We start from the raw sequence: 144,179 nt of genomic DNA, 5'->3' as shown, positions 1-144,179 counted from the left end.
TGCATAATGTTGTGAATGTATATATTATGTATGTAATTGTGGATGGACTGTTTTATGGCTTAGAGTGTGAGCATATGTCCATTGTGGATCGTTGTTGATGGTTGTATGCTAGGTGATTTAGCATGCATAGTGTGGCCTTTATGGTGGTAGCTAATTCCCATGGTGAGGAATTAGTGAGTTAGTCATTATGGACTGTTGTTGATGTTTGCATGCTAGGTGATTTAGCGTGCATAGCATAGCCCTTGGGGTGGTAGCTAATTCCCATGGTGAGGAATTAGTGAGTGAGTCACTAGGTCTCAAATGAGTGGGACTAGTGAGCTTGGTAGCCGTACCTGGATTTGGTCGGTGAGGTTGAACTATGTGTTCACGAATAGTCGGTACCGCATGCATGGAGTCTCATTGCATAATGTATGTATGGCGTATAATATGAATGGATGTGTTCCAATATTATACGTGTGTTTTGTGGTTGTGTTGAGTATGAGTATGAGTATGAGTATGATTATGAGTTTATGTTGCCGTTGCTGAATGTGTGATATGATTAGGGTGATGAAATGTGTTAATTTACTTAACATTACATGATATTTTATAATGCTTATTATATCGATTGAGGAACTCACCCTTACAACTATTTTTCAGGTAACGAGCAGTGATTGAGTAGGAGCTAGTACTTGGAGTCTAGTGTAGTTCCTTAGTGGGTCATGCTCCGTTAGATGTAACATTGGGAAGGGATGTTTTAATTGTTTTATTGTTGGTTGTTGAACCAGTTTACATGTAATGTGTTACATGTTTTGCATGATTGATTTGATTTCTATCCGCTGCGAATTATGCAATGTTTATTTTGATTAAATAAAGAGCATGACAGTTATTTTGGTGAATGGTGTGAAGTGATTGTGTGACACCCTTAATTGCATATCTACTCTGATATATATTTGTTGTTTTAATTAAATATTTGGGGTATTTTAGAAGGGTGTTACATGAACAGTGCTTAATTCTGGCCCAAATCCACTTAATCAATGTCCATGCAAGCTTTGGAAATGGTTTTTTATGCCCATGATCATCCAAAATGATTTTATGAAATTTCCTTCACAAAAATTCATGAGTAAGCCAAGGATCATGCAAATGAAATTCATGTCATGTAATGGTACATTTGGAAAGTGCATGTTATGATGAACAAAATGCAAAAAGAACCACTCATTTTGGAGCTTTGGTTCAAAAGTTATGCCCATTTGAATTTTTGAACACACTTTGCCATGATTGGATCATATCTCCTCAACCACACATCATAAATCCATGATCTTGGACTTTTTGGAAATGGGAGAGAAAGATATTCAACTTTCATGTTGGACAAAATTTCATTTGAAGCTTTCTTGATGATGTAAGATTAAGTTGAAGTTGGTCCAAAACCTTTCCATTTTTGGAAAGTTCAAATTACAGGTCACTTGCTATTTTGGGAAAGTCTTGACCTGACTTCAAATTCTTCAGTGTGAGTGTTTGAAATGTCAAATGAGACTTGTTTGAACATGAATGAAGCATCTCTAACCACTTCCCATCTCCAAATCCACAGTTGACTTTGCAGTTGACTTTTGTTGACTTTTATGGGCCTCAGATGAATTGCACATGCACTGATGAGTTCTGAGCCTCCAACACTTGGCCAAATTGTATCAAAATGATCCTTGAGTTATGTAAGCTAAATGGAACCACCCTAGGGCTTTGATCTCATGGAGAATGCTCTTGTTGCCTTGCACAGTTGAATCTCCTGACCAGTCTTGCCTGATGAGATGAAATGGACTATGCAATATGAATGCAATGTTAATGACCTAAAAATGAAATGAATGTACAAATGGGAGGTGCAAATTTAAGGTGCTACATTGAGGCAGAAGAAGATGATGTTGAAGAGATTCCTGATGAGATTACTCGTCTGCTTGAGCACGAGGAGAAGGTCATTCAGCCACATCTTGAGAATCTGGAAACAGTCAACTTGGGGTCAAAAGACTGCATTCGTGAAGTGAAGATTGGGGCACTCCTTGAAGAGTCTGTTAAGAAGGGGTTGATTGGGTTGCTACGAGAATATGTTGACGTCTTTTCCTGAATGTATGCCTGTGAAGCAAAAGCTTAGAAGAACTCATCCTGATATGGCAGTGAAGATTAAAGAAGAAGTTCAGAAGCAAATTGATGCGGGGTTTCTGGTGACTTCTCTATATCCTCAATGGGTGGCCAATATTGTGCTTGTTCCTAAGAAAGATGGAAAAGTCTGAATGTGTGTGGATTACCGTGACTTGAATAAAGCCAATCCAAAAGATGATTTTCCTCTACCACACATTGATATGTTGGTAGACAATACAACTAAATTCAACGTCTTTTCATTTATGGACGGATTTTCCGGTTATAATCAGATTAAAATGGCACCCGAGGATATGGAGAAGACAACATTCATCACACCTTGGGGAACATTCTGTTATCGAGTGATGCCCTTCGGTTTGAAGAACGCCGGAGCCACGTATCAACGTGCTATGACTACCTTGTCTCATGATATGATGCATAAGGACATTGAGGTGTATGTTGATGATATAATTGCAAAGTCGAAAATGGAAATTGAACATGTCGAACACTTGTTGAAGCTTTTCCAGCGTTTGAGGAAGTACAAACTCCGCTTGAATCCGAATAAGTGTACATTTGGAGTCCGTTCCGGCAAGTTATTGAGCTTTATTGTCAGTGAGAGAGGTATTGAAGTTGATCCTGCCAAGGTCAAAGTAATACAAGAGATGCCTGCGCCCAAAACTGAGAAGCAAGTCCGAGGTTTTCTTGGTCGTTTGAATTACATTTCTAGATTTATATCCCACATGACTGCCACATGTGCGCCTATATTCAAGCTCCTCCAGAAAGATCAGCGTCATGATTGGACCTAAGATTGCCAAAAAGCTTTTGATAGTATCAAAGAGTATCTGTCTGAGCCTCTGATTCTGTCTCCATCTGTTGAAGGGAGACCATTGATTATGTACTTGACCGTGCTTGATGATTCCATGGGTTGTGTCCTTGGTCAGCAAGATGAATCTGGGAAGAAAGAATATGCCATATACTACTTGAGTAAGAAGTTCACTGACTGTGAGTCTCGGTACTCAATGCTTGAGAAGACATGATGTGCTTTGGCTTGGGCCGCTAAGCGTTTACGCCAGTATATGTTGAATCATACAACTTGGTTGATATCCAAAATGGATCCGATCAAGTATATCTTTGAGAAGCCTGCTTTAACTGGGAGAATTTCCCGTTGGCAGATGTTGTTGTCTGAGTATGATATTGAGTATCGAGCTCAAAGAGCCATTAAAGGTAGTATCTTGGCTGACCATTTGGCGCATCAACCAATTGAAGATTATCAGTCTGTGCAGTATGACTTCCATGATGAGGAAATTCTGTATTTGAAAATGAAAGATTGTGATGAGCCTACGCTCGATGAAGGGCCAGAGCCTGGTTCCCGATGGGGTATGGTATTCGATGATGCTGTCAATCAGTATGGAAATGGTATTGGGGCAGTGATTATTACTCCTCAAGGCACACATTTTCCTTTTATAGCAAGGTTAACTTTCAAATGCACGAATAATATGGCGGAGTATGAGGCTTGTATTATGGGTTTGGAAGAATGTATTGATCTTAGGATCAAACATCTTGATGTTTATGGTGATTCGGCCCTTGTTGTTAATCAGATTAAGGGTGAATGGGAGGCGAATCAACCTGGCCTCATCCCATACAGAGATTATGCGAGGAGGATTTCAACTTTCTTTACTAAAGTTGACTTTCATCATATTCCTCGAGACGAGAATCGGATGGCGGATGCTCTCGCTACGCTTACTTCAATGATTGTTGTCAAGTATTAGAATGAAGTCCCGAATATTATTGTGATGCGCTTGGATAGACCAGCTCATGTGTTTGCAATTAAAGAAGTAAAAGATGATAAGCTGTGGTATTATGATATCAAGTGTTTTCTTCAAAGTCAGACTTACCCGCCTGGGGCATCTGTCAAAGATAAGAAGACTTTGAGGAGATTATCTGGCAGTTTCTACCTTAATGGTGACGTGCTTTACAAGAGTAATTTTGACATGGTTTTGCTTAGATGCATGGATAGACACGAAGTAGACCTGTTGATGACTGAAGTCTATGAGGGTTCGTTTGGTACTCATTCCAATGGACATGCTATGGCTAAAAAGATGTTGAGAGCAGGATACTATTGGCTGACAATAGAGTCTAACTGTTGCAAGTACGGGAAGAAATGCCATAAGTGTCAGATCTATGCGGATAAGATTCATATTCCCCCAACACTTCTGAATGTTATTTCCTCACCATGGCCTTTCTCCATGTGGGGAATTGACATGATTGGCATGATTGAACCTAAGGCGTCGAATGATCACCGTTTTATTCTCGTAGCTATTGATTACTTCACCAAGTGGGTTGAAGCGGCATCGTATGCAAATGTGACCAGGAAGGTGGTTGTGAAGTTTATCAAGAATCAACTCATATGCCGATATGGTGTGCCAGACAAGATGATTACTGATAATGGATCTAACTTTAACAACAAGATGATGAAAGAGATGTGTAGCGAGTTCAAGATTGCACATCATAATTCTTCTCCCTATAGACCCAAGATGAATGGGGTTGTTTAAGCTGCTAACAAGAACATCAAGAAAATTATTCAGAAGATGGTTGTTACATACAAAAATTGGCATGAGATGTTGCCATTTGCTTTGCATAGCTATCGTACATCTGTCCGTACTTTAACAGGGGTAACCCCTTTCTCTCTTGTATATGGCATGGAGGTTGTGCTCCCCGTGGAGGTTGAGATCCCATCAATGAGAGTCTTGATGGAAGCCAAGTTGGCTGAGGCTGAATGGGTTCAGAGTCTTTATGACCAGCTGAATTTGATTGAAGAGAAGAGATTAACTGCCATGTGCCATGGTCAGTTGTATCAGCAAAGGATGAAGAAAGCCTTTGATAAGAAGGTCAAGTCTCGTGTGTTCCGAGAAGGTGACCTCGTGCTCAAGAAAGTCTTGTCTTTCACGCCCGATTCCAGGGGCAAGTGGAGTCCAAACTATGAAGGTCCATACGTTGTTAAGAGAGCCTTTTCAGGCGGTGCTCTATTGCTCACAACTATGGATGGAGAGGATTTCACTCTTTCTGTGAATTCGGATGCAGTCAAGAAATACTTCGCCTAAAAATAAAAACAGAATAGCTCGCTAATTTGAAAACCCGAAAGGGCGGCTTAGGTAAAAATGAGCGTCTCGATGGATTGAAATCCCGAAAGGGCGGTCCGGGCAAAAGTTAGAGACATAAAAAATGATGAATATATATCCCGCTAGATTGAGTACCTCACCCTGGGGCAATCTAGGCAAAAATTAGGGATTTGGCAAGTAACTGCATCCTAACAAGACTTTGTTTTACAACCATCATCTATCAAAGATTCTCGCTCAGTCATCATCAACTGAAGTTTCGAATACAGTGGATTCAGAGTTGGTGGAGAAACGGTCATTATGTTCAATGTAGCCCTTTTTCCATGTATATCACCAATTTCAAATTTGTAAAGATCCATGAGGTCTCTCCATTTGCGGACTACCATTCTATTAAATAAATTTGAGCCTTTATCCAATTCTTTGCACTCTTATTTATTTCTGTTTAACAAATGTTTGCATGTTTTAATTAATAAATATAATTGTTTTAAACAAATAAAGTTTTATAAACTGTTTTAAATAAAATGAACATTCACAATGACTGAAAGGATAAGTGGAACGTCCTCAGTGCTTTCCCAAGGATAGTATGATCACCAAAGGGTAAGACATTTGTTCATATTCTGGCATTCTTATATCCTCTTCATCAGCTGTCAGTTGCCTCCCCAGCGAGCGCATAAGGAATGATACATCATCAGCTTCCCAGAGAATCTGATATGAGAAGTTCTCTTTGATGGCAGTAGATTGATCTATCTGATTGGATTGCTTTCTCCTAGCATAATTGGGGATGTTCATCCAACGTATTCCTGGATAGTTTGTTTGTGCATACATGCTTGTTTCCCCGCGGAGTCTTAGCATTCCATGATTGGTTGTATGGGTTGATCTGTGGATGATCCTTTCTGTTCCAGTTCTTGCCTTGATCCTTTAGAGACTTGTATCCCTCTTTATAAGGCACTAGCATTTGTGTTTTATCAATTATATGGTTGTCATCCCTTTGTGTGGACTGACCTAAAATCCCTTATAGATTGATAAAAGTTGATATGCTATTCTACTCACGAGGAAGTTCATCTTTCCTGAAATTCTGGTATCAGATATAAGATGTCGAAGGTAATGTCACGACGCTAATATATGTTAACACAAATAGGATAAAGATACAGAATGGTAAAGCAAAAGACACAAGCAATTGTTAACCAAGTTCGGTGCAACTCACCTACGTCTGGGGGCTACCAAGCCAGGAAGGAAATTCACTAAAATAGAATCAGTTTAAAGACTCTCCGTAAACTTCAACAAGTTACAGTCTTTCTCACCTAATCTCTACTCGTGCAATTTCTACCAAAGCACTCTTAGATATGAGAACCCACTCACTTCCTGTAGCGGTGTATTCGTCGCTATATGATCTATCGATTAAATCATAAGCTAGGAGATACATTGAAATTTCGAGTCGCCACCGCACTTTTATTTATCCAAAGGATTGGCTAAAAAGCGAACAAAAGCCTAAGAAGTTTTACACGTAGAAAACTAATAAAAAGATCAGAGAGTCTGGGTAAGGGGTAAATTACGCAATGGGAAGGTGTTAGGCACCCACTACGTCCTAGGTACTCCTAGGGAGCCCTTTTCACACTTGTTATGCTAAATTGTTATTTGTTATGACAAATGTATTGTGCAAACATGATTGGGATGGTGAGAAAAGAATATACAATTTTTATTTTTGTGTTATTGGGTTCGAACGGATGAACCCGTTGCCTACGTACCTTCCATCAAAGGTAAGGATCAGAACGCCGTAGTTCGGCTAAAAGATTTCCAAAAGTTGGTGGATTCAGTTTTAAACATAAGCACTGAGGCTTTTCATTATCAATGGGAGAACACTCGACCAAAAACAACATCCACCATGCGAGGATAGCTTCGACGTACTAGAGGGGTTAGCCCTGTTTGAAGTACGGAAGTCTTACTGTCGACTCACTAAGGATAGGCAAGATTTACATCAACCACAATGATAATTGAAACCTATGGCTAATGTGAAAAGATTAATGGACAAAGCCAAAACAAGTGAATGAGTGAAGTTAATTGATTGTGATTATGAAAGTGAAGTCAGAGTATGATTAAGATTGATTCAGATAAGTATTATGAAATGAGTTTGAAAAAAGGTCAAGGACTTGAGTCCAGGTTTTTAGTTAGAAAAACATGAAGATGTTTGCACGACACTTATGTCAAGTTTAAAAGGTATAGTGTGAAAAGGTCTAGGACATAATGAATGATGAATGGATGAGGATGGAAAGTAAAACTTCTTAGAAGGTTCACTTCTTGAAATCATATAGCAGATGATTCAAGTGTGTCCTTTGGAATAGCAATTAATAATAACAAGCAAAGCAAAAGAAAAGCGGATATCGGACGCCAATCACTGGTCTTATACCAATCTCCTAAAACAAAATGGGATATCAGAGGCCACTCAATGGTCTTACACTAATCTCCACAGGCAAAGAAATAAAAGCGGATACCGGATACCAATAGATGGATTTACACCAATCTCCTAAAACAGACACGGATATCAGATGCCACTCAATGGACTTACACTAATCTCCTCAAAAGAAAACAAGAATGAAACGTGGAAGTCAACTGCCAATCTATCTGGACTTAGGTTAACTCCACAGTATGGTCCTAGGAAATCCAATGCCACGTTACAGGGACTTACAATGGATCCTCACATACAAGAACAAAAGCAACAATATGATCACAGGAAAGCAGACGCCAACTTACAGGGACTTATAACTGCAACCTCACATACAAAACAAACAGATCAAATTATGATCACAGGATAACAGATGCCAACTTACAGGGACTTATAACTGTATCCTCACATACAAACAGATGCATTAAGCAAAGATAAGATGAGTGGCCAAGATGATGGTCTTACAACTCACTTCCATATCATAGGAGCAATGGCCAAAGCAATGGACTTACAATTGTCCTCAATGGGTAAACAGCAATGATAATATCACAAAGATAAATGAGATGATCATGCATTAATGGCAATTGATGATGATGATAAATGCATAGCATACAGGCAAGCAAGTGCACATGAAGCAATCAATCAATCAATGAATATCAAACAGCACACTCTATAGCCAAAACAAGGGGGCTCACACAAGAGGGTTTGACTTAGAAAGTCCACTGTAATGGGTGAAGATCGCTCTTAACCTTGCCATTGAGAGGCTAAGGTGAAGCAGATGAAAAGGAGATGAGGGGTGTGCCTCATTGCTTCTATCTCAGATCAGAGAGAGCATCAAAGAAAGTGTGGGAGTTCAGAAAGTAGGAACTCTCTCCACATTATTGACTCGATTAGATCTTGGGTATTTATCTCATTGCTTCTACCATGTAATGGGAGCAAAGAGAGGACACACTGAATAGTGGGGGATAGATTGCTTATCCCTACCTTCCACCAATTGCCTTACTTGAAGGACTTTTCCTGCTTAGGACAAATATAAACAAACACAGGCATTGCCTCTTAAGGAGGACTTCAGACAGTTTGCCCGGTCAAGTAACAGACCGGGTCTCCAGACTACATGAAGAAGAAGTATTTATACCTCAAAGCAAATGCTAAAAAGCAAAGCAAGCAAGCAAGTTCAAAGAACTTAGGCAACTAAAGTACCTGAAAAAGTCAAACTTATTAGCAAACAGATCAACAGTCAAAATCAAAAGGAAATAACCAATAGTCAGTCACAGAGGGACCAATTGTGCAAGGCACAAAGACTCAAGCATATGAGTCAACCTACAAAACAAGTGTTAGCACATGATAAACAAACCAACTCAATCAAAATTGAAAGGTCTTTGGGGCATTGGTGCTCAACCTGAAACAGATGAACTCAACATAAGCTTAGAAGACCACTAGGACTAGCCTAGGGTCAAAGGTGAAAGAAAAAGTCAAGGCAGCAATGAAAAGTCAACCCAAACCAAGTTTAAACATTCAAGAAGCATTCTCAATTGGATTCATAATTATATCATGCATCATGGTCATTTCATGTGCAAAAGGATGCAAAGCATGGCAAGAGAAGCATACAAAAGTCAACAGCAAAGACTTCATTCAAAAGTCAACTCAAACAATCTCAAAAATCATGAAATAAATCACACTCAATCCTAACATCTAACATGGTATACATGCAAAATTTCATGGCATTTGGATGAGAGGAAGGCAGTCAAGTAAAATCATGAAGTCAAACCAAATTCAAGTAAGCATGGTGAAAGTCAACAAGCATGGGTCAACTTCAAAAAATCATATCAATTTGAAAAAAGAAGAGAAATGAATGAGATTAACACCAATGCAAAGCTCAAAGAGTCTAGTTATCACATATGAAATTTCATGATCATACAATAATATTTGAGAATTTCACAAAAGATTTGGCAAGGCATAGCACAAAAAGTCAACAAATGACCACATATGGAAGAAAATTCACAATCAAATGGAAAACAGCAAGATTAATTCCAAGAAAATTCATACACAAACTAGACATGTGATAGATGATTCATGCAAAATTTGAAGTGATTTGGATAAGAGGAAGCATGTGAACAAAAATTGGGAAAATGCATGATCATGGTATAGCACCAAATGTAACACATAACTTCAGAAAATCATAACTCTCAATCCACAAATGATAAATGCACAAACTTTATATGGAAATGAAGGTCAATGTGTCTAGTTTCACCACAAAAAAATTCAAAGGCAATGGATGCAACATGAGAATTTCACAAAAGGAATGGCTCAATGTATCAATTATGCATACATGTCAAGAAAATATTTATCAATTAAAATCCAGCCAATGGAAAATTAATTAAAAATCACAATCAAATACTAGACATCTTCATGAGTTTAATGCAAAAAATCCCACAATTTTTGGAGTTGAAATGAATTCAAAATGAATTGTGGAAGTTTGATGAACAATTGATGAAATATGAACAAGATGACATGGTAACAAGGTCAACATGGGGTCAAACAATGGCATTTTTGTAATTCTGCAGTCACTTATTGAAGTGCTGCGTTTTGACAAGGCAAAACGAAATGTTTTGATTGGCTCTCAGCCAATAAAACAGTAACATGGCCAACCAACTTGAATTTTTGAGTTTTCTAAAACCCTAGGGGTTTCTAACACAGCAAGGCCAAGGCATTCTCAATGTTATCATCATCATGAAACAAAACAAACAAAAGCATGGCATTGGTATCATGTTCAGCTCATAAGAGCAAGCTTCAAGCAACATCGCACAACCGACCAAGCAAGCAAATAACAACATACAACCACACAAACTTCATGCAAATTCTGAGCAACAACAGCAACATGGTTTATACAGCCAATCACACATTCATGATCACCATCACTCGACCAAACCAAACAAACAACAGCAATGCATTATCTCCATGGTATCAACAACATTAAACAACATGATTCGACCACACCACACAACAGCATCATCTTCTCATGATCTTAAACATCGAACAACAATCGAAACAAGCAAATCACATAACAGTACCTAAACAGCATGGTTCTATGATTTGAGAAACAACAGCATTCATCACTTTTATCACAACAGCAATGGACCAAAACAATCATGAGAAAATTCTGGACATGGTAAGTTTCGAAACAAGCAGCAACATGGTTTCAGCATTGTAAGCATCGAATCATGAACAACAGCATCAAGTAGACAGCATGGCATATGCATCATCATCGAACCAAACAAAACAGCAGCAATGTAGCATAGCATAACAGCATTCATCATTGTAGCTAGACAACATCAGGCGACATAATCCGACCAAGCATACAACAGCAGGGTATTGGTAATGTTATTACAGCAAACAATCAACAACATTCAACACAAATCATATGTTCTCATGGCAATGGTCAGGTTTGGACAGCAGCATGTACATATTAAGCATCATCAAGATAACAACAAAACCAAACATAACAGGTGGAATCCCTGGGCAGTTCATCATAACAGCAAGCAATATCATCTTCATGTTCATCATCATATAGCCAACTTCAAACAGTAGGGCATAAACAGCATGGCAGCTTCATGGTATCTCCAACATAACAAAATTTGACCACCACACAAAAGCAAAGCAAATGGTAATGGTTCATGAAAATAACAGACAAAAGCAGCCAACAGGAATCTTGGAAATGGCTAAGGTTTATGTGCTTAGCTGTAGCAGTAGCAGGGTTCAATTAGCATGGCTCCTCATATAATCACATTGAGGTCAATTGCAATCAAAATTCAAACAACATACAACTGACATGGCAGCACTCAAACATGATTTACATGGATTTCTAGGCATGGTCATGAGGTTTCAATGTAACAGCATGGCAGCACATGTTATCACCAACATCAAAACAAAATGACTAGCACACAAACAAACACCTTATTCAGCAATACACAAACACAAGCATGAAAAATTCTGGACAATTTATGGTTTAACAGCAGCAAGGTTCAGCAATAGCCCATGTAACTTCAAGCAATTGATCGAAATAAAGTCCAACAAACAAATTCAAAACAGCAGGGCAATTGCAGCAGGGCATAACAGCATGGTTAGCAGCATGGTATAGCAGCAATGGTTTGAAATTTGGTTCACCAACATCATCATCAATTGAAATTTCAACAACATACAACTAATCATGACATTGGTAATGTTTATACTGCAACTCAAACAACAGCATACCACAGCATTCATCATCCAAGCAGAGTCGTCATTAAACAAGATACAAATCTCATGGCAAGCAAACAAGGCAATGAAACAGTAGGCTCATGCACATCTAAACAGCAACACACCAATACAACATTCAAGCAAAAGTTTGAGCAGGACAGGTAATTTAACAGTAGCATAAGGTGTTTATCAAAATCATCATCAATTGAAGTTCCAACCAACAAGCAACCAAACAACAGTATTCAGTATATTTCACATGGATTTTCTGGCATATTATAGTTTAATAGCAGGGCACATTTGTGTTGTCACCAACAACAAAACAAAATGACTCGACCAAACATACATGAGCATGGTAATGGTACAGCAACATCATTCAGCAACATTTATCAACCATGAACAAAATAAACCTAACCAGCCTCAATACTCATGCAATAACTAACATCAACTAACATCAAAACAAAAGCATAAGCACACTAATGAGATTTTCTGGACAGAGTTATGCAACATTATTCATCATCATCATCATGAATCGACCATGAACAAAAAAATTCAGAAAACAGCAATCAAGCATGGTAATCTCATCAGCATTCAACACACATCAAGAATCAAAGCATGGTTTCTCTTAAAACACCTTATCCGTCATGAATCGAAGGCAAATGCATTTGTACATCATACTTCAAACCCAAATATCTTACAGCATACTTAATCATTTCAAACCATTTAAAGTTCCTTGCAATCAGCACAACACAAACTAACTGAAACATAGCATAGCATGGAGAATAATGGAAGTCGGTTGCTTACTTGTTTTTTTAAGAAAATTGATGTGCAGTGGTTGTTTGGAGATTTCAAACTCAAACAGCTGTTCCTTTGGCCTTGCAATGATGAAGAATGGAGTGTGTTAGCTCAGCACCTCTTGAAACCTTCCCACACTTGACCTGCCATAGTCGAGCTTGATGAAAAAACAGAGCTAGATAACGTGGTTTCAGTTGGGAAATGAAGTCCAAAAATGCTTCCAAATCATGTCCAAGTGAAGAAATAAACAATGGTTACTTGTGTGTTTTTGATGGTTTTGGGTGAAAAATCTCAATCGAGCAAGATGCAAGATGAGTGAGTAAGAGTATTTTTCTGTATGTGGCTGCTGCTAGGGTTGGCCAATGGCAGAAAAATGCACTTATATTCATCTGTTTAAGCTCACATTATCACATGCTAATCCCAGTTTAATTTTATGGATCAAAATGCCAATTGCTAATTATGCATAAGTGAGTAAATGGAGGTGTATGTTTGCCATGGGCTGGGCCTGGACAGGCTGCATACAGACTGTATGTTTGCTGTTTTGTGGCTGCACATGCACTGCTGTACTGGTTTTACTCTTTTGTACTTCTATTTGCAACATTGCCAAATTTGCATTTTAATTCAAAATGATGGGAAAATGGTGGTATGATGATGGTTTAAGGCTTGAGACAAGTCACAAATGTGATATGAAACATTTCCCAAATGACCAAATCAAGAAAAAGTCAAAAACTCAAAAAGTCAAAGTTTGGTCAAACTTTGAATTTAAATGAAAAAGGTCCAAAAATGCCATTTTGATTGGCAAGGTTTTAGGTCATGAAATTTATATTTTTGGAAAGAGGATGAAAAATGTGGTTTGTAGGAAAAAACCCCACCAAATTTGGCCTTATGGTTTGAGAGATATAGCTTGTTGAAGTTCAAAAATTGGTGAAAATGATTTGATCATATCTTGACAACCACACATGGGATTGGAGAGTTCTTGGACTTTTTGAAAATGGGAAGACAAGATCTTCAACTTTCATGTTGGGCAAAAATTCATTTGAAGCTTGTATCATGATGTAAGTTGAGGATCAAGAAGTTTCCATTTTTGGCAGTTGAAATTACAGGTCCACTTTCTATTTCTGGAAAATTTTCTGATTGACTTGATTCTCTTCCATGATGAGGTTGAACATGATAGATGAGGCTTGTACAAGCATGAATGAACTCCTTCAGATCAATTCTATCCATCAAATTTCTGATTGAATCAACTGTTGACCAAGTTTGACTGTCTGTTGACTTTTTCTAGGGTTTTGGATGATTGAACTTCTTCTGATGAATTCCAAACCCTAATTCCTTGAGAACTTGACTTCAAATGATGTCTCAAGATGTATGAATCTTTGATTGTTGATCATGGTGCCCAAATTCTGCAAGAATGGCCACCATCCATTGCTTTGACTGATCAATGGCTGACTTTGACCTAATTGCTGATGATTGCTTCAACTGCAAGCAACAAGGTTAGACTGACAATATTTTTGTACTTTTTGAATGATAAACATATGAAAGCAAAGATATACAAATGCAAAGTATGCTTGGTGATCAAGAAACAAACCCACAAGGCAAACTATCCACTAGAAGGGGACAAAGGCATGCAATGATCCTTGAGGTTATGATATGATATGATATGGGCCATGAGGGATCTTAGGGCCCAAAATTGGGGTCTTACAGATGCCCCTATTTAAGGTCATTCTAGCCGGAGAAGTGAAGTTTAGAAATCTTCATCTCGACGCGGTAGAATGGACTTAAATACAGTAATGAGACAAATTTTGGTCCCTAAGAGACCTCATGATGCAGATGTATGCATGCAAAAGACACAAATTCTGTGGGGAATATGATTCACAGAAGAAAAGACGATCCATCGGAGTAGTACACTCACCAGGAACAGAGACTCTAACAAGACTCTATGGGGATAATAAAAGAGAAAGAAATGTGTGAACAAGACACGACTCCAAACTGGGGAAGATAAAACTGACATAACGTGAACAAGACACGACTCTGATTAGGAAATAACAGAAAACAGACTGGAGAACTCACTGGGGAGTGAAGGACTCACACTGGGGAAAAGGATTCCAAAGGAAAATAAATCCATTGGAGAGACACAAGCTGACTCCTGAGGAGAAGCAACAAAAAGTTCCACTGGGGAAGCGACAAAGAAATGGGATGTTATCGGTATAAGGGTAACAAAAACAGGAAAATCTGACTCCACAGGGGGACCGAGGTCATAATAGGGAGCAGAAAGGAGGGAACACCAAGGATACCGGGTTGTAGGTATGTAACAGGTGACCGATCAAAGACGTGAATTGGTGTGTGTTCCAAAACACTCATCATCCTGAAGAGAGCGAAAGCAAACTTGTTTAAAGGATGGACAAAAAAGCGTGAATTGGTGTGTGTTCCAAAACACTCATCACCCGAAAGAAAGCTAGAACAGCAGACTTGTTTAAAGGATGGAGAAAAAACATGAATTGGTGTGTGTTCCAAGACACTCATCACCCTGAACGCCAACTGGCTAAAGGATGGGCAAAAAACGTGAATTGGTGTGTGTTCCAAAACACTCATCATCCGAAAGAAAGCTAGAACAGCAGACTTGTTTAAAGGATGGACAAAAAACGTGAATTGGTGTGTGTTCCAAAACACTCATCATCCAAAACGCAAACTGGTTAAAGGATGGGCAAAAAACGTGAATTGGTGTGTGTTCCAAAACACTCATCATCCGAAAGAAAGCTAGAACAGCAGACTTGTTTAAAGGATGGACAAAAAACGCGTGAATTGGTGTGTGTTCCAAAACACTCATCACCCGAAAGAAAGCTAGAACAGCAGACTTGTTTAAAGGATGGTCAAAAAACGTGAATTGGTGTGTGTTCCAAAACACTCATCATCCAAAACGCAAACTGGTTAAAGGATGGGCAAAAAACGTGAATTGGTGTGTGTTCCAAGACACTCATCATCCGAAAGAAAGCTAGAACAGCAGACTTGTTTAAAGGATGGTCAAAAAACGTGAATTGGTGTGTGTTCCAAGACACTCATCATCCAAAACGCAAACTGGTTAAAGGATGGCTATTCGATTCTACAAAGAATACGAATCTTGCTCAATTGGGGAAAATCAACAAAGGATTCCAACTAAAGAGCGCATGAGATATATTATTCATTACCGGCAGACCGTGAATAATATACTCGCATGGAAGATTATCCTGAACCGGTTACTGGGTTGTTTAAGGATAAAAATCCGAAAAAGAAAGGCATCGGGATACCAGAATAGGTACATAATGATGACCAATCAAAAGGCAACAGACATTACCGACAGAAGGGTAAATGAAAGGCGATCTGCTGAGGATAAATTGCAAGCATCCGGCAATTATCGACAGAAGACTAGCTGGGGATGCATTGGTGTACAACCAATGATCCGGGGAACAAATCACTAGCATACGGTGAAAAGACCCACTGGGGATAAAATTGCTAGCATACGGCAATTATCCACAAAGTACTTGCTGAGAATATAAGTGCTGATCTGAGCAACTTATCCAAGCAAAGGAAAATCAACATCAAAGACTAGATGAAGATAACCACAAAATTAGGGTTTACATCTACCGAAAACGGGGTAGAAGACCAACAACTCCGCGTGGGGATAGAACAAATCACAAATCCGCACGGGAAACCAAAATAGGGTTTATAACAAACCACAAACTGCTGAAGAGCAGGAAAATAGGATTTACAACTACCGACTGTTAGGTATGAGGGTAGAAAACCAAAACTCTGGCTGGAGAATAAAAAGGTGTACAACCGCAAATTCTGTTAAGAAAGCCAGGAAAAGTAGGACTTACAACTACCGGGTATGAGGGTAGAGGCCCAAAAATATTCCGCTGGGGAACAACCCACTGGGAAGCACAAGATATCTGACAAATAGTCGATTCGGGAATAATCCGAACAGACGGACTGAATCAAAACACGTCCTACTGAGGATGTAACTCAAATAGGAAAATCCATCCCAATATATGTGTTGGGAGGAAACGGAAGAAACCGTCATCCACGAGGATATATCTCAGTGGGGAACTGCAGAAGGAAAGACAACATTTTCTGCTTATGGGGTTGACTCTATATGGAGAGATTTATAAACACCCGACATCTGCTTGGGGAGATCTGTAAAGAGATCTATATCACCATAGCAGGTGACACGACAAACAAAAGATATATGGCGAGAAATGCAACATGAATATCTGAATGTTTTATGAATATGCATGAATATGCGTGATTTATGTTTGATGAATGCTGACAAAACAGACAATTCTAACACAAACAGGTTCAGGAACCCAAACGTCCGGTATTATACTTCCAGGGGAAAAACCAGCTGGAAAGCCAATCTGCAGAGATCCGCATGCCGTAAAGCAAAGATCTGCAGGTACTGCCGAAGAAGCAGAGAATCAGAAATATCAGGAAACAACCCAATCAGGGTACAGAAAGTCACAACGGGCAGAAGCAGCCACCAAGACGAATCTGTAAGGGAACAAGAGAAGTCCCAAAGTATCTGCAGGGGATCCCAGTGCCAACTGAGAAACAACAAGTGCATAAGCACGAACTGCTGTAGAAGCAACTCCACACAACTCCACTGGGGAAACAACCCACCGAGGGAGAATGATATCATCCAAATAGAATCTGACTGCATAAGCAACTCTATTGGGGAAAACTGTCGGCTACTCTCTTGGGAACAAACCACTGAGGGAGGACAGATCAAACAAGCAGATTCTGCAACAAACCACTCCACTTGGGGAATATACACAGCAAATTGATCACAACAAGTAGATTCTGCAATATAAGCCACTCTACTGGGGATCACAAACAGTCAGGGAATTAATCCGTTCACTGGAGGCAAAAGCCATCATCCGACCATACCGGGGATTGAAGGAGTATTCAACGGGCGAAACTGCCACAACAAACATCCTGCAGACTAAGCTGAGGGAAAGATGGTTGCAAATACTGGGATGTCAACCCGAACAACCACTGAGTAGGAAAATAAATCCTGCTCTGCTGGAGAGAATAACACTCTGATGGAGAGATAGCAACCAATCCACAGACGACCTCGTCGGGGAAAGGGTGAAGTACCGGGTATCAAACCACTGACTTACCGAATCTTCAAAAAGAAAACAACCGTGCTGAGGAAACAGACAGCTCCGCTGGTACACTGCATGGGGAAAAGCGGTAACAATTCCTCTTGCAACCCTGGTGGGGATATCAATAACAGCTCTACTCGCGACTCCGAGGGGAGTATCAATAACAGCTATACTCATGACTGTGTTGAGGAGACAAATAAAGTCTGGGGAATACGACCCACTGAAGAAAGTGACGGGGCACCAAGATGACAAACATCAACCGCCGAAACTTCACAAGAAAACACCCATGCTAGGGAAAACTGCTGCTGGAGAATACAAAGTCTTCAACAACACTCTGCTTGTGATTGTACTGGGGAACAACCCCAACAACAACAATTTTGTTTGAGGAACAACCTCAACAAAGATCGGGAGAAAGAAGATACCACCAAACCAGGAATATGAACGAATGTCTTACCTGTTGGGAATCATGCCACCCTCGGGAGAGCACTGAGATATTCTTGAGTATCCTTTCAATCTTGTGAATGTTCACTTTGTATAAAACAACAAATTTTGAAAAATTTGATTTGTTTAAAACAATGACATTTTATCAATTTAAAACATGCAAAACATTTGTTGAATTGAAACAAATAAGAGTGCAAATAATTGGATAAAAAGCTCAAATTGATTTGACGGGATGGTAGTCTGCAAATGGCAAGACTCCATAGATCTGTACAAATTTGAAATCAGTGATATATATTGGAAGAGGGCTACATTGAACATAATGATCCTTTCTCTACCAATTTGAATCTCGATGTATCCGAAGCTTCAGTTGACGACGAATCGAGAATCTTCTGACGAAATGACGACTGATGAACCAGAAAGTCTTGTCAGGATGCAGTTACTTGCCACAATCCCTAATTTTTGCCTAGATTGCCCCAGAGTGAGGTACTCAATCTAGCGGGATGCAAATATATATCTTTTTTCAAGTCTCTAATTTTTGCCTGGATTACCCTTGCGGGTTCTCCACCGAGACGCTCATTTTTGCCTAAGCCGCCCTTTCGGGTTTTCAACTTAGCGAGCTATTCTGTTTTTTTTTTTTTTATTCTTTTTCCATTTGCATATACTTTTTTTTTAGGCAAAGTATCTCTTAACTGCATCTGAATTCACAGGACGAGTGAAATCCTCCCCATCCATTGTTGTAAGCATCAAAGCTCCGCCTGAAAAGGCTCCCTTAACAACATATGGACCCTCGTAGTTTGGAGTCCACTTGCCCCTGGAATCGGGCGCGAAAGACAAAACTTTCTTGAGCACAAGGTCACCTTCTCGGAACACACGAGGCTTGACCTTCTTGTCGAATGCTTTCTTCATTCTCTGCTGGTATAACTGACCATGACACATGGCAGTTAAACGCTTCTCTTCGATCAAATTCAGTTGGTCATAACGACTCTGAATCCATTCAGCATCAGTCAACTAGGGACTTGAGGGTATAATTTCTTCTTTTTTCTTTGGAAAAATTTTGAAAAAATTTTCCTGATTTTTTTGATTTTTCATCTTTTTCACCCTCTTTCTTCTTTCTTTTTTTTTTTTTTTTTTTTTTTTTTTTTTTTTTTGTAATCCCCAGTTTGACTGGTTTGCTGATTCTCGTGATACAGCTGAATGAGCTTCTTTGGGTGCTCAAGAAGGCGGGTAATCTCGTCAGGAATCCCCTTCAACATCATCTTCCTCTGCCTCAGATACAAGGACTTCAAGATTGGGAGATGGCGTTGGATCATTATGTTCAATGGGTTTAGAAATCCCTGCATAATGATTCTGGATAATGAAAAGCTTTTGAATTTTAAACAAGCAAATCATTTATGCAGATGAAAAATGCTGTTTTTGTTTTTTCAGGGTTTTTTGTGATCACTGATTTCATGCAAAAGCAAAAAGTGAAAACAAATGGGAAAAACAAATGTTTGACAATGCATTAATTGAATGAAAACATCATTGTATTAAATGCTGCCAACAATGTCATCACTTCTCCTTTTGGCATGGGAGAAGGGTTTTAAACAAAATGAACAAATCACGCTGATCTATGGATGACCGTAGGAACATCCACAGCGACCCAATTGTGGCAAGACACCACCAGGAATGATGAAATTGTTCAGGTCCTCTGCATATACTTCCAAGATAGCAGCAGCCTCTTCTTCTTCAGGTTGATCGTCATGGATGAATCCTCCACTTGTGAACAGACCTTGCGCATTGCATGCCCCAGAACCATAGCCAATGCCAGCCCGGGATTGGTTAACCAGGAATGAATCCATTAACAGGAATAAATCCAATAACAGGAATAAATCCAATAACAGGAATAAATCCATTAAAAGCACTTGGTCTGGCAAAATCCTCCTCGAGTTCACAATTCTCTTGCTCAGGATGATCCATCAATCTGGCAGAGTTGGCTCTGGTATAATACCGGCAAAGCGCGTCTTCAAAATAGATGAAGATCACAGGGTCAGACCACAGGACGGGAGACCGGAACAAAACACCTGTTTATGCAAATGATGCATGAAGTGTTTATGCATATGCTTGTTTTTTATCAAAGGAACCCGAGGGTTTTATTTGCAAACTTTGAAAGATTTAAGCATTTTGATCATACATGAGAATATCTCATCAGATATATCAGGTGAAAAAATTTTCCGGTTTTTTCATGTTTTGAAAATTTTTGCAAATAAACTCCTTTGAGTTCCTTGAAAATTTTCTTTTTCTGATGATATGAATGCGGATGAATGCGTGAATGTATGAATGCAACCAACACACTCAAGGATCAAGCAAAGCACACCAAACAAAGGTCGTGGGAAAGCTCTTTGTATCCCTAATATCAATCATCCATTTTGGTGGATTTAGGTTTTCACCTTATCGACACCCAAGTTCCATTGATATTAACGGTACATGAACCGGTTCAGACATTCTTAATATCAACCAGCCGCTTTGATGGATTTTAGGTTTTACACCTGATCCGGGATCCATTGATATTAACAATGCTTGAACGACTCAACCACGAATCACGGGTTTGTTGAGAGTCACGAGCATGGAGTCTCGGTTAAGAACCACCCAAAGGGAGTGTACTAGGGTTTAAACCTGCCAGACATGTTCTATCAGAGGTTCCCATAATCATCGTTCCATCTTTCGAATATTATCGGAGGAACGAATACTCGTATTCCAAGAATATTCTCAAGAGAAACTCTCATGAGTGTAGTATCGCGTAACAATCGTATCAGAACTGACATCTGAACGACCTCCGCACTACGGTCCTAAAAATAGGCCAAGATGGGTTTGGTAAACTAAGGTCCTTGGCTTCTACGGAACATGATTGAAAGAATAATGTCTAACCACAAATAACTTGTGTGACATTATTAGTTCAACATGACCTCCACCAAGTGAATGGACTCGCAAGTCAACTGGCTAAGGAATACTCCACACCAGTCAACAAGACTATGCCATTCTCCTATCCTAGAGTGCACTCGAGTTCGGGTATAGAACTCATCTCACAGATCACCAAAGCAAACAGCAAATGTATATCAAGCAATTCACACATTACAATCAATACAGTTATCCCAAATTGTACAAAAATATGTCAGATAAAGAATAACAATATAGCACAACAAGGGTGAAAAGTAGGCAATACAACCAGGGATCATATATTCCCCAGCAGAGTCGCCACTTTTCTGTAGCGGTGTATTCGTCGCTATATGATCTATCGATTAAATCATAAGCTAGGAGATACATTGAAATTTCGAGTCGCCACCGCACTTTTATTTATCCAAAGGATTGGCTAAAAAGCGAACAAAAGCCTAAGAAGTTTTACACGTAGAAAACTAATAAAAAGATCAGAGAGTCTGGGTAAGGGGTAAATTACGCAATGGGAAGGTGTTAGGCACCCACTACGTCCTAGGTACTCCTAGGGAGCCCTTTTCACACTTGTTATGCTAAATTGTTATTTGTTATGACAAATGTATTGTGCAAACATGATTGGGATGGTGAGAAAAGAATATACAATTTTTATTTTTGTGTTATTGGGTTCGAACGGATGAACCCGTTGCCTACGTACCTTCCATCAAAGGTAAGGATCAGAACGCCGTAGTTCGGCTAAAAGATTTCCAAAAGTTGGTGGATTCAGTTTTAAACATAAGCACTGAGGCTTTTCATTATCAATGGGAGAACACTCGACCAAAAACAACATCCACCATGCGAGGATAGCTTCGACGTACTAGAGGGGTTAGCCCTGTTTGAAGTACGGAAGTCTTACTGTCGACTCACTAAGGATAGGCAAGATTTACATCAACCACAATGATAATTGAAACCTATGGCTAATGTGAAAAGATTAATGGACAAAGCCAAAACAAGTGAATGAGTGAAGTTAATTGATTGTGATTATGAAAGTGAAGTCAGAGTATGATTAAGATTGATTCAGATAAGTATTATGAAATGAGTTTGAAAAAAGGTCAAGGACTTGAGTCCAGGTTTTTAGTTAGAAAAACATGAAGATGTTTGCACGACACTTATGTCAAGTTTAAAAGGTATAGTGTGAAAAGGTCTAGGACATAATGAATGATGAATGGATGAGGATGGAAAGTAAAACTTCTTAGAAGGTTCACTTCTTGAAATCATATAGCAGATGATTCAAGTGTGTCCTTTGGAATAGCAATTAATAATAACAAGCAAAGCAAAAGAAAAGCGGATATCGGACGCCAATCACTGGTCTTATACCAATCTCCTAAAACAAAATGGGATATCAGAGGCCACTCAATGGTCTTACACTAATCTCCACAGGCAAAGAAATAAAAGCGGATACCGGATACCAATAGATGGATTTACACCAATCTCCTAAAACAGACACGGATATCAGATGCCACTCAATGGACTTACACTAATCTCCTCAAAAGAAAACAAGAATGAAACGTGGAAGTCAACTGCCAATCTATCTGGACTTAGGTTAACTCCACAGTATGGTCCTAGGAAATCCAATGCCACGTTACAGGGACTTACAATGGATCCTCACATACAAGAACAAAAGCAACAATATGATCACAGGAAAGCAGACGCCAACTTACAGGGACTTATAACTGCAACCTCACATACAAAACAAACAGATCAAATTATGATCACAGGATAACAGATGCCAACTTACAGGGACTTATAACTGTATCCTCACATACAAACAGATGCATTAAGCAAAGATAAGATGAGTGGCCAAGATGATGGTCTTACAACTCACTTCCATATCATAGGAGCAATGGCCAAAGCAATGGACTTACAATTGTCCTCAATGGGTAAACAGCAATGATAATATCACAAAGATAAATGAGATGATCATGCATTAATGGCAATTGATGATGATGATAAATGCATAGCATACAGGCAAGCAAGTGCACATGAAGCAATCAATCAATCAATGAATATCAAACAGCACACTCTATAGCCAAAACAAGGGGGCTCACACAAGAGGGTTTGACTTAGAAAGTCCACTGTAATGGGTGAAGATCGCTCTTAACCTTGCCATTGAGAGGCTAAGGTGAAGCAGATGAAAAGGAGATGAGGGGTGTGCCTCATTGCTTCTATCTCAGATCAGAGAGAGCATCAAAGAAAGTGTGGGAGTTCAGAAAGTAGGAACTCTCTCCACATTATTGACTCGATTAGATCTTGGGTATTTATCTCATTGCTTCTACCATGTAATGGGAGCAAAGAGAGGACACACTGAATAGTGGGGGATAGATTGCTTATCCCTACCTTCCACCAATTGCCTTACTTGAAGGACTTTTCCTGCTTAGGACAAATATAAACAAACACAGGCATTGCCTCTTAAGGAGGACTTCAGACAGTTTGCCCGGTCAAGTAACAGACCGGGTCTCCAGACTACATGAAGAAGAAGTATTTATACCTCAAAGCAAATGCTAAAAAGCAAAGCAAGCAAGCAAGTTCAAAGAACTTAGGCAACTAAAGTACCTGAAAAAGTCAAACTTATTAGCAAACAGATCAACAGTCAAAATCAAAAGGAAATAACCAATAGTCAGTCACAGAGGGACCAATTGTGCAAGGCACAAAGACTCAAGCATATGAGTCAACCTACAAAACAAGTGTTAGCACATGATAAACAAACCAACTCAATCAAAATTGAAAGGTCTTTGGGGCATTGGTGCTCAACCTGAAACAGATGAACTCAACATAAGCTTAGAAGACCACTAGGACTAGCCTAGGGTCAAAGGTGAAAGAAAAAGTCAAGGCAGCAATGAAAAGTCAACCCAAACCAAGTTTAAACATTCAAGAAGCATTCTCAATTGGATTCATAATTATATCATGCATCATGGTCATTTCATGTGCAAAAGGATGCAAAGCATGGCAAGAGAAGCATACAAAAGTCAACAGCAAAGACTTCATTCAAAAGTCAACTCAAACAATCTCAAAAATCATGAAATAAATCACACTCAATCCTAACATCTAACATGGTATACATGCAAAATTTCATGGCATTTGGATGAGAGGAAGGCAGTCAAGTAAAATCATGAAGTCAAACCAAATTCAAGTAAGCATGGTGAAAGTCAACAAGCATGGGTCAACTTCAAAAAATCATATCAATTTGAAAACAGAAGAGAAATGAATGAGATTAACACCAATGCAAAGCTCAAAGAGTCTAGTTATCACATATGAAATTTCATGATCATACAATAATATTTGAGAATTTCACAAAAGATTTGGCAAGGCATAGCACAAAAAGTCAACAAATGACCACATATGGAAGAAAATTCACAATCAAATGGAAAACAGCAAGATTAATTCCAAGAAAATTCATACACAAACTAGACATGTGATAGATGATTCATGCAAAATTTGAAGTGATTTGGATAAGAGGAAGCATGTGAACAAAAATTGGGAAAATGCATGATCATGGTATAGCACCAAATGTAACACATAACTTCAGAAAATCATAACTCTCAATCCACAAATGATAAATGCACAAACTTTATATGGAAATGAAGGTCAATGTGTCTAGTTTCACCACAAAAAAATTCAAAGGCAATGGATGCAACATGAGAATTTCACAAAAGGAATGGCTCAATGTATCAATTATGCATACATGTCAAGAAAATATTTATCAATTAAAATCCAGCCAATGGAAAATTAATTAAAAATCACAATCAAATACTAGACATCTTCATGAGTTTAATGCAAAAAATCCCACAATTTTTGGAGTTGAAATGAATTCAAAATGAATTGTGGAAGTTTGATGAACAATTGATGAAATATGAACAAGATGACATGGTAACAAGGTCAACATGGGGTCAAACAATGGCATTTTTGTAATTCTGCAGTCACTTATTGAAGTGCTGCGTTTTGACAAGGCAAAACGAAATGTTTTGATTGGCTCTCAGCCAATAAAACAGTAACATGGCCAACCAACTTGAATTTTTGAGTTTTCTAAAACCCTAGGGGTTTCTAACACAGCAAGGCCAAGGCATTCTCAATGTTATCATCATCATGAAACAAAACAAACAAAAGCATGGCATTGGTATCATGTTCAGCTCATAAGAGCAAGCTTCAAGCAACATCGCACAACCGACCAAGCAAGCAAATAACAACATACAACCACACAAACTTCATGCAAATTCTGAGCAACAACAGCAACATGGTTTATACAGCCAATCACACATTCATGATCACCATCACTCGACCAAACCAAACAAACAACAGCAATGCATTATCTCCATGGTATCAACAACATTAAACAACATGATTCGACCACACCACACAACAGCATCATCTTCTCATGATCTTAAACATCGAACAACAATCGAAACAAGCAAATCACATAACAGTACCTAAACAGCATGGTTCTATGATTTGAGAAACAACAGCATTCATCACTTTTATCACAACAGCAATGGACCAAAACAATCATGAGAAAATTCTGGACATGGTAAGTTTCGAAACAAGCAGCAACATGGTTTCAGCATTGTAAGCATCGAATCATGAACAACAGCATCAAGTAGACAGCATGGCATATGCATCATCATCGAACCAAACAAAACAGCAGCAATGTAGCATAGCATAACAGCATTCATCATTGTAGCTAGACAACATCAGGCGACATAATCCGACCAAGCATACAACAGCAGGGTATTGGTAATGTTATTACAGCAAACAATCAACAACATTCAACACAAATCATATGTTCTCATGGCAATGGTCAGGTTTAGACAGCAGCATGTACATATTAAGCATCATCAAGATAACAACAAAACCAAACATAACAGGTGGAATCCCTGGGCAGTTCATCATAACAGCAAGCAATATCATCTTCATGTTCATCATCATATAGCCAACTTCAAACAGTAGGGCATAAACAGCATGGCAGCTTCATGGTATCTCCAACATAACAAAATTTGACCACCACACAAAAGCAAAGCAAATGGTAATGGTTCATGAAAATAACAGACAAAAGCAGCCAACAGGAATCTTGGAAATGGCTAAGGTTTATGTGCTTAGCTGTAGCAGTAGCAGGGTTCAATTAGCATGGCTCCTCATATAATCACATTGAGGTCAATTGCAATCAAAATTCAAACAACATACAACTGACATGGCAGCACTCAAACATGATTTACATGGATTTCTAGGCATGGTCATGAGGTTTCAATGTAACAGCATGGCAGCACATGTTATCACCAACATCAAAACAAAATGACTAGCACACAAACAAACACCTTATTCAGCAATACACAAACACAAGCATGAAAAATTCTGGACAATTTATGGTTTAACAGCAGCAAGGTTCAGCAATAGCCCATGTAACTTCAAGTAATTGATCGAAATAAAGTCCAACAAACAAATTCAAAACAGCAGGGCAATTGCAGCAGGGCATAACAGCATGGTTAGCAGCATGGTATAGCAGCAATGGTTTGAAATTTGGTTCACCAACATCATCATCAATTGAAATTTCAACAACATACAACTAATCATGACATTGGTAATGTTTATACTGCAACTCAAACAACAGCATACCACAGCATTCATCATCCAAGCAGAGTCGTCATTAAACAAGATACAAATCTCATGGCAAGCAAACAAGGCAATGAAACAGTAGGCTCATGCACATCTAAACAGCAACACACCAATACAACATTCAAGCAAAAGTTTGAGCAGGACAGGTAATTTAACAGTAGCATAAGGTGTTTATCAAAATCATCATCAATTGAAGTTCCAACCAACAAGCAACCAAACAACAGTATTCAGTATATTTCACATGGATTTTCTGGCATATTATAGTTTAATAGCAGGGCACATTTGTGTTGTCACCAACAACAAAACAAAATGACTCGACCAAACATACATGAGCATGGTAATGGTACAGCAACATCATTCAGCAACATTTATCAACCATGAACAAAATAAACCTAACCAGCCTCAATACTCATGCAATAACTAACATCAACTAACATCAAAACAAAAGCATAAGCACACTAATGAGATTTTCTGGACAGAGTTATGCAACATTATTCATCATCATCATCATGAATCGACCATGAACAAAAAAATTCAGAAAACAGCAATCAAGCATGGTAATCTCATCAGCATTCAACACACATCAAGAATCAAAGCATGGTTTCTCTTAAAACACCTTATCCGTCATGAATCGAAGGCAAATGCATTTGTACATCATACTTCAAACCCAAATATCTTACAGCATACTTAATCATTTCAAACCATTTAAAGTTCCTTGCAATCAGCACAACACAAACTAACTGAAACATAGCATAGCATGGAGAATAATGGAAGTCGGTTGCTTACTTGTTTTTTTAAGAAAATTGATGTGCAGTGGTTGTTTGGAGATTTCAAACTCAAACAGCTGTTCCTTTGGCCTTGCAATGATGAAGAATGGAGTGTGTTAGCTCAGCACCTCTTGAAACCTTCCCACACTTGACCTGCCATAGTCGAGCTTGATGAAAAAACAGAGCTAGATAACGTGGTTTCAGTTGGGAAATGAAGTCCAAAAATGCTTCCAAATCATGTCCAAGTGAAGAAATAAACAATGGTTACTTGTGTGTTTTTGATGGTTTTGGGTGAAAAATCTCAATCGAGCAAGATGCAAGATGAGTGAGTAAGAGTATTTTTCTGTATGTGGCTGCTGCTAGGGTTGGCCAATGGCAGAAAAATGCACTTATATTCATCTGTTTAAGCTCACATTATCACATGCTAATCCCAGTTTAATTTTATGGATCAAAATGCCAATTGCTAATTATGCATAAGTGAGTAAATGGAGGTGTATGTTTGCCATGGGCTGGGCCTGGACAGGCTGCATACAGACTGTATGTTTGCTGTTTTGTGGCTGCACATGCACTGCTGTACTGGTTTTACTCTTTTGTACTTCTATTTGCAACATTGCCAAATTTGCATTTTAATTCAAAATGATGGGAAAATGGTGGTATGATGATGGTTTAAGGCTTGAGACAAGTCACAAATGTGATATGAAACATTTCCCAAATGACCAAATCAAGAAAAAGTCAAAAACTCAAAAAGTCAAAGTTTGGTCAAACTTTGAATTTAAATGAAAAAGGTCCAAAAATGCCATTTTGATTGGCAAGGTTTTAGGTCATGAAATTTATATTTTTGGAAAGAGGATGAAAAATGTGGTTTGTAGGAAAAAACCCCACCAAATTTGGCCTTATGGTTTGAGAGATATAGCTTGTTGAAGTTCAAAAATTGGTGAAAATGATTTGATCATATCTTGACAACCACACATGGGATTGGAGAGTTCTTGGACTTTTTGAAAATGGGAAGACAAGATCTTCAACTTTCATGTTGGGCAAAAATTCATTTGAAGCTTGTATCATGATGTAAGTTGAGGATCAAGAAGTTTCCATTTTTGGCAGTTGAAATTACAGGTCCACTTTCTATTTCTGGAAAATTTTCTGATTGACTTGATTCTCTTCCATGATGAGGTTGAACATGATAGATGAGGCTTGTACAAGCATGAATGAACTCCTTCAGATCAATTCTATCCATCAAATTTCTGATTGAATCAACTGTTGACCAAGTTTGACTGTCTGTTGACTTTTTCTAGGGTTTTGGATGATTGAACTTCTTCTGATGAATTCCAAACCCTAATTCCTTGAGAACTTGACTTCAAATGATGTCTCAAGATGTATGAATCTTTGATTGTTGATCATGGTGCCCAAATTCTGCAAGAATGGCCACCATCCATTGCTTTGACTGATCAATGGCTGACTTTGACCTAATTGCTGATGATTGCTTCAACTGCAAGCAACAAGGTTAGACTGACAATATTTTTGTACTTTTTGAATGATAAACATATGAAAGCAAAGATATACAAATGCAAAGTATGCTTGGTGATCAAGAAACAAACCCACAAGGCAAACTATCCACTAGAAGGGGACAAAGGCATGCAATGATCCTTGAGGTTATGATATGATATGATATGGGCCATGAGGGATCTTAGGGCCCAAAATTGGGGTCTTACACTTCCCTACAATCACACCTGTGATCTTAAACAACAATCCCTTGAGAAAAGAAAACACTTTTCAATAACACACTCTTGATTTTACTTCACAATTTCAATCAAGAAGACACACCCTTGATCTTGCTTAACAGCTTTGATCAAGAAGACACACACTTGGTCTTGCTTCACAGCTTTGATCAAGTAGACACACACTCTTGCTTAACAGCTTTAGAGTGACAAATTACAACCACAAATCAGTCCAATTCAATCATCAAAAGATGACTTGAATGACTTACAAGTCTTACGACTAAACAGACACAAACCCTAGCTCTCTCTCTATATTTCGCTCAGTATTGGTTGTGTTGTAAAACAGGTTTTCTAAGTCCCTTTTTATAGAAGCTTTCAGCTGGGCTTGGACATGTTGAAAACCCTAAATCTATTTTCCAATTAAATCTTTTTATAACAGCTGGTTAGATCTCCTTGGAAAATAAGTAAATCAGGTCGTAATCCATGATTGAATGCGCCAGCTAATCAGATCTTCAATCATACATAGATTTCCATTAATTGTGCAATCATAAAACACCAGACATTCATACTGAATGTTCTGTGTACAGGATGTCATGACATCGGGTCTGACATCCTGGAAAAATCCTGCATAATTCCATAATTCCTTTTATAGCTTCCAGCAGGTACACAGACATCAGATGCCATGACATTGAGTATGACATCCTGATACAATCCTGCATAATTATGTTTTTCCATTTTAACTCCAGCAGGAACACAATATCAGAAGCCATGGCATTGTATATGGCATTCTGAAACAATCCCGCATGATTATGTTCTTGAACTTCAGCAGGTACGTAGGATATCTCATGTTAAGACATCACACATAACATCTTGTGAACACTCCTAGTTTTACCAAAATTACTGCCAACACTAAGAATCAACAAACTCCCCCTTTGGCAAATTTTGGCTAAAACATATATCTGTCCTTTTTGTTCACAAGTTAAACTATCAGCAGTTAAACAACATAACAGTAGTTTAATCAGCAGCAGAAGCAACACAATTACTAGCTAGTTACTAGTAATACACATATGCACAAGGGTACTTCTCCTCCCCCTAAATATGTGCAACAAAAACAGAATTACTAGTTATGGATGCAACTAGTAAGACACACAAATGCATAAGGGTACTCCTTCTCCCCCTAAATCTGTACACACATCAAACATCTTCCATGAACATAATAGCTACTGTAACCATAACACCTGTACCAGCTAGAATGTCATTCTGACATCTACTTCAACATCAACACCTGAGCACCATATCAGACATCCTCTTTGACATCTGTAAACAGAACAACCTTCTGTTTTAACACATGTGCACTTCCTTCAATAATAGATGTCCTTCAGTTCAACTACATACATCTCACAACTCCACAATTGCTTCCACATCAACACTTCTCCCCCTTTTTAGTCAAAATTGACCAAAGGTGACCAATTAGACAAAATAAATGTCAATTAGCCTAGCAGAGAATGTCAGATAAGATGTTATAACATTAAAATTGTTAAAACATAAAAGGCAGGCAGTACAAACCATCATCATACACAACTATGATAGCTGGGATAATGAACAAATCCATGGAACTCATCAAGAGCCCAAAATATTACAAACAGGCATCAATGAGGACTGCCACAAAATACACATTTTCAAAAAAAACAATAAAACTGCAGCATCCAAACAGCAGGACCATAACAGCTTCCAAAATATCATCCACCACAATCTTCACAGCACACTTCACACCATCCGTTGTCTTCAACACACAGGGGGGAACCATCAATCAGAGGAAGAAGTATCACCTTCACCTTCAGAGCCTTCAGAGCTTTCAGAGCTGCCACTGGATTGGGCTTTTGCATTTGAATCCTTACCAGCCTTCTCCATTTCTTCCTTTTCCAGGCTACAAATAAGAACCGCCAAAGCTTCTTTTCTTGCCTTGGCCACCCTTATACCATTATCAGAGTCCTTGCAGGTATCTTTTAGTTGGTCAATTAAGCTCCCTTGAGATGCAGGTTCCCTTCTAGCAGATGTCATGACAACATCATTGACATGACTTCCCTCAAAAAGCTTATAGTGAATTGATAGAGGGGACTTTCTCCTGCTTGGAATGTCACTTGTACTCAGGATGCCTGGTTGTTGGCTCAGGATAATGCCACAAATAATGTATCGGAAGGCAATGGGAACCTTCACAACATTTGTGGAGGCATGTCTGATGGTTTGATCAAATATAAACTTTCCAAAGTCATAGTTTATCTTGGTTCCAATTGCATGAATGATTCTTCCAAGACCAATGGAGATTGTAGAGATATGATTAGTAGGCACCCAGTTGGCTGAACCAATCTTGTGTAAGATGGCATATTTGACAGTGAGCTTGCCAGCTGAAAGGTGATTCCTACTAGGCCATTCCTTAACTTGGCCAGCTGTAATAATCCTACAAACCTCATTGTCTGTAGTCTCTAGATTCACTCTTCCATCAGTTCCTCTTCCTAGGAACTTGTTGATAATGCTTGGTGAGAATTTCACACATTTTTCCCTTACAAACACATTGCAGAACTCCCTGCTGCTCTTTTCATAAATATCCTCAGGAATATTCACAATAAACTCTTTTACTAACCCCTCATAACATTGGGGTAGAGCAACCACAGTCTTCATTAGTCCAGCACTTTTGATCAAATCAATTACTTCCTTTACCTCTACAGCCTCTTTTCCAAGCTCTCTTTCAACAGCTACCCTCCTCTGAACGACAAATTTCCATTTTGCAGCACCATCTTCTAAATGAAAGGAGATATTGTCTAGGTGCACAGCAGCAGCTTTGCCAGGAGACTTCTTAACAGCCTGCCTTTTTGCAAGGGAGATGTCTGGGACATCGTCTTTGACATCCTCATCAGAGTCAGAACTGTCTCTTTCTTTCCTTTTCCTAACCTCAACTTTTCTCCAGGATTTTGAGGGTCCTACACCAGTAACCTTTTTCACTCTTGTTGTTCTCATTGTAGCCACACTTTTCCCTTTCCTAGTTCTCAATTTCTCAGCTACACTAGGTTTTACAAGATGGATCAAAGGATCATCCTCTTCTTTAGAGCTTTCTTCCTCTAGGTCAATAGTATTCTCCTGAGACATATTTGTTGGTTTCTTGCTAGGTGGGGTTTTACCTAGAGAGCATAGCCCCTCAGCAACAACTTCCTTTTCTGATCTAGATGAGTCATCATCTTTATCAGCATGAGGTTCCTCCTCAGGTGAGGGGTCCCTTCTGGACAGAGGGGTAGAAACCCCTTTGACTTCATGCCCTTCACTTAGAATCCTCGTGACTAGGTTCCTAATGGCACGATCAGCATAATGCATGTCTTTTGGAAGAGAAGATTTATTAGGGGTATTACCTTGCTTATCTCCAGCCTTGGAGGAGGGACCTGAGGTGTCACCTGGTATCACGCAAAGCGGAGTAACATCCAGCACGTCTTCATCTAGAAACTCCATGGAGGGAGTCTTTGCATGGTGACAGGATTTTGAACCAGATGATGATGGATGTTGAGACATGTTGTAGAACTTTTGAGAGAGGTTTCTTTGCCCTAGCTGAGTTTCTCTGAGAAGTTGAATGGAGATGGAAATTGTTGTGTTTAGGTAGCGTGTGCTAATGGCATAGATACTATTTTCAATTCTAGGGAATGATTTTTCATTAATGTGGCTCTTTCTTTTAAGTGGGCAGACACTATTTTTATTTCCTTTTCTTTTCCACTTTAATTGCCATAATTTCACAAGAGTCCAAATCCCTAATTTCCCTCTTTCATATTCAAATTGAATATCACCCAAATTTCTTGCAGCCTTATCAGCTATTTCTATATCATGCTTTAGACCCATGAATTTGTCTTCCACGAATTTTCTAATGGAGTGATGATAGCAGAAACTGTACTTGGTCCACTTGTGCTGAATATGATTTTTGGACCTAGTTGCAGCATTCAGGTTGTCACAATACAATGTCATGACATCGTATGTGACATTGTATACAGTCATCAGTAGTTTCATCCAACCCAGTTGAGACCAACTGCTTCCATTGTGAACACCATTTTCACCTTTCACATGTGTAGGAGCAGGTGTCATCCCAATCTTCTCCACATTGTTCTTGGCATTTTTGCTTTGAGATAAACACATAGTCCCTTGTGGCCTAGTTCCAATAATGCTCTCTCCAGTTTCAGATTTCCTTTAACTGGTCACATGTCCACTTATTTGTTCTAACCTCTCAGTTGTTTGAGCCATCATAACCTTTTCTCTTATGAAAGTGAGGTTAGGTCTGAGCTTCTGGTGTGACATCCTTATCTGACATTTCTCACAGACTTGTTTTTCATCATTCTTGAGAGTTCTTCTAGCCTCTATACTCATCTTTATCCCTTCCTCTTTGACATAGGAATACTTTAAGGAATAAACCATTTGAGAGCTCCACATGTAGCAGTTATCTTTGATCCCGATTCCTTTCATAATCACTTCACTATCTTTGTTAAAAATTAGACATTCAGTTTTGGTGAAGTTAACATTAAGACCTTGATCACATAGTTGACTGATGCTTATTAGATTTGCAGTCAAGCCCTTAACTAGTAGAACCTTGTCAAGTTTAGGAACTCCAAGACAATCAAGCTTACCTGTTCCCTTGATTTCACCTTTTTCTCCATCTCCAAAGGTTACATGGCTTATGGTATGATGATGCATATCAGTTAGCAGGTCTTGGTTTCCAGTCATGTGTCTGGAACATCCACTATCAAAGTACCACTCTTCTTTGGCTGAGATTCTGAGGGGAATGTGATCTATCAGACTTGTAACATTAGTCTTAGGGACCCATTGCTTCTTGATGATAGGCTTGTGTTGTTTGGGTCTGAATTGATAGTGATTCTGATGATGAGCAGGCCTAGGATAACCATATAGTTTATAGCAGAAAGGCTTCAGATGACCAAATTTCCCATAATAATGGCATCTCCATCTTTGGTGTTTCCCTTTCTGCTGTTTTCTCCTCTAGTGTTGTGACATATGATGTGACATCACATGTTTACTTTTATTATGGATGCACTTAGGTTTGGCTTGAGGTTTGGCACCAGTGTAACTGCTTTCAGGCTTTGAGTCATTATACCCAATGCCAGATTTGTCTCCTGTTATTTGTCCAGTTTGGAGAATCTTGTCTAAGGAGTCAGATCCATTGCTTAACATCCTTACATACTTGGTCATCTCTTCTAGTTTAGAATTTAGAAACATGACTTCAGTTTTCAACTTAGAGATGGTTTTCACATGGTCTGCCTTCTCACTTTCCAGCTGTGCTATCTTCTGACTTTCAGCTTGTGGATTTTCAACTAGCTTGGCATTCAGAACCACTGCTTCTGTTTGTAAATTGGAGATGGTTTCCAAGTATTCTACCTTCTCATTCTCAAGTTGAGTTATTTCCTTCTTCTGGTTTTCAACCTGTTTTCACAGCTCTGCACTTTTGTGACACAACTTTCTGTAGGTAGAGGCCAATTCTTCAAAGGTTACTTCATCATCACTTGAGTCTTCATCAGATCCCCATCTTCCTGTCAAAGCAGTCACAAGATTTGCAGCCTCCTTTGTTTCACTCTCATTAGACCAAGTGGCAGCAAGACTCATCTTCTGTTTCTTGAGGTAGGTTCCACATTCAGTCTTGATGTGTCCATACCCATCACATTCATAGCACTGTACCTCTTTTCCTTCTTTGAGCTTCTCATCTGATCTTGCTCTTCTTCCAGCATTGTTGGATTTACTGATGTCAGATGAGATGTTCTTGCCACTTGCCTCAGATCTTAGATCCATCTTTTTCAACAGTTTATTGAACTGTCTTCCCAGCATTGCTACTTCATTGACCAAATCTTCATCAACCTCCTGACTTTTTTCCTCTTCTGTGTTTGACATAAAGGCCATGCTCTTTGTTTTCTTTTCAAAACCATCATTCAATCCCATCTCAAAGGTTTGGAGGGAACCAATTATCTCATCTACCCTCATGTTGGAAATGTCTTGAGACTCTTCTATGGCAGTCACCTTCATTGCAAATCTCTTAGGGAGTGACCTGAGTATTTTCCTTACCAGTTTTTCATCTGTCATCTTCTCTCCCAGGGCTCCTAAGGCATTAGCAATTTCAAGGATACTCATGTGAAATTCATGAATGTTTTCATCTTCTTTCATCCTTAAGTTTTCAAACTTGGAGGTGAGCAGCTGAAGCCTAGACATCTTTACCCTAGAGGTGCCTTCATGAGTAGTCTTGAGAATGTCCCAAGCATCTTTGGCCACTTCACAGTTGTTTACCAACCTGAAAATATTCTTGTCTACCCCATTAAATATGGCATTCAATGCTTTAGAATTTCCAAGGGCTAGATCATCCTCCTCCTTGGACCATTGTTCTTCAGGCTTCTTCTCAGTAGTGGCTTCTCCTTCTTTAGTAATTACAGGATGCACCCAACCTGTTAACACAGCTTTCCAAGCCTTGTTATCAAGAGATTTTAAAAATGCTACCATTCGAGGTTTCCAATAGTCATAGTTAGAACCATCCAAAATTGGTGGCCTATGGACAGATCCTCTATCTCTCTCCATTGTACCAGAAAGTATTGTCCCTAGATCTCACCTAGAACCAGAGCAGAATGCCTGCTCTGATACTAATTGAAATTCTGGTATCAGATATAAGATGTCGAAGGTAATGTCACGACACTAATATCTGTTAACACAAATAAGATAAAGATACAGAATGGTAAAACAAAAGACACAAGCAATTGTTAACCCAGTTCGGTGCAACTCACCTACGTCTGGGGGCTACCAAGCCAGGAAGGAAATTCACTAAAATAGAATCAGTTCAAAGACTCTCCGTACACTTCAACAAGTTATAGTCTTTCTCACCTAATCTCTACCCGTGCAATTTCTACCTAAGCACTCTTAGATATGAGAACCCACTCACTTCCCTACAATCACACTTGTGATCTTAAACAATAATCCCTTGAGAAAAGAAAACACTTTTCAATAACACACTCTTGATTTTACTTCACAGTTTCAATCAAGAAGACACGCCCTTGATCTTGCTTAACAGCTTTGATCAAGAAGACACACACTTGATCTTGCTTCACAGCTTTGATCAAGTAGACACACACTCTTGCTTAACAGCTTTAGAGTGACAAATTACAACCACAAATCAGTCCAATTCAATCATCAAAAGATGACTTGAATGACTTACAAGTCTTATGACTAAATAGACATAAACCCTAGCTCTCTCTCTCTATATTTTGCTCAGTATTGGTTGTGTTGTAAAACAGGTTTTCTAAGTCCCTTTTTATAGAAGCTTTCAGCTGGGCTTGGACATCTTGAAAACCCTAAATCCATTTTCCAATTAAATTTTTTTATAACAGCTGGTTAGATCTCCTTGGAAAATAAGTAAATCAGGTTGTAACCCATGATTGAATGCGCCGGCTAATCAGATCTTCAATCATACATAGATTGCCATTAATTGTGCAATCACAAAACACCAGACATTCATACTGAATGTTCTGTGTACAGGATGTCATGACATCGGGTCTGACATCCTGGAAAAATCCTGCATAATTCCATAATTCCTTTTATAGCTTCCAGCAGGTACACAGACATCAGATGCCATGACATTGAGTATGACATCCTGATACAATCCTGCATAATTATGTTTTTCCATTTTAACTCCAGCAGGAACACAATATCAGAAGCCATGGCATTGTATATGGCATTCTGAAACAATCCTGCATGACTATGTTCTTGAACTTCAGCAGGTACATAGGATATCTCATGTTAAGACATCACACATAACATCTTGTGAACACTCCTAGTTTTACCAAAATTACTGCCAACACTAAGAATCAACAAACTCCCCCTTTGGCAAATTTTGGCTAAAACATGTATCTGTCCTTTTTGTTCACAAGTTAAACTATCAGCAGTTAAACAACATAACAGTAGTTTAATCAGCAGCAGAAGCAACACAATTACTAGCTAGTTACTAGTAATACACATATGCACAAGGGTACTTCTCCTCCCTTAAATATGTGTAACAAAAACAGAATTACTAGTTATGGATGCAACTAGTAAGACACACAAATGCACAAGGGTACTCCTTCTCCCCCTAAATCTATGCACACATCAAACATCTTCCATGAACATAACAACTATTGTAACCACAACACTTGTACCAGCCAGAATGTCATTCTGACATCTGCCTCAACATCAACACCTGTGCACCATATCAAAAATCCTCTTTGACATCTGTAAACAGAACAACATTCTTTTTTAACACCTGTGCACTTCCTTCAATAATAGTTGTCCTTCAGTTCAGCTACATACATCTCACAACTCCACAACTGCTTCCACATCAACACTTCTCCCCCTTTTTAGTCAAAATTGAACAAAAGTGACCAATTAGACAAAATAAATGTCAATTAGCCTAGCAGAGAATGTCAGATCAGATGTTATAACATTAAAAATGTTAAAACATAAAAGTCAGGTTGTACAAACCATCATCATACACAGTTGTGATAGCCGGGATAATGAACAAATCCATGGAACTCATCAAGAGCCCAAAATATTACAAACAGGCATCAATGAGGACTGCCACAAAATACACATTTTCAAAAAAACAATAAAACTGCAGCATCCAAACAGCAGCACCAGAACAACTTCCAAAATATCATCCACCATAATTTTCACATCACACTTCACACCATCCTCAGTCTTCAACACACAGGGGGGAACCATCAATCAGAGGAAGAAGTATCACCTTCACCTTCAGAGCCTTCAGAGCTTTCAGAGCTGCCACTGGATTGGGCTTTTGCATCTGAATCCTTACCAGCCTTCTCCATTTCTTCCTTTTCCAGGCTACAAATAAGAACCTCCAAAGCTTCTTTTCTTGCCTTGGCCACCTTTATACCATTATCCAATTCCTTGCAAGTATCTTTTAGTTGATCAATTAAGCTCCCTTGAGATGCAGGCTCCCTTCTGGAAGATGTCACGACAACATCATTGTCATGACTTCCCTCAAAAAGCTTATAGTGAATTGATAGAGGGGACTTTCTCCTGCTTGGAATGTCACTTGTACTCAGGATGCCTGGTTGTTGGCTCAGGATAATGCCACAAATAATGGATGGGAAGGCAATGGGCAGCTTCACAACATTTATGGAGGCATGTCTGATGGTTTGATCAAATATAAACTTTCCAAAGTCATAGTTTATCTTGGTTCCAATTGCATGAATGATTCTTCCAAGACCAATGGAGATGGTAGAGATATGATTAGTAGGCACCCAGTTGGCTGAACCAATCTTGTGTAAGATGGCATATTTGACAGTAAGCTTGCCAGCTGAAAGGTAATTCCTACTAGGCCATTCCTTAACTTGGCCAGCTGTAATAATCCTACAGACCTCATTATCTGTAGTCTCTAGATTCACTCTTCCATCAGTTCCTCTTCGTAGGAACTTGTTGATAATGCTTGGTGAGAATTTCACACATTTTCCCCTTACAAACACATTGCAGAACTCCCTGCTGCTCTTTTCATAAATATCCTCAGGGATATTCACAATAAACTCTTTTACTAACCCCTCATAACATTGGGGTGGAGCAACTACAGTCTTCATTAGTCCAGCACTTTTGATCAAATCAATTACTTCCTTTACCTCTACAGCCTCTTTTCCAAGCTCTCTTTCAACAGCTACCTTCCTCTGAATGACAAATTTCCATTTTGCAGCACCATCTTCTAAATGAAAGGAGATATTGTCTAGGTGCACAGCAGCAGCTTTTCCAGGAGAGTTCTTAACAGCCTGCCTTTTTGCAGGGGAGATGTTTGGGACATCGTCTTTGACATCCACATCATAGTCAGAACTGTCTCTTTCTTTCCTTTTCCTAACCTCAACTTTTCTCCAGGATTTTGAGGGTCCTACACCAGTAACCTTTTTCACTCTTGTTGTTCTCATTTTAGCCACACTTTTCCCTTTCCTAGTTCTCAATTTCTCAGCTACACTAGGTTTTACAAGATGGATCAAAGGATCATCCTCTTCTTTAGAGCTTTCTTCCTCTAGGTCAATAGTATTCTCTTGAGACATATTTGATGGTTTCTTGCTAGGTGGGGTTTTACCTAGAGAGCATAGCCCCTCAGCAGCAACTTCCTTTTCTGATCTAGATGAGTCATCATCTTTATCAGCATGAGGTTCCTCCTCAGGTGAGGGGTCCCTTCTGGACAGAGGGGTAGAAACCCCTTTGACTTCATGCCCTTCACTTAGAATCCTCGTGACTAGGTTCCTAATGGCACGATCAGCATAATGCATGTCTTTTGGAAGAGAAGATTTACCAGGGGTATTACCTTGCTTATCTCCAGCCTTGGAGGAGGGACCTGAGGTGTCACCTGGTATCACGCAAAGCAGAGTAACGTCCAACACGTCTTCATCTAGAAACTCCATGGAGGGAGTCTTTGCATGGTGAGAGGATTTTGAACCAGATGATGATAGATGTTGAGACATGTTGTAGAACTTTTGAGAGAGGTTTCTTTGCCCTAGCTGAGTTTCTCTGAGAAGTTGAATGGAGATGGAAATTGTTGTGTTTAGGTAGCGTGTGCTAATGGCATGGATACTATTTTCAATGCTAGGGAATGATTTTTCATTAATGTGGCTCTTTCTTTTAAGTGGGCAGACACTATTTTTATTTCCTTTTCTTTTCCACTTTAATTGCCATAATTTCACAAGAGTCCAAATCCCTAATTTCCCTCTTTCATATTCAAATTGAATATCACCCAGTAGGGTTTCCTGATCCGAGTTTGATGATTTGTATCCCCTCTGAGTTTGAATATTTCTTCTTCCATTGAGAGCTAGTGTTGAAGATGTTTACTTCCTTCCCTAGTGGAGCAAAGTGCTATTTCTCCCCTTAAGTATAGTTTCCTCTCCAGCAAATTGAAGGGAGTGTTTTGACTGAGGTGTATTTGGTTGGTAGTTATTCCCCATGGAGTTCCACATCATTCCTTGATAAGTTCCCCAGTAGAGTTTCTTCTCTGACAGATCTTATCGTTTTTCAGCAGCATGTCCCTGAGAGAGTTGATGGAATCTCCCGGGCAGATCTTCTGCGTCTTCCTTATGTAAGGATTGGTTGCCTCGGGAGACTCATCTTGTGTAGAATGTTGTTTCTTGCAGTTGGAAGCTGTAACTTTGCCTATCCCCAGCCGTGATCGACGTTTTCTTCTTCCTGAGATAGTCCTTGCCAGAGTTGAGTTCTCTATTTGATCAGCTTCTTCCGTTGCTCCTGAATACATCTTCTTTGTATCCTTAGCGAGTGTAGCTTTAGGATAGGGTTTGATATCCCTGATGGTTTATTTTCATCCCGCTCGGGTTGTTCCCGAACTGAGTTCTCTAGTAGGCTTTGCCCTTCTTGTTGAGATGATGTGTCGGGTGTCCGTTCATGATTCCTGGACTTGTTTGTGTTAGATATGTCTATTTGTCAGCATTAATCATACACATAATCATATCATTCAGATATTCATGTTGCATTCTTTGCCATATATCTTTGCTTGTTATCTCCTGCTATTGGTGAAATGTTCTTCCCCAAGCAGATGTTTGCGTCTGATCTCTCCATATAGAGCCAGCCCCATAGGCAGAAAGTGTCTATCTTTCCTTCTTTATTCCCCACTGAGTTATGTCCTCGTGGATGATTATTGTTTCAGTCTCCCCTAAGTGTGTATTGGGATGGGAATTACTCCCCTGAGTTATATCCTCATCGGGTTGAGTCTTGTTTGATTGTGTCTTTCTAGTTTGTTCCTGGATTGACTCTCCTTTCTTGTTATCCCCTGCCGTTCCCTGTGGCTCAGTTGTTCAATTGCCCAGTAACTAGTATTTGTTCATCCTTTCCCCAGCGGACTCTGTGGCCTTCTACCAAGTAACCGGTAGTTGTAAGTCCCGTTTTCCGTGGTTTTCTACCCAGTAACCGGTAGATGTAATCCCAGAAGGTGAGAAAAACAAGAAAGGGGGGGTTTGAATTGTTTGGAAAAATAAGCGCTTTTCAAACTGAAAATCACACAAGGATTTTATACTAGTTCGCTTATAACACAAAGCTACTCCAGTCCACCCGGCCAAGGTGATTTCGCCTTCAACAAGGACTTAATCCACTAATCTTGAAAGATTACAAACAACGTCTAAGATACAAAATCTCTTAGCCCTCTCAAGTATACAGACTACACAGAGTCACTTGAGGAAATCAACAAACAATAGATGAAAGATTTATGTAATCTAGAGTGCTTCTAAGAAAGCAAAATATTACAATGTTAAGAACAAGAGTTTTTCACGTAATAAGCAAAAGCTTCGTGAATGTTTGAGGGCAAGAGTGTTTTTCTTGAATGTTGATGTTTCAGTATAGTTTTGGCTTATTGGCTTGCTGATTGTTGGCTTCTTCAAGGTTGATTGCAGCCTATTTATATATCAGTTGAAGTAGTAGTTGAAACTGGTGGATATTGAGATGAAGTTACGCCATCACATAAAAGGCTTTTGCAGGATGACTTTTTCTTCTTGAAGTGACTACTTACCACAAGTAGTATTTTCTTCATTGAGATTGGAGATTAACGTCTCTTTCTCAATTAGGAAATCCATTTGAAAATCTTTACTTGTCTTCAACGTTACTCTTTCATGATTAGCAAATCCATAATCAGAGTATTTGTGTATCTGGAGAAACTTGGAATCTTGCTTCTGATGTTGATCTAAATAGATTCTTCAGAGGGCGTTGTTCAGAGTCAGAGGTTCTAGGACTTTCTTCTTGTTCAGACGCTTCTGATACTTGTTGTTTAGTTCAGAGTTTGACTTTCTTGAACTTGTTTCTACTTCAGAGCTTCTGATCATTTGATAATATGCTTCTGATCTGGTATTGTATCTGATGATGTCATCAGAGTCCTGCACACTTAGAAACTTTTCGTTAGGGTGCCATTTTTGGTTTCATCCTTTGTTATCATCAAAATCAAGGAATCTGTTGTATCACAATTTTTGTTCTTACAATCTCCCCCTTTTTGATGATGACAAAACAACTTTAATTAGCAGATGAAACATGAATAAAAATAGATCAGATAGACAGAAGCTCCCCCTGAGATAGTACTAGGGAGTTCAGAGGTTCTGAAGTTCTTACCAGAGTTTCTTAAGTAAAGAGGTTTCTGAGATTTTCTGCAATTTCTTAAGTCCAAGTTAGATAATTTTGTTTATATAAAAAAGATGTTGCAGAATGCTTGATGGTTTTAGACAATATTTTCATCAGAGCTAATAATTACTTTCTCCCCCTTTTTGTCAGAATCAAAAAGACATAGTAAAAATAAGTAAAAAAAATAGATAAAGAGAAAAACTTAAAATTCATAGATAGAAGCACAAAGGCAACAAACAAAACATCAGGTTCAAAAGAACAAGAAAAACATCAGAGTCAAAAGAAGACAGAAGCAAAAACAATAGGCAAGCAAAATAAATCCTAAGTGCCTAAGGGTTCGGAGGCGGAGGCATTCTCTGAAGCAGCATAGCAAGCATGTTCTGGATGTTTTCGTTGACAGAATCTTGCTTGTCCATTCTGGCCCGGAGTTCATTCTGATCTTGCTTGAGTTCTTTCAGAGTCTGAAGAACCGTAGGAATCACAGAAGATGACTCCCCCAGAGTCAGAGCTTGCTGAGCTTCAGCTTCAGCAGCAGCTTGAGCTTCTGCATCTGCCAGAGCCTTTGCTTCAGCTTCCTTTTGCCTTAGGAGTTCAGCTTCCTTAGCAAGTCTTTCTTCTTCTAGCCTTTTTGCTTCTTCTTCAGCTTCCTTGGCCAACCTCTCTTCTTCTAGCCTTCTGGCTTCAGCCTCTCTGGCAAGTCTCTCCTGGAGTCTTGCCTCAGCATTTCTGATGTAGTCATTTCTGACTTGTTCAGATATGCTCTTCAGCCTAAAGGACTCAGATGTCATCCAGCCAATGACTCTGTTCCAGTGTGTCCTTACAGATTCAGGATCATCACTGATTTCAGAGTTAGTGACCAGAGAATCAACCTTTCGAGCTGAAGCCTCTGCAATCATAAAGATGGCTTCCTTAAGGGTAGGTTTAGAAAGCTCAGGTTCAGGTTCTGGTTCAGAGGTGTGAGGTGGAGAGTTTGGAGGGCTGAGATTTAAAGTGAGAGGTTCTGGTTCAATTTCTGGTTCAGGTTGAGGTTCAGAAGATTGGGATGAAGCGTAAAGAGGGTTTAAGTCTAAGGGTTCAGATTCTGCTTCAGGTGCAGCGGGAATTTTTGGTGGGGTGATATCAGAGGTGTGGGGATCAGATGGTTGAATTTCAGAGGGTTGAGTTTCAGAGGGGATGGTGGTTGTTTGTTGTAGTGGTGAAGTTATTTCTGGTTCTGTGGTTTGTGTTTGTTGTGAAGCAAGTCTATGAGCATAAAGTGTGGCTATAGTTGGGGATTCAGGGTCAGAAAATGCAGGGTCAGAAGAGAGGGAAACATATGGGGGTGATTCTGGTGCTGAGGATGATGAGGATGAAGTGCTTTGGTGAGTTTGTGCAGGTATAGAGGGAGGTATGAAAGTTCTTGCTATGTTTAGAACTGGTGTAGGTTGGGAGGTTCTGGTGATTGAGGGTGTAATGTCAGAGGTGGTATAAATGGGTTGTGAAGAGAGAGGATTAGAGGAAGCCATCATGAATTCAGAGGTAGCAGGAGGAACAGACTTACCAGTAGAAAATTGCAGAGGAGCTGAAGATCCGCTTCCAGAAGCTCCTTCAAGTCTGGCCTTCTTTGCTGGTGGTGCTATCTTCTTTTCAGAAATACCTCTCTTGTATCTGACTAAATCTTCTTCAGAGTCCAGACAGTCATCGAGGCTGAAATCAGAGATGTCAATACCATCATCCAGCAGACGCTGAAGATAGATAGCAACAGCGTCTCTGGGTTCGTTCTTGAAGAATCTGGCAAGGCCATGAGGCATCTTCCTCTGATCTTTCAAACTATCCCAGGTTGTATCCAGAGTTGGCCTGACTTGTATTTTCTTGATTATCCCCATACTCTTGAGGTTTCTGGCATTCAGAGGCTTTCCCACATCAATTGCCAGATCATCCATCAACTTGGTCTTTTCCAGCTCATCTACCAGTCCATGCTCAATGAAAACGTCAGATAGCAATCTTCCCAGAGGAATGTAGGATCTGGGCTTCATGTTATTCCTGGTTTCTCTGACTGAATCTCTCAGATATCTGAAGAGGAGAGCAGGGAGATTGATCTTCACACCCTTCTGAATACAGTACAGAATGCATTTCTGGTCTGCATTAATGTAATCAGAAGAGTTGGAGGCTGGACGGTGGTGGATAGTTCCCAGAATAATCTTCAGCCACACTCTGAGGTTCTGGTGTAGCTCCTTGTTCTTAGATGGGTTTCCTTCAACATTTGGTTTGAAGATTGTTGGGTTTATCACATCTGTGATGCGTTTTGACCTAGGAGGAATGTTGTAGATTCTTTTTCCTCCACTTCTTTCCATATTCAACAGAGAGGCAATGGACCCTTCTGTGATAACTATCTTCACCCCCAGAACAAATGAGACGATGAAGTTGTCATCTGCATCTGCATGTCTCCAGAATTCCTTGACCAGAAGAGGGTAGATTGGACCATACAACCTCTGGAAATAGTTCTCCCACCCTTGTTGACGCAGTTCTCCAGTTAGATCAACGCCATTTCTTCTTAGGTTGTCGAAATCAACCAATGATTCACACAATACATCCAAACCTTCAAAGGGAGTTGAAAGGTTTATGTGGCGTTCACGGTCAAGAACGTGAGGTTCTTTGTAAACAGGGGTTATGGTGACGCCTGTAACGGTTGGTGTTTGAGTGTTTGAGGTTTGGGGATTAGAACTAGATTCCATCTGTTGAGAGAAGTTAAAAACTTCTTGTTGTTGAGCATCCATGAAGAAGATTGATGAAGATTGATGAAGAACTTGCAGAGAATGCTGAGAGAAGGGTTTAGGGTTTTAGAGTGAGTGAGAGTGATAAGTGTGTGAAATGTGAGAAAAGTGTTTATATACCTAAGTTCAAACACATGCAAAACGACACACATTCCAGCGTTAGCACAAAAATCAAAATAGCACGCTTGGGGGGAAAAAATGATTACAGCTAATAAATGAATGTCTAATCCCAACAGTACGCACACTGCTCTAGGAGATTTCAAACGTTCTGACCTTTGATTTCTTTTGACAGCTGTCTAGAAGTTCTAGGGTTAGACGTTTAATGCTCCACGTGTTGATGTATCTGATCTTCAGGAATACCAAAGGATTGGTTTCTGAAGATTTCTAACTCAGATATCTTCTTAACTTGTAGAAGTATCAGAGTCAGAGGCAGAAGTACATTTGTTTACATCAGATTCACATTTTACATTTTTCAGAGCCATTTTTCACTCAGGGCAATTTTTAATGTTCAGATTTTCTAAGATAAAAAGAAATCTATCTTCAGCTAGAGGCTTAGTAAAGATATCTGCCCATTGATGTTCTGTATCAATGAACTTCAATGTTACTATCCCTTTCTGAACATAGTCTCTGATAAAATGATGTTTTATTTCTATGTGTTTGGCTCTGGAATGTAGAATGGGATTCTTACTTAAACAAATAGCAGCAGTATTATCACAAAAGATAGGAATGTTACTCTCAAATATCTGAAGATCTTCTAGCTGATGCTTCATCCAGAGCATCTGAGTTGTGCACAGTGATGCTGAGATGTATTCTGCTTCTGCAGTTGATAGAGCAATAGTTGACTGTCTTTTGCTAGCCCAGGAGATTAGATTGTTTCCCAGAAGCTGGCAATTTCCAGATGTGCTTTTTCGTTCTATTCTATCTCCTGCGTAGTCTGCATCACAGTAACCAGAAAGTCTATACTCTGATGTTTTCTCATACATCAGGCCCAGGTTAGGAGTTCCTTTCAGATACTTAAGAATTCTCTTAACAGCTGTTAAATGAGATTCTCTAGGATCTGATTGGAATCTGGCACAAAGACAGACGCTAAAGAGAATATCAGGACGAGTAGCAGTCAGATAGAGAAGAGAGCCTATCATACCTCGATAGAGCTTCTGACAAACCTTGTTGCTTACCTCTTCCTTCTCCAGAATGCAAGTTGGGTGCATGGGAGTTTTTGCAGAGTTGCATTCAGTCATGTCAAACTTCTTCAGAACGTCTTTAATATATTTACTTTGATGGACGTACGTGACTTCTGGAGTTTGATTAATTTGAATTCCCAGAAAGAACTTTAGTTCTTGCATTAAACTCATCTCAAATTCTGCCTGCATTAACTTAGAAAATTCTTGGCAAACAGAGATATTAGCATAACCAAAAATAATATCATCAACATAAATCTGGCATATCATGAGATCATTATTAAGGTTTTTACAGAAGAGTGTAGAATCAACTTTCCCTCTGATAAAATTTTGTTTCAGAAGAAAATTGCTTAAGCGTTCATACCAAGCTCTAGGAGCTTGTTTAAGTCCATATAAGGATTTCTTAAGTTTAAAAACATGTTCTGGAAAGTTTGAATTTTCAAAACCTGGAGGTTGATTGACATACACTTCTTCTGAAATATAACCATTAAGAAATGCACTCTTGACATCCATTTGGTATAATTTGATAGAATGATTAATAGCAAAAGATACAAGAAGACGAATAGATTCTAACCTCGCGACTGGAGCAAAAGTTTCATTATAATCAATACCTTCTTGTTGACTATAACCTTGAGCTACCAGTCGTGCTTTATTTCTGACAACTTCTCCTTTCTCGTTCAGCTTGTTTCTGAAAACCCATCTGGTTCCAATGACATGAGTGCCTCTGGGTTTAGGAACGAGATCCCAGACATCATTCTTTGAGAATTGATCTAATTCTTCTTGCATAGCTGCCACCCAATCGTTATCTTGAAGAGCTTCATCACAGGACGTAGGCTCAATCAGAGACACTAGTCCCAGAGGAATATCTTCCGAAGTTCTGAAGGTAGATCTGGTTCTAACAGGTTCATCTTTGTTTCCCAAAATCAAATCTTCAGATACGTTAATACGACTTTTAACTTTCCTTGGAATTTCTGGAGATTTAATTTCTTCAGAGTCTTGAGTGACAGTTGCTTCTGGAGTTTTCTCAGATTCTACAAGAGTGATTTCCAAATCTGCAAACTTTTCAACTAGCTTTGACTTTTCGGGGTCAAGCTTATCATCAAATCTGACATGAATTGATTCCTCCACAATTTTGGTTTCTGTGTTGTATACTCTATAGCCTTTAGAGCGTTCTGAGTATCCTAACATAATACCTTTCTGTGCTTTGGAATCAAACTTGTTCAGATGTTCTTTAGTATTTAATATAAAACAAGAGCATCCAAAAGGATGAAAATATGAGATGTTGGGTTTTCTTCCTTTACACAGTTCATAGGGAGTCTTTTCTAGAATAGGTCTTATAGAGATTCTATTCTGAATGTAACACGCTGTATTTACAGCTTCTGCCCAAAAGTGCTTTGCTACATTAGTTTCATTGATCATGGTTCTGGCCATTTCTTGGAGTGTCCTATTCTTCCTCTCTACAACTCCATTTTATTGTGGAGTTCTAGGGCAGGAGAAATCATGGGATATTCCATTAGAATCAAATAATTCTTCAAAATCTTTATTTTCAAATTCTCCACCATGATCACTTCTGACTCTAACAATTTTGGAGTCAAATTCTTTTTGCACTTTGGAACAGAAACTGGTGAATACAGAGTGAGACTCACTCTTGTGCTTTAGGAATTTTACCCATGTCCAGGGACTGTAATCATCAACAATGACTAGTCCATACTTCTTTCCATTAACTGATGCTGTTTTCACAGGACCAAATAAGTCAATGTGAAGAAGTTCCAGAGGCTTAGAGGTAGAAACAACATTTTTCTTTTTAAAAGATGTTTTTGAAAATTTTCCTTTCTGACAAGCTTCACACAGAGCATCTGAAGAAAACTTCAGTTTAGGTAGGCCTCTGACTAACTCGAGTTTAGTTAGCTGAGAAAGTTTCCTCATGCTAATGTGGCCTAAGCGTCTATGCCATACCCATTGCTCTTCGTGAACTGACATTAGACATTTAACACTTTGATCTTTTAAATCAGAAAGATTTATTTTGTAAATGTTGTTTTTCCTCTTGCCTGTGAAAAGGACAGAGCCATCGTTCTGATTAATGGCTTTACATGTTTTTTGATTGAAGATTACATCATAACCGTTATCACTTAATTGACTTATGGATAACAAGTTATGCATTAATCCTTCTACATAAAGAACATTAGATATAGAGGGAAGAGTACCATTACCAATAGTTCCGGAGCCTCTGATCCTTCCTTTCTGATCTCCTCCGAAGCCTACAAATCCAGCGTCTTTAAGTTCCAGACTTTGGAACATAGACTTTCTTCCCGTCATGTGTCGCGAGCATCCAGAGTCCAGGTACCATGACTGGTGTCTGAACTTCGCTGCATAGGATATCTGCAACATAGATAATCTTATCTTTCGGTACCCAGAATCTCTTGGGTCCTTTTAGATTAGTTTTCCCAGAGTTTCTTACAACTTTGGGTCTTCTAGCATTTTTAAATTTGTGTTCTTGTGTGTGTGTGTAGTGATATGAAAAAGGAGATTTAATTTTATCACTTGCAAAAGTTTTATCTTCATTAGGATCATACCCAATTCCCCTTTTATTGTTCTGACTTACTCCATAAATCATGGATGCCATAATACTCCTATCTATCCCATTCTTCAGAAATTCTTGAAAGGCTTCTTCATATTTGTAAATAATTTTATTTGAGATTTGTGGTGCTTGAGATAATGTTTCTTCTAATTTTATTTTTGCTTCATTTCTTTCTAACATTAAAGATTTGATAGTATCTTCTTGTGATAGAATTGTTATCTCAAGTTCACTACACTCTTCAAATTTTGCTTTAAGACAGCCTTTAACGTTTTTAAACTTTTGTTTTAATTTCTGATAAGAAGTAAGAGTTTCTGACAAACATGATTCTAAGTCAGATCTAGAAAGTTCAGAAAATACCTCTTCAGATTCTTCGTCTGAACAACTGGATGTGGTAGCCATAAGTGCTACGTTGGCTTGTTCGTCAGAGTCAGATTCTGATGATCCAGATTCACTGTCATCCCAGGTAGCCATCAGTCCTTTCTTTGTTCTGAAGGTGTTTTTCTTGAAGCTTTCTTTTCTAGGGTTGTCTTTCTTCAACTTGGGGCATTCATTTCTGTAATGACCTGTTTCTTTACATTCATAACAGGTAATATCTTTGTTAGCTTTACCTTTTGAAGTTGACTCTGATCGATCCCCTCTGGGTCTTGGTCTTCTGAAGTTGTTGTTCCTCTTTTTCCAGAGTTGCTTGACTCTTCTGGTTAGTAGGGACAACTCTTCTTCATCATCAGAGTCTTCTGGTTCAGAATCGTCAGTATCTTCAGCTTCTGCCTGGAGAGCTTTGGTTCTGTCAGGCTTCCGTCTTTCAGATCTGGACTTAAGCGCTACGGACTTGTTCCTTTTCTGAGGTTCATCCTCCTCTAGTTCTATCTCATGGCTTTTGAGAGAACTAACAAGTTCTTCAAGGCTGATATTGTTCAGATCCTTTGACAGCTTTAGAGCAGTAACCATAGGTCTCCATTTCTTTGGCAGACTTCTGACTATCTTCTTAACATGATCTGCAGTCGTGTATCCTTTGTCTAACACTTTAAGACCTGCAATAAGAGTTTGAAATCTAGAAAACATAGCCTCTATAGCTTCGTCGTCTTCCATTTTGAAGGCTTCATATTTCTGGATAAGTGCCAGAGCCTTCGTCTCCTTGACTTGGGAGTTTCCTTCATGGGTCATCTTCAGAGAGTCAAGTATATCTTTGGCAGTCTCTCTGTTGGTGATCTTTTCATATTCATTGTATGATATAGCATTTAGAAGTATTGTTCTGGCCTTGTGGTGATTTTTGAAAATACGTTTCTGATCTTCTGACATCTTACTTCTGGGAACTTCAGCTCCATTTAAGACTGGAGGTTTGTATCCATCTGTGACAATGTCCCAGAGGTCAACATCATAACCCAGAAAGAAACTTTCGATTCTATCTTTCCAGTAGTCAAATTTCTCTCCATCAAAAACAGGAGGCTTGGCATTGTAAGAATCTCTTTCATTTGAGTGGGCCATTGTTTTTCTCGTACTGGATCTCTCTACACGGTTAAGTGTTTGATTAGAAAATCAATAACAGAGCCGGAGCTCTGATACCAATTGAAGGTGAGAAAAACAAGAAAGGGGGGGGTTTGAATTGTTTGGAAAAATAAGCGCTTTTCAAACTGAAAATCACACAAGGATTTTATACTGGTTCGCTTATAACACAAAGCTACTCCAGTCCACCCGGCCAAGGTGATTTCGCCTTCAACAAGGACTTAATCCACTAATCTTGAAAGATTACAAACAACGTCTAAGATACAAAATATCTTAGCCCTCTCAAGTATACAGACTACACAGAGTCACTTGAGGAAATCAACAAACAATAGATGAAAGATTTATGTAATCTAGAGTGCTTCTAAGAAAGCAAAATATTACAATGTTAAGAACAAGAGTTTTTCACGTAATAAGCAAAAGCTTCGTGAATGTTTGAGGGCAAGAGTGTTTTTCTTGAATGTTGATGTTTCAGTATAGTTTTGGCTTATTGGCTTGCTGATTGTTGGCTTCTTCAAGGTTGATTGCAGCCTATTTATATATCAGTTGAAGTAGTAGTTGAAACTGGTGGATATTGAGATGAAGTTACGCCATCACATAAAAGGCTTTTGCAGGATGACTTTTTCTTCTTGAAGTGACTACTTACCACAAGTAGTATTTTCTTCATTGAGATTGGAGATTAACGTCTCTTTCTCAATTAGGAAATCCATTTGAAAATCTTTACTTGTCTTCAACGTTACTCTTTCATGATTAGCAAATCCATAATCAGAGTATTTGTGTATCTGGAGAAACTTGGAATCTTGCTTCTGATGTTGATCTAAATAGATTCTTCAGAGGGCGTTGTTCAGAGTCAGAGGTTCTAGGACTTTCTTCTTGTTCAGACGCTTCTGATACTTGTTGTTTAGTTCAGAGTTTGACTTTCTTGAACTTGTTTCTACTTCAGAGCTTCTGATCATTTGATAATATGCTTCTGATCTGGTATTGTATCTGATGATGTCATCAGAGTCCTGCACACTTAGAAACTTTTCGTTAGGGTGCCATTTTTGGTTTCATCCTTTGTTATCATCAAAATCAAGGAATCTGTTGTATCACAATTTTTGTTCTTACAATCCCCTCTTTGTTGGTTATCTTTACCCTGTAACCGGTATTGATATTCCTTCGCTTTTGAGTATACCACCCAGTAACCGGTGATATATCTCTTGGATAATTGCGTTTGTCAGGCAATTTACCCCTTGCGAGTCATCTTTCATTTACCCTTGTTTGGTAATGATTGTTTCTCCTTCTAATTGGTCATCATTTTATACCCAGTAACCGGTATCCTGATGTCCTTTCTTTTCGGTCGAATTATCCTTCATTAACCTAGTAACCGGTTGTGGATAATCTTCCATGCGAGTATGTTATCTACGTTATGACGATAATAGATAATATATCTCATGCTCTCTTTAGTCGAAGTCTTTTTCTTCCCCAGTCGAGTAAGATTTGTATTTCCTTGTGGAATCGAATGCCCATCCTGTAAGCCGAGTTTGCTTTTTTTAGCCCTCCTTTCGGATGATGAATGTCTTGGATATGTTCCCAATTCACGCCTGGTTGGTCACCTATTATATGCCCAGTAACCGGTATCCCTGGTGTTCCTTCCTTCTGCTCCATATTATGACTTTTTATTCTCTGTGGAGTCAGATTTCTCCCTAAGCATGTTATTCTCTCACCCAGTAACCGATGTTTTGATAACATGTTTCACTTTGAGTTTATTACCCAGTAACCGGTAATATCTCGTTGCTTCTTCCTCAGCTGAGTCCTTTATGGACATCCCCGTCTGAGTCTGGATTTTTATCCGAAGTATCCTTTGTGGATAGGTTTGTTGTATTGGAATTTTCCCCAATACGTGCAATTTTGCATCAGCTCGAGTCTTTCCATTGATTTATTTTCATGGAATCCCTTCGTGTCTCCCAGTAAGTTTTCAAGTCGTGGCCTGCTCACGCATTTTTACCTTTATTTCCCCAGAGTCTTTGTCTCCTTAGTGAGTGTGTCACTCCTATTGGATTTTTCAGTTTCTTCTGATTTCTTTTCCTTTGTGGCAATTATTCACCATGAAGATTTTATTTTTGCATGCATACATTTGCATCATGAGGTCTCTTAGGGACCAAAATTCATCTCTTTGTTATTATTTAAGCCCATTCTACCTCGTCGAGACGAAGATTTTAACCTTCATATGTCCGTCTAGAATGACCTTAAATAGGGGCATCTGTAAGACCCTAATTTTGACCCTAAGATCCCTCATGGCATCATATCATTGCTCAGTGCATTGCCTCAAGGATCATAGCATGTTTGGCTCATTAACCCTAGGGTTGGGACTTGTGCGAGTGGTTTGAAACCACCAAGCATGCTTGTATTGTATATTATTGATTTTCTTATTTTAATTACTAACCAAAAGCACAAAAATATGTCACTAACTCTTTTTGTTTTGAAGCTCAAGTGATCATGTGCTCCAATGCTCCTAGGAGGCTCCTAAGCCCAATGCAATGGCTAGATGAAGATGAGAAAAAGAATGACAATGATCCACAAAGCTCCTAATCATCATATATGTCTCCCAAGTATCTCAATTTTCCAATTTGATCAAGATAACCCAAAGGGCTTGAGGATTGTTTCCCAAGGAAATCCAAATTTAATTGTGCTTCAACTATGCCTTGCCCATGAAGCAACCTCAACCTATGATCAAATTTAATCAAGGGAAATTATTTCATTCATTATTTTATGCATGCATGAGCCTATTTGAGAATCCTCAATCATTTATTCATCAAGATTGGAAGTTTAGCATTGAGAAGTTGACCAGTCAAGTCATCTGACTAAACTGAGGATCACTGAGATATATCTTTTTATGTGTTTATCAAATGAAGATGAAGCCAAGACAAAAAATGTTATTAAGAACCATATTAACAACTTTCATGTTCATCAAAAATCCATTTGAAATTTGTAAGGTCATCATTCATTTCAAAACATTATAGGTCATTTTGGCTGAAACCCTAATTTTGGGTCAACTTACCAAGGGCATAACTTCCTTAATTTTTATGATTTTGAGGTGAGACCAAATGAATTGGAAATATTGAGATGTCTACTTTAAATGTTATGTTGGACAAAATTTCATAATCCTAAAATAAATACATGTGATAATACAAAACATTATAGGTCACATTGGACCTAATCCATTGAATTTGAAAAAGTACCCAACTTCAAATGCCCATAACTTTGTCATGAAAAATCCAAATGATGCAAAATTTGAGTCTAAATTTATCATCTTTAAAAGATATACAACTTTAATGTTGTATATGTTTCCATTTGAAGCTTGCATCATGAAAACAAGGGGGTTTGAATAGGCTTGCTTTTGGTGAAATTTTTCAAAGGTGACTTAAACACGTTTTGTACCTAAATTTTCACAGCCAGTTTTCATTAATTTCCAAATGCCAAATGAACTTTTTCCCAACATGACTTTTGTTCCTTATTTCAAGGGCTTTCCAACCATTGCTCATATTACTTTTTTGGACTTACCATTGGTGAGTTTCGAAGAGCTCTTCATTTATGTATATTTTGGCATTTTTATGATGAAACTTAATGTGCAAGCTAGTTCCCTCCAAAATTCACGTCCAATTACTCTTCAAATGAACTCAGCAAGGTTTTGCACCCATCATTGGGCCTCACATGCGTCTGTACATGTCCATGCATATCCATTTTCAAATGTCATGCACACGAGGGAAGCATGATGCACAACCAATTTCAGCTATAAATAAGCACTCCTTCTTATTCACTCATCAACCTTTTGGAGATCTGAAACGCTGCAGCATTGAAACCATAGTCATACCAAAGGAATTTTCTAGAAATTTTTCTCACTTTCAAGCTTGAAATTCAACATCATTAGTTGATTTTCAAAGCTTAATTCCTTAGCCTATCATCTCCACTGCATCCCTAGAGTAAAGAGGAGTCAAGATCTTGAAGGTTTCGTGGCTTAAAGAGCTTCAATTCAGAGGTATACCTTCAAACTTTTTGGATCTAGAACTTGCAATTCAATGTAGTATTCTCTTATTTGTGTGGTTTTCCGAAGTCCTCACACTTGAGGCAAGCCAATGGTGGTTTCAATTTTCCATTTCGTGCATTTACAGTTGGTACACCATGATCTTCCACTTCACATTTCTCTCAATATAGGAAGAGTGAGGAAGATCCATGGATACAGTGGTGATCTCCATCACACGAGCTTCATTTTTATGTCCTTATTTTTTATTTTTGTTAAACTTTTTTTCTCTGCAACTGGTGGCCGGAGGTTGTTGGTTCACCGGAGAAGATGGTGGTTTCCACCACCATCACCACGTGTATGCCTTCATGGCCCTCAGATCATGTTTCCACGTTATAATCTGGATCCTTCATTGTGTTTACTTTATTTAATTCATGTTACCGCGCGCTTGACTAGTGTACACGTTGCGCCCTCACATCTGGACAGTCCATTGATGCCACGTCAATTAATGAGGTGCATCACGCGACTGTGGTTTTTTTCATTTAATCCATTTTTCTTTTAATTTCAGTTAATTCCTTTTATTTTCAAAAATTCAAAAAAAAAATATTTGAAGTCACAAAAATATGAGACCAACTCCAAAAAATTTCTTGAAATATCTAGTTTCATATTTTGATTTTTAAATATTTTTTTGACTTCATTTAATATTTTTTATAAATTATTTGGTTTTCAATAGTTTTAATTCATTTTAAAATACTTTCTGATATTTGAAAAATCCAAAAATATTTTCCTAGCATTTATGGATCATGATAAGTCAAGGAAAAATAGTCTCATCAATTTCTTATTTGATTTGAGATTTTAATCCATTTTGTGTTATTTTTAATTGTTTTTAATTATTTTTAATTGCTTTCTGATTTCAAAAATTATTGAGAAAATTAGTCAAAGCTTGTTTGACCATGTTAGACCTATGAGAATTTAATTGGACTTGTTGAAGTTGATTTGAATTAAATTTGAGGTTTGACCTTATTTGATTATTTTTTATTTGCCTTTTATATTAATTTAAAAATACAAAAAAAAATATTGTTGACTTGTTGACTTGTAATCTTCATTTCTTTTCTGTTTGGCATTGATTGATGATGACTTGATTCACATTTGATCAATTGGACTTGATACTTGTCTTCTTTTCCATTCCCTTTCATCTTCATCCCATTCTTTCCATCAAAGGCCAATGAGTAAAGTTCTTATGGTTGGTCTTGACAAATGAGAGGTTTAACCTTCTTTGATCCAAACCAAACTCAACTTGATCCATGATCAAGTGAGTTGTTTTGTGTCTAAGATAGGTTGCTTCTTGGTCAAGCAAATAACCTAAAGACAATACAAGGCCCTTCCCCTTTTGTTTTGGCATGACAAGTTTGTGGAGCTTGGCTTACTAGTCATGATCTCTAACTTGTGTTCTTTGCCTATATTTTTATTGACTGGCCTCAGATAGGTGTGACTACTACATTAGTCCACTTACGATTGCTTAACATAGCGTTACATTGTCTTATGACAAGCTAACATAACCTCCACTAATTACTAACTTTAATTTGAGCATTCAATTTCTTGCCCTTTACTTTTAATGCCAATTATTTCTTGCTCATTTATTCATATTACTTTTCATTTTGCTCACTTGAGCACATATTTTATGTTTATGTCGTTTTTCTTTTGCTCATTTGAGCCCATTATTGTATATAAATATATTGCTATCTTGTGTTTGTTTTGTGCTTGTTTTGTGTGAACCCAATGCAAAAGGAGAAAGGACTTAGAATTAGGACCTGCCTATTCTTAAAGGAGTTCAAGAGCAACTAGGCATCATGCCTTTAGAATGCTAAATTGTTGAAGAGCAACTAGGCCTCATGCCTTTAGAATGCTAAAATCCAAAAGTTGATCTAAAAGGACTTCTCATCCAAACTTATTCTTTGTCCATTCCCCTTATTGTGTTGTGAACTTTTTGATGTTTGCTTTTGTGTGATAGGGATCTCACCTTGGGATTGTGAAAAGAGGACCATTGTCATGAGTAGCCAAGTTAAGAGACAAGCCAAATGGAGATCCTAGGAGCTTGAGTTCAAATTGTGTGATTGCTTGTTTGTGTGCTAAGTCCAAAGGAAAGGAACATCTTGAGTCATCTCTATGACTTCAACAAAAAAAAGGGAACTCCAAGGGTTTATCTTTCCCCTCTTATCTTTGTATGCTTTAGGACTAGCCCTTCTCTTCTTCTCCCCACTCTAACCAAGCCAAAATCTTTTTTCAAACTTTGACTTTGTTTTAAATTAGAAACCTAGGCCTTAAGCCTTTAACTTTTCAAAACCATTTTCATCAATACTCATTGTGAATAAATCTTAATCCAACTTTGACTTCATTTTGTAAATAAACCTAACTTGTAAATATAACTCACTTCAAGTTGTGTTTGTGGTTCCAATGGCCACCTTGTTAAAACCTTTTCAAAAACATTAGTCATAGGTTTGAGTTATCATAGTGGTTGATGTAAATCTCACCTCATCCTTAGTATTGGATTATAAGTCTTCCATACTTATTATAGGGTTAACCCCTCACTAGTATGTTGAAGCCTTCCTCACATGGTGGATTGTTGGTTTAGATTGAGTTTTCTCCCTTTGATAACAAAAGACCTTAAGACCTTTTATTAAAATCAATTCACCAATCTTTTGAGATTTTTACCCTGAACTACGAGGTTTTGATCCTACCTTTGTGATGGTACGTAGGCAATGGGTTCATCCATTCAAACAACAAAATTTGTAAATATAATCTATTCTCTTCTCATCCCTCCAATCTTTTGCATAAATCTTTTCACAAATACGAACCTATAACACATATTTGCAAAAAGGGTTCCCTTAGAGTACTAAGGATGTTTTGGGTGCGTAAAACCTTCTCATTCCATAACCAACCCCCTTACCCAGATCTCTGACATTTTTATTAGTTTTTGATTTGAAAAACTTCTTACCTTGGCTTTTGTTCGCTTTTTAACCTTTCCTTTGGACAAATAAAAGTGCGGTGGCGACTCGAATTGTATGTTGACTTTTGGTTTAGTCAATAAACCTAAAGGTAACGAAAACCCCGCTACAATGTGCTTCAACCTACACTAAGGATATGCCACACGCTTCTGCATTCATCTCGTTTAGAGACAATCAGGCGACATAGACTTTCCAAGTGTATCTTGACTGCTCGGTAGCAGAATATATTAACTTCCAAGCATACACAGATCATCGTCATATGCGTCCCTTGGACAACATATACTTATATTATAGATGACTGACTTACAGGTCACGTATGATGATTTCACACCTCCATGAGCGTGTCATGCGACAATTCAGCTACATGTACTCTGTTCCCAAAAGAGCCCTCTGCTTCTGCTTCTCGAGCTATGGCATGAAGAGATGTAAATGCCATGTTTGATGATTACCTTAACCATCTAGTATCAGATGAGGTACGAAGTACTATAGTTCCTAATAACTAGAGTGATGCACACGACTACATCCAGTTGTATTTTAGGATGTCACTGTCATACGGTGAACTGACTTGGGGTGTTTTGCTTTTTATCGCAATGTCGCGGATAGCAAGAGTCGCCACCGACTTTTCTTTTATCCAATAAGGAAAGGTGGAAAAGAACAGGAAAGACCTCAATAGATTTTGGGTTCGGGAGGTACATTATACAAAGGGAAGGTATTAGCACCCTTTGTATCCATGGTTATCCATGGGCTCTTAATTGCTGGATCACTTATATTTTTGTCTGAAAAGTGTCGGTGAATTGCTTAAAAAATGTTTCGAAAAGAGAGTTTAACTTTGTAATGATTCTCGTATGAATGTATACAAAGTATTTATCTCGTTTGATTTTGAAAATGGTTTAGAAAAATGTAACTTGGTAATGATTCTAGTATGAATGTATACCAAGTGGTGATTTTCTAGGATTTGTAAAGTGTAAAGTGTGAGGGGTGGAAAATGTTTTAGGTTATGATCCGGCAATTGAGAGTTATACCTTCCTAAGGTCGTTATGAACGTTTCCTATCCTTATGGGGGTAAAACTGTCCTTACTATTGAGAAGTAAGTAATTTTACCCTTTGGATGTTTCAGGGTCACCGTAGGGTCATCGATAGGTCATTGAAGGCAACAGTTGTAAGGATACCTTAGCATTCGAAGGGACGATCATCATCTAACCGTAGGCTACACCGAAGGGTCATCGAGGGACAAAATTGTATTTTCGAAGGCAACATCCGAGGGACCATGATTTATTTTATGATGATTTAATCGAAGGGCCATTGCTAAGTGTATCCCCACATTCGCGGGACATGACCATAATATCGTAATATCGTAAGGCAAAAGAGAGGTCCAAGATCACTTATTTAAAGGTCATATTTTAAAGTCAATTAAGTAATTAAGTCCATACTAAAATCAATACATTAAAATTAATATATTAAAATTAATACATTAAAATTAACACATTAAAATTAATTAAGCAATTTAGGGTGAGTCTCCCCAAGGGTATCCCACAAATAAAGTGGAAGACCTAAACGGCGATCTTTTTTCTGGGACATATGAACCTTTGCAAAATTCAACAAACGGGTTAGCATACCAAATCCGGGTGCAATCGAGGATTACACCGTAAAAGAAAAACAGCAGCAAGAAAACAGTGTATAATTAACATAGAATAGATCAGGTTACGCATAGAACATAACAAATATCAATGGCTGTCCCGTTCGCCTCTGCCTCGCCTAGCGAAGGCCTAGCGAACACTCGCTACATGCTCGCTTAGCGATGTGCTAGCGAGCGGCTGCGGGTTTTGAATTTCAGAACAGTATGACTTCAACCTGCGACATGGCTTATGGCATTCAACACATAATTACATGGTTCAGCATTCACAACATTCAGGCACACTTAAATTCACATGCAAAAACCTCAAATATGTTTATGAATTCAATTATAATATCACATGCAAATTAAGAACATAAAGCGGTATCACATGCAAATTAAGAAAATAAAACGATAAGAATAATGCAAACCTGTTTGCAATCGAATTGCAACCTTGAATTGGCCGATCGGATCGAATTGAGCGGAAGTGACCTTGCTGCCGCCGGTTTTTCCTTCAGGGTTTCCTTTAGGGTTTTCCGTCTGTGAGCGCTAGGGTTTGCTTGCTAGAGTTCTCCTCTCTCCTTTTTTCGTTCTCCTCTTTCATCACTGAAGTGCTGGTATTTATAATGCCCTTTTTCATGACCTAATGGGCTCAGAACGAAGCCCGAAATTTTTTGTTGTCTGTCAGCCTCGCTAGGCGAGCTGGTAGCGAACGTTTGCTTCGCTAGGCGAGCGTGTAGCGAACATAACGTTCGCTAGGCGAGCGTGTAGCGAACATAACGTTCGCTAGGCGAGCGTGTAGCGAACAGACCAGTTTTGGGCCATTTTCTGGATTGGGCCATTCGTGAGCTGGGCCTTCGTTCCTTTGGGATGTCAGTGCCTTGTGGAACAAGTCGGAGGGTCTTGGAAAATGCTTTGTAATATCAACGGGCAAATTTTGGGGTATGACAGCTGCCCCTGTTCAATATTCTTGAATCGAGAGAGTTAGAATGGCGAGTATGCCGTTCGTGGTCTGGAGGTGAAAGATTATTGAACACTAGAATGCCCCAAAAATTTGCGCTTGTCCATTAGTCTTGATGGAGATGGGCTTAAAGATGCCATCCAGGAGGTTCGATGACGAGATTTCCAGATTGTGTCGTACGTTAGACGATATCTGGAGACATGGGTGTCACACCGGGTCGTACGTCAGACCGTATAGTGAATCATCCATCATGCTGTTGACTTCGCTGGGGAGTCAGAGTATGCTATATACTGCTGGGGATAAGGGATCAGAATGGATCACACGCTAGATCATATCTGAGTACCAGAGTGAGCTGTTCGTTAGGCGGATGACTTTGATGGGGATGAAAGATCAGAATGGATCGTACGCTAGATCGTCTCTGAGTTGTAGAATGAGCCGTCCATTAGGCTGAATCTGCTGAAAAGGGAGTAGTCGTACACTAGACTACCATTCAGAAATGTACCTGTCCGAAGGTAGCATCTGAGAAGATGAAGGTTTAACTTGGTCGTACATTAAACCATATCTGAGCAGAATGAGCCGTCCATTAGGCTGAATCTGCTGAAAAGGGGGTAGTCGTACACTAGACTACCATTCAGAAATGTACCTGTCCGAAGGTAGCATCTGAGAAGATGAAGGTTTAACTTGGTCGTACATTAAACCATATCTGAGCAGAATGAGCCGTCCATTAGGCTGAATCTGCTGAAAAGGGAGTAGTCGTATACTAGACTACCATTCAGAAATGTACCTGTCCGAAGGTAGCATCTGAGCAAGGGAGTAGTCGTATACTAGACTACCATTCAGAAATGTACCTGTCCGAAGGTAGCACCTGAGCAGGGGAGTAGTCGTATACTAGACTACCATTCAGGAATGCACCTGTCCGAAGGTAGCACCTGAGCAAGGGAGTAGCCGTATACCAGACTACCATTCAGGAATGTACCTGTCCGAAGGTAGCACCTGAGCAAGGGAGTAGCCGTATACCAGACTACCATTCAGGAATGTACCTGTCCGAAGGTAGCACCTGAGCAAGGGAGTAGCCGTATACCAGACTACCATTCAGGAATGTACCTGTCCGAAGGTAGCACCTGAGCAAGGGAGTAGCCGTATACCAGACTACCATTCAGGAATGTACCTGTCCGAAGGTAGCACCTGAGCAAGGGAGTAGCCGTATACCAGACTACCATTCAGGAATGTACCTGTCCGAAGGTAGCACCTGAGCAAGGGAGTAGCCGTATACCAGACTACCATTCAGGAATGTACCTGTCCGAAGGTAGCACCTGAGCAAGGGAGTAGCCGTATACTAGACTACCATTCAGAAATGTACCTGTCCGAAGGTAGCATCTGAGGAGGGAGTAGCCGTATACCAGACTACCATTCAGGAATGTACCTGTCCGAAGGTAGCACTTGAGCAAGGGGAGTAGCCGTATACCAGACTACCATTCAGGAATGTACCTGTCCGAAGGTAGCACCTGAGCAAGGGGAGTAGCCGTATACCAGACTACCATTCAGGAATGTACCTGTCCGAAGGTAGCACCTGAGGAGATAAAGGTCTAACTTGGTCGTACATTAAACCTTATCTGAGTTGTCCGAGGACTTGACGGTCTAACTTGGTCGTACACCAGACTGTCACTGAGCAGAATCTGGTCTAACTTGGTCGTACATTAGATTGTATCTGAGCAGAATCCGAGGACTTGACGGTCTAACTTGGTCGCACATTAGACTGTCACTGAGCAGAATCTGGTCTAACTTGGTCGTACATTAGACTGTATCTGGGCAGAATCTGAGGATTTGACGGTCTAACTTGGTCGTACATTAGACTGTCTTTGCAGAGTCTGACTTGAAGGTCTAACTTGGTCGTACATTAGACTGTATTTGCAGAATCTGACCTGAAGGTCTAACTTGGTCGTACATTAGACTGTATCTGGGCAGAATCCGACTTGAAGGTCTAACTTGGTCGTACATTAGACTGTATTTGAGTGGTATTTGAAGATTTGAAGGTCTAACTTGGTCGTACATTAGACTGTCTTTGAGTTATTGAAGGTCAGAATGGATCGCACGCTAGATCGTATCTGAGTTGAAGGAGTCATGTGCTGAGATGAATCAGGATGGACCGTATGCTAGGCAGTACCTGAGAAGTGAAGGTCCAACTGGGTCGTACATTAGACCGTGTTGGGATAGTTGAAGATCAGAATGGATCGTCCGTTAGATCGTATCTGAGTGGAAGGAGTCATGTGTTGAGATGAATCAGAAAGAACCGTATGGTAGGCCATATCTGATAGTATTTGTGTATGCTGTATTTGCGATAAATGTCTGGGATGAACTTATAGAGGCCATCGTTAGGAGGATGTCTGAATGAATGTTGACATGGAGTATATCTGAAAGATGTATCTGAAGAAAAAAGTAGTCGTACACTAGACTACACTTCGGAATATACCGTACGCTAGGCAGTATCTGAGGGATATAGTTGAATCTTGAAAGTAATTGATAAAGATGTCCGTCTGAATGGACCTTTGTTTTGACTGTGTCAGGAGGATAATTGACCTGAAAAATAAAGTTAGCTTCATGCTATGTCATGATGCATGAGATGCAAATGTTGTATGCATGCGTGTACTGTGAAATGATGTAATGAATGAATTATGCGTCTGAAATAAATGCGAACATTGTATGCATGTATATGTTATGAAATGATGTAATGTATATGATGCGGAATGAAAATTGTATGTAGGTATGTGATGTGAAATGATGTAATGAATGCATTAGGCGTCTGAAACATTCTTCCAGGGGACACTACTGGGGAGATAAATCTCAGTCTGCTGGTCGGAGACATTGGTATTGATGACCCTGTCTCGGCTGGGGGATACTTGATTTCTGTCTGATGGTGGAAACACTCAACAGAGCCTGGCTGGGGATGGAAGAGATGACCTTCGTCTAGTGATGCCCATTTCTTCTGGGGAATAACTGGCTTAGCCGGGGAATAGAATTGGCAACAGATTCATTGGAAAGCCTGGTTAGACCTTCTCCTCGATCCTGAAGTCCTTTAGTAATTGTCATTGTTATTTTATGCATGTATTTTGATAAACATTGATCATATTCAAATGCATATATCAATTCAAGTTAAACCAATGGACGTTTATGCAAACAAAATAGAGAAAGTAACACAAAAGCATTTTTTTTTTTGAAACAGAATTGTATTGATTTAGAAAGAGGGCCTATAAACAGGCAATTTGTGTACAAGGAGACAGAAATCCTAGTAAGAGGAAATCGTCAAGAAACGAAGACAAAGCTATGCAGAAAAAGTCCTGTCGATTCTAATTCCACCACTGTCATTATGTCTTCAAGCATCTCATCTCCTGTTGTCGGATAGAAGTGATTGGCTTGTTCAGTCCCTTGAACTTGGTTGCAGCAGACAGAGAACGGGGCATAGTCATACGCTTTAATCCCTAATTTTTGCCTGGACCGCCTTTTCAGGTTTTCAGTCCACCGGGATACCTTTTTTTTGCTCAAGCCGCCTTTTCAGGTTTTCGACTTGCCGGGTGTATGTCTTTATATGTTTATCCCTAATTTTTTGCCCGAACCCTTTTGGTTCGCCGGGATGCCCTTACTTTTGCCTAGGTACGTCGACCTAGCGGGTCTCTTTTATGCGTAGTATTTTTTTAACTATGTCAGCGTTCACAGGATGCGGGAACTCTTCGCCATCCATTGTAGCAAGCATCATGGCTCCACCAGAGAATACCTTTTTAACTACAAATGGCCCTTCGTATGTGGGAGTCCATTTGCCCCTGGGATCACCTTGTGGTAGAATGATACGCTTGATAACTAAGTCGCCGATTTGGTACACTCGTCTCTTGACCTTTTTGTTGAATGCATGGGTCATGCGCTTCTGACATATCTGCCCATGACAAACAGCCGCAAGTCTCTTTTCATCAATCAGATTTATCTGATCGAGTCGAGTTTGAATCCACTCATCCTCATCTAAGCCTGCATCTTTCACAATTCTTAGAGAGGGAATCTGAACTTCCACTGGTAAAATGGCTTCCATTCCATAGACTAAAGAGAAAGGGGTTGCCCCTGTCGAAGTGCGGTAACCATGAAGAGCAAAAGGTAACATCTCATGCCAGTCTTTGTATGTTACTATTATATTCTTGATATTGTTAGCAGCCTCCACGGCGTCATTCGTCTTTGGCCGGTACGGAGAAGAGTTATGGTGTTTTATTTTGAACTGCATGCAGAGTTCAGTTTAGTACCATTATCAGTGATAACTCTCTCATGAGACAGCAGGTTTCTCAAATAGATATTTGATAGAATCCATCTTAGAAGTCAATAAAGTGGTATGATTCAACATATACTGTCTTAGTCGGCGAGCAGCCCAAGCCAAAGCGCAGCAAGCTTTCTCGAGCTGTGAGTATCTTGTTTCACAGTCGGTACCTTTTGCTAAGGCAGTGTATGACATGCTCTTTTCGACCAGACTCGTCATGTTGCCCCAGCACACCCTATTGAATTTTCTAACACGGTCAAATACATAGTTAGAGGTCTTCCTTCAACTGGTGGTATCAGGATGGGAGGTTCTGGGAGATACTTCTTGATTTTGTCATTCATCATTCCATACCATCTCTCGATTTTCTTTTTTAGTAATTTGAAAAGGGGTTTGTAGGTAGCAGTCAAGTGTGGAATGAATCGGGCAATGTAATTCAAGTGTCCCAAGAAACCTCTGACTTCTTTCTTGTCTATTTCAGTACCCAGATTTACAATTTCAATTGATTCCTCATGCGGCTGTATGGTCTTTTCTTCTTGTAGTACCAGTCTGGCAAGTTCTCCAGGGACTTCACAATCTTCCTCACTTCCATCCTAGGCTTGGTAGATCGGATTTTCAAAGTCATAATGAACAGTAGCAGAGTCATTATCAACAGGATCCAGAGTGGATATGGATCGGAAAACTGTTACGTGCGTGTGTGCAAGAAAACATAGCTTATTTTGAAAAAAATGACAGGAAAGATAAAGAGCACAATATTTGAATGCAAAAAGTCCATTGATTTATTGAATATGAATATGCTTATGAAAATGACAAACCCTTAAAATTAGCTATTATGCCCCGGGTATAGACATAATGCTTTTGAAATACTAAAATAGCAATAACAATTACTCTCGACTAAAGGAAATCGGGATAGTGTCTTCAGCCTTCCAATTGTCGAGTCTGTCACCAATTGTTGGGGAAATCCAGCTATCCAAGTCATAATCGTCATCAGTATCTTCCACAGCATTGACAGTCTCGTCCTGCTTAGGCAGAGGAGCAGTGATGACATTAGGAGTCTCAGGCGGATCAAATTCAAATTCTCCGGCGTCGATCATATCCTGAATTTTGTTCTTCAACGACCAACAATCGTTTGTATCATGCCCGGGGATATCGGAGTGATAGGCACACCTGGCATTGGGATTATAACGAGGAGAAGTAGTGTTGGGTTTTGCAGGAGGATCTCTGAGGGTAATTAAATTTACTTTTAGCATACCCTGCAGTGCTTGTGCCAAAGTCATATTGATCTTCGTAAACTGCCTTCTTCCCGGGTTAATGTGCCTCACAAATTTCTTTTCTTTTTTCTTCTCGAGCAAGAGAGCCTTCAGTTCTTCCTGCCCCCTGGATAAGTTCAAGATCATCTCCTGGAGTTGAGCATTCTGAGCATGGAGATCCTTGACAGTTTGTTCGAGGTCCATTTTTCTGTGTGGAGGAAAACCATGAGAACATTGATCCCTTTAGAGTACCTGTTATGCTATGTTATGCTATGCAATGCATGAGATGTTTTCAAGGCCTTTTGGAATTTAACTTTGCATAAACTACCGAAAAGGGAAACTTTTTTTTTTTGTTTTTTTTTTTTTTTGTTTTTTTTTTCATATAAAACAGAGCAAAGTTAAATCCCTAAGTCCTTGAAATGGTTAGTACAATGTTATGATGTCATGATGTTATGATGTTATGATGTTATGAGGTTAAATAAATAACAAGCACAAGCAAGTCACACAACCATCATTCCTAGGTTTTAAGGCTTGCATGAGTTCCATAGGTAAGTACCCTCCCCACTGAAGTTTAGTTGGTTCAACCTGTCCTAGAATAGTAACCGGGTTCTAAAAGGATCTCCAATCATTGACCTTCTTTTAAGTCCACTTCAGTGCAACACCAAGTGGTTGACCGAAGCTTCCCTAAAGTCCAATCTCAAAGAGTGTAGTATCGAGTATCAACCAACCCCAGTCGGAACCGAAGTCAGTTATCTCACTACTTTCTAATGGCCAGGATGAGTCAATTAGGGTTCTAAAGGTCTGGTTAATGCTTTAATGACACCACGCGGAAGCCAAAATTTTCCTCAAGTAACATGAGGAACATCAGGACAACCAAAGTGTCACATTAACCGTAGCCACCATTTTAACCATTCCAGTATACGCCGGATAGTCGCGATGATCTATTGCTACTTACCTAAGGTACACTAGATCCGGGTGTAGGATCTTTCACTCAAGCATAGGATACCCAAGCAATCCCTTAAGAGTAAATCAAACAATTCAAATAAGTGATCTTGTTTTTTAAGGTAACCTCTCTTTATTGTCCCCAGCAGAGTCGCCAGTTCTGTCATACGGTGAACTGACTTGGGGTGTTTTGCTTTTTATCGCAATGTCGCGGATAGCAAGAGTCGCCACCGACTTTTCTTTTATCCAATAAGGAAAGGTGGAAAAGAACAGGAAAGACCTCAATAGATTTTGGGTTCGGGAGGTACATTATACAAAGGGAAGGTATTAGCACCCTTTGTATCCATGGTTATCCATGGGCTCTTAATTGCTGGATCACTTATATTTTTGTCTGAAAAGTGTCGGTGAATTGCTTAAAAAATGTTTCGAAAAGAGAGTTTAACTTTGTAATGATTCTCGTATGAATGTATACAAAGTATTTATCTCGTTTGATTTTGAAAATGGTTTAGAAAAATGTAACTTGGTAATGATTCTAGTATGAATGTATACCAAGTGGTGATTTTCTAGGATTTGTAAAGTGTAAAGTGTGAGGGGTGGAAAATGTTTTAGGTTATGATCCGGCAATTGAGAGTTATACCTTCCTAAGGTCGTTATGAACGTTTCCTATCCTTATGGGGGTAAAACTGTCCTTACTATTGAGAAGTAAGTAATTTTACCCTTTGGATGTTTCAGGGTCACCGTAGGGTCATCGATAGGTCATTGAAGGCAACAGTTGTAAGGATACCTTAGCATTCGAAGGGAAGATCATCATCTAACCGTAGGCTACACCGAAGGGTCATCGAGGGACAAAATTGTATTTTCAAAGGCAACATCCGAGGGACCATGATTTATTTTATGATGATTTAATCGAAGGGCCATTGCTAAGTGTATCCCCACATTCGCGGGACATGACCATAATATCGTAATATCGTAAGGCAAAAGAGAGGTCCAAGATCACTTATTTAAAGGTCATATTTTAAAGTCAATTAAGTAATTAAGTCCATACTAAAATCAATACATTAAAATTAATATATTAAAATTAATACATTAAAATTAACACATTAAAATTAATTAAGCAATTTAGGGTGAGTCTCCCCAAGGGTATCCCACAAATAAAGTGGAAGACCTAAACGGCGATCTTTTTTCTGGGACATATGAACCTTTGCAAAATTCAACAAACGGGTTAGCATACCAAATCCGGGTGCAATCGAGGATTACACCGTAAAAGAAAAACAGCAGCAAGAAAACAGTGTATAATTAACATAGAATAGATCAGGTTACGCATAGAACATAACAAATATCAATGGCTGTCCCGTTCGCCTCTGCCTCGCCTAGCGAAGGCCTAGCGAACACTCGCTACATGCTCGCTTAGCGATGTGCTAGCGAGCGGCTGCGGGTTTTGAATTTCAGAACAGTATGACTTCAACCTGCGGCATGGCTTATGGCATTCAACACATAATTACATGGTTCAGCATTCACAACATTCAGGCACACTTAAATTCACATGCAAAAACCTCAAATATGTTTATGAATTCAATTATAATATCACATGCAAGTTAAGAACATAAAGCGGTATCACATGCAAATTAAGAAAATAAAACGATAAGAATAATGCAAACCTGTTTGCAATCGAATTGCAACCTTGAATTGGCCGATCGGATCGAATTGAGCGGAAGTGACCTTGCTGCCGCCGACTTTTCCTTCAGGGTTTCCTTTAGGGTTTTCCGTCTGTGAGCGCTAGGGTTTGCTTGCTAGAGTTCTCCTCTCTCCTTTTTTCGTTCTCCTCTTTCATCACTGAAGTGCTGGTATTTATAATGCCCTTTTTCATGACCTAATGGGCTCAGAACGAAGCCCGAAATTTTTTGTTATCTGTCAGCCTCGCTAGGCGAGCTGGTAGCGAACGTTTGCTTCGCTAGGCGAGCGTGTAGCGAACGTTCGCTAGGCGAGCGTGTAGCGAACGTAACGTTTGCTAGGCGAGCGTGTAGCGAACAGGCCAGTTTTGGGCCATTTTCTGGATTTGGCCATTCGTGAGCTGGGCCTTCGTTCCTTTGGGATGTCAGTGCCTTGTGGAACAAGTCGGAGGGTCTTGGAAAATGCTTTGTAATATCAACGGGCAAATTTTGGGGTATGACAGTCACATTCTTATATAACACTAGATGCTCTGGGAGATCCACCTAGGTTAGCTTACCAGGAGATACTATAAGAGGAATAGGCTAGAGAAAATCATATTGTTGATGTGTTGCCTAAATATCGGCGTATCGTGGATATGACACATGCCACTATAGACAAAAAAAGTCTTTGGGGAAGGCTCTGAGGCGAGGGACATTCTAGATGGCATCATAGAGGAGGCACGACAAACACTACATTACAGTAGGTAACATAGGAACGGGGGCCCGAGTCCGGCATACACAGTAGTATATAATATTTGTATTAGAAGCACTATGATCAATTGTATTTTATTGACTTCATTATGTATTACAAATTTATTAATTTATATATGTCATTTTCATATTATTCCGAAAGTGTAAGACTTAATTTATATAAAATTGAATATGATAATATACTATAACACATTGTCAATTTCATAAGTGTATCTCTAAAAAAAAGTAAAAAGTTACTGTCTGATATAAATAGAGAAGTGCATCTCCGAATTCTATTTAATGTGAATACAAAGATGTATCTCCGAATCAATTTATGAGTGTGTTTTAGTTTGGAATGCATGCAGTGCGTATATGGTAAATCATAAACGCATCTCGAGACTAAATTTTAGCAAAAATATGGGATGAGACTCACTTAGGCCGTATCTTAGTATAAAAATGGTACATCAGAAAATAAAATTTCAAAATCTAAAAAGGCATTTTCAAATTTTTATAAGATGTTTTTCCCCACTTAAGAGCAATTCCCTAAATAATTCGTGTGGGGATATCTTTGACACTTAATTACACATAGGCTTTTTATGCTGCTTTTTTTTTCTTCATTTCTTTTCTATTGATTTTTTTATTTTTTTAATCTAAATAACCTATTTTTTCAAATAAATACCCAAAACAACCCATTTTTTCACCTATTTCCCAAACTAACCCACTTTCAAACAAAAAAATTCTCAAAACAAAGGAGACGCTAATCCAATTGACGCTTGTATACAACACATAAGAGGAGGTGACAATCCAATTGACGATAGTGTACAAACACGTAGGAGAGAGAATGTACTCTCTTTCCTATATATTTGTATACTGTTATCAATTGAATTGACGCCTCATCTTATGTGTTGGACACATGCGTCGATTAGATTGACGTTTCTTTTGTTTTGAATTTTTTTTGTTTGAAAGTGAGTTAGTTTAAGAAATTGATGAAAAAGTGGATTGTTTTGGGTATTTATTTGATAAAAATGAGTTATTTAAATAATTTTTTTTTGTGTAATTTTAAAAAATATATAATTATGATGAAATAGTAGTACAAAACAATAAATCCATTTTTTATTATTGTTGATGCTTTGGTTCGTTAAGAAAAAGAGAGACCAAGATTTTTATTTTAAAAAAAAAAATTCGTTGGTTGTCGCTAGAAACAAGTAAAAAACAAAACTAGAAAAAATATTTTTATTTTTAAATGGACCAGTCGTGTTTGGCAGTGCCCGGTGTCATTGCGGCGTTGCGCGGTTTCATTGCAGCAACTTCGATAGTGGGCCATGTTTGGTCAAATTCTTTAAGCCCATTCTTTCTTTATGTCCATTCATGCATTTTAAAAATATTTCTTTAATCTAGTTAACCATTACACAACGCCCACATCAAAGTCCAAATGCCAAATACATACTGCAGAAACCAAAAGCATAAGCTGTAACAATGCGTAAGCCTTGGAAACACACCAAAACGCGCAAGCCGCGCCATCAATACAAGCTGCAAAATAGAAACGGCAGCCAACAGAGCCAAAACGGCGTACAAGGTCAATGTTTATTTAATGTTTTTAATTTTTTTAATTTGTTTATTTATTATTATTTATTTATTTAGTTATTTCGATTAACATCATTGTTGTTGTCCATGTCCTAGATAGAAAGCAGCAAAGACCAATGTTGTCAAGTATGTTGAAAACTGTTCCAAACTCAACCACCTCTTCACTTTCTCATAACCCTAAAAATAACATAAATTACAACAAATCTCGTAACCGTTTCATCTTCTTCAAACAACCTCGGACAACATGTCTTCTATGTTCCAAATTCGATTTTTATTCTCGTGCCACTGTCACTCGCAACGTAACCCAAAACCACTACGCCAAAATTTGTAACTTCTGTCAAATGGGTAATCTCAGAAACGCCATGGAATTGCTCACAACGTCACAAAGACATGAACTTGCGTTGAGTACTTATTGTTCCATTTTGCAGCTTTGTGCTGAGAAGAACTCTTTGGAAGATGGAAAAAAGGTTCATTCCGTTATCATTTCAAATGGGATGGTAATTGATGAGGCTTTAGGGGCTAAATTAGTTTTCATGTATGTGAATTGTGGTGATTTGGTTAATGGAAGAAGGATATTTGATGAGATTCTTAATGATAAGGTTTTTCTTTGGAATCTTATGATGTCTGAATATGCAAAGATTGGTAGTTATAGAGAAAGTGTGAGTCTTTTTATGAAAATGCAGAAGATGGGAGTTTCAGGGGATTCTTATACGTTTACTTGTGTGTTGAAGTGTTTTGCTGCATTGGGAAAGGTTAAGGAGTTTAAAAGGGTTCATGGGTATATTTTGAAACTTGGTTTTGGTTCTAATACTGCTGTTGTTAACTCGATGATTGCAGCTTATTTTAAATTCGGCAAAGTTGAGAGTGCACGTAATTTGTTTGATGAGTTGGCTGATAGAGATATAGTTTCATGGAATTCTCTGATAAATGGATGTGTTGTGAATGGTTTTTCCAAAAATGGAGTTGAGATTTTCATTCAAATGCTGGTTATGGGGGTTAATTGGGATTTGACCACATTGGTTAGTGTTCTTGTGGCTTCTGCAAATATTGGCAACCTTTCATTTGGTAGATCTCTTCATGCTTTTGGGGTGAAAGCTTGTTTTAGTAAGGAAGTTGTGTTTAGCAATACCTTACTTGACATGTATTCAAAATGTGGTAATTTAAATAGTGCAACTGAAGTTTTTGCGAAGATGGGTGACACAACTATTGTTTCTTGGACTTCAATCATTGCTGCTTATGTACGAGAAGGTCGATACGATGATGATATTGTATTATTTGATGAAATGCAAAGCAAGGGTGTTAGGCCTGATATCTATACTGTCACAAGCATTGTTCATGTTTGTGCTTGTAGCAATGCTTTGGATAAAGGAAGGGATGTGCACAGTTACATTATAAAGAATGGCATGGGATCAAATTCGCCTGTCGCTAATGCTCTCATGAACATGTATGCAAAATGTGGAAGTGTGGAAGAAGCTCGGTTAGTTTTCTCTCAAATTCTAGCTAAGGACATTGTTTCGTGGAATACAATGATTGGAGGTTATTCGCAAAATTCACTTCCCAATGAAGCTCTAGAACTTTTTTCGAACATGCAAAAACAGTTAAAACCAGACGACATTACAATGGCTTGCGTCCTTCCAGCTTGTGCAGGCTTAGCAGCTCTAGACAAAGGAAGAGAGATACATGGACACATATTAAGAAGAGGGTACTTTTCAGATTTGCATGTGGCGTGTGCACTTGTTGATATGTATGCCAAATGTGGGTTACTTGTTCTAGCACAGTTGCTTTTTGATATGATTCCTAAAAAGGATCTGATTTCATGGACTGTTATGATAGCTGGATATGGCATGCACGGATTTGGGAATGAGGCGATTTCCACATTCAAGAAGATGAGGATTACGGGCATCGAGCCTGACGAGTCCTCTTTTGCCGCCATACTTAATGCTTGCTGTCATTCTGGATTACTACACGAGGGTTGGCGATTCTTTAACTTTATGAGAAATGAATACGGTATTGAACCGAAGTTAGATCACTATGCCTGCATGGTGGATCTCCTTTCCCGCACTGGAAATCTATCAAAGGCGTACAAGTTCATCATGTCCATGCCAATTGAACCAGATGCTACAATTTGGGGTGCATTGCTTTCAGGATGCAGGATTCATCATGATGTGAAGCTAGCAGAAAAAGTGGCAGAAAATCTTTTTGAGCTAGAGCCAGACAACACAAGGTATTATGTTGTTCTAGCGAATGTCTACGCAGAGGCGGAAAAGTGGGAGGAAGTGAAAAAGTTGCAAGAAAAGATGCGTAAAAGAAGATTCGAACAGAATCCAGGTTGTAGTTGGATAGAGTTCGGAGGAAAGTTTAATATCTTTGTCGCTGGGAACACTAAACACCCTCAAGCAAAAAGGATAGACGCATTGCTGAGAAAATTGAGTTTGCAAATGAAGAATGGAGAATACTCTACTAAGTTGAGGTATGCATTGATTAATGAAGATGATATGGAGAAGGAAGTGATTCAGTGTGGACATAGTGAAAAGTTAGCAATGGCGTTTGGTATATTAAATTTGCCGCCTGGAAGAACTGTTAGGGTCACGAAGAATCGAAGAGTATGCGGGGATTGTCACGAGATGGGGAAGTTCATGTCCAAGACAACCAATAGTGAAATTTTATTGAGAGATTCAAACCGGTTTCACCATTTCAAGGATGGTATATGTTCTTGCCGAGGTTTCTGGTAAATCATTGGAAGAATTCAATAGTGTACATATTTTCCAATCACATTTCTGCTACTGGTGTAAGATGCCTTATGTACTGTGAAATCTGAAGTGTTTTGAGTTATCCTAGGTAATTTAGATTCAAATGATTCTCCATTAGCATCTGATTTTGGCAGGTTACATGCAACTCAAGGTCCTCATTTCTTGCTGCAGCAGATGATAGTGGCGAGGTGAAGGTATGCCTCATATTTATTCATGTTCTGCGTTCTAACTTTTCCTTGTGTAATGCCATATTTATCGTCTTATATAAATATATCTTTGTTCACTTTCAATGTGTTAGATTTAAAAGCCCGTTCATGAGCTTGATCTAAGGCTATAGCTTAAGCTTTTGAGATGATCGATTGGTCCTTCATTTGGTACTTGAGTCTGTGACCAATGCTATGAATTGAATCTAAAAATATGCAAAAGGTTTATGAGTCTGTTTGTTGTTCACACTTCAATTTGCCTTCAACCCAAAGGGATCTTACATGGGGTAAGTGGGTTAGAGTCAGATATAAGGTGATAGGAACTGGACCAGAATAACAAAAATAATTATAGAAATTAGAAGTAAACATACCTTCTCCCAGTGCCTTATTAAACTTTGGGGTATATCATGCTCCTTGATATCAGGTTTGCTCTAAATATATTTACTATATCACTTCTGTATATAGATAATGAACATCATTGGATAAGACTTTCTTAGGCTTTTCCCAAGCCTCATTGCAAGTGGAGAAGGCTTGATACTGCGCGTGGATTTTAGGTGCGATGGAAAACCATAACACAGTACATAAAGAGGCATCTGTTTTCTTCCATTTAACGAGTTTTGCGGCGGCAACATCAACCAAATTTGTGGTTAGGTGATCTTCATATCCCTGACCATGAAACCACATATCGATAACACGAGCCCATATGTTGTAGTTGGCTAATCCGATTAGTTTTTCACATGGGATAAGCGTAACTTTAGTAAACAAGACGAAATCAACATCTCCCATGGCTTAAATAAACAAAATTGGCGTTGTTTGAACTAGAGCACAAATTTCCGAGAGTCGAAATGAAAAACAGATATCAAATCTATGACCGATGAAGGGAGCCGAGTGGGGAGGTCGAAAAACCGTCTGGATCGGGCGACAAGGTGGTTTTACCTAAGAATTTTGAGAAGTGAGAGGAAAACCGGAGTGATGACATGGTTTGCCAAAAAACAAATTCTCACCAGAAGACAATGGGTCTACCGGGTAAAACACAACGAAGAGTTGTCTATTAGTAGACTCTAGATACCATATTGAATTAGGAAATACTAAGAGACATTTAGGTTAAAACGTGTGTTTGAATAACACTACGAAAGATGTATTATATAGGAAAAAAGTATAACTCATACTATTAATTACATAGTTATCCTATTCTATTCTAGAATACACTAAGGAATGTTCTAGAGAATATTCTCTGTATATATATACATATATACATATCAACAATTCTTTTTAAAACTCTCCCTTTATATGGTATGCCGATACAAGTAAGAGAAAAATCATCACATCCTTATCTTATCTCTTCAAAGTATGTGTATTGATCATCATGAGTCAAAGGCCTGAAGCTTCAAAGAAAAAAAATATTATGACAAGGCAATTAAGGATGAAGAAAGGAAGAACAAGGGTGTTAATTCCACCTCCTATGAAAACGGAGGGAATGCTCAAGGTGCATCATTTGTTGGAGCATCTACAGCTGGAAAGAAGTTTGTAACCAAGATGAAGGTCTTGAAGAAGCGACCTGTTCAAACTCATGATTCTGACTAAGAGGTTGATGAAGATTTTGTTACCTTCTTAGATTCAAGTGGTTGGTTAAGTGATGAGTCTGAAGGATGTTTCATGTTTTTATGACCCTTGTATCTAGGCATTCATAAAGGCTTTATAGCCTGTTTTTATCTTTTTAAAATAAATCAGATCTAATGTTTGTGTATCTCTGGATGATGTTCTAGTTGTTTCTCATGTTTTTGGTTGTGCAAACATACTAACATGTACATGAGTGGTATCTAGGTGTAATTTGATACATACCCTTTTCTAAATCATGGCAAAAATGGGGAGTAGTGTGTTATTGAGAGGTAACACAAGTTTCTGTTTGGTAATGACCATCTCTGGTAAGTGCTAACAATGAGCTCCATGTTGGAGCATCGGGCAAGACATCTGGCCCTTGTTTATGTGAAAGCATATCTATGTTAGTAGTATTCCTTGCATATTCTGATATCAACTACTAAATGCTTGTGTGTGCATGACTAAGTATGTGAATGATTGCATGCTTATATATGTTAGTTAGTAGGATTGTATCCTACTAACTATGAGCTACTAGATTCGTGCATTACTAAGTCTATGAATGATTGCATGGTTGTCTCTTTGGTTTGGAGCAACTAAATGGATTATCTGTAAGAATATGAATATTGATGCTATTGATTTTCCACTGCTGAGGTTAACTCTGATGATTGGAATATGGTTGCTACTAATGATTGTATGCTCTAAAGACTGTCACTTATTTTGAGGCAAGAATTGCTATTTATCTTGAAGAGTTGATTTTCCACAATTTTCCAAAGGGGTGGATTGTAGTTCATATCGGATTGACCGCATTTAGAAGAAAAAAACATGGAAAAGTGTCCAAGTGTTAAGGATTGGTCTAGCTTGCTTAAAATGTATAAGGAACACATGTTGGGCACGATGCTCCAACATGTTGGTACGACATATGGCCTTGCTCAACAAGTGCCAGGCTATTGCATTTTGAATGAATCTTTTGAGAAGATTCAATTATATTTTATTGCTAATTGACTTAGCAATATGTTTAGGTGATTTGTTTGGCAATTGGGATAAGATTGATTCAGATTTAAATGAAATTTAAATTTGAATTTAAATTGAAACAAATCATATCTTGTTGGATATATTTATGGAACAGATATATCCAACAAATTCTGCATTAATTTTGAACAAAATTAAAGATATTATCCAAGGAGAAAAGTCCATAGTTATTATGCTATATAAGGAGCTCAAAACCTACATTAGAAGCCAAGCAATACATTGATGATTTTATAGTGCTAAAATTTAATTTGAGTCTTTGTTATTATTGTATGTACATCTTTATGTTTTAGTAACTTGGTATAAAAGGTTAGTCTAGAGTTGAGTGCTAGTATTCAACATTGATTATTGAGTTATAATCTCTAATCACATGTTGTGTGATTGAGAAGAAAGTGAGTATGTTCTCATGTTTAAGGGGAACCATAAATAAAAAGCCCTTGGGTAGTTTTAAGAAGAAGCATTGAACAACATAGGATTTGTTGTTGCTTGTAAGACTAATTATACTAAGCTACTAATAGTGAATTTCTTTTCTTGGATTGTGGACTCAACCTCCAGACATATGTGTGGTTTCTCCGAACTGAGTAAACAACTATCATGTTATTTACTGCTTTTCTGCTCCATCATCTAGTACTTGGTATTGTAGTGTTTTTGTTTTAACTTGTTGAACCAATTATCTAGGATATTGTGTTCGACATCTGTCCCTTAAGGAACACAATTTCAGTTAGAATGAGAAATCTGGTATGATTGAGAGCTTTTCAGAAAATTCAAAATGTTACAGATGAATAATAAAATGGGTTTTTATTTGGAAAGGTTAATATGGTTAAATCACAACATTTAAGGGATGTCAGGTTAAAATATGGGGGTGGCAGGAAAAGTTCTCCAATCATTATGCTAATTTGTTCACAAAATACATGACAATTCTTCCTCGAAGTGTAACTATATGTTCTCTCTGCTACCTCGTATCTTAAATAAAGGAAATTGCTTAAGGCACCCAAAGAACTGCTTCCCCACCCTAGTGAAAAACTAAAACTACCACTAGAGTCCAGAAATGCATTTTCGGAAACACTCAAATCACATTCTTTTTTGAGTCAGGCCTTAAGGCTATGTCAAAAAAGTTACAAGAATGTATCTCCGTGTAACTTACAGAGATACATCTTTGGTCGTTGTTTAAATTAAATACGCGTCAAACCCTTTTCTTCCCCATTTCTTTTTTACTCTCTCAACTCACAAACTCTTAAAATATCTCAACTCTTAAACTCTCTCAATTCACATTCTCTCAAACTCATCCAACTCACTTCAAAGTTTCTACCATCAACATCCAATCGATCAAAGAGTTCACTCAACAACAAACTAAAGTCACATTTGATAAGTTATTTAGTTCTTTCTCTCTCTCTCTCTCTCTCTCTCTCTCTCTCTATATATATATATATATATATATATATATATATATATATATATATATATATTATTTTTCTATATATATATTTGTAGAAATTTAGCATTAAGTTATGTAATAGGTATTTTAGATATGCTATTTAAATGAGCATTGTGCTTGATAGGTAGCTTAAATGATCAATGCATTATTTTGGATGTCGGAATTTACTACATTTCCGCCATTGTCGTTCATCCGAGTTGCAAAAATTTATGTAGGTGGATCTTCTGTATTTTTCAATGTTTTGATTTTCAGAATCCGAAGATGCATTTTTAGATTTTATCTGTCTGCATTGTTTGGCTTGACTTATTGTGTTTCATCTGTATAATCTTGCATGGTTTAATTATAAGCATTATGACGAATAAATAAGATAGATTAAGGAATGACAAAGTTGCCCAACATGCATCAGGTCAGAGGGAAATAAGTCAATCATCGTTGGAACATATCGTTTATGTGTTGGTTGATACATATGCGTCAATTTCTAGGACTCATGCATCTCCTCATTCGTCTTCCTGTAGGAGAAAGATGTCACCTCCTGATTCCCCAGAAGCCCCACCATTACATGATTTACGAGACGACACCCCAGGCCTAGGCACCTAAGGGGTTTGGAGGATGCCCATCTAACTTGTTGTTGCTACCGCTATATTTGGACCATGTTGCCAAACATGTGTGGGACAGAGAGGTAAATTCAATTGTATTCATTATTTGAAACACAATTGTTATAATATTCAAAGTTTTTGACGATGATTTATTTTTCTGCAGGAAAGTGATGCTTTAAAATGCATCAACCATTGTTGGAAGATTACGGGTCTTCCACAACCTACTAAGTAGTGGTTTTAGAGTGTGATGCAACTATCTGGGTTGCGAGACTTGTGCATGATCAGTTACGTTACATTAAACATAATATGTTGTCTGCGTTTGTAGAAAGATGGCACTCGAAAACATCATCCTTTCATCTTCCACATGGTGAAATATCCATCATATTAGACAATGTGTCATGTTTGCTACATCTTCCGATCAGAGGAATACTGTTAAACAATGCCAAGATTAACTGAGATGAGGTAGTGGAGATGATGGTGACCTATTTAGGATTTGACCCAAGGGATGCCATTCTAGAGATAGAAGCCGCCTAAGGGTGCATGCAAGGTTTCAATTCTTGGAGAGGCTCTATACTTAATAGTTGCATGCAGTAGAGCAGGTTGTTGGTGATGATGAGCAGGTTATGCAACATAGAGCATTCGTCTGAGAGCATACCTATTGTATTTGATTGGCACACCCATTTTTATGGAGAAGAGTTTCACTTATATGGATGTTGTTTACTTGAGATAATTCGATGACTTAGAGTACATCCATGAGTACAACTAAAGAACCATTTGTGTTGGTCTACATGTACTTCGATTTAGCTAAAGGTTGTATGTGGATGACAAAACAAATGACAGGCAACTGCACACTGTTGAAGGTAATATATTTGCATCTTTTAGTGTTTGTGTGTAGTTTTTATAACACCTTTGCTACACCATTACTAATTATTCATATGTACCATTTCTGGCTTGGATCCTCCAACACTTCCCATTCATATCCTGCTGGTCATGTGTGTCGCATCCTGCGAAAAATCAACCGGCGAGCTAAAAATAAAACACACACAGAGCCGCCACTGCGCGTTATTTATCCCAAGATAGGGAAAGGAAACGCTCAGAGAAACCTGGAAAGGAAATGGTCTCGCGACCAAAGAGACAGGGTAAGGGAGTCGGTTACGCAAGGGGAAGGTATTAGCACCCCTCACGTCCGTCGTACTCGACGGGATCCACGTCCTAGAATAAAGAATAGGTTGCTAAACATCACACACACACACGGGGAACGCAGGTGGGGTTAAGAGAAGGGAGCTCGATAAGACGTCGCGTCTTATGCCTACATATCTTGTCTGGAACAAGAATCAGAGCCTCTGTAGTTCGGCTTACGCACGCCAAACAACACAAAACACACAAACAGACGGCAAACATGGAGCCCGACAACCACTGGATGGAATTACGTCGGCATCCGAACCAAAACACACTCAAAAGGGCAAACGTGGAGCCCGACTGCCAATCAATGGACTTACGTCGGCATCCGAACCAAAACACACAATCAGATAACAAGCAAACACAAATAAAAAGAAAAAGGTTGCCCGGAGAGGTCTCGCACGACCCCCTGCCTACATACCTCGTCTGGAACGAGGATCAGGGCGATGTAGTTCCCCTAAAAGGGACTGAATTACTAGCCAGAAACCAGGGGAAGACACACTACTAGGGAGCTGGACTCGAGCCTAGTGTTGTCATGCATCGTTACCCTAAGTTCAGTTTTCTATCCTACTTGCATAAGCAAACTACTCCTATCCAGGAAAGAAGCAAGCATACAAGCATACAAAAATAATTCAAGCATACATCAAATGAGAACAAGCATCTCAAACAGATATCCACATAGCACGCACTATAACCAAACAAGTGGGCTCACACAATAGGTTTGACTGCCTCAGCAAGTCATCTGTACGGGCTGTGTTTGCTCTTAACCTTGCCATTACGAGGCTAAGGTGAAGCAGATGAAAAGGTGAAGTGAGGATCAGACCTCACAGCTCTTATCCCTGACCAGGGAGAGCTTCTGACAAATGAGCATGGGTCCAGAATGGGGGAACCCTTCTATACTCAGAGACTCTGACACAATGTGCACTGCACAAGATTTTGGGCTTGTGATCTCAATGCTACAACCATGTAATGGGAGCAAGGAGAAGACTCACAGAATAGTGGGGGATAGATTGCATATCCCTACCTTCCACCAATTGCCTTGATTAAGGACTTTACCTGCTTAGGCACAATATTAAACAATCACAAACATTGCCTCTTAAGGAGGACTTCAGACAGTTTGCCCGGTCAAATAACAGACCGGGTCTCCAGACTACATGAAGTTAGGAAGTTATACCTCAATGCAAGTTGCTTAAGCAAAGCAAAGCAAAAGTTCACAAGGAACTGAGCAACTAAAAGTACCTGGAAACAGTCAAACACAGTTAGTACTCAGACAGACAAAAATAAACAGCAAGTATTAATCAGTCAGACTATACAAACTAATTCACAACAAAGGCAAGCTATGAGCTCAAGCCCAAACTTCACAACCTACAAAACAAAGTTATGTTAGTGTACAAACATCAAACAACATCAATTGAATTTAACTTGATTCATTCTCCATACACATTGCACCTTTCATCCTGAAAAATCAATCAAATGTTAGCAACTAGACCACTAGGCCAAGCCTAGGGTCCAAAGGCAAGAAAAATTCCTAAACAGCAAGGTATCTCTAACCAAACTCAAATTAATGTCAAACAAAAGCCAACACAATTAGTCCCATGTCCCTATCATTCATCATGTTCATGTTATGCATAAAACAAGGCAAACTAGCTCAAATGAAGCATCAAACATGCAAACAGAACTATTGCATTCAAATCCACATCAAAACACTTCCAAAAATTCTCAAATAATTTACACCTAAACAGGGACTATTCAAGGTCTAGCATACCAAATTTGAGCTTAACTGGACCAAGGGAACTATGTCAATGAAAATCAACAAAAACAGACACAATTACATGCTCCAAATCACAACATCAACACATGCTTCCACTTCAAAAATTCATAACTCAATGAAAACAATAAAGGAATGGATGGGACCAAAACAGGGATGTTCTATCATGAGTCTATTACCAGCATATCAAATTTCATGATCATTCAATACCATATGAGCATTTCACAAGGATATTTCAAACACATGTCACACAAGCTTGCACATTTGACCAACAGAGATGAAAAATAGCAATCAAATTGAAAATGCCACATAAAACTCCACAAAAATTCACATAGCATCTTAACATGTTAATGAATCTCCATGTAAAATTTCACATCATTTCACCAAGTCTAAGTCACTCAAATAAATCCAGCAAGTTGACATAATGAGGTGTGACACAAATTGTCACACCTAAGTTCCAAAATTCATAACTCAATGACCAGGTATCAAAAACTCATGAAATTTACATGTAAACAAACATCAGCCAGTCCACAATCATCACAAAAATTTTCAAGAATTTCTTTTATGCTATGAGCATTTCACATTGGATTTGGCACAAGGTATCAAAATGTAGCACATGTTAAAGAAACCTAAGTCAAACACAAATATTACCATGCACAACTTCAACCAATAGGTCAAAAAACATCTACAGTCAACAAGGAAGTCAAAGAAAAAATTCCTATATTTTTCTGAATTTTCTATGATTTTTTATGAATTTTTTAACATGTTAATGATTTTTTAAGAATTTTTTATGAATTAATATAATTAATTAAAATGACCAGTGGCACGATTGTAAATTCTTGAGCGCGGGGGCGGTAAACGCCTTATTCAAAAATTCAAATGGATTTGAAGATCTAACACACTCTCATCATCGTTTTTCATCCAGAAATTACCAGAAACTCAAGAACATCAAGATCCATGAACTAACACCAAAATGAGCAAACGTATATCCGTTGGACTCGTCTAAGCACAAGGATCACAAATATCAACTTATTTTAACCTAACTGTTCCTCTATCTCTCAGATCGATCATGTTAGGGTTTGGTTACAAAACTTCAAATCTAGATTTCATCCTATGCACTAATCCATTCGCAAAACCAAAAGCATCACCATGATCTATGATAAACAAGCTACAAAACGCATATACCAATCAAGCAAATCCTGACATTCGAAATTTTGCATACCTGGAATGGCAGCGGTAGAACTGGAGTTTTTGAAGCTCAATTCCACGAAACAGATGCAGAAGGATGATGAGGAAGGTGAATAGAATGATTGCTTCAGCTCCAGGTAGCTTCTAATGCTCGATAATTCCAAAAGCCATGGATGATGCTTGCTTGGACAGTTGAGAATCAGTGCTTCTTTCCTTCCCAACTTCACAAACAGATGGAGAGGATGATGATTGAAGATTGATGCAAAAGGAAATTCGAGAATTGAGCAAGAATGGATGAAGATTTTGCCAATTTTGTTCAATGTGTTCTTGAGAGAAACTTGAGAGAATGAAGAGTTTTCAGATCTGGTTTTGGAGTGTGTGTGTTTCTGTTATGATTAGATTGTGATTAGGTTTATATACTTCACCTTAATCCAAGCTTAATTACAATCATTAGCCAAATGGAAGGTGTTAGTGAAAACGGTTAATTTCAAGTAAGGGCAAAATTGGAATTTCCCATGCCAGCTCATTGCCACCTCATGGACAGCTCACACACTCTCTAAATGACATGTGTGAGCTGTTGCAACTTGTTTCACTCTCATTGGATGTGTATTTTGGAAAATCACATGTGAATGGTTATGTGTCCAATTTTGCAATTTCATTTTTCAAGTCAAATTCCAAACCACAAGGCCTAGGCATGTAATGATGATTCCAACAAGTTTCAAATGCCATTTGTGAGGTGTTGCAAAAATCCCCACTCAAAAATTCCAATTATTTCACAAGTTGGACAATTTTGCCCCTGGTCCATTTTAACTGTCCAGTTGAAATTTGACTTTTTGCATTGGCCACTTTTGAGAAAATCCAATTATGCACCATGAAAGTACATGTCAAATGGAGTTTGTGCATATAAAGAACTTCCAATTTGGACAAACCATGTGGAAATTATGGCCTCCTGATTATGGGTCATTTCTGAAATTCACTGAGCCCTAATTTTCCAACCATACATGGGATTTTCAAGTTCTTGGACTTTTTGGAAAGGTGAGAACAAGATCTACAACTTTCATGTTGAACCAATTTTCATTTGAAGCATTTTTGGACACGTGGTCTTGAGGTCAAAACCTTTCCATTTTTGGAAACTTCCATTACAAGTCACTTTCTATTTTTGGCAGTTTTTGTCCTGACTTGATTTCCTTCATTTTTAAGCTTTGAGATGTCAAATAACACTTGTTCCAACATGAATGAAGTGTATCCAACTCATTTCCACCTCCAAATCCATCAAATCATGTACAGTTGACCACAGTTGACTTTTTCATCTGATAGATGAATCTGGCAATGCATTGATCCAACTGAGCCCCAATCTTCAACTGAAATGGCTCAAGGGTGAAACCCTAGCCTCAATAAGCACAATATACTCATATAATGTCCCCCATAACCATCATAGACCCCATCTCCTGATCATGCCCTAATTGGCCCAATGCAACTGATTAGGGTTGACCAGTGGTCAAAACCCTAATCTCAAGGAATGTGCTCCAACACTTGATGAAATCAAACCATGATGATGATGATGTATCATTGCAATCAAGATGAAGACCAATATCCTTTGAGAATCACAAAACCCTAATTCCAGCCCAATCCTCAGATGGCCAATGATCAGTCAATAAACCCTAGGCTTGCACTTTGACTTCCTCATCTTCTGATCAAGACTTGGGAGTATGGCTTGCACAATGTAACCACATGATATGCAATATGACATGCCTAATGCCCTAAAAAAATGCAATGCAATATGTTATGCTAGTCCCAAGAGAGGAGGGCAAATTTTGAGGTGTTACAGCTGCCCCTATTCAATCCACTGTGAACCTGTCGATACGAATAGCCTCGGCGTTCGGATGATCAGGATGAAGAGTGATTGAATACCAAGAACAGACGAACAATTTGCACTCTGATGGGAAATAATTAACAACACCTGTCAGCCTCGGCGAAGAAACCAACTTGAAAAACGTCGACCTGGATACCAAAATAAATGGTAACTCAGGGATAACCATGGCCTGATCACCACACATCCACTCGGGATTATCACTCTCTCTTTTTAAGCTTTTCTTGAACCCCAAAACTTTTCTTATCTTTTTTCATTTTCTTGAACCCCGAAAATTTTCTTTGCGCAAACGATCCTCAGATCTCTGCATTTGAACCCCAGAAAATGCCTCAGCACTCCTTTTTGCCAAAATAATGAACCCCAATCTCCAGTTTGAACCCCAGTCGCCTGACGATAACTCGCGATCGCCAATATGAACCCCGTTCTCCAGAAAATGCCGCAACATCTCCCTTTCTCCGTTTGAACCCCAGAAAATACCTCAGTATTTCCTTTTCTCCATTTGAACCCCAGAAAATGCCTCAACATTTCCTTTTCTCCAATCTCTCGTGATAATTCCGCTGGCAACGTCGGAAATAACACCAAACCACTCTGAGGGCGACATGTCAGAGGGTAAACCTTCTCAAAAGGAAGGTAGCATGTGTAACTCTTCCTCAGAAGACACCTATAACGACCTCCATTGACCTCAGCCAGAGTCTAAGGTGACACATGAACAGAAGATAATCCTGAGGACCTCATCCCGGATACAATCTTCAACTCCATCTCCATTTGAACCCCAGAAAATACCTCAGTATCTCCTTTTCTCCGTTTGAACCCCAGAACATGCCTCAGCATTTCTTTTCTCCATTTGAACCCCGAAATCTTCTCTCCTTGTGATAACTTCGCTGGCAATCGTCGGAAATAACACCAATCACCACTCTGATGGCGACATATCAAAGGGTACATCTTCAACCAGACACTGACAGATGACCGGGGAGAAACTCGACGTTTACTGGACATCGAACAATGATGTTTTACAGGACACCAAAGAAAACTCGACCAAACATTAAACAATGACTGGGAGAAAACTCGATGTTTACAGGCATCGGACAATGATGTTTACAGGCATCAAACAATGATGTTGACAGGACATCGAACAATGATGTTGACAGGACATCAAACAAGGATGTTTACAGGACATCTAACAATGATGTTGACAGGACATCTAACAAGGATGTTGACAGGACATCAAACAATGATGTTTACAGGCATCAAACAATGATGTTTACAGGACATCTAACAAGGATGTTGACAGGACATCGAACAATGATCGACCAGACATTAAACAATGACTGGGAAATAACTTGACGTTGACTGAACATCGAATGATGATGTTGACTGACACCAAAGAAAGCTCGACCAGGCACTTACTGATGACTGGGAAATACTGCTGCTTCAAAATCCCGCTGCTGAACTCCTCGGAGTATCGTCTTCACTGTCCAGCAAAACCCCTCCTCAAGCGGTAACCACGGCTTGAATCGCGCTGATCGCGTAACGTCCTTTGATGTTATTTCCATCTCTGTCTGACGGAAACATTTCCTCCAATATCGCACTACTGGGAAACATTGCTGATTTGACGTCATGATGCTAAACTCCACAGAGTAACATCTTCGCTTTTCAGGCACAACCACCTCTTAAACGGTAACCACGGCTTGAGACTAGCTCTATGCTTGCAATAATGATGCATGATCTTTTTCTGCGTAATGCTCCATAATTATGGAAATGCTACGCGATTTATTATTATTTTTTTATGCAATATGCTATGCTTATTTACATGATGAATGCATAAAAAGTATCCCCCTTAAGGGATTCTGCTGGGGAGCACGAGACACTCCGTTGAGGAACTCGTCATTACTCCGATTTCGCCCTGCTGGGGAATACCACTGCTGTTGGGAAAAGGTGACCCTTGCTGGGGAAGCACCTCCTTTGCACCCAATCCACCTGGGGATTGCTGGGGATAAGAACCACCCACACTCTGTGGGGATACAACAATCTTCGACTTGCTGGGGATATCAATCCCGATTCTGCTTCGGGAAACCCTCACAGATACCTGACGACTTCACTGGGGAAATGCTCACAGATATTCTGCTGGGAAACAGCAACCTCCCGGCCTGGCGACTGGGGAAGCATTGATCTGACACCTGCTGGGGATAACCATCCTGACCCTGCTAGGGAAAATGAATGCTACTCCGCTGGGGACAACCCATGCAATCCACACGTATGATCAACTCAGCTGGGGATGCAAAAATCCGTCCGCTACGGGAACTTGTCTACTCCACTGGTAGGATGAACACTGCTGGAGATATATTTCATTGAAACCCGCTCCACTCGGGGAGTAGCAACCTTCCGGTCTGGCTGCTGAGGAAATGTCGCTTAAACCTGCCGGGAATAACCATCCTGACTCGGCTGGGGACCCACAGACCTTGGATCCGCTGGGGAGCTAGTCCTACTACTCTGCTTGGGGGACCACGCTGGGAAATGAGAAAAGTTGGTACAGAACACCCGTCGACTCATCGAACCATGATATCCACCTCCCAATCTCGTATCAGCTTTCCATTTTTGAGAACTCCCAGACTCATCTGGACCTTTTCTGCTCCATCATCTTGTATTCCCAATCGCTCTGCGCTCGACGGAAACGTACTCCTGGGATTTATACATATTTTTCAATTTTCCGACTTTGAAGAGTCTTCTTGGTTAATTCCAAAGGTCGTCGGACGTCTCAACGTCTCTTCGTCGCTTCTCTACCCATTCATCCCTAATCGGACTCCGCGGGGAATTTCTACAGACTTTCCAATCTTCCGATTTTGAAGAGTCTTCTTGATTACCATCAAGGATCGTCGTACGTCTCAACGTCTTCGCCATTTTCGTTCCTGAGCGAACTCTCTGGGGATTTGCTACAAAGCTTCCACACCACAACCTGCAAGTGAGTGAAGAATATCTAACAGTACCTGCAAAACAGACCGTCAGATAAAACCGTGCCCCAGGCATGTCAAGATTTCAACACTTGGGTCACTCAACCTTCCAAATAAGATTTCAAGCTTTCAATCTTATAGGCATGCATTGGAAGAGACCTGTATGTCTTAAAATGCAAAATTCGTTATCAAAAATATCTGGATGTTTTTGCAATCAAAGCGGTTATGAAAAACAAAAACAAAATTATTTGACTGAATATGCATTTTATTGATTGGAAAAGTGTGGGGCTCAAATGAGCAATACAAAAAGAAGCAATTCCTGAAAAGAGGTAATTGCGCACAAAAGGAAAAACCTATCCTAATGGCAATGTGAAACCCGTGATCTCATCGAGTTCCAACTCGGTTACACCCCATATGTCCTCAGACTCTCCGTGCTTTCTGCCTTCTGAACAAGACGTTTCTGACTGATCCCCACCGGGTATTATCCATGATGCTTTAACCAAAGCGCAAACGATCATGCTAGACGCAGTTGTTCGTTTCAATCCCTCTTTTGCCTGGACCGCCCTTTCAGGTTTTCAGTCCACCGGGATACCCATTTTTGCCCAAGTCGCCTTTTCAGGTTTTCGACTTGCCGGGTGTACAGTTTTTCTTCTTATCCCTAATTTTTGCCCGAACCTTTCCTTTCTGTTTTTTCGGTTCGCCGGGATGCCCATTTTTGCCTGAACTATTTTATTCCTTTCGTCCAGCGGGTCTCTTTATACGAAGTATTTTTTAACTGCGTCCGCATTCACAGGGGATGGAAAATCCTCACCATCCATGGTCGTCAACCACAAGGCTCCACCAGAGAAAACCTTCTTGACCACGAATGGACCTTCATAATTCGGTGTCCATTTGCCCCTTCGATCGTTTTGAGGAGGAAGGATCCTTTTCAGCACCATATCACCTACATGATATACCCGAGGTCGCACCTTCTTGTCAAAAGCACGCTTCATCCGTTGCTGGTATAACTGCCCATGACAGATAGCTGCCAGCCTCTTTTCTTCAATCAGGCTTAACTCTTCATACCGGGTCCTTACCCATTCAGCCTCTTGCAACTTCACGTCCATCAGGACTCTCAAAGAGGGAATCTGAACCTCAACAGGTAACACAACCTCCATCCCATATACCAACGAGAAAGGAGTTGCCCCAGTAGACGTACGTACCGACGTTCGATACCCATGCAATGCAAACGGCAACATCTCATGCCAGTCTTTGTAGGTTACCACCATTTTCTGCACAATCGCACCGTCGGTGCATTCAAACGTTATCCGGGCAACAAAAGCTTATTCACCTTAACCTCCCCATCAGACATCAGAATCCGTTCGGATTCAGGGTCAGGCCCCTCCTCCGGGATCGGTTACTCTCAATCTTTCGATTTGAGTACCTCGAGATGTCCTCATCAGGGAACTCAAACTTCATCGGTTGATAACCTCAACGGGTTGCAGAGAGATGTAATCAGACGATACACCCCTTGATTGCTTTCTGAGCGGATCACAAATCAGTCAACATTCTTTTGCTCTCCCGCAACCCGTCCGGTCGATGCTGGATTCTCAAACCCATACTCGATCGGATCCATCTCGGAAATCCACAAAGTGGCATGAATCAGCATATACTGTCTCAGTCGGCGAGCAGCCTATGCCAAAGTACATCAAGTTTTCTCGAACAGTGAATGTATTGTTTCACAGTCGGTAAACTTTTTGCTAAGGTAAATTGCATGCTCTTTTCGACAAGACGCGTCATGCTGACCCAATACACCTCGTAGACCCCTCGAAGGCCGTCAAGTACAGATTAACAATTGCTCCTTCCACAGGAGGCGTCAGAATCAGAGGTTCCTGCAACTTTTCTTTTTTATTCTTCAATGCCCCTTGGCAATCATTATTCCACCTGACCGTTTGATCTTTTTTCAACATCTCGAACATGGATTCACACGTGGCTGTTAGATGGGATGTGAACCATGACAGATAGTTCAATCTTTCTAAGAAACCACGAACCTCTTTTTCTGTTTTTCCTCGGTTCAGGCATTCTTATTGTTCTTTTTTTTGTTTTTTTTTTGTTTTTTTTTTTTTTTACAGGATGAACCTCGATTCCTCTCTTATTTACAATAAACCCCCAGCAGCTTACCGACTCGCACTCTGATAGTGCACTTATCTGAATTCAACCACAGTCTGAATTATCTCCACCAGATGCCCCACTCCTGTTTGGGACTTTGCTATCATGTCATCAACATAGCATTCTATTTCATGATGAATCATATCATGAAACAAAGTCACCATGATACGTGGCACCGGCGTTCTGCTTCTCTAGAGGACAGTCTTCTCTTCATGGTAGCTTATGCACAACGATACCGATATTCGACCCTGGCATATCCTGACATGACCAGGTGAAGGCATCCACATGCTCTTTCAACAAGGCTACCATTCTACTCCCGATTTGCCTCCGAAGCGGCTCCCAATTTTCATTTCCTTTCTGACCTCGGCGGTATACAGGTTAACAATCTCAACTCGCTCTTCTTGCGGCTGAATCACCTTCTCCTCTTGTTTCGACATCCTGGTTAATTCCAGCAGATCACAATCTTCTTCGTATTCTTCTTCGGCATGATTGCTCGGATTGTCGAAGTCATATGAGGGGTAACCAAATTGTTATCAATGAGATCCGGAGAACTATTTTTGAATTCGGAATGAGACAAATCAAAAAGAGAAAAAAATGAAAAATAAACATTGCCATTTTTATTTGTTTTTAAACTGCAAAAATAAATGAAAAACAGGGAACACCGCTTTTTGACTGAAAAACATCCATTTATTAATGATGCAGAAAATGCAAATTTAAACATGAGGTGGCCCTTACAATGGACCATTACGTGTCGGGCAGCACGTATGACTTTCATGCAAATAAAATTGAAAACAAGAAATATTACTCTTCCGGACGAGTGTTAGTGCTGATCTTGTTAGGCCTTCCAGCTTCCTGGTACGCACGATTTTATCCACGATTCTCCCAGTCACTGTCAGTTTCTCCACCTACCGCACAGGCGTGATCCGAATCCAACATTTCGGCACTGACAAAGGTGAACGACGGACGACGTCCTCTGTTCTGCTCAGACGAGTCTTGACCTGGCTGATAGCCAACCCCAAACATATCCGACTTTACCACAATGCCTATGATTTTTCCCCAGCCTGGGATCCCTCCATTTCTCAACATTTCCAGTGCCTGTTTGTAAGAAGACACGGACGGTTTTTTCTCTTTTCCAACACCGATGGCATTTTTCACCTTGATGGCTCCAGCTACCAGATTGGGTGTTTCAAATTTTCCACCGTCCATTTCCACCCCCTTCATCTTCTGGGTCATATCCCCCATCAGTACACCCCTCTCTGCGGCGACGACCGCACAACAAGTATCAACACTAGGGAAGGCTCCCTCCTTCTTCCGAGGTTTTGGGACCACAGACATCAGAGCTCTTAGCTGATCCCCATTCGTTTCATCTGTTTTCCTCTTGTCTTTGGACATCACATTCACCCCCATAGGGCCATGCATCAGTATGGGGTTAGCATTAACATCCGACATCAACGCAAAATTGATAGCCTTAGAATCCACCAAATCTTGGACAGCATGCTTAAAAGCTCTACAACCCTCCAGGTTATGCCCAGATACACCGGAATGGAATTCACACTTGGCATTCTCATCATAGTTGGTAGGCCTCTGATCAAGTCCTAGTGGAACTAATGTCCTCAATTGTACCATTCCAAGATCTTTCAACTTCTTCAACAGAAGAGCATACGGTATGGGTGGCTTATCAAATTGACGATCAACCCCCTTTCCTCTTACTTGGTTCCCAACTCTCTGTGCTCCCGGGTGAGGTGACGGATATCCCTGTGGTGCAGCTGAATAACCAACTGGAACAGTCGTAGTGGCAGCATAAGGGTGATAGCGATCCTTACCACGTTCTTTCTTTGCTGGCACGCCATTTAGCTCAACCTCCTTCTTAAGCTGACCACTGTTAGGGGGTTTCTTTATCCTAGCGACAGAGGGATTTGTTACTTCGAATGGTGGAACCTTTCCCCGAACTTTCTCCTTGATCATCCAGCCCTCAATCCTTTCTAATCTCTCGGCCATGACTTTCTGCCCCAAGGCAAGCCCTTGCACAACACTGAACAAATCCCTCACCATCTCTTTCAGTTCGAGGATGTCGGCGTTGGGAGGATCCATCAGTTTGGATTTGTTGCCCCCAGCAGGATATCTGAGCAAACGAGCTAGGCGCACCGGTTGACACCTACAAAACAGCAAATGGGTTAGTATGCATGGATGCAACATCTGTCCATATGAGGAAGATTTTGTCCTTTGATTCTGGTTTCATCGAGACAGACAACATTTTGACATCCATATTCTGAAATTCAATATGTCTCTCAACCAGATTCTCAATCAATAATACTCCCCATATGGCTAGACGTGAGTTTGATGCAGATGAATGCAAAATGAGAATGATGCAGATGAATGCAATGCACTGCCATCCTCCAAGTCATCTGAACATCTGTTGCTCTGAACTACAGCCCGGATCTCTGGACTGATCACAACCATCTGAGGGAATATGTACCCATAAATCTGATCCACGGGTTCCGAAATAAACGGCAGAAAGATACATCATCATCATCATCAGTCTCTGAGCAGACATTCACAACCCTCTGAATCGGCCCGGGGAATCCTGAAATAAACGGATCCCCACTGATGAATCACGGACAGCACTCCGGCGTCTCGGCAATAAATGACCATAAATCCGACTTATAAATATGACCCACGGAACAAAAGGTCACCATCTGAATCCATCTGATCATGCATCTGAAAGAATCACCCTCCCCTCACAGGTAAATTCTAAACAGGTCATCCTAAGGCGGATAATAGTCTCGACAATCGGGCAGAGATACTCAATGGGTTTGCCCTTTCGGGTGTGCCATTGTAGCTCCCTTAAGACCGTCTAAACCAAAGATCCGGGAAATGATCGGTCACCCGAGTCAACAGCTCAGATGAAGTAACTAAACCAAAGTGGATACTCCACAGAGGAAAGCACTATCAAATGAACCTCGTCCGGCTTGTGGTACATCACGCCGCCAGGCACATGTTAACCTAACACGAAAGAGGCGACATGAGACCACACTAGTCCTAGGTGTATACTCGGGCCTGGGTTTTAGCCCCACTCAGAACACCCACCCCAAAATAGAGGAACCACCTGCACAGAGGACGGCAACATGATAGTATGATGCATGCAAATATTAATGCAAATATAGATACACACTGGTTAGAATAATAAATGCCATAAATCAAACAACACAAGCAACCTAAACTATCCTAGAACGCTAGGAAGGACTCGCTTAGGGAAGATGGACCAGCACAGGTCTACATCAGCTGTCCCCAGCAGAGTCGCCAGCTGTCGCATCCTGCGAAAAATCAACCGGCGAGCTAAAAATAAAACACACACAGAGCCGTCACTGCGCGTTATTTATCCCAAGATAGGGAAAGGAAACGCTCAGAGAAACCTGGAAAGGAAATGGTCTCGCGACCAAAGAGACAGGGTAAGGGAGTCGGTTACGCAAGGGGAAGGTATTAGCACCCCTCACGTCCGTCGTACTCGACGGGATCCACGTCCTAGAATAAAGAATAGGTTGCTAAACATCACACACACACACGGGGAACGCAGGTGGGGTTAAGAGAAGGGAGCTCGATAAGACGTCGCGTCTTATGCCTACATATCTTGTCTGGAACAAGAATCAGAGCCTCTGTAGTTCGGCTTACGCACGCCAAACAACACAAAACACACAAACAGACGGCAAACATGGAGCCCGACAACCACTGGATGGAATTACGTCGGCATCCGAACCAAAACACACTCAAAAGGGCAAACGTGGAGCCCGACTGCCAATCAATGGACTTACGTCGGCATCCGAACCAAAACACACAATCAGATAACAAGCAAACACAAATAAAAAGAAAAAGGTTGCCCGGAGAGGTCTCGCACGACCCCCTGCCTACATACCTCGTCTGGAACGAGGATCAGGGCGATGTAGTTCCCCTGAAAGGGACTGAATTACTAGCCAGAAACCAGGGGAAGACACACTACTAGGGAGCTGGACTCGAGCCTAGTGTTGTCATGCATCGTTACCCTAAGTTCAGTTTTCTATCCTACTTGCATAAGCAAACTACTCCTATCCAGGAAAGAAGCAAGCATACAAGCATACAAAAATAATTCAAGCATACATCAAATGAGAACAAGCATCTCAAACAGATAACCACATAGCACGCACTATAACCAAACAAGTGGGCTCACACAATAGGTTTGACTGCCTCAGCAAGTCATCTGTACGGGCTGTGTTTGCTCTTAACCTTGCCATTACGAGGCTAAGGTGAAGCAGATGAAAAGGTGAAGTGAGGATCAGACCTCACAGCTCTTATCCCTGACCAGGGAGAGCTTCTGACAAATGAGCATGGGTCCAGAATGGGGGAACCCTTCTATACTCAGAGACTCTGACACAATGTGCACTGCACAAGATTTTGGGCTTGTGATCTCAATGCTACAACCATGTAATGGGAGCAAGGAGAAGACTCACAGAATAGTGGGGGATAGATTGCATATCCCTACCTTCCACCAATTGCCTTGATTAAGGACTTTACCTGCTTAGGCACAATATTAAACAATCACAAACATTGCCTCTTAAGGAGGACTTCAGACAGTTTGCCCGGTCAAATAACAGACCGGGTCTCCAGACTACATGAAGTTAGGAAGTTATACCTCAATGCAAGTTGCTTAAGCAAAGCAAAGCAAAAGTTCACAAGGAACTGAGCAACTAAAAGTACCTGGAAACAGTCAAACACAGTTAGTACTCAGACAGACAAAAATAAACAGCAAGTATTAATCAGTCAGACTATACAAACTAATTCACAACAAAGGCAAGCTATGAGCTCAAGCCCAAACTTCACAACCTACAAAACAAAGTTATGTTAGTGTACAAACATCAAACAACATCAATTGAATTTAACTTGATTCATTCTCCATACACATTGCACCTTTCATCCTGAAAAATCAATCAAATGTTAGCAACTAGACCACTAGGCCAAGCCTAGGGTCCAAAGGCAAGAAAAATTCCTAAACAGCAAGGTATCTCTAACCAAACTCAAATTAATGTCAAACAAAAGCCAACACAATTAGTCCCATGTCCCTATCATTCATCATGTTCATGTTATGCACAAAACAAGGCAAACTAGCTCAAATGAAGCATCAAACATGCAAACAGAACTATTGCATTCAAATCCACATCAAAACACTTCCAAAAATTCTCAAATAATTTACACCTAAACAGGGACTATTCAAGGTCTAGCATACCAAATTTGAGCTTAACTGGACCAAGGGAACTATGTCAATGAAAATCAACAAAAACAGACACAATTACATGCTCCAAATCACAACATCAACACATGCTTCCACTTCAAAAATTCATAACTCAATGAAAACAATAAAGGAATGGATGGGACCAAAACAGGGATGTTCTATCATGAGTCTATTACCAGCATATCAAATTTCATGATCATTCAATACCATATGAGCATTTCACAAGGATATTTCAAACACATGTCACACAAGCTTGCACATTTGACCAACAGAGATGAAAAATAGCAATCAAATTGAAAATGCCACATAAAACTCCACAAAAATTCACATAGCATCTTAACATGTTAATGAATCTCCATGTAAAATTTCACATCATTTCACCAAGTCTAAGTCACTCAAATAAATCCAGCAAGTTGACATAATGAGGTGTGACACAAATTGTCACACCTAAGTTCCAAAATTCATAACTCAATGACCAGGTATCAAAAACTCATGAAATTTACATGTAAACAAACATCAGCCAGTCCACAATCATCACAAAAATTTTCAAGAATTTCTTTTATGCTATGAGCATTTCACATTGGATTTGGCACAAGGTATCAAAATGTAGCACATGTTAAAGAAACCTAAGTCAAACACAAATATTACCATGCACAACTTCAACCAATAGGTCAAAAAACATCTACAGTCAACAAGGAAGTCAAAGAAAAAATTCCTATATTTTTCTGAATTTTCTATGATTTTTTATGAATTTTTTAACATGTTAATGATTTTTTAAGAATTTTTTATGAATTAATATAATTAATTAAAATGACCAGTGGCACGATTGTAAATTCTTGAGCGCGGGGGCGGTAAACGCCTTATTCAAAAATTCAAATGGATTTGAAGATCTAACACACTCTCATCATCGTTTTTCATCCAGAAATTACCAGAAACTCAAGAACATCAAGATCCATGAACTAACACCAAAATGAGCAAACGTATATCCGTTGGACTCGTCTAAGCACAAGGATCACAAATATCAACTTATTTTAACCTAACTGTTCCTCTATCTCTCAGATCGATCATGTTAGGGTTTGGTTACAAAACTTCAAATCTAGATTTCATCCTATGCACTAATCCATTCGCAAAACCAAAAGCATCACCATGATCTATGATAAACAAGCTACAAAACGCATATACCAATCAAGCAAATCCTGACATTCGAAATTTTGCATACCTGGAATGGCAGCGGTAGAACTGGAGTTTTTGAAGCTCAATTCCACGAAACAGATGCAGAAGGATGATGAGGAAGGTGAATAGAATGATTGCTTCAGCTCCAGGTAGCTTCTAATGCTCGATAATTCCAAAAGCCATGGATGATGCTTGCTTGGACAGTTGAGAATCAGTGCTTCTTTCCTTCCCAACTTCACAAACAGATGGAGAGGATGATGATTGAAGATTGATGCAAAAGGAAATTCGAGAATTGAGCAAGAATGGATGAAGATTTTGCCAATTTTGTTCAATGTGTTCTTGAGAGAAACTTGAGAGAATGAAGAGTTTTCAGATCTGGTTTTGGAGTGTGTGTGTTTCTGTTATGATTAGATTGTGATTAGGTTTATATACTTCACCTTAATCCAAGCTTAATTATAATCATTAGCCAAATGGAAGGTGTTAGTGAAAACGGTTAATTTCAAGTAAGGGCAAAATTGGAATTTCCCATGCCAGCTCATTGCCACCTCATGGACAGCTCACACACTCTCTAAATGACATGTGTGAGCTGTTGCAACTTGTTTCACTCTCATTGGATGTGTATTTTGGAAAATCACATGTGAATGGTTATGTGTCCAATTTTGCAATTTCATTTTTCAAGTCAAATTCCAAACCACAAGGCCTAGGCATGTAATGATGATTCCAACAAGTTTCAAATGCCATTTGTGAGGTGTTGCAAAAATCCCCACTCAAAAATTCCAATTATTTCACAAGTTGGACAATTTTGCCCCTGGTCCATTTTAACTGTCCAGTTGAAATTTGACTTTTTGCATTGGCCACTTTTGAGAAAATCCAATTATGCACCATGAAAGTACATGTCAAATGGAGTTTGTGCATATAAAGAACTTCCAATTTGGACAAACCATGTGGAAATTATGGCCTCCTGATTATGGGTCATTTCTGAAATTCACTGAGCCCTAATTTTCCAACCATACATGGGATTTTCAAGTTCTTGGACTTTTTGGAAAGGTGAGAACAAGATCTACAACTTTCATGTTGAACCAATTTTCATTTGAAGCATTTTTGGACACGTGGTCTTGAGGTCAAAACCTTTCCATTTTTGGAAACTTCCATTACAAGTCACTTTCTATTTTTGGCAGTTTTTGTCCTGACTTGATTTCCTTCATTTTTAAGCTTTGAGATGTCAAATAACACTTGTTCCAACATGAATGAAGTGTATCCAACTCATTTCCACCTCCAAATCCATCAAATCATGTACAGTTGACCACAGTTGACTTTTTCATCTGATAGATGAATCTGGCAATGCATTGATCCAACTGAGCCCCAATCTTCAACTGAAATGGCTCAAGGGTGAAACCCTAGCCTCAATAAGCACAATATACTCATATAATGTCCCCCATAACCATCATAGACCCCATCTCCTGATCATGCCCTAATTGGCCCAATGCAACTGATTAGGGTTGACCAGTGGTCAAAACCCTAATCTCAAGGAATGTGCTCCAACACTTGATGAAATCAAACCATGATGATGATGATGTATCATTGCAATCAAGATGAAGACCAATATCCTTTGAGAATCACAAAACCCTAATTCCAGCCCAATCCTCAGATGGCCAATGATCAGTCAATAAACCCTAGGCTTGCACTTTGACTTCCTCATCTTCTGATCAAGACTTGGGAGTATGGCTTGCACAATGTAACCACATGATATGCAATATGACATGCCTAATGCCCTAAAAAAATGCAATGCAATATGTTATGCTAGTCCCAAGAGAGGAGGGCAAATTTTGAGGTGTTACAATGTGCTTCAACCTACACTAAGGATATGCCACACGCTTCTGCATTCATCTCGTTTAGAGAGAATCAGGCGACATAGACTTTCCAAGTGTATCTTGACTGCTTGGTAGCATAATATATTAACTTCCAAGCATACACAGATCATCGTCATATGCGTCCCTTGGACAACATATACTTATACTATAGATGACTGACTTACAGGTCACGTATGATGATTTCACACCTCAATGAGCGTGTCATGCGACAATTCAGCTACATGTACTTTGTTCCCAAAAGACCCCTCTACTTCTGCTTCTCGAGCTATGACATGAAGAGATGTAAATGCCATGTTTGATGATTATCTTAATCATCTATTATCAGATGAGGTACGAAGTACTATAGTTCCTAATGACTAGAGTGATGCACACGACTACATCCAGTTGTATTTCAGGATGTCACATTCTTATATAACACTAGATGCTCTGGGAGATCCACCTAGGTTAGCTTACCAGGAGATACTATAGGAGGAATAGGCTAGAGAAAATCATATTGTTGATGTGTTGCCTAAATATCAGCGTATCGTGGATATGTCACATGCCACTATAGACAAAAAAAGTCTTTTGGGAAGGCTCTGAGGGACATTCTAGATGGCATCGTAAAGGAGGCACGACAAACACTACATTACAGTAGGTAACATAGGAATAGGGGGCCCGAGTCCGGCATACACAGTAGTATATAATATTCGTATTAGAAGCACTATGATCAATTGTATTTTATTGACTTTATTATGTATTACAAATATATGGGAAAGATAGTACATTCTCTCTCCTACGTGTTTATACACTATCGTCAATTGGATTGGCACCTCCTCTTATGTGTTGTACACAAGCGTCAATTGGATTAGGCACTATCATCAATTGAATTGACGTTTCCTTTTATGTGTTGGACACATGCGTCAATTAGATTGACGTTTCTTTTGTTTTGAGATTTATTTTGTTTGAAAGTTGGTTAGTTTAAGAAATTGGTGAAAAAGTGGATTGTTTTGGATATTTATTTGAAAAAAATGAGTTATTTAAATACATTTTTTTTTGTGTAATTTAAAAAATATATAATTATGATGAAATAGTAGTACAAAATAATAAGTCCATTTTTTATTATTGTTGATGCTTTGGTTCGTTAAGAAAAAGAGAGACCAAGATTTTTTATTTTTTTTAAAAAATTTCCGTTGGTTGATGCTAGAAACAAGTAAAAAACAAAACTAGGTCGTGTTTGGCAGTGCCCGGTGTCATTACGGCGTTGCGCGGTTTCATTGCAGCAACTTCGATAGCGCCTGATTCCATCCAAATTCCAAACTCAACACAACCACCACCACATTCGTTCTTTCCTTTTCCTTAAAAAATTACCTATAGATACAGCAAATTTAGGTTACACAATATCAATGTTCCATAGTGAGAAACTTCTCTAACAAAATCGTGACAGTAAAAGCAAACTAAAAGATTTATGTAGAGATTCAATTTAATAAAAAAAAAATATTCATTTTGTTATTGAAATAAAAGACATTATATAAAACAAGTATACCTAAATTAAGTAGTTTTTAAATGTAACAGAAATTTTGTGAGTTAAGTACCTAATGTAAACCACTTTTTTTTGTGGGGGAGAAAGTGTGAGTGAATGACCCATAGTCGAGTGGGCAGTGTTTAATTTGTAACTTTATCACTATATGTTGCATTACTATTCATTTTTAATTTAAAATTATTTTAATCATGTAATTGTCTTGTAATTTATACTAAAGGTACCTAATAGTAAAGGTTGCAAGTCCTACCCGTTTAATTTGCGCTACAAATTTGGAAATAGCTGGACATGCACCTCTAACATGGGCCATATCTATCGTCTAGGACCAATTAAATCTTGAATTTTTCAATATTCCCAAAATACTTTTTTGCTAATATTTATATTTTTAATTTTATTTTTCTTTTGTCAAAGTTACAAAAACGAAATTACTGTTTGGTTCGTTAAAAAAAATATACAGAGAATTTAGGTTTCAGAGAAGCGGAAATGGTTTCGGTGGCGCAGGAAGCTCAGCGTGCGCTTAATATCCAGCCTCCAAAGATTAAACTGAAGGCTCGACGATTGAAAGGTCACAAAGACAGCACTAACTGCTGCATTGCCTCTTCTCAAAACCCTCGTCTTATTGTCACCTCTTCACTTTCTCATAACCCTAAAAATAACATAAATTACAACAAATCTCGTAACCGTTTCATCTTCTTCAAACAACCTCGGACATGTTCCAAATTCGATTTTTATTCTCGTGCTACTGTCGCTCGCAACGCCAAAATTTGTAACTTCTGTCAAATGGGTAATCTCAGAAACGCCATGGAATTGCTCACAACGTCACAAAGACATGAACTTGTGTTGAGTACTTATTGTTCCGTTTTGCAGCTTTGTGCTGAGAAGAACTCTTTGGAAGATGGAAAAAAGGTTCATTCCGTTATCATTTCAAATGGGATGGTAATTGATGAGGTTTTAGGGGCTAAATTAGTTTTCATGTATGTGAATTGTGGTGATTTGGTTAATGGAAGAAGGATATTTGATGAGATTCTTAATGATAAGGTTTTTCTTTGGAATCTTATGATGTCTGAATATGCAAAGATTGGTAGTTATAGAGAAAGTGTGAGTCTTTTTATGAAAATGCAGAAGATGGGAGTTTCAGGGGATTCTTATACGTTTACTTGTGTGTTGAAGTGTTTTGCTGCATTGGGAAAGGTTAAGGAGTTTAAAAAGGTTCATGGGTATATTTTGAAACTTGGTTTTGGTTCTAATACTGCTGTTGTTAACTCGATGATTGCAGCTTATTTTAAATTCGGCCAAGTTGAGAGTGCACGTAATCTGTTTGATGAGTTGGCTGATAGAGATATAGTTTCATGGAATTCTCTGATAAATGGATGTGTTGTGAATGGATTTTCCAAAAATGGAGTTGAGATTTTCATTCAGATACTGGTTATGGGGGTTAATTGGGATTTGACCACATTGGTTAGTGTTCTTGTGGCTTCTGCAAATATTGGCAACCTTTCATTTGGTAGATCTCTTCATGCTTTTGGGGTGAAAGCTTGTTTTGGTAAGGAAGTTGTGTTTAGCAATACCTTACTTGACATGTATTCAAAATGTGGTAATTTAAATAGTGCAACTGAAGTTTTTGCGAAGATGGGTGACACAACTATTGTTTCTTGGACTTCAATCATTGCTGCTTATGTACGAGAAGGTCGATACGATGATGCTATTGTATTATTTGATGAAATGCAAAGCAAGGGTGTTAGGCCTGATATCTATACTGTCACAAGCATTGTTCATGCTTGTGCTTGTAGCAATGCTTTGGATAAAGGAAGGGATGTGCACAGTTACATTATAAAGAATGGCATGGGATCAAATTCGCCTGTCGCTAATGCTCTCATGAACATGTATGCAAAATGTGGAAGTGTGGAAGAAGCTCGGTTAGTTTTCTCTCAAATTCTAGCTAAGGACATTGTTTCGTGGAATACAATGATTGGAGGTTATTCGCAAAATTCACTTCCCAATGAAGCTCTAGAACTTTTTTCGGACATGCAAAAACAGTTAAAACCAGACGACATTACAATGGCTTGCGTCCTTCCAGCTTGTGCAGGCTTAGCAGCTCTAGACAAAGGAAGAGAGATACATGGACACATATTAAGAAGAGGGTACTTTTCAGATTTGCATGTGGCGTGTGCACTTGTTGATATGTATGCCAAATGTGGGTTACTTGTTCTAGCACAGTTGCTTTTTGATATGATTCCTAAAAAGGATCTGATTTCATGGACTGTTATGATAGCTGGATATGGCATGCACGGATTTGGGAATGAGGCGATTTCCACATTCAAGAAGATGAGGATTGCGGGCATCGAGCCTGACGAGTCCTCTTTTGCCGCCATACTTAATGCTTGCTGTCATTCTGGATTACTGCACGAGGGTTGGCGATTCTTTAACTTTATGAGAAATGAATACGGTATTGAACCGAAGTTAGATCACTATGCCTGCATGGTGGATCTCCTTTCCCGCGCTGGAAATCTATCACAGGCGTACAAGTTCATCATGTCCATGCCAATTGAACCAGATGCTACAATTTGGGGTGCATTGCTTTCAGGATGCAGGATTCATCATGATGTGAAGCTAGCAGAAAAAGTGGCAGAAAATCTTTTTGAGCTAGAGCCAGACAACACAAGGTATTATGTTGTTCTAGCGAATGTCTACGCAGAGGCGGAAAAGTGGGAGGAAGTGAAAAAGTTGCAAGAAAAGATGCGTAAAAGAAGATTCGAACAGAATCCAGGTTGTAGTTGGATAGAGTTCGGAGGAAAGTTTAATATCTTTGTCGCTGGGAACACTAAACACCCTCAAGCAAAAAGGATAGACGTGTTGCTGAGAAAATTGAGTTTGCAAATGAAGAATGGAGAATACTCTACTAAGTTGAGGTATGCATTGATTAATGAAGATGATATGGAGAAGGAAGTGATTCAGTGTGGACACAGTGAAAAGTTAGCAATGGCGTTTGGTATATTAAATTTGCCGCCTGGGAGAACCGTTAGGGTCACGAAGAATCGAAGAGTATGCGGGGATTGTCACGAGATGGGGAAGTTCATGTCCAAGACAACCAATAGTGAAATTTTATTGAGAGATTCAAACCGGTTTCACCATTTCAAGGATGGTATATGTTCTTGCCGAGGTTTCTGGTAAATCATTGGAAGAATTCAATAGTGTACATATTTTCCAATCACATTTCTGCTACTGGTGTAAGATGCCTTATGTATTGTGAAATCTGAAGTGTTTTGAGTTATCCTAGGTAATTTAGATTCAAATGGTTCTCCATTAGATCTGATTTTGGCAGGTTACATGCAACTCAAGGTCCTCATTTCTTGCTGCAGCAGATGATAGTGGCGAGGTGAAGGTATGCCTCAGATTTATTCATGTTCTGCGTTCTAACTTTTCCTTGTGTAATGCCATATTTATCGTCTTATATAAATATATCTTTGTTCACTCTCAATGTGTTAGATTTAAAAGCCCGTTCATGAGCTTGATCTAAGGCTATAGCTTAAGCTTTTGAGATGATCGATTGGTCCTTCATTTGGTACTTGAGTCTGTGACCAATGCTATGAATTGAATCTAAAAATATGCAAAAGGTTTATGAGTCCGTTTGTTGTTCACACTTCAATTTGCCTTCAACCCAAAGGGATCTTACATGGGGTAAGTGGGTTAGAGTCAGATATAAGGTGATAGGAACTGGACCAGAATAACAAAAATAATTATAGAAATTAGAAGTAAACATACCTTCTCCCAGTGCCTTATTAAACTTTGGGGTATATCATGCTCCTTGATATCAGGTTTGCTCTAAATATATTTACTATATCACTTCTGTATTGCTCGGATTATGACTCTCCTTTGGGCACCATATATCTCTTGGATACATCTTGTGTTTCTTATTGACAGAGAGTTACTGCAATGTGATTAGGTGGTCAAAGGTTCAAGTTGTGGACTCAGTCTCTTGCAATTATGTATTATTTAGAAACTGTTTTTGTTTCTTTTTCTCTGTACTGTGATTTATTGCTCTGTATGCACTCTTAATTTACTCATTTCTTTTAATTTCAGAATAAGCCGAGTTTATGTTGCATTCTACTTTTTTATTTTCTTCATTATTGACTGTAGTTTTTTTGACAGATAATTGACATAAAGCAGCATTGCCTTTACAAAAATTGAGAGCCGAAACTGGTCATACAAGTGTATCCTTATTGCTTTTTAGCTGTTCTTCACTACATGGCTGCTAATTACATAAATTAGAACTTTTTCAAACCAGTTAATATTTCATCTTTCTACTTTTTGTCCAGCATTTTCTCCTATTCTTCTGTTCTTATATAATTAAGTAATGGGTAATTTGATATATTGATTTTGTTTATTTCACCTTGACCTTGTATTGTAGATATGTAGCACTGTGGAATTCCTTCCTTGGCGATCTTGGGAAGGTAGTCAAACAAAGTCTTGCTTAATAGAGTCTAAAAAAATACTTATAGACTTAACTATTGAGTTGGATATATTAATCAAAAGAATTTGCACATGCACAAGTATCTATTTATAATTAAATTTTACAGTTTTTTTGGTATTTATGCTAGTCTTCTAGAAACCTGAGTTAATTATTTATAGGAAGTTAACTCCTATGTTTGTTTTCTCCCCGTAATTAGTGGTGGTCTCGATTCAACTCTTGTGTTGTGGGAATTCTCCAAAGCTCGCCCCTACAAAGTAGTCAATTTCGGTATGTTTTTCTTTAAATGTCTTTGTATTTATTAATTTAAGTTTTGAACGAGACGACTAGCATTATCTAATTCATACCCTTTTATTTTTTCCAATTGATATTTGCAATAACACAAGTGTTACATCTTTACTTATTTTGTTTGTGCAATAAGCAAACGAAAACTTTTTAAGTTTGAGTATTACAACTGTTTTAAATCCTGGATAAAGGCTTTTTCTAACAGTTATCCTTCCTTTCTTCACTGCAGGTACTGTAAGTAATAGCGGCGCGGGGCAGTGTTTCAACCCTTCCTTGATTCATGCAATAGCTGTCCCAGAAATTGACATGGTAGATAAATTAGGCAGGGTATGTGCTGTTGCAGGTGGTGGAGTTATTAATGTGATTGACATTGAATCAGAAATCGCTGCTGTAAGATCAAAAACCTCTTCGAATACACGAAAAGGATCACAATCAAGATTAAAAGATGGTAGTTCGACTAGCAATACAGATGCGGATCGTAATGTAAAAAAGAGGCTGCATTTTGATTACAGTATGGGTGGCCATACTTCAGCTGTTTCTAGCCTGTGAGTTACCTTTCTTATCTCTAATTAATAAACTTTTGGACCAATTTCACGCTTCCCCTAACTGATCTGGGTGACACAGGGCATTTTCGTTGTTTGGGGAAAGAGGGAAATTCTTAATATCTGGTGGAAATGATAAGTTGGTGAAAGTGTGGAACTGGTCCAGTTATATTGATGCTGGGTCAAGTGATAGCAACAATGATATTCTACATTTGAACATTGGTGTACCTCAGAAGGTGAGTTTTGCAGCTTATTTTATTGTAACTTTCCGGGTGCCGGTTATTTAATTATTCTGCTTCTGCCAAATTTGTCTGTTATGTGATCACTGATATATTTTATTTCACAGGTCAATTGGCTATGTACCACTTCAGTTGATATAGACAACCTTGTTGTGTGCGACACATCTAAAACCGTAAAGGTCTATTCTATAACATAGTTTCAAGCTGAGTATTCCTGGAGAGCAATCAAAACGATTTTAGTCTAGATATACACACTTTTTTAGGCTTTCTGTGCGTTATAATGCACCATGAAATAATTTTAATGTAATATGTAGTTCTTTCATGAATCTTAATTGATGTTTTTTAAAAAGATATTTTGGTAGATTAAATAATTGACCTGTGTTCTTTACATTGAGCGAAATGTCTGATTTATTGGTGAAACTTGTGTGTGGGTTGGGTTTATGTCATTGATCATAGATTTAGTGATTTAATGTTGTCAGTTGTCGCAACAATTTGGTACCGAGAACCAACAATTGTTTGATCATATGTAATGTACTCAAAATGATTACCTCAAAAAGCCAAATTGTTTTGTTTGATAGATACTGATCATTTATAGGGTGTGTTCTGTAAGCTAAGTATACATATTTTATAGAGGTAGTGAGTTACTATGAATTATTAGATGATACGGAATGGAATGGCTTAGTTTTTGGCAACAATAGGATTTTTTAGGGGAAATATGGACTTACTATCTGTATTTTTTGAAATATTGTGGAAGTTATTAGAATCAGTAATTTACTGATTACAAACATTGCTTTGAATTTTGTAGGATGTTGGAGGACTTCATGCTAGACACATCAGTACAGTTTCGACGGTTGATATTGGTAAATGAGAGACTCTAGACCACATATTGTGGTAAATTTTAGTTAGAAATAATCGATGATAATAACAGTATTGCTTTTCTTGTAGAAGAAGTAACTGAAGAATCTGGAAATTCAACATGGAAAAAACGGATGAAAAGCTGGAAAGGGAAGGGGAAGGATAAAAAGAACAAGAATAAAAAGGCTTCACCTAAGGCTAAAAATGAGGCTGCAGTTCCATCAGAGCAGCAGATGGAAGAAATACGGTAAGTTCATTGAGAAATGAAATAAAGTTTTATCTTCTACTCGCAGATTTTGATAGTTAATTGTTCATCAAATTGTTGTAAGCGTCAGGTTGTACCTATAAAACTATTGATTTTATTCTTAACATGTTTCGTGCATTTATGACATTTGCATGATCTACTTTGCAGGTCTACGGAGGCTGCTGCTCTTCCGCTTTCCGTAGTTGTGCCAATAGTAAAATCCAAACTCGCACCATACAGAACTGTGATAATCGTGCGGCTAATAATATTGGGTCTTTTCTTCCATTATCGAGTTACAAATCCTGTCGAAAGTGCTTTTCCTCTGTGGTTGACATCTATCATATGTGAGATTTGGTTTGCATTTTCCTGGGTGTTGGATCAGTTCCCTAAATGGTCTCCGATTAATAGACACACTTCCATCGAAAACCTGTCTGCAAGGTAAGTGCACAAATTCTATTGTTTAACACTATGATACAATCATGCGAGTATGAGTAAAATGTTTAATGCTATGACGTAACCAGGTTTGAAAGAGAGGGTGAACCCTCTGGACTTGCTTCTGTTGATTTCTTTGTCAGTACGGTCGATCCTTTGAAAGAACCACCGTTGATTACAGCTAATACAGTGCTTTCTTTCCTCGCGGTTGACTATCCAGTAGATAAAGTATCTTGTTATGTGTCGGATGATGGAGCAGCAATGCTCACATTTGAATCTCTTGTGGAGACAGCTGAATTTGCAAGAAAGTGGGTGCCATTTTGCAAAAAGTTTTCAATTGAGCCAAGAGCACCCGAGTTTTACTTCTCACAAAAGATTGACTACCTCAAAGACAAAGTGCAACCTTCTTTTGTGAAGGAACGTAGAGCGATGAAGGTAAGCATGTGAAGCTTCCTCGACTTATTTGTAACTTCACTAATTGGTTAACCGACTCATTTTGATTACATTTCAATTCTTTCAGAGAGAATACGAAGAGTATAAAGTACGAGTTAATGCTATGGTATCTAAGGCTCAGAAAACACCAGAAGAAGGATGGAGTATGCAAGATGGAACACCTTGGCCTGGAAATAATTCGCGTGATCACCCTGGAATGATTCAGGTATATCCATTATTTTTAATTTCGGTGTGTAATCAATTCTCAATGCTAAATTTCTTCCAGGTCTTCCTCGGACACACTGGTGCCCGTGATACCGAAGGAAATGAACTTCCTAGGCTAGTTTATGTTTCTAGAGAGAAAAGACCAGGATATCAACACCACAAGAAAGCAGGTGCCGAAAATGCACTGGTATGTATAGATACCGTAATAATATTTTATATAAGGTCATTAAGATTTTATAATGCTTGATGTTTGTATGGATCTATGCAGGTGAGGGTGTCTGCAGTTCTCACAAATGCTCCGTTCATTCTCAATCTTGATTGTGATCATTATGTTAAAAACAGTAAAGCTGTTCGAGAAGCAATGTGTTTTCTCATGGATCCCGAAGTTGGTAGAGATGTTTGTTATGTACAGTTCCCCCAAAGATTTGATGGTATTGATCGTAGTGATCGGTATGCCAACCACAATACAGTTTTCTTTGATGTAAGTTCATGGCAAAGCATTATTTTCTCATGTGACAGAAAATTTATCTCATCAAACAAGTATTTTAATTACATACATTTCAGGTTAACATGAGAGGACTTGATGGCATTCAAGGACCAATGTATGTGGGGACTGGATGTGTTTTCAATCGACAAGCACTTTATGGCTATAGTCCACCTTCTATGGCCAATTTATCAGTATCTTCATGCTGTTGCTTTCCCTCAAAATCCACCAAAGACGTGTCGCGGGTTTCTAGAGATGCAAAGAGGGCAGAACTCGAAGCTGCCATTTATAATCTCAGGGAGATAGACAGTAAGCTCAGTTAATTTAGCCTATCAGTTTTCGTGAAGCATAAAGCATGATCTTCCAAGTGTAAACTGTGTAATGTTCTTCTGGTTTCTTTTCTTTCTGCAGATTACGACGAGAACGAGAGGTCAATGTTGATTTCACAGATGAGCTTTGAAAAAACTTTTGGCTTGTCTACTGTTTTCATTGAATCTGCATTAATGGAAAATGGAGGAGGGGTGCCAGAAACCGCTGATCCTTCAATGCTGATCAAAGAGGCCATTCATGTAATTAGCTGTGGATATGAAGAGAAGACCGAATGGGGAAAAGAGGTGTGACTTAAATGTTTAGATTAAAGTTTCCTTTTTTGTTGATTAATCAACATATCTTGTTGTCTTTTCAGATTGGATGGATTTATGGTTCCGTTACCGAGGATATCTTAACAGGGTTCAAGATGCAGTGCCGAGGATGGAGGTCAATCTACTGCATGCCCTTAAGGCCTGCTTTCAAAGGATCAGCACCTATCAACTTGTCTGATCGGTTGCACCAAGTTCTTCGATGGGCGCTTGGATCAGTTGAAATTTTCTTAAGTAGACACTGTCCCCTTTGGTATGCAGTTGGAGGAGGCCGTCTCAAATGGCTGCAGAGATTAGCTTATATAAACACCATTGTCTACCCTTTTACATCACTTCCTCTAGTTGCTTATTGTACTTTGCCAGCAATTTGCCTTCTTACAGGAAAATTTATCATTCCAACGGTAATCTCCTAATCTTTATTTCTAAGTCTTAACATATCCGTATTCTACTAATGCCTTACATCATGTTTTTTACAGCTTTCGAACCTTGCAAGTGTTCTCTTTCTTGGACTTTTCCTCTCAATTATAGTGACAAGTGTGCTTGAGCTGCGTTGGAGTGGTGTTTGTATCGAAGATTTGTGGCGTAATGAGCAATTTTGGGTGATTGGAGGTTCTTCGGCTCATTTGTTCGCCGTGTTCCAAGGATTTCTTAAGATGTTGGCCGGTGTTGATACCAACTTCACTGTCACTGCTAAGGCTGCCGAGGATACTGAGTTTGGCGAACTTTATATCATCAAATGGACTACTCTCTTGATTCCACCAACAACTCTTATCATTATTAACATGGTTGGTGTTGTTGCTGGATTTTCTGATGCACTTAATGGGGGATATGAGTCTTGGGGACCCCTTTTTGGGAAGGTTTTCTTTGCCTTTTGGGTGATTTTTCATCTCTATCCATTCCTAAAGGGTCTCATGGGTCGACAAAACCGCACTCCGACCATTGTTATTCTCTGGTCAGTGTTGTTAGCCTCTTCACAAAGGAAGTCCAAACTTCAACCTAGGGGAGATGGACCATTTCAAGTACTTCCAAGGATCAATTACAATGCCTACAAAATAGAACTTCCAGGTGAGTATGGGGTAAGTACTACTTTTAATGTGGCTGATTTATCTCCTTTTGATGTAGGTGATGATGGTCTAAATTCGAGGTCGAATTCTTTTCAAGAAGGAGGGAATGATGAGGACGTAATCCAAGACAGAAATGATACAATGCAAGACTTAGGAGGTCCTATGACAAGGGAACGTGAAAGAAGAGTCAATGATGCTTTAGTTCACTTCATGATCAAGTCAATAGCATGCATGAGCCAGATTGAAGAAAAAGAGCCCAAGTTTATTCTTATCATCCAAGCATGTGATAAAAGGCCCAATAATGCATAAATAAATAAAAATAAAGGAAATACCAATAACCACACTATAATGGACGAAAATTACAAGAGAAGTGGTAAATAAAGAATTGCCATTATTCTGCCCTTTCAAGAACCCCACTATCTCTTCTTTATTTTGCACTTTCTTTGTAATAACTCAATCCACTATCATGATAATTAGTGGTTGAAACCCTTTTGTTTTCTTAGGAGTTATTTTTTACTTATTTCATCATCTTAAGCCATTCCTATATAAAGGAGGCATGTATCTTCTTTTTGAATCAATGAAGTTTGGCAAGTTTACACATTGTGTAAGTGAGAGTATTTGCTCTTAGGTTCTGGATTGGACCAAAATTGATCTTATCAAGAAATCCTTTTCTTGTGGTGATCCTCATCCATAGGATTATCATTCTCTCTTGGATTAGAAAGAGTGTGGCGCCCCTTCTTCTTAATTCCATTTCTTATTTCTCTTTTATTTCATATCAATCTCGTTTATTTTATATGCATGTATCAAATTCTGTCATTCTTTCAATTATAAGGCATATTACTTCCTTTGAGTCACAAAAGAATTAATATTCCAAAAGTTAACAAAGTTGTTTCAGGAATTTTGAAGGAAATGCATAAGTCTCAAAAGTTGGTGCATATCAAGTGGTAATCAGAGCATATTCCAAAAAAAAAGGGGGCCGAAATGTGGTAAATTGTCTATATTCTTGTTCTTCATTATTATCCATTTATCATTATAAAAAAAAAATTCGAAAAAAAAGGGTATAAGAAATTTTTTTTTTAAAAAAAGGGACCTGATTGTTAAAGATTGTGATTCAAAAAAAAATCTTTTTTTTTTCTTGCCACCCTCTTAAAATTCTCCTGGTTTCCTTTGTTTTAGAGTCTTTTTTTTTGGTTTGCTGTTTTTTTAAGTTTTTTGTGTGTTGCTTATCATTTGAAATTGATTTCTTTGTGTTGATTCATTGTGGTTTCTCTAAAGAACTAAAAGAGCAAATTGAGTGGTAAAAGGCAAAGTGTTTTTATTATTAAAAAAAAGCCAAAAAAAATTTGAGTGAAACACGAGTGATTGAGTGTAAACACGTGAGTAGAGTGGTGAGGTCCATTTTTAAACACTTGTTTTCACAAATATTTCACAATTATGTCTAGTCCACCTTCACCTAGAACAACAACTTTAACTGTTCAGATCGCAACCATGCGTGATAATTTTGAAAGATTGTTAAGAGAACAAGGTGAACAACTTCAACAAAGAATTGATGAGTTGGAAAGGAGGCCCCAAAACTCTAATGATGGTAGTGGCGATGAGGAGGAAAGAAGACGTAGAAGGAGACAAGGGGGAGATAATTTGAGGGGCATAAAAATTAAAGTTCCAACTTTTGTTGGGAAGAGTGACCCGGAGGCATATCTAGAATGGGAGACTAAACTTGAACAAAATTTTAATTGTCACAATTATTCTAATCTTGAAAAAGTGCAGGTTGCTTCTATTGAGTTCAAGGAGTATGCCTTAGTTTGGTGGGATCAATTGACCAAAGATAGAAGGAGGTATGCAGAACGACCAATTGATACTTGGGAAGAGATGAAAAGAATCATGAGGAGAAGGTTTGTTCCTTCCTATTATCATAGGGAATTGCACAACAAATTGCAAAGACTCACTCAAAGTTCTAAAAGTGTTGAAGAATATTTCAAGGAGATGGAAGTTCTCAAAATTAGAGCTAATGTAGAGGAGGACGATGAAGCAACTATGGTTAGGTTTCTCCATGGTCTAAATCATGACATTAGTGACATAGTGGAACTTCACCACTATGTTGAAATGGACGAATTGGTACACCAAGCTATCAAAGTGGAACAACAACTCAAAAGAAAGAGCCAAGCAAGGAGAAATTCCACCACTTTCAATTCTCAAAGTTGGAAGGACAAAACAAAGAAGGAGGGTGCTTCATCATCTAAGGAAGCCACGGTTGAAAACAAAGGTAAAACTATTACATCTTCTTCTTCAAGTGTTTCAACTAACAAAAGTGTTAAGTATTTCAAGTGTCAAGGCTAAGGACATATTGCATCTCAATGTCCAACAAAGAGAACTATGCTTATGGAAGAAAATGAAGAAATTGTTGAAGAGGAGGATGGTGATTATGATGAGGAGTTTGAAGAAGAAATACCTAGTGGAGATTTACTCATGGTGAGAAGAATGTTGGGAAGCCAAATAAAGGAGGAGGATACAAGTCAAAGAGAAAACCTTTTTCATACAAGATGCTTTGTGCAAGGAAAGGTTTGTTCTTTAATAATTGATGGAGTAAGTTGTACAAATGTTACAAGCACGCGTTTGGTTTCTAAACTAAAATTGGAAACAAAACCTCACCCTAAGCCTTACAAACTCCAATGGCTTAATGAAAGTGTAGAAATGCTTGTTAATAAACAAGTTGAGATTTGTTTTAAAATTGGAAAATATGAGGATGTAGTGTTGTGTGATGTAGTACCAATGAAAGCTAGTCATTTGTTATTAGGAAGACCTTGGCAATTTGATAGAAAAGCCAATCATGATGGATACTCCAATAAGTACTCTTTTATGTATCATGATCAAAAGATCAATCTTGTACCGTTAAATCCTAGTGAGGTGAGAGAAGATCAAAGAAAAATGAGAGAAAAATATGATCAAGAAAGAAAAGAAAAAGAAAAAGAAAAAGAAAAAGAAAAAGAAAAGAATGAAAAGAAAAAGAATGATAAAAGAGAAACGAAACAAAGTTTAATTGCAAAAAAAAGAGATGTAAAAGAAGCAATTGTGTTACACCAGCCTTTGTACTTGCTCTTTTGCAAGGAGGTGCCTTTGCTAACCACTATTTCTAATGAAAAAAAATTGCTAAATTGTGTTGAGTCTCTTTTGCAGGAATTTAAATAATTGTTTCCGAAAGAGGTGCCAAGTGGTTTACCACCTATAAGAGGAATTGAACATCATATTGATCTCAATCCAGGAGCATTTTTGCCTAATAGGCCAGCATATAGAAGCAATCCACAACAAACTCAAGAGATACAAAGGCAAGTTGCTGAATTGATAAGTAAAGGATGTGTAAGAGAAAGTTTAAGTCCTTGTGCTGTCCCTATTATTCTAGTCCCTAAAAAGGATGGTAGTTGGAGGATGTGCACTGATTGTAGGGCCATTAACAATATTACCATTAAATATAGGCATCCTATTCCTAGAATAGATGATTTGCTTGATGAATTGTGTGGTGCATGCTTATTTTCTAAAATTGATTTGAAAAGTGGATATCACCAAATTAGAATAAGGGAAGGGGATGAATGAAAAACTGCTTTTAAAACAAAATTTGGTTTGTATGAGTGGATGGTTATGCCTTTTGGATTAACTAATGCACCTAGTACTTTCATGAGACTAATGAACCATGTGTTAAGGGAGTTCTTGGGTAAGTTTGTTGTTGTGTATTTTGATGATATTTTGATTTATAGCAAGAACTTAGATGATCATTGCATTCATTTAAGGGCTGTTTTGCAAGTGCTAAGATATGAAAATTTGTATGCCAACCTAGAAAAATGTGTCTTTTGCACCGATCATGTGATTTTCTTAGGTTTCACTGTGAGCTCTAAAGGAGTCCACGATGATGAGGAAAAGGTGAAAGCCATTCGAGAGTGGCCTCCTCCCAAAAATGTAAGTGAGGTAAGAAGCTTTCATGGGTTGGCTAGTTTCTATAGGAGGTTTGTGAAGGACTTTAGTACCTTGGCAGCACCCCTCAATGAAATTCTTAAAAAAGATGTTGGTTTTAAATGGGGTGAAAAACAAGAGCAAGCCTTTGCTGCCCTAAAGGAAAAGCTCACCCAAACACCAATTCTTGCATTGCCTAATTTTTCTAAATCTTTTGAAATTGAATGTGATGCATCTAATGTGGGAATTGGAGCTGTTTTGTTGCAGGAAGGTCATCCACTTGCTTATTTTAGTGAAAAGCTAAAAGGGTCTGCCCTTAATTATTCTACATATGATAAGGAATTGTATTCCTTAGTGAGAACTCTACAAACTTGGCAACATTATTTGCTGTCCAAAGAGTTTGTCATTCATAGTGATCACGAATCCTTGAAACATTTGAAGGGACAAGGTAAGTTGAATAAGAGGCATGCCAAGTGGGTTGAGTTTCTTGAACAATTTCCTTATGTAATTAAGCATAAGAAAGGTAAATCTAATGTTGTGGCAGATGCACTCTCAAGAAGACATGTCTTGCTTTCTACTCTTGAAACAAATTTTTTTGGTCTTGAGCATATTAAAGATTTGTATAAAAGTGACCTTGAATTTTCTTCAAAATTTTTAGTTTGTGAGCATACTGCCTTCAATGGGTATTTTAGGCACAATGGCTATTTATTTAAAGAAAAAAAACTATGTGTGCCTAAAGGTTCCATTAGAGAACTACTTGTAAAAGAGGCGCATGAGGGAGGACTAATGGGTCATTTTGGGGTTTCTAAAACTCTAGAATTCTTAAAAGAACATTTTTATTGGCCTCACATGAAAATTGATGTCCAAAAGCTTTGTGAAAGATGCATTGTGTGTAAAAAGGCTAAATCAAAAGTTATGCCTCATGGTTTGTATACTCCTTTGCCTGTACCTGAATTTCCTTGGATTGACATTTCCATGGACTTTGTTTTGGGGCTGCCTAGAACAAAGAATGGCAAAGATTCTATTTTTGTAGTTGTGGACAGGTTTTCAAAAATGACACATTTTATTCCATGTAAAAAGGTGGATGATGCGTGTCATGTTGCTGATTTGTTCTTTAAGGAAGTGGTGCGCCTACATGGCTTACCAAGGAGCATTGTCTCTGATCGTGATTCCAAGTTCTTAAGCCATTTTTAGAGGACTTTGTGGGGAAAGATGGGTACAAAGTTATTATTTTCCACTACTTGTCATCCCCAAACAGATGGACAAACTGAAGTAGTAAATAGAACTCTTTCTACTCTTCTTAGGGTTGTTCTTAAAAAGAATTTAAAAATGTGGGAGGAATGGTTACCTCATGTAGAGTTTGCTTACAATAGGGCTGTCCATAGAACTACACAACATTCACCTTTCGAGATTGTGTATGGTTTTAATCCTTTAACACCTCTTGATTTGTTACCATTGCCTAACACATCTATTTTGAAGCATAAAGATGGGAAAGCTAACGCTGAATTTGTGAGAAAATTGCATGAACAAGTAAAATTGCAAATTGAAAAGAAAAATAAAAGTTATGCAAAAAGTGCAAACAAAGGGCGAAAGAAAGTTATTTTTGAACCCGGGGATTGGGTTTGGATACATATGAGAAAAGAGAGATTCCCATCACAAAGGAAGTCCAAACTTCAACCTAGGGGAGATGGACCATTTCAAGTACTTTCAAGGATCAATGACAATGCCTACAAAATAGAACTTCCAGGTGAGTATGGGGTACGTACTACTTTTAATGTGGCTGATTTATCTCCTTTTGATGTAGGTGATGATGGTCTAAATTCGAGGTCGAATTCTTTTCAAGAAGGAGGGAATGATGAGGACGTAATCCAAGACAGAAATGATACAATGCAAGACTTAGGAGGTCCTATGACAAGGGCACGTGAAAGAAGAGTCAATGATGCTTTAGTTCACTTCATGATCAAGTCAATAGAATGCATGGGCCAGATTGAAGAAAAAGAGCCCAGGTTTATTCTTATCATCCAAGCATGTGATAAAAGGCCCAATAATGCATAAATAAATAAAAATAAAGGAAATACCAATAACCACACTATAATGGACGAAAATTACAAGAGAAGTGGTAAATAAAGAATTGCCATTATTCTGCCCTTTCAAGAACCCCACTATCTCTTCTTTATTTTGCACTTTCTTTGTAATAACTCAACCCACTATCATGATAATTAGTGGTTGAAACCCTTTTGTTTTCTTATGAGTTATTTTTTACTTATTTCATCATCTTAAGCCATTCCTATATAAAGGAGGCATGTATCTTCTTTTTGAATCAATGAATTTTGGCAAGTTTACACATTGTGTAAGTGAGAGTATTTGCTCTTAGGTTCTGGATTGGACTAAAATTGATCTTATCAAGAAATCCTTGTCTTGTGGTGATCATCATCCATAGGGTTATCATTCTCTCTTGGATTAGAAAGAGTGTGGCACCCCTTCTACATAATTCCATTTCTTATTTCTCCTTTATTTCATATCAATCTCGTTTATTTTATATGCATGTATCAAATTCTGTCATTCTTTCAATTATAAGGCAGATTACTTCCTTTGAGTCACAAAAGAATTAATATTCCAAAAGTTAACAAAGTTGTTTCAGGAATTTTGAAGGAAATGCATAAGTCTCAAAAGTTGGTGCATATCAGTGTGTGTGTGTGTGTGTGAGAGAGAGAGAGAGAGAGAGAGAGAGAGAGAGAGAGAGAGAGAGAGAGAGAGAGAGAGAGAGAGAGTGAGTGAGTGAGAGAGAGAGAGAGAGAGAGAGAGAGAGAGAGAGAGAGAGAGAGAGTATCCTACACACTTATATACAAGTTACTCAGTGATTGAAATATAAACGGACCAAATTCAATAGCAGAAAATACAAAAACTCATAACTGTAACTGGTTACGCCAAAATAGATAACCAATTACACCTGACACTGAAATTAAATCAAATTAATTCCGCTTCAGTGGTAATCGGTTACACTTTTTATGGTAACCTGTTATCCCTACGAAAACTTCACTTCTCACTTCTGGAATGCATGTTAGCTCCAACTGTAATCGGTTACACACCCGTAGTAACCGGTTACAGCACATAAAATACTTCAAGCAACTTCAACATTTAGCAATTGTTTTGGTTTTAGGAGTAAGGACCAAAAGTGTATATTGAAATTTTTAAAAGAACAATTCTTTGAAGATTTTTTTTTAAAAAACTAAAAGTGAAATATTAAATATTTAAGATGACTAACAACATATTTAACCCTTTTTATACATGACACTTGTATATTGCAAGCAAAATACATAATTATAGCAAGATATCATGTACCTAAGCGTCAACATTAAAGGTATAAGATATGATACGAGTAACATAGAACCTACACAACAAGGTTGGTGGAATTGGATCCTCTCTTGTATTATATATTCTTCCATCTCTCCTGCTCCTAATCTAATGGTTGAGAAATTATAAGGAATAATTAATTTAAAAAATACATTTATGAAGAGAGAATATCAATTATACTATCATTTTCGGGATTTCTAACATTTTTACTTAAATACTTTTAGAATTTCATCATAATGAATATTGTCATTAATTCAATTCAAATTAAAATGATGTTTATAATTAAAATTAAATAAAACATTATAATGAGATAGAATCATAATCCCATTTTTTAAAATAAAAATTACTATTAATAACAATTTAACAAATTTATCAAATCTGAATCATTTCTTCATAAATATATACTCTCAGTCAAATACTAACAATTACTAATATCTCCAATTTTAAAAAAGAATAAGCCAATTTCAAAATAACTTAACCAATATATTTAATGCACAAAGTCACAAATCATAAGCCAAAATTTAAAATATGTTGCATAACAAAACAGTGTGAATTATTTGTATACAAGGAAGAACATGTAAAAAAAAGTCACTACATTCGCACAACCCTTAGATGAAAATATTAACAGGTCACTGTTCAAAATATGTCTTTTTCACTTCTTTACGGATGGTTTAATTTTGTAATATCTCCATGAATATTTTCATATAATTAAAAGAACATAAGTTAATAATTAAAAGATAACTGAAATAAATAGTAGAATTTATATAATTTTTAAAATTTACCATCAATAATTGAGTAAAACTATTGACACCGAATTGAGTTAATGTGTTATTATTTTTCTGCGCAAAACATAAAAGCATTCAATCACTAAATATTTATGGGTACGTTCACATACTCAATCTGATATTGGCTTATAATTGATGATATGTTGTATGAATTATTGAGCCAAATAGATGCATTTGTATTGGACACCTCATATTGAACTCAGTGTTTGTGAATCATGTCTTTTATTGTTCTACACGACACAAAATAAAAATATGAATTTTTGTAGTTGACTAAAGACAACAATTAAATGAAATAATTCAACAATACCTGAATTTGTGAAACTTTAAAGACAATATTTTTCTTTCTTTTAGGAAGTTGAGACTCTACCCAACCTTGCGTTTCAAACTCTTTTTGCCTTCTCTTTTTTTGAATCCTTTTGCTTGTATTAAATCATCATGGGTGCTTGTAGATAATATTATAAAAATTACCTACCACAAATATGTATCTTGTATATAATTTTTATAATATTATAATTATAATTATTTTTATTTAAAAAATAGAAAAAAGTTAAATTAACTAATTACACTAGTGAAAAATGATTTTTCCATATATAAAATATACTCTTTAACATCAATCTTAACCACACATTTTCAGAAAAATAATGTTTAAACAATAAAGTATGATAAATTATAATTAATTTATAATAATAATTATTTTAATTTGACAATATTATAAAGTATTAAATTCAATTATATACTTGGAAGATATATTTTAATTTGACAATAATGTTTAACCCAATTGTGATCCATAGTTTGAAATCACATGTAGATATTGCAATTCTATAATAGTAACTAAAAGAGATGTTTTGAAGATATATTTTCATTATTAGTATCCATTTTTATTATAATTATTTATATACTTAATTAATGTAATTATTTATATCGTTAATTATAATTATGGAATTTTTTTAGCGGTTTTAGTACTAATAATAAATGCTTTTCAAATACCACTTTTGTAATTATAATTTTATTTTTGAAAAACATTTATTATTAATACTAAAAATTAATCTATAACATTTATGTAGACTTGAATATCATGAAGAATCAATAACATATGTGTAGACTTGAAAATCATTTATTAATAATAAATGTATTTAAATTAAAAAATAAAAAAAAATCGTTCCTTCAATAGCTCGGCCAACCATTGGCCGAGTCCACACTACAAGAAAATATTTTCAGCAATTCGTCCATCCATTGGACGAGTGAATACTAAAAAAGGGGCACTTTGGGAATTTAATTTCAGAATATGATATATAGGGAATAAAAAATCAAAAAAGGGACAAATAAGTAAAAAAGTCACTCCTTTCCTTAACTTTACCAATAAACTCATTCACCTGAGAAATATTAACTTGATTCTTTTGAAACTCTAGCATGTGTGTCATACCCCAAAATTTACCCATCATTTTTCCTGAAAAAAAAAAAAAAAAAAAAAAAAATTTAATTAATTAATTAATTAATTAATTAATTAATTAATTAATTAATTAATTAATTAAATAATTAAAATAAATATATAAATAAAATATAACAAATTATTTTGGACTTGGGTCTCCCTCATTCCAAGCCCATTACCCACGAAATTAGTCTATAAATACTGAAGTTTCAGTAGGGGAGTGACACTTGGAGTTAGACTTGGAGTTTACACTGGGAGATTTACTGGAGAAAGAAGGAAGAGAAGCAAAACACTCTGAGGTTTCCTTGGAACAAAACCTTGAGGAAAAAGAAAGAGAGAGAACAGAGAAGGACGGATAGAAACTTTGGCATAGGAACCCTGCCTACCCGGAGAATTCAGAGTAAAGAAACCCTGAAGGCAGCCCATCTGCACCGAAGCCATCGCCGTCCAATTCCCGCTGCCTAACTTATTCCGATACTACAAGTGGTCAATCCCTTCAACCTTGAATTGGCAAACAGGTTTGCGTATCTCTATTGTTTATACTTTCAATTGGCCATATCTACATATATAATGCATCATGATTAAATGTTGATATATAATTTGCTTTCGTATGGGAATTTAAATATGCCTGAATACCCTGAATGTTTGACCATGTTATTCCTGTGATAAAATGCCATAAAATTCAAAGTTCCTAACATGGGGCTGTTTTCAAATTCAAAATCCGTGGCCTTCGCTAGGCGAGGCAGAGGCGAACGAGACAGTACCTGATTCTTCTAGTCTGTTTTTTTTTATGTTTTTATCATAGCCATGCATTATTTATCCTATCCTATTTATTGTTGTGATATTTCTCCGGTGTAATCTTCGATTGCACCCTGATTTGGTGTTCTGACATGTTTCTTTTTTTTTGAGTTTCGTAAAGGTTCACATATCCCAGGAAAAGGTTATTGGCTAGGTATTCCACTTTATTTGTGGGATACCCTTGTGGAGTTTCACCCTAAATTAATTTTTAATGTATTAATTTCTAATGTATTAATTTTTTTTAATATATTATTTTTAATAATTTTAATGTGGAGTTTCATCCTAATTATATAATTAATTGTAAAACTTTGCCTTTGAATAAGTGATCTTGGACCTCTCTTTGTTGCCTTACGATTACGATATTACGGTCATGTCCCGCGAACGTGGGGATACCCTTAGCAAAGACCCTTCGGTTAAATCATCATAAAATAAATTATAGTCCCTCGGATGTTGCCTTCGAATATACAACTTTGTCCCTCGATGACCCTCCGATGTTGCCTACGGTTAAAAGATGATAGTCCCTTCGAATGCTAAGGTATCCTCGTAACTGTTGCCTTCAATGACCAATCGATGACCCTACGATGACCCTTTTACATCCAAAGGATAAAACTACTTATTTCTCAATAATAAGGACAGTTTTACCCTCATAAGGATAGGAAATACTCATAAATACCTTGGGTCGGTATAACTCTTAATTGTTGGCTCACAACCTAAAACATTTTTTCACACCTCACACCTTTCAAAATACCTTCAGAAAATCACCACTTGGTATACATTCATACTAGAATCATTACCGAGTTATATTTTTCTAAACAATTTTCAAAACTAAACGAGATAATCACTTTGTATACATTCATACAAGAATCATTACAAAGTTAAATTCTCTTTTCAAAACAATTTTTCTAAACAATTCACAAACACTCTTTTTTTTCAGACAAAAATAATATAAGTGATCGAGCAATTAAGAGCCCATGGATAACCATGGATACAAAGGGTGCTAACACCTTCCCTTTGTATAATGTACCTCCCGAACCCAAAATCTAAATTAAGGTCTTTCCTGTTCTTTTCCACCTTTCCTTATTGGATAAAAGAAAAGTCGGTGGCGACTCTTGCTAACCGCGACATTGCGATTAAAACCACAAAAAAGTCCAGTTCACCGTATGACAATGTGCCTATCCAATTCATTAGTGATTTTGCAAAGGAATGTGAATGTTTCTGGACTTCTACATGCTTCAGTGGCTATCCTAATAAGGCGAGGAGAAATATCCTTGTAGCGTTGGGCTTAGGATAAATCAACATCTTCTTCCATATAGCTAACATCAACATTATGTGAAGTCTCACTTGTAGCTAACTTTGTCCAGCTTTTTAAGATATAGTGTTGTGGAACTGATTTGATATCCATATGAATAAAAACTCTTAAACAATGACAACAAAGTATGCCAAAACTCTCAAACTTACGACAAGAGCAACAAATTGAATTCTTATCTAAATCAAGTGACACTCGCCATTCGCCTAAATTATTTTCCATGGCGATAACACAATCAATTAAAGATGGTTGCATATCAATGCTTTTCACATAGAAGTTTTTAAACAACTCATACTCATGCTGGAATTGATAAAAAATACTAGGAGTATAAAGCTCAGACACTTGTTGCAAATTTTTTGAATATGAGTTCCTTAGTCTTGAAATTTTTTGTTGTGCTTCATATTCACACTTTAATTCATTATATCACTTTTCTTCTACAAAATCCTCAAAGCGCTTAAATTTTTTTTATTATATCTAAGTTCACATTCATAAATCGTTTAATACCTACATTCACGCTTTCACTAAGTTGAGTGCTTCTGATTCCTAATGTGAAAACTTTCTTCATGTAACATGATGCCCACTTATCCTTTATAGTGTCTACTCTTTGCAACCAAGTGTTTTCTTTAACATCATAGTTTGCTAAAAGATTTCTCCAATCTTCGTCAAATTGGCTTCATTTTCATATTCATACATACACTTCTTAAAATCACTAAGAAAATGAGATTCACCTTTCATCAAATTTCCTAAGTGTTTGATGCAATTTTGCATTAAGTTCCATGTACATAAGCCATGATAAGCTTCAAGCATAATCTCAACCAATGCTCTTGCCATTGGGTGGTCTTGATCAGTAAATATTGTTTATGACATTTTCTCCTTATGAGCCTCTAAAAAGGTCTCAAAGAGCCACTTGTATGACTCAACTATTTCATCATATAATAAAGTAGCCCCAAAAATCGTAGCTTTTCGATGATGGTTAAATCCCGAGAATAGTGTCAGTGGTCTATGTGAACTATTTGTGCAATATGTTGAATCAAGAGATACAAAATCACAAAAATACTCATAATCAATTAGCATCAGTGCATCTGTCCAAAACACATTGGTAATTTGTTCTTTGGCATCCATTTGATATGCATGATAGAAAGTTGGATTTCCCATAGACTTTCTTTGGAAATATTGCAATAGATAATCGACTTCTCCATGTACCATACTCCTTTGCGTTTTCCCCCAAAGATAATTCTTTTGATCAAGATGAATAAATCTCAAGTTAGCTCTATCTCCCACTTCTTTACTCATCAAATCAAACAACTTCCTTTGTTGTAATCCCTCTTCATCGGCTAAATCAATTTGATGACATTGAATTTGAAAGACTTTCCTTTGACATGGCAACATATGAGTTGTTTCTTGTAAATGTAAATTGTGATTATGTTCCTTCACAAAATAAACGACCATAAATTTACCATCCATATTCTTAATTCCTAATCTTGCTTGACAATTTGTTCGAGTCTCCGTCCCTGGATTGATTGTTTTATAATCCCGTTTATCTGGTTTTCGTAAACCTTCTTTCCAAACAAACTTGTAAGAAGTAATTATACCATTTTTGTTGTTGTGATAATATTGTTTCTTCACTCCAAATTCAACTTTTCCACTATAACCAACCCAAAACTTCCAAGCATCTTCAATGCTATCAAAAATCATTTTTAACTTTGATTTCCAATCTTCTTGCATTTTCTACACACAAAAATTATGTATTTACGGTTTATATTTACACATAACAACAAATATACTAGCATTTGTAAAAAAAAATTCAAACAAACTAATACATTTTAATAAACCATGAACATATTATTTTATTGTTAAAAATACATTATAACGATATAATATATAAGCAATGGATAAATATCTTTTATTGATTCATAATTGGAAAAACAAAATGAATAGAAACTAACCTTATTCAATCAATAACAATGGTGAAGTCACTATTTTTTGTTGATAAAAAATGGTGAAGTCAAGTCTCTTAAAAAGATTTCAGTAAGTTTTTATTTTGTTGGTAGTGATGAATGTGGAGACTTTGAAAGTTAAAATTAAAAAAATTAGAATTGGAAAAAGATAGAAGTTTAAGAGGTAAAAAAATAAATACTTCTGTTGAAAATCTTGTCACATATTCTCTCTTCATAAATGTATTTTTTTAATTAATTGTTTCTTATAATTTCTCAGTCGTTAGATTAGGAGCAAGAAAGATAGCAGAATATATAAAATAGGAGAGAATTCAATTCCAAGGTAACTGGCAAGTTTGGATTAGCCATTGCATTGCATGTGCAATGAACTCTAAAGGATGGCACACGCATTAATATTTGCCAACACCTTTGAAAGTACTGCTTGAAATTATTGCAGCAAAGCCTTAATTGAACCGTGTAGGTTTAGTCTAAGAATGTTTGAAGGATGGAGAAAATGACAAATGTTAATTAACTAGTATTCTAAAAAAAAACAATGTGAATATGTTATCAGATGCTAATGGAGAACCATTTGAATCTAAATTACCTAGGATAACTCAAAACACTTCAGATTTCACAGTACATAAGGCATCTTACACCAGTAGCAGAAATGTGATTGGAAAATATGTACACTATTAAATTCTTCCACTGATTTACCAGAAACCTCGGCAAGAACATATACCATCCTTGAAATGGTGAAACCGGTTTGAATCTCTCAATAAAATTTCACTATTGGTTGTCTTGGACATGAACTTCCCCATCTCGTGACAATCCCCGCATACTCTTCGATTCTTCGTGACCCTAACGGTTCTCCCAGGCGGCAAATTTAATATAGCAAACGCCATTGCTAACTTTTCACTGTGTCCACACTGAATCACTTCCTTCTCCATATTATCTTCATTAATCAATGCATACCTCAACTTAGTAGAGTATTCTCCATTCTTCATTTGCAAACTCAATTTTCTCAGCAACGCGTCTATCCTTTTTGCTTGAGGGTGTTTAGTGTTCCCAGCGACAAAGATATTAAACCTTCCTCCGAACTCTATCCAACTACAACCTAGATTCTGTTCGAATCTTCTTTTACGCATCTTTTCTTGCAACTTTTTCACTTCCTCCCACTTTTCCGCCTCTGCGTAGACATTCGCTAGAACAACATAATACCTTGTGTTGTCTGGCTCTAGCTCAAAAAGATTTTCTGCCACTTTTTCTGCTAGCTTCACATCATGATGAATCCTGCATCCTGAAAGCAATGCACCCCAAATTGTAGCATCTGGTTCAATTGGCATGGACATGATGAACTTGTACGCCTTTGATAGATTTCCAGCGTGGGAAAGGAGATCCACCATACAGGCATAATGATCTAACTTCGGTTCAATACCGTATTCATTTCTCATAAAGTTAAAGAATCTCCAACCCTCGTGCAGTAATCTAGAATGACAGCAAGCATTAATTATGGCGGCAAAAGAGGACTCGTCAGGCTCGATGCCCGCAATCCTCATCTTCTTGAATGTGGAAATCGCCTCATTCCCAAATCCGTGCATGCCATATCCAGCTATCATAACAGTCCATGAAATCAGATCCTTTTTAGGAATCATATCAAAAAGCAACTGTGCTAGAACAAGTAACCCACATTTGGCATACATATCAACAAGTGCACACGCCACATGCAAATCTGAAAAGTACCCTCTTCTTAATATGTGTCCATGTATCTCTCTTCCTTTGTCTAGAGCTGCTAAGCCTGCATAAGCTGGAAGGACGCAAGCCATTGCAATGTCGTCTGGTTTTAACTGTTTTTACATGTCCGAAAAAAGTTCTAGAGCTTCATTGGGAAGTGAATTTTGCGAATAACCTCCAATCATTGTATTCCACGAAACAATGTCCTTAGCTAGAATTTGAGAGAAAACTAACCGAGCTTCTTCTACACTTCCACATTTTGCATACATGTTCATGAGAGCATTTGCGACAGGCGAATTTGATCCCATGCCATTCTTTATAATGTACCTGTGCATATCCCTTCCTTTATCTAAAGCATTGCTACAAGCACAAGCATCAACAATGCTTGTGACAGTATAAATATCAGGCCTAACACCCTTGCTTTGTGTAACACCCCAAAATTTGCCCTCCTCATTCATGCATTCACTTTTTAGGTCATTTAGCATTTCATGCCATATTGCATCGCGTCAATCAGAATTAGCTCCAAGAGGCTCGAACATCATCCAGGACACTTTGTGGGTTCTACTTAGACGGTCAGTCAACGCAAGGAATAGACTTGAGGTACTAGCAACAGGTCCAATTGGGGCCTATTTGTAACACCCTTCTAAAATACCCCAAATATTTAATTAAAATAACAATATATATATATATATATATATATATATATATATATATATATATATATATATATATATATATATATATATATATATATATATATATCAATCAGAGTAATATGCAATTAAGGGTGTCACACAATCACTTCACACTATTCATCAAAGTAGCTTGTCATGCTCATTTATTTATCAAATAAAACAGTTGCATAATACGCAGCGGATAGAGATCAAATCGATCATTCAAAACATGCAACATACTACATGTAAACTGGTTCAACAATCATCAACAACACAATTAAAATGTTCCCTCCCGATGTTACATCTATCAGAGCATGACCCACTAAGGAGACTACACTAGACTCCAAGCATTAGCTTCTACTCAACTCATTGCTCGTTACCTGAAAAATAGCTGTAAGGGTGAGTTCCTCAATCGATATAATAAGCATTATAAAATATCACGCAACGTTAAGTAATTTAACACGTTTCATCACCCAATCAGATTACACATTCAGCAACGACAATATCAACTCAATCATACTCAACAGTCAATACAATTCACACTCATACTCAATGCCAACACAACCACACGTATAATATTGGAATACATCCATTCATATTATACGCCATACATACATTATGCAATGAGACTCCACACATGCGGTACCGACTATTCTTGAACATATAGTTCAAGCTCACCGATCAAATCCAGATACGGCTACTAAGCTCACTAGTCCCACTCATTTGAGACCTAGTGACTCACTCACTAATTCCTCACCATGGGAATTAGCTACAGCCCCAAAGGCTATGCTATGCACACTAATCACCTAGCATGCAAACATCAACAACAAATCCACAATGATTCACTCACTAATTCCTCACCATGGGAATTAGCTACAACCCCAAGGGCTATGCTATGCACGCTAATCATCTAGCAATGCAACATCAACAACAATCCACAATGGACATATGCTCACACTCTAAGCCATACAACAGTCCATTCACAAATACATGCATAATATATACATCCACAACATTATGCACACCATCACATATCATCAACACATGCATCAAAACATCATATCATGTCAAATAATTAATCACAGTATTAGCTCACTCTACTAATACCTACACTGCTCCAAACAGCGGGAATAATCCCTACTATATCATACACCGACATAGGCCAACCATCACATATACACATAACATTTAAAATATCCATTTTTCCACTTTTTAACAGTGTTAACCGGTTAACGCCCTGGGTTAACCGGTTAACGCAGCACAAACACGCTTACTGCCCAAAACTTAACAGTGTTAACCGGTTAACGCCCTGGGTTAACCGGTTAACGCAGGCAAAACAGCACTAATTCTCAATTCGTAACAGTGTTAACCGGTTAACACCCTGGGTTAACCGGTTAACGCAGACAAAACAGCAGTTCCTGCGCTAACACAAAGCAGAATGCAGAATTCTCCGCATTTTCCGCCGTTGGAGGATTTCCGGACCTCCGATTCCAATTCCGTAAAAAGCTATACGTCCAGCAAATTACGACTCACACAACTATCGATTCAATTACAGTTTTTAACCCAGTTTATCCAACGTAATTTTCAGCATTCACAATCCCAATTAGGGTCAATTCAACGGTTTATCACTACCCATTACATGCTAACCCATAATACCCATTAAACGACGATAAACCCCCCTTACCTGAGTTAATCGGCGAATCTTTAATCTCCAAGCTTTTCTCTTCTCCAATCTTCTTCCTCTTGCTCTGCCTCTTTGCCCTTTCTCCACTTTCTCAATCGCTTCTCTATTCACGTGAAAACTTTCTTTTCCAAATGAGACTCTTTTTCCTTATTTCACACTTATATATTTTCCACTTTATATTATTATCCCAATAATAATAATAATTCAATAATTCCAAAATAATAATAATAAAAATCCAATTATCTAATTAAATTAATAAATATATTATTAACTTAATTTAAATAATTATCATATTATTATCGGGGTGTTACAACTCTCCCCCACTAAAAGAGTTTTCGTCCTCGAAAACATACCTCAAGCGAATAACTCCGGATAAGACTCCTTCATCTGACTCTCCAGTTCCCAAGTCACATTGCCACCTGCTGGTCCTCCCCAAGCTACCTTCACCAAGGCAATCTCTTTACCCCGCAACTGCTTCAACTCTCGATCCTCAATCCTCATAGGTGATGTTTCAACAGTCAGGTTATCTCTCACCTGTACATCATCTATTTGGACTACATGCGACGGATCATGAATGTACCTCCTCAACTGAGACACATGAAAAACCTCATGCAAATTCGCAAGTGACGGCGGTAAAGCGATACGATAGGCTACCCCCCCTATCCTCTCCAAAATCTGATAAGGACCAATAAATCGAGGTGTCAACTTCTTCGACTTCAAAGCTCGACCAACCCCAGTTATCGGAGTAACACGAAGAAACACATGATCTCCCTCTTGAAACTCAAGTGACTTCCTCCTCTTGTCATGATAACTCTTCTGACGACTCTGAGCAATCCTCATCTTCTCCCGAATCATCTTAATCTTTTCCGTAGTCTGTTGAACAATCTCCGGTCCAACCACAGCACTCTCACCGGACTCATACCAACATAAAGGTGTCCGACATCTCCTACCATACAAAGCTTCAAACGGTGCCATACCAATGCTCGAATGAAAACTATTGTTGTAGGTAAACTCAATCAAAGGTAAATAACAATCCCAAGTACCTCCCTTTTCCAAAACACAAGCTCTCAAAAGATTTTCCAATGACTGAATCGTCCTCTCAGTCTGACCATCAGTCTGCGGATGATATGCAGAACTCAATCTCAGCTTAGTTCCCAAAGCCCTCTGCAAACCTTCCCAGAACTTCGATGTAAATCTAGGATCTCTGTCCGAAACAATACTAGACGGAATACCATGCAAACTTACAATCTTCTCATTATACAACTCGGCTAATCTCTCTAACGGATAATCCATTCTGATCGGAATGAAATGAGCCGACTTTGTCAATCTGTCAACAATCACCCAAATAGCTTCACAATTCTTATTTGTCCTCGGCAAACCAGACACAAAATCCATACTGATACTATCCCACTTCCACTCTGGAATAGTCAACGGTTGCATTAGCCCAGACGGCTTCTGATGCTCAATCTTTGACTTCTGACAAGTCAAACAGGAATAAACAAAACTCGCAATTTCTCTTTTCATTCCCGGCCACCAAAATAACTTTTTCAAATCATGATACATCTTCGTAGCTCCCGGATGGATACTCAGGCCACTACGATGTCCTTCCTCCAGAATACTCTTCTTAAGTTTGGTAACATCCGGAATACACACCCGATTACCAAATTTCAAAACACCATTCTCATCAACTCTGAATTCACCACCTTGACCTTGATTCACTAGAGTCAACTTATCAACCAAAAGCACATCGGATTTCTGACCCTCTCTAATCTCATCCAGAATACCACTCGTTAACTTCAACATTCCCAATTTAACACTATTGTGAGTACTCTCACACACCAAACTCAAGTCTCTAAACTGCTCAATTAAATCCAATTCCTTAACCATTAACATAGACATATGCAATGATTTCCGACTCAATGCATCAGCCACTACGTTTGCTTTACCCGGATGGTAATTCAAACCAAAGTCATAATCCTTCAGAAATTCTAACCATCTCCTCTGTCTCATATTCAGCTCTTTCTGATCAAACAAATACTTTAAACTTTTATGGTCACTGAAAACCTCAAATCTTGACCCATACAAGTAATGCCTCCATAATTTCAGAACAAATACCACAGCTGCCAACTCTAAATCATGTGTCGGATAGTTCCTCTCATGAACCCTCAGCTGTCTCGAAGCATAAGCTATAACCTGCTTATTCTGCATCAACACACCATCCAAACCCGACAATGAAGCATCACAGTAAACCTCAAATGCTTCCGACGAACTCGGTAATATCAGAATAGGAGCAGTAGTCAACCTTCTCTTTAACTCTTGGAAACCTTCTTCACATTTTGAGTCCCAAACAAACGCTTGCCCCTTTCTAGTCAACATCGTCAACGGTAACGTCAACTTAGAAAATCCCTCAATAAATTTCCTATAGTAACCAGCCAATCCAAGGAAACTTCGAATCTCAGCAACAGACTTCGGAGCTTCCCACTTAGACACCGCTTCTATCTTAGAAGGATCAACAGCAACACCACCTCTTGAAATCACATGACCAAGAAAACTAACCTCCTCTAACCAAAATTCACACTTGGATAGTTTAGCAAATAACTTCTTTTCTCGTAGAACTCCTAAAACCACTCTCAAATGCTCAGCATGTTCTTCTTCAGATTTCGAATACACCAAAATGTCATCAATAAACACCACAACAAACTTGTCTAGGTACGGATGGAAAATCCTATTCATATACTCCATAAATACTCCAGGCGCATTAGTCACACCAAAAGGCATTACAGAATACTCATAATGTCCATACCTTGTTCTAAAAGCAGTCTTCTGAATATCCTCAGTTTTCACACGTATCTGATGATACCCAGATCTCAAATCTATCTTGCTGAACACACTCGCGCCAACCAATTGATCCATCAAATCATCAATCCTCGGTAACGGATATCGATTCTTGATCGTCACTTTATTCAGTTGCCTGTAGTCCACACACAACCTCATAGTACCTTCTTTCTTCTTAACCAATAACACTGGTGCACCCCACGGCGACACACTCGGACGAATAAATTTCTTATCCAACAGATCTTCCAACTGACTCTTCAATTCAGCTAACTCAACAGCAGACATACGGTACGGAGCCATCGATATCGGCCTAGTACCAGGTACCAAATCAATCGAGAACTCAACTTCACGCTCTGGCGGTAATTCATTCACTTCTTCTGGAAACACATCAGGAAAATCACACACCACAGCTAGATCGCAAATCACCAGTTTATCTTTAGCCTCCAAAGTCGCTATCAGCATAAACAACTCTGCCCCATCTACTACTGCCTCATTCACCTGCCTCGCTGATAGAAACAAACTCTTTCCTTCCTCAATCTCAGGAAAAATCACAGTCTTATCAAAACAATTGATATAAACTCGGTTAAACACCAACCAGTTCATACCCAGGATAACATCAATCTGCACTAGTGGAAGACACACAAGGTCCATCCCAAAGTCTCTACCAAAAATACTCAAAGGACAATTTAAACAAACTGAAGTAGTAGTCACTGAACCCTTCGCAGGAGTATCAATCACCATACTACCCAACATCTCAGATATCTCTAACTTAAGTTTCACAGCACAATCCAAAGATATAAAGGAATGAGTAGCACCGGTGTCAATAATAGCTACAAGAGGAAAGCCATTAATATATCACGTACCTCTGATCAAACGATCATCTGCAGAAGTCTCAGAACCCGATAAGGCAAAGACCTTGCCTCCTGACTGATTCTCCTTCTTCGGCTTAGGACACTGTGGACTGATATGACCCACCTCTCCACAGTTGAAACAAGTTACAGTCTTCAACCGGCACTCTGCGGCCAAATGACCACCTTTGCCACACTTGAAACACTTCATCTCAGCACTGGTACACTCATGGACACGATGTCCAGCTCGACCACATCTATAACACTTAGCAGGGGCACTAGAGTCTCCCCCACTAGGCCTCTTCATCCCACTCTGCTTCGGAAAACCTTTGCCAGCTGCATACGGTTTTCCACGATCATTCTGATTCTTGCCTTTCCTATCAACCCTTTGCTGACAGCTCTCTGCTCTGGCTTTGGAATCCTGTTCAAAAATCCTGCAACAGTCAACCAAGTCAGAAAACACTCTGATCCGTTGGTATCCAATAGCCTGCTTGATCTCGGGACGTAACCCGTTCTCAAACTTCACACATTTCGAAAATTCTCCAGCAGCCTCATTATAGGGAGTGTAATACTTCGACAGCTCTGTGAACTTAGCAGCATACTCCGTAACAGACTTGTTACCCTGCTTCAATTCCAAGAACTCTATCTCTTTCTTTCCTCTGACATCCTCTGGAAAGTACTTCCTCAGGAATCTCTCTCTGAACACAGCCCAAGTGATCTCAACGATTCCAGCTCAGTGCGGGTAGCAACCCACCAATCATCAGCTTCCTCTGACAGCATATGCGTACCGAACCTGACCTTCTGGTTATCGGCACACTCAGTCACTCGGAAGATCCTCTCGATCTCCTTCAACCACTTCTGAGCACCATCTGGATCGTATGCTCCCTTGAACATTGGAGGATTGTTCTTCTGGAACTCACTCAATTGACGAGCAGCTCCCATTCCCACAACATTCGGGTTCCCTCTAAGTACTCCAGCTAGCATACCCAGAGCTTCAGCAATCGCAGCATCATCTCTACCTCTTCCAGCCATCTCTATTCTGAAAACCCAACAAGCTAAACAATAAGTACTGATAGGGTTACACAACACCTATCCCGTACAGGGGAAACAGAATAATTACGACTCGACTCGACCGACTATGCTCTGATACCACTAATGTAACACCCTTCTAAAATACCCCAAATATTTAATTAAAATAACAATATATATATATATCAATCAGAGTAATATGCAATTAAGGGTGTCACACAATCACTTCACACTATTCATCAAAGTAGCTTGTCATGCTCATTTATTTATCAAATAAAACAGTTGCATAATACGCAGCGGATAGAGATCAAATCGATCATTCAAAACATGCAACATACTACATGTAAACTGGTTCAACAATCATCAACAACACAATTAAAATGTTCCCTCCCGATGTTACATCTATCAGAGCATGACCCACTAAGGAGACTACACTAGACTCCAAGCATTAGCTTCTACTCAACTCATTGCTCGTTACCTGAAAAATAACTATAAGGGTGAGTTCCTCAATCGATATAATAAGCATTATAAAATATCACGCAACGTTAAGTAATTTAACACGTTTCATCACCCAATCAGATTACACATTCAGCAACGGCAATATCAACTCAATCATACTCAACAGTCAATACAATTCACACTCATACTCAATGCCAACACAACCACACGTATAATATTGGAATACATCCATTCATATTATACGCCATACATGCATTATGCAATGAGACTCCACACATGCGGTACCGACTATTCTTGAACATATAGTTCAAGCTCACCGATCAAATCCAGATACGGCTACTAAGCTCACTAGTCCCACTCATTTGAGACCTAGTGACTCACTCACTAATTCCTCACCATGGGAATTAGCTACAGCCCCAAAGGCTATGCTATGCACACTAATCACCTAGCATGCAAACATCAACAACAAATCCACAATGATTCACTCACTAATTCCTCACCATGGGAATTAGCTACAACCCCAAGGGCTATGCTATGCACGCTAATCATCTAGCAATGCAACATCAACAACAATCCACAATGAACATATGCTCACACTCTAAGCCATACAACAGTCCATTCACAAATACATGCATAATATATACATTCACAACATTATGCACACCATCACATATCATCAACACATGCATCAAAACATCATATCATGTCAAATAATTAATCACAGTATTAGCTCACTCTACTAATACCTACACTGCTCCAAACAGCGGGAATAATCCCTACTATATCATACACCGACATAGGCCAACCATCACATATACACATAACATTTAAAATATCCATTTTTCCACTTTTTAACAGTGTTAACCGGTTAACGCCCTGGGTTAACCGGTTAACGCAGCACAAACACGCTTACTGCCCAAAACTTAACAGTGTTAACCGGTTAACGCCCTGGGTTAACCGGTTAACGCAGGCAAAACAGCACTAATTCTCAATTCGTAACAGTGTTAACCGGTTAACACCCTGGGTTAACCGGTTAACGCAGACAAAACAGCAGTTCCTGCGCTAACACAAAGCAGAATGCAGAATTCTCCGCATTTTCCGCCGTTGGAGGATTTCCGGACCTCCGATTCCAATTCCGTAAAAAGCTATACGTCCAGCAAATTACGACTCACACAACTATCGATTCAATTACAGTTTTTAACCCAGTTTATCCAACGTAATTTTCAGCATTCACAATCCCAATTAGGGTCAATTCAACGGTTTATCACTACCCATTACATGCTAACCCATAATACCCATTAAACGACGATAAACCCCCCTTACCTGAGTTAATCGGCGAATCTTTAATCTCCAAGCTTTTCTCTTCTCCAATCTTCTTCCTCTTGCTCTGCCTCTTTGCCCTTTCTCCACTTTCTCAATCGCTTCTCTGTTCACGTGAAAACTTTCTTTTCCAAATGAGACTCTTTTTCCTTATTTCACACTTATATATTTTCCACTTTATATTATTATCCCAATAATAATAATAATTCAATAATTCCAAAATAATAATAATAATAATCCAATTATCTAATTAAATTAATAAATATATTATTAACTTAATTTAAATAATTATCATATTATTATCGGGGTGTTACACTATTCACCGTGCAAATTGCCAGACTTGAAGAAGCAAGAATCTGCCGCTGAGCTGTCATGCTCGCTTGGCGAGCAGATGCTTCGCCTAGCGAATAACACTGTCATGCTCGCTAGGCGAGCAGATCCTTCGCTAGGCGAAGGGCGCGCATTTCAGAAAATATCAGAAAGCTTTGGGCCTCAGCTGACCTCATTCCAAGCCCATTACCCACGAAATCAATCTATAAATACTGAAGTTTCAGTAGAGGAAAAAAGACTGGGAGTTAGACTGGGAGTTACACTTGGAGTTACACTGGGAGAACCACGGGAGAAAGATCTTGAGAGAAGGAGACCTAGGAATTACTCTGCAGCAACCTTCAGGCAGCTCTGAGGAGTTCACTCCGATTCACACGCTCTTTTGCCTCCGCCTCACGCAAACCTAACAGAGCTTTACAAATCCAACCGCGCCGTTCGATCGATCTCTCTCATCAGGTATGCCTTTGTTCCTACTACTTTACGCCTTGAATTTGAATATTATGAATGTATGAGGTAATATCAAGTGTTGCCCTCGGGTTTATGTTTGTGTATAAATATATGAACAATGCATCGAATGTTTTAATGATTTCGTTTCTGAGATGAATTCCATAGGGTTTGGAGTCCTTAACATCGTGCAGGTATCAACGAGAAATCCAAAACCCGCAGGCCCTCGCTAGCTGCTTCGCTAGGCGAGCCTGTAGCGAAGCTTCGCTAAGCCTTCGCTAGGCGAAGCAGTCGCGAACGTGACAATATTCGTTTTTTTTGTTCTCTTTATTCTAACCTGTCTTGTGTTTCCATGACATTGTTTTCTCTTGATTTCATCCTGCTGCTCTAACCCTTTGTCGAGTTTTGTGAGGGCTCACATGGCTTTCGCAGAGACACTCGTGTGGTTTCCCACTTTATTTATGGGATACCCCCTGGAGTTTTATTCTGATTATTCGTGTTGACTGATTTCCTTTGACGGTCCAGCTGGAGAGATTTCAGGGTTTCTTGCTCCTTTAACTGCTATAGCTTCGGATCTTTATCCGTGTGGTAATTTTTTCCCTTTCTCGTACTTTATCGCTTTCTTAGCTGGAAGACCTCGATAGGAGGCAATGTTTGAGCCCCTTGGTGGCATTTTACTTTGAGATACATGTTTTGTGTTTTGTATTCGTATCCCCACATGTAGCGCGGTTCCTTCGTCAAGGACTGCCTGTTTGCCCTCGAGCATCCCAAACCCTAAAACCCATAACACACGTTTACTCCTTCTACTACAGGCGAGTAAGTCTCCAAAGGTCGAGCATCCGGTAGATTGCGTAGTGACGTCGTTCATCCAAAACCCATTCCATGACCCCGTAGTTAGCCGAACTACGGCTTGCTCTGATTCTCATTCCAGATGAGATACGTAGGCATAAGACGCGATGTCTTAGCGAGCACACATCCCCCAACCCATAGGTCAGCCGAGCTACGAAGACTCTGATTCTCATATTCAGATGAGATACGTATGCAGTGGATGCGACATCCGCGCGAGTCATTTCTCTTAACCTTTTTAGTAAATAAACACATTAGGTAAACCCATACCCTTTAGACAAAAACTACAAAAGTGGACCCCGTAGAGTACTACGGATGCGTAGGGGTACTAATACCTTCCCTTCGCATAACCGACTCCCGAACCCCAGATTTGGTTGCGAGACCCTGTCTTGTCCTTTCCTTTTTTCAGGTTTACTTCGAGCGTTTCTTTTCCCTCCTTTGGGATGAATAACGCACGGTGGCGACTCTTCTGTCATTTTTCTTTCGCCGGTTGTTTTTTTTCGCGCACTATATTTTTCAGGTTGCAACAGCTGGCGACTCTGCTGGGGACCCGGTTTCCCTAAGCGAGTCCCTCCTAGATTTTGTAGTTTGTTTGTTTATTGGGTGTTCATGCTTTTGTACAGTTATTTATTTACCTGCTTTACCTTATTGCATTATGTACATATCATTGTTGTATCTGTTGGCTGACTATGGCTGCTTGGTGATCTTTGTGAGATGAGTTATATACCCGAACTCGAGTGCACTTAAGATAGGAGAATGACATAGTCCTGTCAACTTGTGTGGAGTATTCCTTAGCGAGTTGACTTGCAAGCCCACTCACTTGGTGGAGGTCATGTTGAGATCAATAATGTCACATAAGTAAGTTGTGGTTAGACATTACTTGTTCCAATATAGACCTAAGAAGCCAAGGACCTTAGTTTACCAAACCCATCTTGGCCTATTTGTAGGACGTAGTGCGAAAGTCGTTCAAATGTAAGATTTGATACGATTGTTACGCGATACTACACTCATAAGAGTCTCTCTTGAGAATATTGTTGGAATACGAGTAGTCGTTCCTCTAATAATATCCGAAAGATGGGATTATGACTATGGGAACCTTTTGTAGAACATGTTTGGCAGGTTTAAACCTTAGTACACTCCTTTTGGGTGGTTCTTAACCTAAGCTCCATGCTCGTGACTTGCGACAAACCCTTGATTCATGGTGGATCCGATCGGGTATCCTTAATATCAATGAAACTCGGGTGTTGATAAGGTGTAAACCATAATCCGCCAAAATGGGTGGTTGATATTAAGGATAACATGATCCATCCCATGACCTTTGTTTGGTGTGCTCTTAACTTCTCTCCAGACAGTGCAACCTGACAGATGTTCAAGCAGATACAGCAATCCTGATTGACATGCCACTGCATTGCATTCACATCATCACATCATTTGCATTCATATCATTTAACACATGTTTATCCTTTTCAAGGGGGTTTAAATCTTCTTCTTGATTCTAGTCGGGGTTTTCTTTTCACACTGTTTATCAAATGTGAGACTGGAATCAAGGGGGTAGAATACTTTTGGAATTGCTAAACATGTCATTGTATTTGCATAGTCATCCGCATGTCTTGCATAACAGGTACCGCCATAATGTTCTTAGTTTGTTTGGTGTCCCAGTAGCAGGATAGCTGACTCAGGCATTCACCGATACGGTACCCGGAGGAACCAACAGAGAGTAATGGAAAGCCTACAGGCAGAGCTCGCCGAGATCAAGATTCGCATGAATCAATTCATGGATTTGGTTCAAGGGGTGGCTCATGGGTTTAACATCAACATTTTCATCATTCCCACAATTCAATCAAATTTCATGGGTTTAACAACAACATTTCTATCATTCATACTATTCAATCAAATTTTATGGGTTTAACAACAAAATTTCCATCATTCACATAATTCTATCAAATTTCATGGTTTTAACAACAATATTTTCATTTATTCCCACAATTCAATAAAATTTCATGGGTTTAACATCATCATTTTCATCATTCTCACAATTCAATCAACTTTCATGGATTTAGCATCAATATTTTCATCATTCCCACAATTCAACCAACTATCACGGGTTTAACATCATCATTTTCATCATTCCCACAATTCAATCAAATTTCATGGGTTTAACATCAACATTTTCATCATTCCCACAATTCAATCAAATTTCATGTGTTTAACATCATCATTTTCATCATTCCCACAATCCAAATAAATTTCATGGGTTTAACATCAATATTTTCATCGTTCCCACAATTCAATCAAATTTCATGGGTTTAACAACAACATTTTCATTATTCACACAATTCAATCCAATTTCATGGGTTTAACATCAACATCTCATCATTTTCACAATTCAATCAAATTTCATATGTTTAACAACAACGTTTTCATCATTCACACAATTCAATCCAATTTCATAGGTTTAATAACAACATTTTCATCATTCACACAATTCAATCAAAGTTCATGGGTTTAATAACAACATTTTCATCATTCAGACAATTCAATCAAATTATACGGGTCTAACATCGACACTCTCATCATTCCCACAATTCGACCAAATTTTGTGGGTTTAACAACAACATATTCATCATTCACACAACTCAATCAAATTTAATGGGTTTAACAAAATATTTTTCATCATTCACATATTTCTCTCAAATTCCATGGTTTTAACAACAATATTTTCATTTATTCACACAATTCAATTAAATTTCATGGGTTTAACATCATCATTTTCATCATTCCCACAATTCAATAAAATTTTATGGGTTTAACGTCATATTTTTCATCATTCCCACAATTCAATCAATTTTCATGTGTTTAACGTCATCATTTTTATCATTCACACAATTCAATCAAATTCCATGTGTTTGACAAGAACATTTTCATCATTCATGCAATTCAATCAAATTTCATGTGTTTAACAATAACATTTTCATCATTCACACAATTCAATCAAATTTCATGTGTTTAATAATAACATTTTCATTATTCACACCATTCAATCAAATTTCATGAGTTTAATAACAACATTTTCATTATTCACACCATTCAATCAAATTTCATAGATGTAACAACAACGTTTTCATCATTCACACAATTCAATCAAATTTTATAGATGTAACAACAACGTTTTCATCATTCACACAATTCAATCAAATTTCATGGGTTCAATAACAACATTTTCATCATTCAGAAAATTCAATCAAATTTCTTGGGTTTAACATCAACATTTTCATCATTCACACAATTCAATAAAATTTCATATGTTTAATAACAACATTTTCATCATTCCCACAATTCAATAAAATTTCTTGGGTTTAACATTACATTTTCATCATTCCCACAATTCAATCAAATTTCATGGGTCTAACATCAACATTTCATCATTTCCATAATTCAATCAAATTTGATAGATGTAACAACAACGTTTACATCATTCACACAATCCAATTAAATTTCTTGGGTTTAACATCAACATTTTCATCATTCCCAAAATTCAATCAAATTTCATGGGTTTAACAACAACATTTTCATTAATCACACAATTCAATCAAATTTCATGGGTTTAACATCAACATTTCATCATCTTCACAATTCAATCAAATTTCATAGGTTCAACAACAACACTTTCATCACTCAAACAATTCAATCAAATTTCATGGGTTTAACATCATCATTTTCATCATTCACACAGTTCCATCAAATTTCATGGGATTAACATCAACATTTACATCATTTCAACAATTAAATCAAATTTCATAGGTTTAACAACAACGTTTTCATCATTCAATCAATTCAATCAAATTTCCTAGGTTTAACAACAACATTTTCATCATTCCCACAATTTAATCTAATTTCATGGGTTTAACATCAACATTTTAATCATTTCCATAATTCAATCAAATTTCATGGGGGTAACAACAACATTTCTATCATTCACACAGTTCAATCAAATTTTATGGGTTTAACAACAAAATTTTCATCATTCACATAATTCAATCAAATTTCATGGTTTTAACAACAATATTTTCATTTATTCCAACAATTCAATCAAATTTCATGGGTTTAACATCATCATTCCCATCATTCCCACAATTCAATCAAATTTCATGGGTTAAACATCAATATTTTCATCATTCACACAATTCAATCAAATATCACGGGTTTAACATCATCATTTTCATCATTCACACAATTCAATCAAATTTCATGGGTTTAACATCAACATTTTCATCATTCCCACAATTCAGTCAAATTCCATGTGTTTAACATCATCATTTTCATCATTCCCACAATCCAAATAAATATTATGGGTTTAACATCAACATTTTCATCGTTCCCACAATTCAATCAAATTTCGTGGGTTTAACAACAACATTTTCATTATTCACACAATTCAATCCAATTTCATGGGTTTAACATCAAAATCTCATCATTTTCACAATTCAATCAAATTTCATATGTTTAACAACAATGTTTTCATCATTCACACAATTCAATCCAATTTCATAGGTTTAATAACAACATTTTCATCATTCACACAATTCAATCAAATTTCATGGGTTTAATAACAACAAGCTTTATCATTTAGACAATACGATCAAATTTCATGCGTTTAACATCGACATTTTCATCATTCCCACAATTCGATCAAATTTCATGGGTTTAACAACAACATATTAATCATTCACACAATTCAATCAAATTTAATGGGTTTACCAAAATATTTTTCATCATTCACATATTTCAATCAAATTTCATGGTTTTAGCAACAATATTTTCATTTATTCACACAATTCAATCAAATTTCATGGGTTTAACATCATCATTTTCATCATTCCCACAATTCAATCAAATTTTATGGGTTTAACATCACCTTTTTCATTATTCCCACCATTCAATCAATTTTCATGTGTTTAACGTCATCATTTTTATCATTCACACAATTCAATCAAATTCAATGTGTTTAACAACAACATTTTCATCATTCACACAATTCAATCTTATTTCATGTGTTTAATAATAACATTTTCATTATTCACACAATTCAATCAAATTTCATGGGTTTAATAACAACATTTTCATTATTCACACAATTCAATTAAATTTCATAGATGTAACAACAACGTTTTCATCATTCACACAATTCAATCAAATTTCATAGATGTAACAACAACGTTTTCATCATTCACACAATTCAATCAAATTTCATGGGTTTAATAACAACATTTTCATCATTCAGACAATTCAATCAAATTTCACAGGTTTAACATCGACATTTTCATCATTCCTACAATTCGATCAAATTTCATTGGTTTAACAACAACATATTCATCATTCACACAACTCAATTAAATTTAATGGGTTTAACAAAATATTTTTCATCATTCACATATTTCAATCAAATTTCATGGTTTTAACAACAATATTTTCATTTATTCACACAATTCAATCAAATTTCATGGGTTTAACATCATCATTTTCATCATTCCCACAATTCAATCAAATTTTATGGGTTTAACGTCACCTTTTTCATCATTCCCACAATTCAATCAATTTTCATGTGTTTAACGTCATCATTTTTATCATTCACACAATTCAATCAAATTCCATGTGTTTAACAACAACATTTTCATCATTCACACAATTTAATCAAATTTCATGTGTTTAATAATAACATTTTCATTATTCACACAATTCAATCAAATTTCATAAGTTTAATAACAACATTTTCATTATTCACACAATTCAATTAAATTTAATAGATGTAACAACAATGTTTTCGTCATTCAAACAATTCAATCAAATTTCATAGATGTAACAACAACGTTTTCATCATTCACACAATTCAATCAAATTTTATAGGTTTAACATCAACATTTTCATCATTCACACAGTTCAATAAAATTTCATGGGTTCAATAACAACATTTTCATCATTCCCACAATTCAATAAAATTTCATGGGTTTAACATTAACATTTTCATCATTCCCAAAATTCAATCAAATTTCATGGGTCTAACATCAACATTTCATCATTTCCATAATTCAATCAAATTTGATAGATGTAACAACAATGTTTTCATCATTCACACAATCCAATTAAATTTCCTAGGTTTAACATCAACATTTTCATCATTCCCAAAATTCAATCAAATTTCATGGGTTTAACAACAACATTTTCATTAATCACACAATTCAATCAAATTTCATGGGTTTAACATCAACATTTGATCATTTTCACAATTCAATCAAATTTCACAGGTTTAACAACAACACATTCATCATTCACACAATTCAATCAAATTTCATGGGTTTAACATCATCATTTTCATCATTCACACAGTTCAATAAAATTTCATGGGTTTAACATTAACATTTACATCATTTCAAAAATTCAATAAAATTTCATAGGTTTAACAACAACATTTTCATCATTCACACAATTCAATTAAATTTCATAGGTTTAACAACAACATTTTCATCATTCCCATAATTCAATAAAATTTCATGGGTTTAACAACAACATTTTCATCATTCCCACAATTCAATCAAATTTCATGGGTTTAACATCAACATTTTCCTCATTCCCACAATTCAATCAAAATTCATGTGTTTAATAACAACATTTCCATTATTCCCACAATTCAATCAAATTTCATGGGTTTAACAACAACATTTTCAGTATTCACACAATTTAATCAAATTTCATGGGTTTAACATCAACATTTCATCCTTTCCACTATTCAATCAAATTTCATAGGTTTAACAACAACATTTTCATCATTCCCACAATTCAATCAAATTTCATGGGTTTAACATCATCATTTTCCTCATTCACACAGTTCAATCAAATTTCATGGGTTTAACATCAACATTTCATCATTTCCACAATTCAATAAAATTTCATAGGTTTAACAACAACATTTTCATCATTCAAACAATTCAATCAAATTTGATAGGTTTAACAATAGCACTTTCATCATTCCCATAATTCAATTAAATTTCATGGGTTTAACATCATAATTTTCGTCATTCCCATAATTCAATCAAATATCATGTGTTTAACATCATCATTTTCATCATTCCAACAATTCAATTAAATTTCATGGGTTTAACATCAACATTTTCATCATTCTCACAATTCAATCAAATTTTATGGGTTTAACAACAAAATTTTCATTATTCACACAATTCAATCCAATTTCATAGGTTTAACATCAACATTTTCATCATTCACACAATTCAATGAAATTTCATGGGTTCAATAACAACATTTTCATCATTCAGACAATTCAATCAAATTTCCTGGGTTTAACATCAACATTTTCATCATTCACACAATTCAATAAAATTTCATGTGTTTAATAATAACATTTTCATCATTCCCACAATTCAATAAAATTTCATGTGTTTAATAACAACATTTTCATCATTCCCACAATTCAATAAAATTTCATGTGTTTAATAACAACATTTTCATCATTCCCACAATTCAATCAAATTTCTGAGGTCTAACATCAACATTTGATCATTTCCATAATTCAATCAAATTTGATAGATGTAACAACAACGTTTTCATCATTCACACAATCCAATTAAATTTCCTGGTTTTAACATTAACATTTTCATCTTTCCCAAAATTCAATCAAATTTCATGGGTTTAACAATAATATTTTCATTATTCACACTATTCAATCAAATTTCATGGGTTTAACATCAACATTTCATCATTTTTACAATTCAATCAAATTTCATAGGTTTAACAACAACACTTTCATCATTCACACAATTCTATCAAATTTCATAGATTTTACAACAGCATTTTCATATTTCCCATAATTCAATCAAATTTCATGGGTTTAACAATAACATTTTCATCATTCCTACATTTCTATCAAGATTTCTATCAACACACAGATCAATCAAATTTTATGGGTTTAACTACAAAATTTTCATCATTCACATAATTCAATCAAATTTCATGGTTTTAACAACAATATTTTAATTTATTCCCACAATTCAATCGAATTTCATGGGTTTAACATCATCATTTTCATCATTCTCACAATTCAATCAAAATTCATGGGTTTAACATCAATATTTTCATCATTCCCACAATTTAATCAAATCTGGTTTAACATCATAATTTTCATCATTCCCACAATTTAATCAAATTTCATGGGTTTAACAACAACATTTTCATTATTCCCACAATTCCATCAAATTTCATGGGTTTAACATCAACATTTTCATCATTCCCACAATTCTATCAAATTTCATGGGTTTAAAAACAACATTTTCATCAGTCACACAATTCAATCAGATTTTATGGGTTTAGCAAAATAATTTTCATCATTCACATATTTCAATCAAATTTCATGGTTTTAACAACAATATTTTCAATTATTCCCATAATTCAATCAAATTTCATGGGTTTAACATCAACATTTTTCATCATTCCCATAATTCAATCAAATTTCATGTGTTTAACATCATCATTTTCACCATTCCCACAATTTAATCAAATTTCATGTTTTTAACGTCATCATTTTTATCATTCACACAATTCAATCAAATTTCATGTGTTTAATAACAACATTTTCATTATTCCCACAATTCAAAAAAAATTCATGGGTTTAACAACAACATTTTCATTATACACAAATTTCATTCAAATTTCATGGGCCTAACTTCAACATTTCATCATTTCCATCATTCAATCAAATTTGATAGATGTAACAACAATGTTTTCAACATTCACACAATCCAATTAAATTTCCTGGGTTTAACATCAACATTTTCATCATTCCCAAAATTCAATGAAATTTCATGGGTTTAACATCAACATTTTCATTATTCACACAATTCAATCAAATTTCATGGGTTTAACATCAACATTTCATCATTTTCACAGATCAATCAAATTTCATAGGTTTAACAACAACACTTTCATCATTCACACAATTCAATCAAATTTCATAGGTTTAACAACAGCATTTTCATCATTCCCATAATTCAATCAAATTTCATGGGTTTAACAATAACATTTTCATCATTCCCATAATTCAATCAAATTTCATCGGTTTAACATCATCATTCACACAATTCAATCTGTTTTATGGGTTTAACAAAATAATTTTCATCATTCACATATTTCAATCAAATTTCATGGTTTTAACAATAATATTTTCATTTAATCACACAATTCAATCAAATTTCATGGGTTTAACATCATCATTTTCATCATTCCCACAATTCAATCAAATTTCTTAGGTCTAACATCAACATTTGATCATTTCCATAATTCAATCAAATTTGTTAGATGTAACGACAACGTTTTCATCATTCATACAATCCAATTAAATTTCCTGGTTTTAACATTAACATTTTCATCTTTCCCAAAATTCAATCAAATTTCATGGGTTTAACAA

General features: G+C 37.9%; 4 protein-coding genes, 1 long non-coding RNA gene and 1 pseudogene across 6 annotated transcripts; 3 read left to right on the top strand and 3 right to left on the bottom strand.

The window, feature by feature from the left end:
- Positions 1-70,416: 70,416 nt before the first annotated feature.
- LOC127120974 (pentatricopeptide repeat-containing protein DOT4, chloroplastic) lies at positions 70,417-103,269 on the top strand. The gene is made up of 4 exons (XM_051051597.1): positions 70,417-70,516; positions 70,621-73,312; positions 73,409-73,468; positions 103,204-103,269. Exons 1-2 carry the CDS (start codon positions 70,417-70,419, stop codon positions 73,254-73,256), a joined length of 2,736 nt encoding a protein of 911 aa, XP_050907554.1. The 3' UTR covers positions 73,257-73,312; positions 73,409-73,468; positions 103,204-103,269.
- LOC127117430 (pentatricopeptide repeat-containing protein DOT4, chloroplastic) lies at positions 99,465-103,265 on the top strand. Of its 2 annotated transcripts, XR_007801971.1 has the most exons (3): positions 99,465-102,281; positions 102,377-102,436; positions 103,204-103,265. XR_007801971.1 is itself a non-coding variant. In XM_051047441.1 (1 exon), the coding sequence occupies exon 1, from the start codon at positions 99,538-99,540 to the stop codon at positions 102,223-102,225; it is 2,688 nt and encodes an 895-aa protein (XP_050903398.1). In that variant the 5' UTR covers positions 99,465-99,537; the 3' UTR covers positions 102,226-102,293. The 2 variants fall into 2 exon arrangements, 1 of the variants encoding a protein (XP_050903398.1); XM_051047441.1 differs by lacking the exons at positions 102,377-102,436; positions 103,204-103,265 and having other exon boundaries at positions 99,465-102,293.
- A 795-nt stretch (positions 103,270-104,064) lies between the features above and the next one.
- On the top strand, positions 104,065-109,560 carry LOC127117429 (cellulose synthase A catalytic subunit 8 [UDP-forming]). Its single transcript, XM_051047440.1, has 14 exons — positions 104,065-104,352; positions 104,432-104,585; positions 104,696-104,767; positions 105,394-105,448; positions 105,534-105,690; positions 105,856-106,125; positions 106,209-106,554; positions 106,640-106,777; positions 106,838-106,963; positions 107,045-107,257; positions 107,341-107,569; positions 107,672-107,874; positions 107,946-108,299; positions 108,375-109,560. The coding sequence occupies exons 1-14, from the start codon at positions 104,114-104,116 to the stop codon at positions 109,269-109,271; spliced, it is 3,453 nt and encodes a 1,150-aa protein (XP_050903397.1). The 5' UTR covers positions 104,065-104,113; the 3' UTR covers positions 109,272-109,560.
- On the bottom strand, positions 108,757-115,236 carry LOC127117431 (uncharacterized). The gene is made up of 2 exons (XR_007801972.1): positions 114,583-115,236; positions 108,757-108,894 (listed from the first exon to the last, which is right to left on the bottom strand). It is a non-coding gene; the product is annotated as an uncharacterized LOC127117431 (long non-coding RNA).
- A 6,198-nt stretch (positions 115,237-121,434) lies between these two features.
- On the bottom strand, positions 121,435-122,271 carry LOC127120973 (protein FAR1-RELATED SEQUENCE 5-like). Its single transcript, XM_051051596.1, has one exon. It carries the CDS (start codon positions 122,269-122,271, stop codon positions 121,435-121,437), a length of 837 nt encoding a protein of 278 aa, XP_050907553.1.
- A 949-nt stretch (positions 122,272-123,220) lies between these two features.
- On the bottom strand, positions 123,221-124,687 carry LOC127120972 (pentatricopeptide repeat-containing protein DOT4, chloroplastic-like; annotated as a pseudogene).
- Between the last annotated feature and the right edge of the window lie 19,492 nt (positions 124,688-144,179).

This window comes from Lathyrus oleraceus, chromosome 2 (assembly GCF_024323335.1).
Source record: "Lathyrus oleraceus cultivar Zhongwan6 chromosome 2, CAAS_Psat_ZW6_1.0, whole genome shotgun sequence".
Classification (NCBI taxonomy): domain Eukaryota; kingdom Viridiplantae; phylum Streptophyta; class Magnoliopsida; order Fabales; family Fabaceae; genus Lathyrus; species Lathyrus oleraceus.
Note: the sequence above shows the minus strand (reverse complement) of the source record. Positions and strands in the feature narration are given on the sequence as shown.

Bases quoted from the DNA above. Each gene is read 5' to 3' on its own strand.
- LOC127117430 (XM_051047441.1), top strand. From the start codon at position 99,538: ATGGTTTCGGTGGCGCAGGAAGCTCAGCGTGCGCTTAATATCCAGCCT.
- LOC127120973 (XM_051051596.1), bottom strand. From the start codon at position 122,271: ATGATTTTTGATAGCATTGAAGATGCTTGGAAGTTTTGGGTTGGTTAT.
- LOC127117429 (XM_051047440.1), top strand. From the start codon at position 104,114: ATGGTAGATAAATTAGGCAGGGTATGTGCTGTTGCAGGTGGTGGAGTT. The intron at 104,353-104,431 runs GTGAGTTACCTT...TGGGTGACACAG, and splicing joins ACTTCAGCTGTTTCTAGCCT to GGCATTTTCGTTGTTTGGGG. The intron at 106,555-106,639 runs GTAAGCATGTGA...CAATTCTTTCAG, and splicing joins AGGAACGTAGAGCGATGAAG to AGAGAATACGAAGAGTATAA.
- LOC127120974 (XM_051051597.1), top strand. From the start codon at position 70,417: ATGCGTAAGCCTTGGAAACACACCAAAACGCGCAAGCCGCGCCATCAA. The intron at 70,517-70,620 runs GTCAATGTTTAT...TCCATGTCCTAG, and splicing joins GAGCCAAAACGGCGTACAAG to ATAGAAAGCAGCAAAGACCA.